At 34.9% G+C, this 140,037-nt stretch overlaps 19 protein-coding genes, 4 long non-coding RNA genes and 1 other non-coding gene across 39 annotated transcripts; 10 read left to right on the forward strand and 14 right to left on the reverse strand.

The window, feature by feature from the left end:
- Nucleotides 1–978: 978 nt before the first annotated feature.
- On the forward strand, nucleotides 979–4,768 carry LOC140820481 (uncharacterized). Its single transcript, XR_012115495.1, has 2 exons — nucleotides 979–1,501; nucleotides 1,731–4,768. It is a non-coding gene; the product is annotated as an uncharacterized lncRNA (long non-coding RNA).
- Nucleotides 3,779–5,275, reverse strand: LOC140820482 (uncharacterized). The gene is made up of 2 exons (XR_012115496.1): nucleotides 4,928–5,275; nucleotides 3,779–3,931 (listed from the first exon to the last, which is right to left on the reverse strand). It is a non-coding gene; the product is annotated as an uncharacterized lncRNA (long non-coding RNA).
- A 1,167-nt stretch (nucleotides 5,276–6,442) lies between these two features.
- Nucleotides 6,443–9,044, reverse strand: LOC140820483 (THO complex subunit 4B-like). The gene is made up of 5 exons (XM_073180778.1): nucleotides 8,824–9,044; nucleotides 8,577–8,741; nucleotides 7,322–7,390; nucleotides 7,058–7,242; nucleotides 6,443–6,768 (listed from the first exon to the last, which is right to left on the reverse strand). The coding sequence occupies exons 1-5, from the start codon at nucleotides 8,962–8,964 to the stop codon at nucleotides 6,600–6,602; spliced, it is 729 nt and encodes a 242-aa protein (XP_073036879.1). The 5' UTR covers nucleotides 8,965–9,044; the 3' UTR covers nucleotides 6,443–6,599.
- Nucleotides 9,045–9,091: 47 nt separating this feature from the next.
- Nucleotides 9,092–9,165, forward strand: TRNAV-AAC (transfer RNA valine (anticodon AAC)). The gene has a single exon. It is a non-coding gene; the product is annotated as a tRNA-Val (tRNA).
- Nucleotides 9,166–9,938: 773 nt separating this feature from the next.
- Nucleotides 9,939–13,127, reverse strand: LOC140820465 (probable ADP-ribosylation factor GTPase-activating protein AGD6). Its single transcript, XM_073180757.1, has 3 exons — nucleotides 12,085–13,127; nucleotides 11,897–11,986; nucleotides 9,939–10,667 (listed from the first exon to the last, which is right to left on the reverse strand). Exons 1-3 carry the CDS (start codon nucleotides 12,898–12,900, stop codon nucleotides 10,167–10,169), a joined length of 1,407 nt encoding a protein of 468 aa, XP_073036858.1. The 5' UTR covers nucleotides 12,901–13,127; the 3' UTR covers nucleotides 9,939–10,166.
- Nucleotides 13,128–13,793: 666 nt separating this feature from the next.
- Nucleotides 13,794–14,505, reverse strand: LOC140820477 (uncharacterized). Its single transcript, XR_012115494.1, has 2 exons — nucleotides 14,256–14,505; nucleotides 13,794–14,122 (listed from the first exon to the last, which is right to left on the reverse strand). It is a non-coding gene; the product is annotated as an uncharacterized lncRNA (long non-coding RNA).
- A 1,781-nt stretch (nucleotides 14,506–16,286) lies between these two features.
- On the reverse strand, nucleotides 16,287–23,936 carry LOC140820453 (eukaryotic translation initiation factor 3 subunit A-like). 3 transcript variants are annotated; one of them, XM_073180736.1, is made up of 14 exons: nucleotides 23,687–23,936; nucleotides 22,934–23,000; nucleotides 21,929–22,410; nucleotides 20,956–21,171; nucleotides 20,464–20,832; nucleotides 20,342–20,371; nucleotides 19,877–20,104; nucleotides 19,613–19,774; nucleotides 19,204–19,425; nucleotides 18,882–19,088; nucleotides 18,593–18,799; nucleotides 18,345–18,425; nucleotides 17,361–17,562; nucleotides 16,287–16,951 (listed from the first exon to the last, which is right to left on the reverse strand). In XM_073180736.1, the coding sequence occupies exons 2-14, from the start codon at nucleotides 22,977–22,979 to the stop codon at nucleotides 16,515–16,517; spliced, it is 2,889 nt and encodes a 962-aa protein (XP_073036837.1). In that variant the 5' UTR covers nucleotides 22,980–23,000; nucleotides 23,687–23,936; the 3' UTR covers nucleotides 16,287–16,514. The 3 variants fall into 3 exon arrangements, with proteins under 3 accessions (XP_073036837.1, XP_073036836.1, XP_073036838.1); XM_073180735.1 differs by having other exon boundaries at nucleotides 22,934–23,003; XM_073180737.1 differs by having other exon boundaries at nucleotides 22,934–23,003; nucleotides 23,708–23,935.
- Nucleotides 23,937–26,265: 2,329 nt separating this feature from the next.
- On the reverse strand, nucleotides 26,266–29,015 carry LOC140820469 (uncharacterized). Its single transcript, XM_073180763.1, has one exon. It carries the CDS (start codon nucleotides 28,967–28,969, stop codon nucleotides 26,513–26,515), a length of 2,457 nt encoding a protein of 818 aa, XP_073036864.1. The 5' UTR covers nucleotides 28,970–29,015; the 3' UTR covers nucleotides 26,266–26,512.
- A 353-nt stretch (nucleotides 29,016–29,368) lies between these two features.
- On the forward strand, nucleotides 29,369–31,922 carry LOC140820484 (organelle RRM domain-containing protein 2, mitochondrial-like). The gene is made up of 3 exons (XM_073180779.1): nucleotides 29,369–29,642; nucleotides 31,070–31,138; nucleotides 31,520–31,922. Exons 1-3 carry the CDS (start codon nucleotides 29,510–29,512, stop codon nucleotides 31,771–31,773), a joined length of 456 nt encoding a protein of 151 aa, XP_073036880.1. The 5' UTR covers nucleotides 29,369–29,509; the 3' UTR covers nucleotides 31,774–31,922.
- A 391-nt stretch (nucleotides 31,923–32,313) lies between these two features.
- On the reverse strand, nucleotides 32,314–34,960 carry LOC140820463 (uncharacterized). 3 transcript variants are annotated; one of them, XM_073180752.1, is made up of 3 exons: nucleotides 34,357–34,960; nucleotides 33,300–33,749; nucleotides 32,314–32,963 (listed from the first exon to the last, which is right to left on the reverse strand). In XM_073180752.1, exons 2-3 carry the CDS (start codon nucleotides 33,747–33,749, stop codon nucleotides 32,589–32,591), a joined length of 825 nt encoding a protein of 274 aa, XP_073036853.1. In that variant the 5' UTR covers nucleotides 34,357–34,960; the 3' UTR covers nucleotides 32,314–32,588. The 3 variants fall into 3 exon arrangements, with proteins under 3 accessions (XP_073036853.1, XP_073036852.1, XP_073036850.1); XM_073180751.1 differs by having other exon boundaries at nucleotides 33,300–33,752; nucleotides 34,357–34,959; XM_073180749.1 differs by having other exon boundaries at nucleotides 33,300–33,764; nucleotides 34,357–34,959.
- A 3,611-nt stretch (nucleotides 34,961–38,571) lies between these two features.
- LOC140820472 (ras-related protein RABE1c) lies at nucleotides 38,572–42,482 on the forward strand. Of its 2 annotated transcripts, none has more exons than XM_073180766.1 (9): nucleotides 38,572–38,700; nucleotides 38,832–38,949; nucleotides 39,712–39,784; nucleotides 39,875–39,975; nucleotides 41,174–41,239; nucleotides 41,374–41,471; nucleotides 41,825–41,887; nucleotides 41,963–42,055; nucleotides 42,146–42,482. In XM_073180766.1, exons 2-9 carry the CDS (start codon nucleotides 38,877–38,879, stop codon nucleotides 42,227–42,229), a joined length of 651 nt encoding a protein of 216 aa, XP_073036867.1. In that variant the 5' UTR covers nucleotides 38,572–38,700; nucleotides 38,832–38,876; the 3' UTR covers nucleotides 42,230–42,482. The 2 variants fall into 2 exon arrangements, with proteins under 2 accessions (XP_073036867.1, XP_073036868.1); XM_073180767.1 differs by lacking the exon at nucleotides 38,572–38,700 and adding an exon at nucleotides 39,203–39,286.
- A 5,248-nt stretch (nucleotides 42,483–47,730) lies between these two features.
- LOC140820479 (WAT1-related protein At2g37460-like) lies at nucleotides 47,731–49,910 on the forward strand. The gene is made up of 7 exons (XM_073180776.1): nucleotides 47,731–47,957; nucleotides 48,210–48,272; nucleotides 48,366–48,482; nucleotides 48,590–48,830; nucleotides 48,918–49,079; nucleotides 49,236–49,387; nucleotides 49,528–49,910. The coding sequence occupies exons 1-7, from the start codon at nucleotides 47,746–47,748 to the stop codon at nucleotides 49,760–49,762; spliced, it is 1,182 nt and encodes a 393-aa protein (XP_073036877.1). The 5' UTR covers nucleotides 47,731–47,745; the 3' UTR covers nucleotides 49,763–49,910.
- Nucleotides 49,911–50,367: 457 nt separating this feature from the next.
- Nucleotides 50,368–51,958, forward strand: LOC140820462 (uncharacterized). The gene has a single exon (XM_073180748.1). The coding sequence runs from the start codon at nucleotides 50,711–50,713 to the stop codon at nucleotides 51,788–51,790; it is 1,080 nt and encodes a 359-aa protein (XP_073036849.1). The 5' UTR covers nucleotides 50,368–50,710; the 3' UTR covers nucleotides 51,791–51,958.
- Nucleotides 51,959–54,756: 2,798 nt separating this feature from the next.
- Nucleotides 54,757–58,954, reverse strand: LOC140820461 (diaminopimelate epimerase, chloroplastic-like). The gene is made up of 9 exons (XM_073180747.1): nucleotides 58,590–58,954; nucleotides 57,407–57,574; nucleotides 56,887–56,957; nucleotides 56,530–56,587; nucleotides 56,178–56,357; nucleotides 55,991–56,075; nucleotides 55,683–55,742; nucleotides 55,424–55,497; nucleotides 54,757–55,211 (listed from the first exon to the last, which is right to left on the reverse strand). Exons 1-9 carry the CDS (start codon nucleotides 58,881–58,883, stop codon nucleotides 55,095–55,097), a joined length of 1,107 nt encoding a protein of 368 aa, XP_073036848.1. The 5' UTR covers nucleotides 58,884–58,954; the 3' UTR covers nucleotides 54,757–55,094.
- Nucleotides 58,955–59,351: 397 nt separating this feature from the next.
- LOC140820478 (large ribosomal subunit protein uL23) lies at nucleotides 59,352–61,608 on the reverse strand. 2 transcript variants are annotated; one of them, XM_073180775.1, is made up of 4 exons: nucleotides 61,529–61,608; nucleotides 61,390–61,420; nucleotides 60,437–60,803; nucleotides 59,352–59,615 (listed from the first exon to the last, which is right to left on the reverse strand). In XM_073180775.1, exons 2-4 carry the CDS (start codon nucleotides 61,403–61,405, stop codon nucleotides 59,531–59,533), a joined length of 468 nt encoding a protein of 155 aa, XP_073036876.1. In that variant the 5' UTR covers nucleotides 61,406–61,420; nucleotides 61,529–61,608; the 3' UTR covers nucleotides 59,352–59,530. The 2 variants fall into 2 exon arrangements, with proteins under 2 accessions (XP_073036876.1, XP_073036875.1); XM_073180774.1 differs by having other exon boundaries at nucleotides 61,390–61,445; nucleotides 61,529–61,598.
- Nucleotides 61,609–64,213: 2,605 nt separating this feature from the next.
- Nucleotides 64,214–65,581, forward strand: LOC140820473 (uncharacterized). The gene is made up of 4 exons (XM_073180768.1): nucleotides 64,214–64,359; nucleotides 64,448–64,610; nucleotides 64,882–64,987; nucleotides 65,296–65,581. The coding sequence occupies exons 2-4, from the start codon at nucleotides 64,575–64,577 to the stop codon at nucleotides 65,463–65,465; spliced, it is 312 nt and encodes a 103-aa protein (XP_073036869.1). The 5' UTR covers nucleotides 64,214–64,359; nucleotides 64,448–64,574; the 3' UTR covers nucleotides 65,466–65,581.
- An 18,450-nt stretch (nucleotides 65,582–84,031) lies between these two features.
- LOC140820480 (exocyst complex component EXO70H1-like) lies at nucleotides 84,032–86,598 on the forward strand. Its single transcript, XM_073180777.1, has one exon. The coding sequence runs from the start codon at nucleotides 84,544–84,546 to the stop codon at nucleotides 86,440–86,442; it is 1,899 nt and encodes a 632-aa protein (XP_073036878.1). The 5' UTR covers nucleotides 84,032–84,543; the 3' UTR covers nucleotides 86,443–86,598.
- A 6,432-nt stretch (nucleotides 86,599–93,030) lies between these two features.
- LOC140820468 (ankyrin repeat-containing protein At5g02620-like) lies at nucleotides 93,031–96,398 on the forward strand. The gene is made up of 4 exons (XM_073180762.1): nucleotides 93,031–93,177; nucleotides 93,325–93,765; nucleotides 94,159–94,568; nucleotides 95,442–96,398. Exons 2-4 carry the CDS (start codon nucleotides 93,432–93,434, stop codon nucleotides 96,324–96,326), a joined length of 1,629 nt encoding a protein of 542 aa, XP_073036863.1. The 5' UTR covers nucleotides 93,031–93,177; nucleotides 93,325–93,431; the 3' UTR covers nucleotides 96,327–96,398.
- A 3,403-nt stretch (nucleotides 96,399–99,801) lies between these two features.
- On the reverse strand, nucleotides 99,802–100,983 carry LOC140820475 (probable membrane-associated kinase regulator 4). Its single transcript, XM_073180769.1, has one exon. It carries the CDS (start codon nucleotides 100,832–100,834, stop codon nucleotides 99,929–99,931), a length of 906 nt encoding a protein of 301 aa, XP_073036870.1. The 5' UTR covers nucleotides 100,835–100,983; the 3' UTR covers nucleotides 99,802–99,928.
- Nucleotides 100,984–115,801: 14,818 nt separating this feature from the next.
- Nucleotides 115,802–122,550, reverse strand: LOC140820458 (uncharacterized). 5 transcript variants are annotated; one of them, XR_012115490.1, is made up of 4 exons: nucleotides 117,229–117,607; nucleotides 117,111–117,134; nucleotides 116,691–116,745; nucleotides 115,802–116,095 (listed from the first exon to the last, which is right to left on the reverse strand). XR_012115490.1 is itself a non-coding variant. In XM_073180745.1 (2 exons), the coding sequence occupies exons 1-2, from the start codon at nucleotides 121,985–121,987 to the stop codon at nucleotides 116,025–116,027; spliced, it is 906 nt and encodes a 301-aa protein (XP_073036846.1). In that variant the 5' UTR covers nucleotides 121,988–122,550; the 3' UTR covers nucleotides 115,802–116,024. The 5 variants fall into 5 exon arrangements, 2 of the variants coding, with proteins under 2 accessions (XP_073036846.1, XP_073036844.1); XR_012115491.1 differs by lacking the exon at nucleotides 116,691–116,745; XR_012115492.1 differs by lacking the exon at nucleotides 116,691–116,745 and having other exon boundaries at nucleotides 115,802–116,098.
- Nucleotides 122,551–122,843: 293 nt separating this feature from the next.
- Nucleotides 122,844–124,648, reverse strand: LOC140820460 (uncharacterized). Its single transcript, XR_012115493.1, has 4 exons — nucleotides 124,272–124,648; nucleotides 124,153–124,176; nucleotides 123,733–123,787; nucleotides 122,844–123,137 (listed from the first exon to the last, which is right to left on the reverse strand). It is a non-coding gene; the product is annotated as an uncharacterized lncRNA (long non-coding RNA).
- A 2,381-nt stretch (nucleotides 124,649–127,029) lies between these two features.
- Nucleotides 127,030–127,851, forward strand: LOC140820459 (protein CANDIDATE G-PROTEIN COUPLED RECEPTOR 7-like). The gene has a single exon (XM_073180746.1). The coding sequence runs from the start codon at nucleotides 127,032–127,034 to the stop codon at nucleotides 127,692–127,694; it is 663 nt and encodes a 220-aa protein (XP_073036847.1). The 5' UTR covers nucleotides 127,030–127,031; the 3' UTR covers nucleotides 127,695–127,851.
- A 5,885-nt stretch (nucleotides 127,852–133,736) lies between these two features.
- Nucleotides 133,737–134,147, reverse strand: LOC140820454 (uncharacterized). The gene has a single exon (XM_073180739.1). The coding sequence runs from the start codon at nucleotides 134,145–134,147 to the stop codon at nucleotides 133,737–133,739; it is 411 nt and encodes a 136-aa protein (XP_073036840.1).
- An 899-nt stretch (nucleotides 134,148–135,046) lies between these two features.
- Nucleotides 135,047–138,801, reverse strand: LOC140820457 (glutathione S-transferase L3-like). Of its 6 annotated transcripts, XM_073180742.1 has the most exons (7): nucleotides 138,381–138,514; nucleotides 138,217–138,290; nucleotides 136,860–136,945; nucleotides 136,500–136,562; nucleotides 135,849–135,955; nucleotides 135,585–135,638; nucleotides 135,047–135,471 (listed from the first exon to the last, which is right to left on the reverse strand). In XM_073180742.1, exons 1-6 carry the CDS (start codon nucleotides 138,449–138,451, stop codon nucleotides 135,632–135,634), a joined length of 408 nt encoding a protein of 135 aa, XP_073036843.1. In that variant the 5' UTR covers nucleotides 138,452–138,514; the 3' UTR covers nucleotides 135,047–135,471; nucleotides 135,585–135,631. The 6 variants fall into 6 exon arrangements, 1 of the variants encoding a protein (XP_073036843.1); XR_012115489.1 differs by lacking the exon at nucleotides 138,381–138,514 and having other exon boundaries at nucleotides 135,055–135,638; nucleotides 136,486–136,562; nucleotides 137,129–138,225; XR_012115488.1 differs by lacking the exon at nucleotides 138,381–138,514 and having other exon boundaries at nucleotides 135,062–135,638; nucleotides 136,486–136,562; nucleotides 136,860–137,303; nucleotides 137,398–138,225.
- Nucleotides 138,802–140,037: the final 1,236 nt, after the last annotated feature.

Raw genomic sequence — 140,037 nt, forward strand, 5'->3', positions numbered from 1 at the left:
CGACGCTGTCACTACACTGAGGGCACGCTCGCCGGAAGACTGTTACCGAGGCAATGGATGTCGTTTATGCTTGGAAGAGGCAGGGACGTACCTTGTATGTATTTGGTGGTTAAGGATCTAGGTTTAGGAAGTTTGTGTAAATTATATGTTTCGATAGGGTTGTGCTTGATCAATGTGCGCAGAATATAATGTAGATGGTTACCTATTGGAGCTGTGTTTCATTTCTGATGAATGTGTATCCGGATTTTGGTTTGGTGCAATGAAATGGAATTCCGAAATTCTTAAATTCGGTACTTAATTTCTTTTTTTCTAGATTATAATCAGATTTTGTTGATAGGCTGACGATAGGCTCCTGTATTGTGTTTGTCAAGGAATCCTAGAATGAATTACGGTTGTTTGATCTACAGGTGAGCCTGGGCGTGTTCGAAACTTTTTGGAGCAGCTAATGATATGTTCGAAGCGAGCTCGGGTCAATGTTTTTCTCCTTCGCCTTTCTCACTCATACGTATGCACTTGGTCTTGAATTAATTTCATTTCACTCTCATCCGTGACATTATTAAGCGTTGTTTCTGCTGTTATTGTTAAATGCATCGAGTTTTACCTGAATTAAAGCTGCAATTGCATGCGTACTTGGATGGTTACGCAATCAGATTAAATTTTATTAAATATTGTGAAGTACTTTCATATGATTCGAAGGTGAGTTTATTTATATGAACAACTTCCTCCTGTCTCTATCCTAATTATGTCAGTCATAGTGATGATTTTAATCTAATTTAATATAGGAATTCGTGTGATATAGTCATGTCAGTATTGTGTTCTTGATTTATGATATTGTGGCTGGTACCTTGGAAACCTGATTTGCATATTTTCTTTATTAAATTAAATGTTCTCTGCATTCAGATTCGACATAAAAACCCTTGCAAATGAATTTGCCACCGAGTTCTAATGATTGTGTCGTTATTTTCTTATTTTTATCTTTCAGTCGATTGCTTGACAATCGGAGTTGGTCTCACAGGGTTATGAACTTTTTCTTTTTTCTTGTTGAATCTGTTTGCTTTCCCTAGAAATGTGGGTCTGTTTGAAGATTGAAAACTACTAGTCTGAGAACTATCTTTCTAATATTTTTTAGTGTTGAAGCTAAATATTAGATTGATATCGCTATAATAGTTGTCTTTTAGATTCACCTTGAAGCGCATAGTCATTAGGGTATTTAGTATCTCATTATGGTCGAGGTCATGTGATGTCTGTGCTTGGTTACTTTTTACTACAGGGTTACTCAGTTTACCGAGGTTACGAATAACATAACGTGTGCTGAGTTTATGTTTTCACATTTTCAAATCCAAGATATGTGATCATATTGGGGTTCCCATATATGTTTGGTCGGACGCTGTGATAACAATATTTAAAAAAGACCACATAGCCAGGAATCTATGTATGGCCACTCCCACGAATTCATACCCATAAAGGAATGAATTGGGTTTAGCGAGGTGATTCTACATGGGTACTAACAGATGATTTTAGATTCCAAGGAAACCAACTTTAAAAACTTTTTCCAAGGACACCAACATTTTTTCCTATTTTTCTCTTTTCTACGAAGTGGTAATATTACAGATTTATCCGTTTCTCATTCCGCATCTCAAGTCACCAACATCATGTTTCACGTTGCTCTTTCCACGGCTCTCAATTCACCGTATTTCTCATGCCCCAACTCAAATTTACTATGTTCTTAGATTTTCGCTGCTGGGTCCTTCGTTCCTGATCTTACCGCCCAATCTTTGCATGTCGGGCTATCGATTCCAAAGTCTTCCACACAAGGTAAAGATTCACAATTCTTCCTCTCAAATCTCTTTGTTTTTTGTAGATAGTAGTTCGTTGTTGCTGTTTGGTTTGGCTTTTCGAATTTCTATATATTCTATTTTTGGGAGACCATGAATAGGCTTACTTTGTGGGCTTTTGGTTCGATGTCTTTTCACACCACTATAGCAAAAAGGTACGGCTTCTAGCCTGTCTCTGACAATCTGTTTGGTTCATGTTGATTTTTGGTTATCGATTTGGTTTATCTCTGGATATTTGTTTGACGGAACCACCAAATAATATCTAAATTATAGCAATTTTGATTTTTTAAATTGCTATTTGGAGGATTCAATTAACGGAGAGAAACATCTCTCCTGTTTCTCTCCGCTGTTTCTCTCCGCTATATGAGTCAAACGGCCATGTAAGGGAATATGGTGCTGTAACGTCGAAGAGGAAATGTTTGTATACGATAGCTATTGATCTCTGATGTAAAAAAGAAAAGGGCCAAAATAGCTGATTTTAAGTTTCGAACCAACTGAGCTCATGGATTGTAATTTTAGGTAGTGCTGGAGTGTTTGTGATGGCTGCCTAGTGTTATTATTGTTGGGTGAAACTGAAAACTTGAGGTCGACTCCTGTATGTCCGGTGAAATGTCTAAAGCAGATACGTTTCTGGAAATCGTACATGATATGTGTTTGATATTTTGTTTCTGAATTATGAGGTCAGAAAAAAATGAGCCTATGAGGTTGAGAGAGTTTCATTGTAAATATGATAGATTTTTTGGTTGTATTGTCACTTATGGCAGAGAGTAGGCAAATATTCAGTAGAAGTTGCTTTTGATTATTCATTAATTAGACAGATATGCTTATTCTAGTTTTATATTTCCTTAAACTTATGTTAATTTGAATTCAATGTTGTTAACTTTATGGTACAACTTCAGGTAACTGTCTCATGATCTCAAAATCTTTCTGGTTCATGTTGATATTTCGTTTTCAATTTTGTTTCAGTTTCTACTTTTTTATGTTGGTTTTTTTGTTAGGACACAAACATGAAAATTGGTTTTCTAATTTGTTGGGCTTTCAAATCGAGTCACCCACCTGAAAATTCATGTTTAATATCTAAAATTCATCGTTTAAGTTGTTTAGTGCTAACAGGAAACTTTACTCTGTTGAGTATCCTACGATGAGAATTGGTCCCTCGTTTCCATCTTTTGAAATGCAACAGTTGAAGGCAAGCGAACTAAATAGCTCTCACGCACTTAACTCATTTCACCTCTCGCATCGATTACATCCAAGCTTTACTTCCATTTTATATTCTGCATCCAGAGAGAATTTTCTTTCAGACACCATTCATTTGGAACAAAAAAGAAGTCCTAAAAATGGTGATTTCTTGTATTTGACCAGTCTGGTGATATAAGTATAACTACCTTTGTATATGGTTCTATGATGGAGAACCCCATTCAAGATGGAGCTTGTTTGGTGCCCAAGCTTCCACCCTCTGCAGAAAACAACCAAATCGAGGAAGAACCCATGAAAATTTTCCATCCTTTGAATCCCATTATGAATGATGAACGGATAGAAGATCACTCACGAAATGATATGGATCATGAAATTGTTGAAGACACCGAAGAATTGAATGCTTTGCTCTGTTCAGATAGCGACAGCGATTATTTAAAGGATGATGAAGAAATGAGCACAGGTCGTTCACCTAGTACAATGACCCACAATCAAACGTGTGAAGAAACATGTGAAGATGCCAACAGTTTTACTGGGCCAACGAAAAGGCAGAAGCTTTTGGATGGAAATTGTGATTTACCATTTCTAAGGCGCACTCGCAGCTCTGCGAAAAACTATGCATGCACTACTTTGGATGACGAAGCAGAATCCACTTGTAGAGACAACTTTAGTTCAGAAGAATTTTGTTTCTAGTCTTGCAACAAAAGGAAAGAAAGAGTACAGGAAACACTGAGCAGGTTGCAGTGCACATTCCCAAATTTACAAGGTAACAATCCAGTTGCCTTTATTGGTAAAACAATTCAATACCTGAGAACATTGAAGGTTGAAGCCAAAGCTTCAGGACTTTATTCTGATTGAATTTCTTTCTTCCTTGTCTCACCAAGGACAGTACTAATAAGGACCTGACCATGGTTCGTCGGAACGGAACGGGAATGGTGACCACCGCTCCAGAGTTCCAGGGCAAAGCGGAGATTGTTTTGTAGCGTTGTTCTTCGACGTTTTATCGGCGATATAACGGGAAAGCGGAACGGTTTGGTGTTTAAAAAATATGATGATGAGATATTTATGGTTCATTACGGTGTATGGTAATGGTTATTGTAGATGGTTGTTGTTTATGGTTCATTTATGGTTATGGTTATGGATTGGGGGGACATCGACAAATTCAAATGACAGATAATTATGGATCGATGAGTTACAATTGGGACTTTCAGCATGTTGGGTATGATCCGACTGGATATCAATCAGGTGGATATGGATATCAGGGTAATTATATTTCTACACACGATTCTTTTGATAGATCATTTGATTTTTCAACATCCGGCACACATGGAATTAAACATCGTGGATTTGATTATGGGTCGTCTCAGTATATTGGTGATAGATATAATGAATCTTCATCATCTATATGGCGTGGTGTTGGACGTCATGGTCCCGAATATAGATCTTCAAGTACAGCTGATAGTTCTACTGTGTATCGTGGATTCAGATACTATAATCGTCGTGATGAAACACTATTACAAAATCAGTCATCCCATTCTAATGATCTTTCATCATCTCAATCAAATCAATATCACTATTAGCAATCACGTCAACATCCAAATGTTCGAAATCAATTTAATCTACGAGATAGTGATGAAGAATATAACAATGATCTCGCTGTTATAATTTTTAGTGTGTATTTTATTGTGTTATTATTGTAAAATAGTTTTGTATTGATATATTAATTTGTAATAACTTAATATATTTTATTTTTTAGTATGATGTAATTTATATTTAAAATTTTTTATCAATTTTTTGAATTTATTAATATTTTTATACAACCATTCCGCAACATTACATTAGAATTGGAACGGTCGTTGCCGTTCCAAACACCGCAATCGTTCCGGCGAACCATGGACCTGACTGTTCGACATACCTGTAAAAAGGTTGAATATTTTAAATTATGTGGATTAGAAGTCTTAAGCCTTTCCTGCAAGGATTTAAATGGAGCAAAAAAGATTTTGTTTTCGAGTTTTCTCTGAACGTCATTATCATACCCACAGGGTGACTAAAAATAACTCGTCAGAGAGTAAAATGACATTCCTTTGGAAGAAGAATGGAAGAATCCTTCTCTTGGTAGGACCTCTCAAAAGGAAGCATGCATGGGCATTGCGTGCTTCGCAGGCCCTAAATCTTGCCTGACTTAAATTGGCACTTCTGTCAAGGATTCTGTCTCATTGCATGGAGGATACGTTAATGGTTTGTCTATCCTTTTCAAATTATGATCTAACATAACAAACAAGATCCAAAAAACCATGCAAGCTAAAAATAGACGATGCATTGATATTATCTATTTGAATTATTGGACTCCGACTGAATTCGAAATGTGTGCACATGGAGTTTGGATTTTTCGTTTGATTAGTCCACAAAGTTTTAAAATCCCAACTAATATTTGATTAATATAAAACTTACAAAGCTCTATTGCTCCTACTAGAATTCAAGTCTTCGGCAAATTGGAATTTTAACTTGAGTTGAATTCGACCCAAATAATTCCTGTTTTTTTTTTTAAAAAAATTAAGTTGAGTTTTGAGTTGGTAAAAAATATCAGGGCTTCAAAGCAAATACAAGTAAACTGGTAGTATTGTCATCTATTAGTTCATATTTGGAACAAAATATTACAATGTGAAAGAGCATAATAATTTATTATGATAGTTTATGAAAGTTAAAGTTATGGTATAAAACAAATATAGCAAGTGTGTATATATAGTTTAAAGGGAAAAGAGTATAATGAAGGGAAAAGAGTATCCATTATAAATATAAAATTCAAAATCAATTTGACCTCTGTCGTAAGTAAACAAACTCTAATCTAGAGTGTTTTCGATCAAACAGAGTAAACTAATTTAGAATCGAATTCCACTTTTTTTAATTTTTTAAATCCAAGGTAAATTTGTTTAATTTATTTTCAAAATTGAATAAAATTTTGATTTGACCCCGTTTAATCTTAACATATTTTAAAATAATTTAAATATATTATAGCTTACAAACGGTTGGACAAAATAATTAAGACGCAAATTTGATTTCAAAATATATGAAAATATGTTTGAATCCACTCGAATCCAGTAATTTCAAATATGAACGGGATGATATTACAACCTACTACTTTGATCTTTTTCGAACAAATACTGAACAATTTTTTGTCTTAGTTAACAAGTGATGAGATAATCTCACAGATCAATTTTATTAGATATATTTTATTTGAATCAACAATAAAAAAATATTATTTTTTTATAATAAATATGAGTAATGTGGATTTTACATACGAATAAAGACATGTGAGATCGTTTCACGAGAGATTTGATTGGGAAAAAATGGAACATGATTTCCAAAGCATACAAGATTAAAACACAGCAAGAATGGTAACCACAATAAACAGGACAGTGAAACATAGAATGAATACCACACACATGAGAAGTCGAATTTATAGAATCAAAATTGATGAAAATATTTTGAGCTGAGATGACTAGTCTCACCTTCAAAAGTTTTAAGAAAAATATTCTAAATCTTCATTAAAAGTAGCCGTAAATGATAGAGCTAACTTGTTTCTTTTGCAGCTGCATGGTACATATCCAAATCGGCATCAAGATCTTGTGCAGATATCCTCGTACCATCTCCTCTACCATTTCCACGAGAATTCCTCACACCACGAGCACCGCGCCGGAGTAGTCCTCTAACACCACCTCTTCCTCGAACTCGCTCATTCCTTTCCCACAAAGTTCATAGGAAAAAGAATCCTCAGATTAGAGTGACGCTTGCTTTCAGAAAGGAGTATTAAATCTAGAGTTCTTTTGAAAAAAGAAAAAATGAACAGAACAGTGAACACTAATCGAGATTTGAATAGTCACATTGTAAACTTTAATCAGGCAGGTAAACTGCTAAAAATTGTTCCATGCAGTCATTTTTATTATTTCATCAATTTATCACTCATTTGGTTTCTTTATTAATTTTTTCTAATGTTCCGAAAGAGTAGATGAGATGCCAACGGAACAAACCATATGGGAGCACCATTGTTATTCCTAGAGCCACCAAATGAAGCAAGAGGTATCCCAGAAGGTGGGAGCATGTTCACCCCTACAATCTCGATTTTAATGGGCTTTCCATCCAGTTGGACATGATTGTATCTTTTGATAGCCCCCTCTGCATCTGTACGTCGAAAAAATACTACTTCTGCAGTCCCCTATGAGAAATAATCCACATTTTAACTGTCATCAGTAGTTGAAAAAAGTTTGGAAACAACAGATTCACAGCACAAATACCTCTGATCGTCCAAATTTGTCATAGTGAACTGCACAACTTTTCAGCTCACCTACATCTGAGAACAGCTCCTGCATATTATGGCACATACGGTAAGTCTAAATCTCCAACTTCCACAAGAAGAAAGGTCGACGGGAATCTGCAAATACTGGTTTATCTCACCCTTTTCTCATAAAAAATCAATGTCATACAAGTTCAAATGTTGTTAAGTGTCAACTATCATGGAAAATGCAGATGAACTAACCAAGTTTCCTCCTTTGATTGTGTAACATATACATCTAGTTTTTCTAATTACTTGGAAACAAAGCACAAAAACTTTCTTCTAGGCTGTTTTCGATGGAATGATTTGGTGTTAGATTTCAAATCCTTACTGTAAATCTACTCACGTGGATATCAAACCCATGGATTTGAAATCCCTCAACTCTAACCCAAATAAGACTTTTAAAATCTTCATTACTAGAGTACTATCAAATCTATCGTTTCAGATCCTCCCACAAATAATCATTTATTTGTAAACAAGAATATTGTCACAATCTATCAAACAGTTCCACTGTCGGCAGTTCACTGTCATTACTTGGTACAAGTTAAATTTACTATGTACCTAATTATATAGTAAACACATTCGTTGTCCCACATTGATTCTATAATCAACTACGGATTGTTAGTAAGCTTGATCGAATATTACTTCTCTGTTTGGATTCTTCTCAAGAGCAAACAGCCTTACATGAGTGCCCTTGTTTAAAATCGATGTAGCAAAAGGGGTATTCAATTTCATTAATGTGCTCCATGTTCACACCTGATTAAAGGTGCATGCATCAGTGTGATTGAAAGCCGTCCACAGTAAGCCACCACAGATTTTAGATTTTTAAGGGGTGACAATGCTATCCCACATCAGACTCCACAAGCTTAGAGGCTCCTGTGTCTAGAAGTTTCATATTTTGAATTTAGATTCTCTTATTGAACTTATGGCCTAAGGCATCTCTATTGTGCAAGACCAGATTAATCTAATTTGTTCCAATATCGTGATCACGCCACTCAAATACTCTAAGCATGTCTTCCCACTACAGGTCCTCGTCAAGAACTTCAAATTCTAAGATATGGTATGTTTAGAGTATTCATTTATTTCTCCATGTTTAACAACTTTGCAAATCTGTTCAAGCAAAATGAAATGGAATGATTTTCATAACTAGATACGGAAACATGGAACTAAAATAAAATTAAGCGTAAAAATGGAAATAAAACTCAAAGAATTATTACACTGATGTCAAGGTCCGACACCCCGTAATCCAGATTGGAAATCAAAAGTTTCGTCCCCGTCTCAAGTACCAAATCCCTCGCTCCTCCTTGAATAGGGTAAAACGCCGCAGCGGCCCTCTCTTCCGCCAACATGCTGTCGCTCCACCGAGTCTCCGCTGCCCGAGCCTTACAAAATATATCAAAATTCAACTTCAAGACAAACACTTAACAATCAAAAAATCAAAACAAACCAAAAACAGAATCTAACCTTGGGAAAGGAGTACGGAGTGGCGCGGTCAGCAGAACGGTTATCGAACCGCCTGGTCGGCACCGGCCCGTAATTCGGTGCTCTGGCCGAATTTTTGCTCGTTTTGATTATATCATCCAAACTCAAGTCCAGATTCGACATTTCGAAACTCAACCCGACTAGGGTTCTTGGGGAAGAAAGAAAGGGCCGAAGAATGGAGGGTATCGGGGTTTAGTGCAAAAATTATCGGTATGATTACAATATTTGTTTAACAGAATATCATCACAAAGGTGTCGTGGTGTAGTTGGTTATCACGTCAGTCTAACACACTGAAGGACTCCGGTTCGAGTCCGGGCGACGCCAAGTAAAATTTTCGGTAAACTAGCATTTTGTATATATATTTAATTTATTTTTTTGGGCAACACAACACTTTAAAATTTCGGAATGAGTTTGTTTTGTTCGAACAGCACGATTTTTTAAGATTTCGGAACGAAATTGTTGATAAGAATCATAACTATCCACTCAAGTTTTCTTTGTACAAGTTTCAACTCGAATGCGATTGAATGTTGTTTCGGGATCAACATCGATGAATTACTAACGATGGTCATCATCCAACTACATTCCACTCATCGAAGAATTAATCCGCCTATATTTGATTTGGTTCTGATACAGAAGTTTTACAAACGAGGCCATAATTAGGGACAGACAAAACTTACATAAAGACAGCCGGTTCAGCCTATATCCATGACATAAATACATCGCACAAGAAGTGAAAATCGAATACCGAATTTGATAGATGAAAAACAAAAAGAATCTTCAACCAAGACTCGACCCCAGCTCATGAATCGAGATGTAACTAAATAACTAAGACTATGTTTCACGGGTGAATCCAGATATCTTCAGGCGGGAGTGAAAAAGACAGGCTGCGAAACTTTATGAAAATCGAAAATTGGAAAAATTAAAATGAAATATCCATTTCTTTCCGGTTGCCCTTCTCACCGAATCCAGCGGTCTTTTTGCTTTACTGTCTTACAGAAATGCGTACATTGCCATCTACTTGAAGATGGGACGTAAAGAGGAAGGCGACACAAATTTTGCCGCAGTTTGCATGGTAGTCGAAACTAAAGTACCGATGCTGAAAAACCAGTAACAAATCCAATTGCAGTCTAAAATTCAAAATTACAAAAGTGGTCTTCAAGACAAACAAGCAACCTATATAGTTTCTTGGGCATTTTCCAGGCCCACTATAGGAAATTTTACGTTTCATATACTACTTTCATCACACAACCCCTTCACAGATAACTTCTCTAAAGTCGATCGAAGGGTTTTTTAGAAACAATAATTGGGATTGAGATGTGCTAACCTCAAAGAAACCCTCCCTCTGTCCATTTGGTCTCAGATTTTCCATTATAACCCACGGTTTTCTTATCAGACCCAGTTTGACAGAAACTATAGAATCCATCATCCTTACCATCATCCCAGCCTGCCCAGCTATCTCCATTCTGGGATTTTGTCCCCTTTGTCGGTTCTTTCTTCTTGCTGTCTGCTGCATCCCAATCATCCCAGGAAGAAGAGGTAACAGAGTTAAACTGCCCACCAGAAGAGGTTTTTGTTCCGGTAGTAGAATTCCAACCTTCAGAATCTTGTCCAAACTCCTGATAATAGCCATTAGCCCGCCCTTCATTACGTTGCCAGCCATCATTTTTCAAGCCAGATCCTTCTTTAGTGTACTCCTCGACTTTCTGAGAAGCCAAGGCCATTACACCTTTCATAAGTCCCCATGTTTTTTGTCCAATTTCTGATGTTTTCGTTGTCACAACATTAACAGTTTCATTCACCTTCTGATCATATCCCCCCTCTTTTACCTGCAAAAGTGGGATTGATGAGCAATTTTCTTTTTCATCACATATTAAAGTTAGGGAAAGAAAAAGATAATGAACATCATCACCCAATATTGTAGATCTAATTTTTTGTGCTACAGTAACCTTGGATGAATCTTTAAAATTACAGAGCATATAACTCATCTGTTGCAGGATACTGACATAAAATTAAATTTGGACTAATTACTAAGCTTTTTAAGTTGACAATGCATTCAGAAGGTTTGGTTTGATGCATAAAAATGCATGTTGATGTGTAAGTGTAACCTCTATTTTTCATCTCCTTTTTTACTCTCACAAATTTGGGAACACAAGACCAAAAATTGAATCCAATGTTCCAAAGCACATAATGGGCTCCAACAATGTTTTAAGCCGAAAGGATGCAAATGGTGAGGTTCCCGTTAACAATGTACAGCATGCTCCTCATTAAAATCCCAGAAAGTAGTGGTATAGTAACATCAATTCAAAAACCTTAATTTCCAGCATAATATTCCATCAACTTTAATTGTAAAATACTAAAACCTGAAGTTATTTTAAGTTTTTTCGTTGAAATATCGTAGAAGACACAAAAATAAAGCAAGAAATGCAGAAAAATATAATTCCAGCAAAAACCTAACTAAGTACATGCCAAAAGACCAAAATTAGAGGAAAAAAAGGACAGAAAATAAGCATGTAGCTTCGCTTTGCAATAGCGCCGCTATTTCAGCTATCGCGATTGTCGCTGTAGTGCTAATAGCGAGGATAATGACCGCTTCGCTACGCTATTCGCTATAGCGAGGGCTACGGGGGCTATTGACAACTATGATCGGGATCATAAAAACTTACATGGGGAGAAACAAATTCTCTAGTTTTGCTACCACGTGAAATACACCTAAATTTTTCTAGCCGGGAATTTTGAAAAAGAATAAATGGTCAGGTTGGAAGGACGGACCTTTCATATCTCTCACAACCTCAATCAAGGAAAGTTAGATATTACTAAATGTATCCATTAAGACATCCACGAAATAACATTGACAGTATGCAACAGAACTAGCAGATAATCCGATTTAAAAATATGAAAAGAGAACATGGAAGACAATTACAAATAACTAAAAAAGGTTCCCTTTTAGCTAATATGCAAAACTTTGTGCATCTCCAGAAGTAAAATCAAAACACTCTCAAAAGAATACAAATACAATAACATGAGCAACAATCATGTCACTGGTAGGAAAAACTACCTTTGAAGTGAACTCCCTAGTCCCAGCTTGAACAACTGTTGCTGCAGATTGGGCGGCGGATGCAGCTACCACAGATAACCTGCCAAATCCCTGCATATAAAACCCACGAAGCATAAGCAGTCACAAATAAACAGATCAACTGATACTTAATAGGTACATAATAGCAGAAACATGCCAATAAAACGAACCTGGGAAACAGCAGAAAGAACATCCCCCTCTCCATAATTATTCTTAGGCGCTGGAGCAGGACTTGATCCAAATCCAACATACTTCCCACCTTGCGATGGATTGATCCCCTCTGGCCTGGACTCGTTTTCCGCCATCTTCATCGCAAAAAAACTCTCCTTGTTCGCCGCAGACGCCTCTAACTGAGCCCGTGAATAAATATCTTGTGTGGATTTAGAGCGGGAAGGTGCGCCACCTCCACTCCCGGAACTCCTAAAATCGCCTACAGTATTGTTTCTCCTAATACTATTGGGAGAATTATTCCCCCCATCATCAAAATTATCCCAGCTATCCCACCCCAAGTTACTTCCAGAATTAGCGCTTCCACCCCCATTAGCCCTCAGCGGAGGCTTACCCGCGGAACTACTCCCATTCTTATCATTCGATTTAAAGGTTTCTTTAACAACCGGAGGATCGCGCCAAGGTTTTCCCTCGGCAAGCGCCTGGATACGATCCCGATAAACGCCCGCCGCTTTGGTATTATACTTGGTCACTATGTCGGTTTCTTTAGGGATCCCGTACTGAGAAACAAAATGGTTGAATCTCTCATTACCCCCATGCTCCATTTTCTTGAGCTGGATCTCGGACCACGAGTCCATGGTCACAGATCGGACGAAGGAGATGTGAACGCCAAGCCCACGGTGTTTCCCCGAACACTCGAGGCACATGAAAACGCCGTATGACACTGATGCCCATTGGGGGTTCTTCTGGGAACAATCGACGCAGATCTTGTTTCCCACTTGCGATTGGAGCTCCCGAAGCCTACGCGATGCAGCCATACGTCGTCAGATTGGTGGGATTTAGGGATCGAGGAATCGGATCTGAGACGATCGATCTGGGGAAGATTGAATCTTCAGATTTGATGATGTGCGAGAATTTTCATTCTCTTCATATATATTATATAATTTTTCTGGTCCAGTTATTGGAGAAGAGAGGAAGAGGAGATGGCCGACACCGCGAAAAATGTTAGGATTAGCGTAGCTGGTGCCCAAGTGAGATGGGCTGTCCATGCTCAAGAGAAATTATATATATACTCCTTCTGAGGGTAAATTGGTCATTTAACAACATTCTCTTTCTTTTTATGTCCGGGGAAAAAAATTTCATGGCAACCATTCCTATATTGTCTTGGTTGGATTTGTGAAAATACATTTAGCATTTTATTCGTTGTATAAAAATTAGACAATTTGTTATCCAAACGAAAAAACATCCTATACATAAAGGTTCGATTCTAGTACATGAGATTAGCTCGAATTTAAATATCGAACTTGCTATGAACTTGAAATCACAAAAGATATCGTTAGAATGAGCTGAAAGAGTGTCCCGACGTAGTCCTTACGACGCTCAAGTTGAGTACTAGGATGAATGAGATAAAGCTTATGTTTTTGTAGCAACAACTGCCACCAATTGTCCTATATAGCTCGTGTGTTACAACTTATAATGATCCAAATGTGATATTTGGGCAACTGCATATGAGTTGTACCGTGGCTAATAACTTAATTTACTCTATCTAATAATAGTATTAGAACAAAGGTCAGAAATTGGATTTCATTAGTTGCAATTCAATGCAATAGTTGGTTGGATTTGCTCTATATATCTCTACATGTGGCATGATGAAAAAAAGTAGTGCTCGCCAGAAGTCAGTCTGCCAGCTACCGGTGAACACCGAGGAAAGATTTAAACAGTGATAGGGGAGAATACCAACTTCACCTTAGCATTAAGACAACCAGAAATATTCCCACAAACTATAGGAGCTAAATAACATCTATATAACTAGGCGAAGGAAAACCAAATACTGCACAGACAGAATGTATTTGCTAATATCACAAACGGTATCTGTTGGAAACAAGGCCACAATCCATATTTGAACAAAAACATAGATAAACAGGATTATGAGTTATGAAATTACATACTATTGCATCAAAAGCTCCATAAACAGCCATTCCACCACCAAAACCTTGTTCACCAAGTACAGGCTTGACAATTTCTTTGGTGTACTCGGCCCTGTATGAAGGGAAAAATTAAAAGATAGTGTAGTGGCAGGGGGCAAATACAATATTTGAGCAAGTCGACTGTTAATGATTTATGTTAGGGTAAGTATCTTGAATATTTAATCAGCATGTTTCAGGGTAATTACAACACAAATGCTTGTTTAAATCCTGAATATGCCATAAGAGGAATGATCAAGAGAATTCTTTTGTCAAGCAGTGGAGTTAACAAAGACTTTGACGCAGACACCACAGTAGATGAAAAGGTCGCGGAAGAATCTTGCAGCGCTTCTTCTTTACGGTTTCTTCTATTCAAGAAGTACATGAGAATTGTACCAAAGGTCATGCTACAGAGAAACAGAATGAAAAGTACAGTTGTGCCACTGGTACTTCCACGCTGCAATTGTTCAAGAGGTGACTCTCGTGAAATAAAACTTTCTTCTACACATTCAAAAGATGACTCCGATCCATGTAGTATTTTGTTCTGCATAAACTTATTTCAGAGTGTTCCTGCTGGTGATCAGCTCTGATACCATTTTGTCACGTACCGAGCTCAGATTCGCACTGACGCGACTGCATAAGAGACTCTATAAAAATTATTTCGTATTCGTCTTTGTTTACGAAAATTGTTAACTCAAGTTGTTATAATAATATATCGTAAGCTGTTGTAAAATATTTTAATTTTTCATTTTCAATAAACGTAGAACAATAGTGTAACAAATCAATTCCATCTCAAATAAAAACTTCTAAGAATTTTTTACTTGAAGACAATATAACAAATTAGCTAAGTATGATACTTTATTTCTTTTTCATTTCTAGTATTTATTTTTGTAATTTTAAATTTAAAAAATTAACTTATTAAAGGATACACAAAATTGTGATTATTATATTATTAAAGTTGGACGTGGAATAATAATTAAGAAATAATATTTAGTTTTATGAATTAAATTAAGATGGGGATTCTGAGTGGGATGTGACCGACAAGATTTGAACTAGGATTGGGAGTTCAATCGAGTTTCTTATTGTTGAACTCAAAACAACAGTACTAGAAGACAGACATTGTTTGGATTCCAGAGTGAGATAGCTACCCATAGTAGGACCAAACGCCAGAATAGGGGGTGGTGGTCCTTATTCCCTACTTTTGGTAGGAGATGGCTGCCGGGGTGAAGAAGGTGGCCCCATACGGTGGGAACGTGGGATTCATAAGGTAAGATTTCCTTTTTGATGGATCTTTTCTTTTTCCGACTGCTGAATGGCTTAGATAACCGACGCTGATATCGCTTGGGCTCTCTCCCAGAAAACCCTACGCTTACTCATTTAGCTCAAGGATATTCTTTGTTTTCTTGAGGCCATGCGGGCCCCGGACCACAAAAAAGGAAAGAACCCCATACAAATAGGATTTCCTCCCCGAATGAAAGCCGAGGAATGTCTAATTAAGTTATAGTTATAATATAACTAATTAGAAATTTAAATATATAGGATGAAAATAGAGAAGCATGACAAAACACATTTCAAATGTCATGTGAATTCAAAATACCAAACAAAATAAAATTTGATTATCTTTAAATTTTTAAGATTTACTATCGAATAGAATAATATTCTAATTATATTACTATTACAATTTATAATTTGATAAATAAATAGAAATTTTATATCGTTATATGAATCGTTATGTTCTATAATATTCAATATAATATTTATGGAAATCATAGATTCTATTCTGTTCTATATATAGACACTATACTGATATACTATAAGTGTATTTTTTTAATTCGAAATAATATGATAAATTATAATATCACTTTTTATTAATTAAATAAAACAGGGTGGTGTTGTAATTTTTATGTAATGATTTGATTGATATTTGTTGCATAAGTTAATGTTGGGATAAAAATAGTTGCAGCTGAACATTTGATTGGATGAGATAAACATGAATTTTTCATCATTAAGCGAACTAAACAAGCCTTAGAATATTTAACTATTTTAATCTTAACAAGTTGAAACTAATAAATTTTAGATTTATTATTAATGATATATCATATTAATGTTATATTAAAAGTTCAAAATGAAGAATAAATACATACAGAATAAAAAGAGTTGAATACACATGTATATGGATTGAATTTGATTTATTTGAGAAGCAAACATACCTCATTAATTCAACAAAGTAGTCGCAAATGTATTTCAGAATTTTAAAATGACTTACTACAAAACCCAATAAATATCTGAGTACATCCAGAATCAATGTTCAGAAACCATAACGTAACTTTCAAAAAGAAAAATACTTCCATTAATAAGCACATAATCCTGCTCAAGGCACACGTCCAGACACCGCGAAAGTGCAGCGCCACCTCCCAAAATTTTCAAGAATCTGCTGCTTAATGAACAACTACAAACAAGATATAAGCTCAACGTTCACCACGAGTCCTTGAATTTGACCAAGTGGGCCTTGATGCACCGCCACCAAGTGCTGGTTTACGTTCATCCCGCCACCGATCACCAAATTGAGGTGCTCGGTCATCCATTCTGCGGCCAGTAGACCACTTATCTGTTTCAGGAGGTGGGGCTTGGCCCCCACCCCCACCCTCAGCAGATGCCCTTCTAAACCTTGGGACATACACACCAGCTGACGGTGCTGCTGCAATTGGAGCAGTTGCTGCCTCGACTGGATGCGACATGACGGAGGGCTCGGTCCTTGAGGGAGTGGGAGCTGATCCTCTCAGGAGCTCTTCTCTCCGTAGCCTTTCTTTCTCCTCCAACTCCAACTCCCGCTGCCTCTGCTTTTCGGCAATTTCATCCAGCTTGGCCTTTCTCTCAGCATCCTCTTTCTTACGCCTCTCCATCTCTACAGCGTACAATGGTAAAAAAGAAAGAGTTATATCACAAGCGACAAGTGGAAAGACGTACAATAAAAATCAAGATTTGCAATCTGTATTTTACACGTTTATATTATCTTTCTTGCTGAACACAGTAAACTTCTCAGTTTACGCACGCTAACGTACAAAGCTTCAAGAGACGAACGAACACAGCCTACACATCGTGTTAAGGCTGAGGGGGTAAAACACCAATGTTCAGTTTGGCACGACTTGATTGCTTTCCTAAGCACATCTCAAACATATTTAAAAAATATAAGACGTGATCATAATAATTTTTTTCAACTTTGGCCAAAAGGTGGGGGTCCGCTATTAGAAGTGTCAGCGCATGCCACATAATATAAGTTAACCATTCCTCAAAATTTGAAATGGGGAGAAAACCTTCAAGCTTCCGTGCTTCCTCCTCCGCACGCAGTCTTTTCTGTTTTTCTTCCTCAGATATTAGAAAATAGATCATCTTCCTCTTAGTCTCCCTTTCGTGCTTCCGTGTCTGGATAATTTGGCGAATTCTTTCATCCCTCTCCTCCTTAAGCCTGTTGTACTCAGCTCTTCTATGGTTAAGCACTCTTTGTTGGAATATTTGCTGAATAAACATCAACGAAGAATACAACAAAGTCAATACAATTATACATTTATCAGAAAATGCAACCAATGATTAGCAAATCCTTGAAGAGTGAGCAAATAACCCCCTGAAGATAGATGAGCTTAGAAACAAACGGTAAATTCAGTTCACTCTGATTAAAAGTTAAAGAACTGAATGGCACATGTTAAAGGGAGACATTACAATCTCATATTAGCACGTATAAACTATGAGATTACTGGTTCGCTACTTCGAATTTGGAGTTGCTGATTCTTCTCCCCTTTCCATGAACTCAAGCCAAGACCATACATGGACTAAAATAAACATTGGGATGAAAATAATAGGGTCAGATATTCAAAGCTCTACGCAACCAAATCACTTTTCTCACCTTAAGAGAAATAATTATTTTATTCTTCGGACACGAAAGAATGATCAGTCCAAGCTCAAAAACAACACATTTATAAGCTCTAAGCGTGATGGCAAGAAAATATTAACCTATTTTTTAAGACAACAAAGCATGTCAAGAGATAACAATTTGAGAATATAAGCCAAACAAAGCTCCTCACAAGATTAAAGATATCATGAAACCACCTAGTCGTTTTGGATATCTTGGGTCGGGTCTACTCTTACCAAGTATATTCATTAGCCCAAAAAAGTAGCACCATAAACCTTAGGCCCCCACAACTAGATCCAACCAGATAATGATGTTTATCTCATAAGCAATGAGCTGCATAATAAGTCTGGGATCTAGAAATATAATTACATAATTACAAAGAGTTAATGACCTTGTTCATCAACATCCGTGCTAGTCTCATTTTTTCCTGCAAGTCTCCAGTATGTCTCTGTCTGCTTAAATCAATCTCTCGCTGCATGAAGAAAACACACAGATAGGTCACTCCATAAATAAAATGGACTGTTGTAGCGAGCAAAAAAAAATGTAGTCGATTCTACACACTTCCGAGAACAGAATTTCCCAGAAGCAAATGACACAATACAAGAGAAGTTCCAGGCCTAAAATACAACTCATTCAGACCTGCTGCTCGAGTTTGTGTAAGACCTCTTCTTCCACCAGACGCTGCTGGAATGCAGCATCAATAAGTGGTGCAGCCTCTTCCCTTTTTGCCCTCTCCAAGTGATCCATTGTCTTGGCTAGTTTCTGTAATTTTTTCTCCATTTCTTGCTTCTCCTTGAGTTGCTCACTATGAGCCAGGTCCATCAAAGTCTGTTTAGTTATTTTTTCCTACATCCAATTAAACTGTTGTTCAACAAAATGTCATATAAGAATACAATCTAGTTATAACTAGGGGAAAGGTTTAACTCACTCCTTCTAGAACTTGTTTCTTCCCTTTCTTCTTACTGCGTTTTTCAGCTTCCAGTAGTAAAGCCTGGGCTTCCTCAAGCTCGCGTTCCTCTATTTCCCTGCGAATTCTTTGATTTTTCATTTGCTCAAACTCTGTAGCAAGCCTTTTCTGTTCTGCCTCTTCAGTTATCTTTAGTAATTTATGCCTCTTTGCCTCCTCTTCTCGTTCCTTAAGAATACACAAGTCATTGGCAATAACTTAGATGCCTTCTATCATCTTTATATTAAATTTACAATTCAAAGATGAATTATAAGACATCATTATTGAAGAAAAATGGACATACCATCTCCAAAAGCTGGCGCTCATGTTCTTCTTTGCGTTTTTCAATTATTGATTTGCGTGCAAGGAGTCTTTTGTGTTCTTTCTCGATCACTTCCACTAGATTAGAAAGTCTATCCTCCAATTTTGAAGTTTTCTTTGCAGGAGGGAAGATCATGACCCTTGCTTTGCCGAGGGATTCAGAAAATGTGGACAGGTGGTCTCGTATGCCTTCTGATTCGAGACTCTGAAATGAAAATTATGGATATATCGTCTAAATTGGTGGATGATGAGATAAATAAATCAAACGGTTCCCCAATTTCGAAAAGTAAAAAAATGCGAAAAAATAATTAAAAGATTGTCAAATTTTCAAGGTCAGAACACAATGTGTGCCATATCAGAAAATATTTCAAAAAACAAAATGGTGGGTTTACCTTATTACCAAAGCAAATGGCACTCTTCCGATAATCGACTTTCATTTCTAAAAAATTATTCTTGACCGCATCCACAGAAATCTTCTCAACAACAGAAAAATCAAAGAAAGGAATGATCATCGACAGGTTATCAATATTCATTGTCTGATAAACCTTTGAGACCTGGATACATAAAGGTAGAAAAGTAAAAGACACCGAGTGATATTACAAAAACTGCAACACAAAAGTATTGATCAGGGAAACACAACTAACAGACAAGCGCACCTGCTGAAGAAGCCTCAGAGCTGCAAGCTTCTCTATAGAAGGAACATACTGAGACAGTTGTACTTCTGGAACAGAAGAAGCAGCAGCAATCCTGCCCCCAAGCTTTGAGATTTTTGTTAACAAGGGTTGAACTTTGAATGCCAGATCTAAAGGAAGAAACTCATGTTCTAAAATATGATAAAGATCCTTCACTTCTTGAATTACACAGGTCATTACACCTTTCGTTACCTGACGAAGGCCAACAGACAGGCAACAGACAGGATTAATAATGTAAGAAATATAAAATTGGAAAACAAATGTAGGTTCTGGCAGTTCAAGAAGAAACGTTCATTCTCCTCATTAATATAGCTCATTCATGCAACAAAAGGAAAGGCAAGATGTAAATGGGTTTGAACATCTAACAAAACACAATAGAATCATAGAAAGACCAAAACCAAATTATTCAAATGCGTCCGAGATAATTACCAAATCCAAAAGAAGTGATGACCTGGAAAGCTGAAAGAAAAAATAGAAATAATCAGTCAACAAACATAAGGAAATAATTGTAATAAGATGAAGCAGAGATCCAGGTAAGATATGATTATTACCACTTCTTTGTTCTCAGGCTTGGTTTCAACATCAAATGCAATAAGGCTGGCCACTCTCAAACCTCGTTCTTTCTCATTCTCAAGCTCCCAATGAGAGGCACCATATGAGCGATCATAAGGGGGCACGGATAGTGCAGCTAGAACAACTGATGAGGCTATCAGCTGCAAATCCTTCTGGTTTAGGTTCTTATTAAAGCTCTTTTGAAGCGAGAAAAGCTTAAGCCAAGCATACGCATGATAAAGATGGTTGGATGACATCCAAAATATTTCAGAAAGCTTGGAATAGTAGATAACCATCGAGGATGGTTTAGGTGTCTTTTTAACCATAGACATCAACCCATGTATATCCTCGATAGAACGAAAAGCTTCCTGCAAGTAATTATTAAAAAGAAAAAGGAAAAATCATAAAAAAAATCATCAAATCTTGTAAATTAGTGAATAGCAACTTGAAGCATGCTCGCAATTCAAGTACGAACAGTAAAGTGAATAAACCTGCCAAAGTTCAAGTTCAGTCGCCACTTTCAGCTGTTCGAATCTGGTATCGAGATATAACTGCAAGCTTTCTGGTGCAGCAAGATCAGGCCTATCTCTCTGGTCCCTATACTTGTTAAGGTTTGTTAGATGATTCCGAATGATTTCACATAGTCGCCGAAATTCTGTAGTCCGTTTGTATTGCTTACAGAACTGGAAGGCACGGTGTGCAGTCATCTGTACAGGAAAATGAAGGAAAATGAGAAATCGTAATTGATGACTTCATAGCAAGAACATATACTTTCTTTATGTACACAAAACAAGCTGATCAGTATGCTTTTAATCTTTTAAACTGACAAATATCAACATCGAGACAGAGTGAAGCAACTAGTCAATAGCGATCATGAAAATAAGTATCTGACAGCGGGGAGTACGACACTATATCACCACAAATTCCAAAAAGAGATTAGAGTGGTTCCCAAGAGGTTCATGATGACCTTAAAGAAGGTCCGGTTACCGAATATTATCAACTTGAGACATCCATCAATGTTAACTTGCAGATACGAAAGCACATACTTCCAAGATCACCAAGTCTATCTTCAAAATAGATTTTATCCAATGGGTTGATTGCAAGTGCAGGGGACAGGCTATGATAAAATAAAAAGAAATTATGTCCACAACAAACAAAAATACAGCCGTTCAATAACTAATGATTCTACTACATACACAGTTCAAAAAATAAAAGAACATTGATATTTGAGTAAGTCCAAAGTCCTTTAAAGGAATTGAGCCCATTGTACACCATTTTGGGAAATCGACGAAGTCATTAGGGTGATGCCAAGAGGATGCAAATACTACTACAAGCTTCACAACACAACAAATCAAACTAACTAAGAATATAATCAATATCTACATTACAAACTACTAATCAATGAAGAACAGCAGTATTTCTGAATTAGTATGAGTATTTATATAGGGAAAAAGAAAAACTCACTGAATACAAGGTCTCCAATCTTGAGTTGTTCCGTAAAATTTCCAACACTGTTCTGTATGTCTCCCACAGGAACTTAAACCATGGTGTGACAAGTTCGCGATCAGATCTGTCTTTTCCTTTCTCCCCACTGACATAGCTTAAAAGAAGATCTTCAGGCCGTTTATCAGCTTCTAAGTCATCAACATCCAGGGCCACTTCTAAGGCTTGCGCCTGATTACGTGCAAGCTCAGCTTTCTCAGTAGCCATATGCATGAAATGCTTTATAACCTCCTCTAGTGAAGTAATATTAACTTGCTGGCAGATACCACGATACTGAATAAGACCATCCTTAGCATGTCTTCCCCTTCTCATGTCAACGCATAGCTCCACATACTTCAACATTATCTTCTCATGTGTCCTTGTCCATGCTCTGTACCTTCTCGAGGTAATGAAACTGTGAAGAGCTTCAAGGGCTTCTTGCTTTTGTCCAACATTTATCAACTCTGCGTAAACAGATTTTTAAATTTATCAGTAACAAGTACCAGAATATGTGAATGGAGAACTAAAGTTACTTTCAACCAATAGCGAGCATGATGAACTTGGGATGAAATGTTGATTTGTCCATCAGAAAACACGGTATATCCCGTGGGACTCGAGGAATCGCCGTCTGTTTTACACCAGTAACCACAAACAAAGCTACTCCCCTCATCTAACTAGCACACATGGGAAAATACAACACATAAACTAAAGGGGCTCTCAGTCTCTCACTTTCTCAGAAGACAAGGTTTGAAGGAAAAAGGTAATTCTAAATTGCTGACTTGAATCAACCATACTTCTAGACATGTGGAAAAACAACAGAAGTAGGAATTACACAGGCCCGTTTAAAATAGATAGCATATTTAAATCTGTCATATTTGGCGGTCATCTATCCAATAGATATCAAAATATGCTGTCGCCTGTCAGAAAGTAACTTTCACTGGAGCAGATTGTGACACTCGACCGCATAATGACTGATGAGTAACCTACCTTCAGCTCGCTTCAAAGCATTCTCTGGTCTGGCAAATGTAGCCATCTCGCAATTCTAACAATGATTCTGCTGTAGAAGAACAGACATACAAAAGTCAATTTGACCGAGTGTCGATAGGGCTAGTAACAAGAAAATTAGTCAGCTATCCAAAACATAACTCCATTCCACTAATAATCATGGAGTCAATCAATGAAAGAAATCTTGTGAAGAATTATTTTATCACAGTTTTTTGCCACCCTCTGACCTTGCTTTGAAACTGGTAACCAGGATTTTCGCAGGAGTTGAGGATATTTAGACTTTGCATTAAACTGTTAGATATGACTGGATTTAAAACTAAATTAGTATATATAAAAAAGATGATTATAGTGTGTTTAACTAATTAATCCCATCAAAAGTGAACGCACCTTACGGGGACTTCAATTACAAAGAAACATAAAAATAATTGTTAATTTTATTTCCCATCGTTCCCCGACGAAATATTTGCTAGGGCGGGTGCGGTGCAAAAGAACTGAATGTTAGCAAAAGAATCTTGGATAGAGCTCGAGCCCAAAAAATTAAAACAATTAGTCGAGCCTATCGAACTCGAATGTCGTCACGAGCCAGAGCCAAATGACCAACATAATCATGTGAAAGCCGGAAAAAACAAAATAAAGCCTCGGGGAAGGAGATCAAAACCATCGGAAAAAGAAAAAAAAACATAAAACAGATCCAACAAAAAATCCACATAAGGATCCGAAATTTAACATGCCCACCAATAACCGAAGTGTGAAGACTGGGTAGAAGAGTGCGACGAGTCCCCAATGGACGAGGCCGCGTCGGAGAAACAGTCGGTGGCGTCTCGATCTGTGGAAACGGAGTGTTCAAACAAGGTAAGAAACAGGTGGCGAAGGCGAGGCGAGGCGAGGCGCGGCGGAGGACAGAGGTATTGAAGTGAGTGATGGCCGAGGGTTTTTAAGGACAACGTCGAAGGGATGGATTGAAATATCGGAGGTAAAAAAAAAACACAAAAGCAAAATCTGATGTTAGGGTTATGTATCAATAAAGGAAGTTTTTATGTGTGTCTAGGGTGTGTTTGGTACGTCATATCAAAATGGTTGATTAGATAGAGATAACAAGTTTGATAGATTATTAATCAAATTTTATGTAATCTATTCTATTATATTAAGGATGAGCACATGATAGTAACTATCTAGGAGGACATCAAGTTTTTTTTTCCAATTTTACCCTTACATTATATTAATATTACATTTTTGTTTTTTGTTATTTTTTTTTCAAATTTCAACACACACTTTTATTTATTTTTTTATTTCAACAATTTAAATATCAATTTAGTCACCCCATAAATTATCAAATTACACTTTAGTCCATTGATAATGATAAAAAAATTGTAAACACGCATCGCGTGTGCATAGTCACTAGTATATAATAAGATTGTTTGGTTTAATATTTTAAATGTGTCATTAGTTTTAAAATATTGCTGAATTTATTATTGTATCATTAAAAAGTTTACTTATTTGTTATCTAATTTTTAATATTACACACACCTCGAATTATATTATAGAATTTTCAAATTTAAGGAATTATTTTGACACCTCGAATTATTTCTACATTTTCACAACCGAGAGTGAAAGATCATACCTGTAGATCTAGATATGTTATATACATATATCGATTGAGCTATTAATATAAATTTATATATCAAAACACTATTAACTAGTAAAAAAAAAAAAAAAGTGAATAAGCCTTGAGTCTCGTCCAAATATAAATAAGTTCATCTAATTAATCAAAACAAGTTTAAAAAAACCCGTAGCTAATGAATTAAGAGTATGTCTCTTGTAAGATAGTTTCACGAATCTTTATCTGTGAGATATGTCCACCTTATTGATATTCACAATAAAAACATAATACTCTTATGTACAGTTTGGTACATAGAATATGATAAGTAAGTGATATATAGTATAAGAAAAAATCAAGAATACATATAATGATAAGATAATATGTTGAATGTTTGATATGATTTTAACAAGAGTGATTTAATTTATATATTGAATTGTAATGACAAAATTAACCCTATCACAAAAACTTATATTTCATTGTTATCAAGATCTTGTAATTGCATATCTCAATTCTTAAACTATATATTTATATTTATATATACACACACACATATATATACATGTGTGTGTATATATATTTGTGTGTGTGTATATGTATCTGTATATTTGTATATATGTATGTATTTAATAAACATTTAACATTAACTTAAATGCATTTAAATTAGGGGTAATTAAGTTATTTGTAATGTATTTTATCATTACATTAAAATTATCACACCTCTTACAAAGGATGTTTTATCCTTCTCAAAATTTATTTATCAAGAGCCCATGGTATTATGATGAGCTTTTTAAAAATGTACCAAACATGGGATAAGGAGGATTATTTATCAACCTTACCCTTATCCTATGTACCAAACAATATCTTAATATAAAAAGTAATATTTTTTCATAGTTTACCAAAATAAAAGATCTATCTCACAAAATAAGACTCATGAGATCGTTTCACACAAGTTTTTGCTATGAATTAATGGAGGACATGAATTGGATTAATTCACATTAAACTTCCAAATATAGTTTTTCTACGTCTTGTCTTTCTCAAAACATCACGCGCTTGAATGATCCCTTCTTGATTTGCTCGTTGATATTGCAATATTAGTTGAAAATTAAATAATTTTAGATGCACAAATTTTCAGAATTTAAATTTTATTTCGAATCTTAACGACCTTGTAAATGGATAAATTTTATTTTTCAAACAAAAAAAAGCAATATTCTTGTAGTGGGTCTCATGTGAGACCGTCTCACGGATCTTAATCTGTGAGATGGGTCAGCTCTACCGATATTCACAATAAAAAGTATTACTTTTAGTATAAAAAATAAGGTGAGTCTCATGTGAGACCGTCTCACAGATCATAATCATTGAGACAGGTCAACCCTACCCATATTTACAATAAAAAATAATACTCTTAGCATAAAAAGTAATACTTTTTCATGGATGACCCAAATAAAAGATCCGTCTCACAAATACGACCCATGAGACCGTCTCACACAAGTTTTTACCTAAAAAATAATATTTTTTCATAGATGACCCAAATAAGATATTAATCTCACAAATACGACCCGTGAGACCGTTTCACACAAGTTTTTGCTATACTCTTGATACACCAAGATTCTGTTTTTATTATCGTTCCTTCCCACCATTATGTTAGGAATTGGGAGAAGTGTTGCCTTCCCTTGAAAGATAAATCAAGGGCAATGAATAAACGTACCACAAAATAGGACTTGAATTGTATGGAAATTAGATGCATTTCAAGAATCAAACGAAGGTAATGCCTCATTTGTAAGGAGATTTAAGTTGGGACAAACAACAAAGTAGGTGCTCATATGTACTAAAGTTTAACAGAAACACGAGGAAGCTTCCCCCTGTTTTGTGCCATCCAACTTTGTGTACCATCCTAGACAAAATCATCTGAAAGATTCATCCAAAAACTCTGGAAATTCAAGCAACTAGATAGCCATCTGTATTCACCAGTAACCTCTTCTGGGCTTTCGTGTATTCAAGATACGGCCAAACGTATCCAGTGCATCTGGGAATTTACGTATTCTGAGGAAACCCTTTATCATGGCCACTTCACTGTCTGAAAACTTCGCTTTCTCCATTATTTTGTCAATGAGCTTTAAAAGAGTTTCCTCCATATTTAGAGCACATAGACCTTCGGCCAGCATGTTGAATGAAGAAGATTCTGGGAGAAACTCCTTTTCAGTCATTTCAAAGGCAAAATCAACAGCCTCTGCAATGGGACCGCCACCAGAGCAAAGCCCTCGAAAAACAATTTTGTATGAGACAGCATCGGGAGGATCACACTTTCCCTCCATTTCCCTGAAAAATCTCATAGCTTCGTTGACTCTTTTCCTCTTGAAAAGTGCTTGGACAATAGGATTGTACGCCCGTGGCGTCAAAACCATTCCTTTCATCTGGATACTTCTGAGAAGTCTCGAAGCAACCTCGACTCTACCAGCTTTACACAGTCCCTGAATTAAAGTTCCATACGTCACAACATCTGGTTCGCACCCATTTGAGGTCATGGTTTGTACTATATCTGCTGCCTTTTTTATGTCTCCTTCTCTGCAAAAGTGAGAAAGGACCGAATTGTAAGTGAATTTATCGGGTTTTAGACCTTCCATTATCATTTGGTCCATAAGCTGAGCAGCCTCTTCCATCCTCTTGCTTTTACTGAGACCGTCAATAAGGGTATTATAAGTCACCAGATTTCGAGAAACCCCTTGTACTTCCATCTGATCAAATATCTCCCCTGCTTCTTCAATCCTTCTACTTTTGCAGAATCCATCAATTAATGTGTTATAAGTTATCACACTTCTTGCACAGCCACTCGATTCCATATCTTTAAGCAATTCCAAGGCTTCGTCGAGCTTGCCTTTCGTGCATAGGCAATCCATCAGTATGTTGTAAGTGAACTCATCTGGTCGACAACCTTTAGCCTTCATCTCGAAGAATAAATCCATCACGATGCTAAAGCGTCCAGTTAAGCACAGGCCTTGTATAAGGGAATTAAAGGTGGACACATCAGGCAGAACACCATTGGTTGTCAGAATTCGTGCGAGTTCAGTAGCTTCTTCCACATGGTTCTCTTTGCACAAGGTGCTAATAATGGTATTATATGTGACTGCATTTGGAGAACAATCTCTAGAAAGCATCTGATTGACAACTTCGATTGCCTCTTCAACGTCTCCGATTCTACATAGTCCTGATATGACAGAGTTAAACGTGAATACATCTGGATCAAAACCCTCCTGAAGCATCAAATCCAGGACCTCCACAGCATGATTTACAAATCCCACTTTGCACAAACCACTTATCAATGTATTGAATGTGAAATGGTCAGGACAAAACCCCTCATTAGCCATTTCTTGCACAAGTATCAAAGCTTCCTCAATCCTGCCCTCTTTGCAAAACCCATTAATCAATACATTAATTGTGACATTACTCCACGGACACCCAACTGCCACCATCTGTTCTCTAACTCGCAAAGCTCCTTCTACATTACCCTCCTCAATATAACCCTGCATTATCGTTGTATAAGTCTTCTCATCTGGTGCTAAACCATAGTTGGGCATCTCCTCCATCATCAACATTGCCGGCCTAATTTGATGTGCCTTACACAACGCCTTTATCAATATATTAAAAGTTGAAACATCCGGCTTCACACCGTAATTCAGCATCCTAGAATGCACGCTCTCTACCAGTATCAATTTGTTCCCCTCAACAAGAACATTTAACAAAAAGTTATAGCTATGAGTTCCAGGCCTCACCCCATACTCATTTTCCATCAAATCGAGAACTCCAACGGCTTCATCATACAAAGAAAATTTCGCATAACTACCAATTATAACAAAGAAAATTCTTTCCACCACCTCAACTTCAGAATGCTTCATACCATCAAGTACTTGTCTCATCGAATCAAATGACCCTGCCCCGCCTAGCTTCCGAAGTATTTCCTCGTAAATTGGCAAACTGGGCGCAAAATTGGGCTGCTTCGACGCCCATTCGAAGACGCGAAGGGCCGACGTCCCGTTATCTTCACCACGAAGTGTGTCCAAAAGTTGTTTTGGAGTGAAGTCTGGGGAAAGTGAAACGCTTGAAACACTCGACGAAACGGCAAACAAGGGTGGGTTCAGCTGCTTTACGTGATTTATGGTAAACGTGAATGAATTAATTTTAATGGGTTCTGAAATCTGTTGAAAAAGAAAAGGGTGGCACTTCAGGCAAGATGAGAACGTCATTTTTGTCAACCTTACAAGCAGTTGGTGTGCAAGTGAGAGACTCTGCACAGTGTCGACCAAACCGAGAGGTAGACCTAAACCAAACCGAGAGCGCACGAAACTTAGAAAAGCGAATTGGATAAAATGATTTCCAAATATCAACACGCACATTTGGAATTGGTTGTAAATGAAATAACACATCAATGGAAAATTGATTTCCTTCGTTTTTTAACTACAAAAAAAAGCCTCATTTATGTTTGCACTTTAACAAAATAATTTTGCTTGATAGAACAAAATAATAATACAAAAATATTAAAAATTAAAAAAAGATCTGTCATAAATCAGGCATAGAATACACAAATGACGGACATGCTCTTTATAAAAAAATAAAATAAAATAAAAAAAACAACGTTGTCAACTGATTTCAACTTTATAAAAAAGTTGGATGCACTGTTTTTTGAACTATAATGAATCACAAAATGTTGGATGGATAGTTATTCGATTTTGAAGGGGCAACTGCGAAAATGTTTATAATTCGAAATTAATCACATTAAAAGCAAATATATTTAATTATTTTTATGAGTAATAAAGAAGCAAAGAATGGCAAAAAAGCTCACTTTCTGCTAAACCCTAAACCACCCCGATTTTCAATTTCCAGTTTTCTCCAGCTTGAATACCAAAATCGGAACTTTGCATCGCAAACCAGTCTCTTTCGATTTTTCTGAAATCTGAATTCAAGAAATGGCTTTCGCTGCTTTTCGGCGCATTTTGAGTGGATCTTCGGCACCATCGCCGGTTCTTCGCTCGCGCTTCGCTTCGATTCGACTCAGTTCTACCCTCGTTACTCTCACTAGTCCTAAGCTCTTCATTAGCGGTATTCGTGTAGCTAAATGTTTGATTATTCGTTTAATGAAATTGTTTTTATAATTTTTGTGAACTTTTCTGTTTCATGGGACCTTGGTGTCAAAGTAAGCGTCATAGAGTGGATGGTGAATCGATTTAAAAGCTCATCCATTCCGGTTTTTTTTTTACGATTTTATGTTAATTTTTGAATTTGTATTGTGTTGGTAGGGGGATTTTACATCAGATTCCTGTGCTCTGTTAATGTTTGGTCGGACAATTTATGTTCGTTGTTGTAGAACTAATGCTATTCTTTTGTCTTTTGCTTGCTTCCACTTCCTTTTAAATGTAGAAACCAAGGAAAGTGTCCAGATTCTTTGATTGAATGAATTTTTTTTCTTTTCTTTGTTTTTTTTCTTTTGTCTTTTCACTAACAGCGTGTTAATATTCCTGAGCAGTCCTGAGAACTCTTCGGTTTGTGTGATATTCAACTAATGTTTGAACCTTGGTGTTAATTTAGCTAAAACTTAGTACTTCGTGTCTATAGCTTCCGTATTTATCTTCCCTAGATGTGGCAAACGAAAAATGTTGTGGGGGGAAATATGGAATACAAAATTATTGTCCCATCTACTTCGAGATGGATTTGAAAATTTCTGAATTGTTGATTAAACCATCACTTATAGTTGCATCTGGATGATAAAGAGAGTGACATGTAACATGGTCTTCAATTTAGACAAGTAATAAAAGTGTCTCAAAATGTAGTATCTTAGGTCATGGTATCATCATTGGGAGGTCTCCAAGTTAAATTTGTATGTATAAGGAGTTTGGCATTACTCTTGTATCTCTTTACTTGCATGCTCATATATGTGGGTGCATGATACTAGAAATTGATTGGTCTTATAATTAAAGTTGGAAGACCAATAGATTGTAAGCATATGAATGCTCATGTTGAACTTATCTCCGGGGTTTCTTCCACATCTCTGTAACCTTGAATAATTTTTCACTTTAGGAGCAATACTATTCATCTTTGCACATCCCTGGCTTGCACTTACAAATTGATCCGTCCTTGCAATCTATAACCTGTGGCTTCTATATCTATTGAAGCCTACTTCGAAAATGTCATCTTTCTTGCATCTTATCCTTGCGAGAATTGTGTATTCTTTAAACTCACTTCAATGCTCAGTCTAATATAGTTTTCTCAACTCGCACTATCCTTCTCACAGGAAGAAGCATTATGAATTTATTGTAATCTAGAGAATAGGATGGAACTGCTTTAATGGGTTTACTAATATCCTGAAGAAGAAAATAACCTGATAAAAAGCTACATGTCTTGTGCTTTTATGAGCTGGGAGATGCCTAGGAAGAAGCAATGTCAATTTCTGATCTTCTTCGTTATTTTGCATGTCTTTAATGATCATATCTTAAGATGGACCGACACTTGTCTTGATGTTGACAACACAGGTCTTTCAAGAGTCACGACTGATGAAAATCTTTATAATGCCTTTGCTTCGTTTGGCCGGCTTCGCGAGGGTAAGCATATATCTCCTGATATCTTCTTAGACAGTTTTCATTGTTTTACCCAACTGCACTTAATTTATGAACTATAAATTTCTAATTGATGTTTGAAATATCTTTTGGATATAAATTTTGAAAGTTGATTCGACATGTGATAAAGCTAAAATGTGAGTTATGTGAATATTGTATTTATTTTTTGATAGTTGATTTGGAATATGAGAGATTTATTTGATTAATAATTTTTGAAGAATTTTTTGAGTTGGGTTCTTGAATGAATGGATAAAATGTTAATTTTTTTTATTGAATTGCACGCCGAGAAATGGAGAACCCAAACAAACAGAGCCATTGTCACTAATCGACTGGTTCAATTTCTAAACTGTTTTGTTTGTTATGCAGCCAAAGTGATAATGGACAGAGCGACTGGAAGATCTAAGGGGTTTGGTTTTGTTACTTATGAGACGGTTGAAGAAGCTGAGAAGGCACGAGAGGGTATGAACGCCAAATTCCTTGATGGGTGGGTGATTTTCGTTGATCCAGCTAGGCCGAGGGAAGCGCAGCCTCGCCAACCTCCTCGACAAGATATGCAGTTTAACTCACAGTCTACTGACATGGGGTTCACGACAAACAAGACAATTGGATGGTGTGGATGATGCTTTATGGTACCTCTGGTATGGAATTGACGGGTTTCCGAGAAATCAACTTGTATCGGATTGAGGGATATTGGCTTCTATGGAAACAACGAACCTTTTAAATGGATTTATGGATTCATGATATCAATAGAAATCAAGCTTCTAATTAATTATTTTTTTCCCACGATTTTCTAAGCTCTGCTGCATATCGTCGAACCACGTAATAATAATGGTGATGAAAAAACACTTGACTAGTTAAGTTTTTTATTCAACTGTATTTCAATTGACACGGTAAATACTTCTCAACATTTCGCGATAGAATTTTTATGATGACCACAAATACTTGATTAGATCTGTCATGTCGCGTGAAATACATTATTACATTAACCGATATATCACATATTCAACGTCGGGTTCATATGATCATAAGTTTATCCGTCTAGGAGCGAGTCTTACGAACTATTGACCAAACTTATTTCTGCAACCCAAGTGCAAATTACGTATCGCAATGGAATTTGCCATTAGTCTTGCCAAATACTAAGGAGAGATTCGATCCAAAGATAAAAGAGAGAATTAATATGGTCATAATCAAACCAAGAAAATCAAAAGAGGAGTATGAAACCCAAAGTACATCACACCAAAATCTTTTAAACATGGTGGTACTACAACCACAAACACTCACCCATTTAACTTGCAAGATAAACTGGCTAAAAGACTCACCATTTGTTATTTATTTATTTACATGGTGAGACAAAGGAAAACACAGTAATTAAGAACATAAGGTTCCTCGTTATGTAGCTTCTGCTACTGGAAAGAGCCACCTGTGACAGATTTCTTCAGAAAACTACCTCCACAGAAGGGGTATGGACTCCCGACATTAAAATTTTAATACCCATCACAGGCTTGCTAAAACCGATCAATCCACTATCATCACGTATAGGCTTGACCTTGTTACCCTCATAGTTCTTATGAACTTGTTTCTTGTCTTTGCCCTTGCTGCCTCGTGAAGATTTGCCTCCTCCCTTCAGCTTGTTCTTCCCATACCTCTTGCCATCATTGCGATAGCGTTGATTCTTGTTTGATGGAACATGAGATGCTGCTGTTGGAACTGGATCATAGACATCAGGGGCCCAGGTCACAGAGACCTTCTTAGGTTCAATACCCTGCTTTTCACGGCTACCTTTCATGGCAGATACAATCTTTGAAGATTTCTGAGGTAATTACATAAAGTTTTTAAAAATAATAATAATAATAATAATAAGAGCTGTTAAAAAGAGGATTTTCAGGGCCTGAATCTATGAACTATGCAGTTTCTTTTCTCCAAATTGGGATCGAATGTAATGTTGAAAGATGAAAATAGAAGTGTACTCGTAATTGATTAAAGAAAAAAAATTATGTGCACAGGTTGACATAATGTTGGCATCTGCTCTTGCAAATGTCTTTGACCAAGAATATCACTTGGCACGGTCCATTTCACAATAGAAAGCTTATACACTAATAAAAAACCACTAACTTGAACTGGCCAAAAGATCAGATGGATGACTTACAGGCAGCGATATGGATTGTGAATAGTGTGGATTAACAAATTTATCACATTCATTTGCTTCAGAGACTTCAGCAGTAAAATCATCCTCCTGCTTTAGTTTTCCAACCAACAATCCATGTACAGACGATTTAGGATCACCAGGAAGCAGAAATGTTGCAGACTTGCTTAAGCTTTTTTCAGATGCTGAACTACATAAAATTTTCTTATCCAAATCATCTTGTTTGGCTTCCCTTACCACATAGCCAGTGACATTCTTGTCAGCAAATTGGTAGAAGCTACTAGTTGATAGTTTGTTGTCCTTGGCGTTAAGAAATTCGCTCAAACATGTCTCGAGGTCATTCCCTGAAAGATTCCTTAAGTTGCGGTGATCACAGCGGCAAGGATCTGCAGCAGAACCACCACCGTTGCTTTTATCTTGAGAGGCTGGTGAATATGGAACACACACTTCCATCTACTGCAGAAAAAACTGAAGAGTTCCATAAATATCTCGCCAAATTTGATAATCATCTGTATCACAAGGTATAATGGACTCAAAGCATATGTTTTTTAAATTTGCTTTTTTAAATAACTCAAAAACTTCATACACTCCTGGGATCCTTTAAGATAATAACTCAGACTCCATGAATATGGAATCAAGTCAATTTATCAACCCATTATCGCACTGGCCACTGGTTTCACCTCAATAATAAAGCAACCCCGAAACCGATATGTTGTTTTCCACTCTTAGAACAATAAACTAATGAAATAGCTAGAGATTTTAAAATTTGAGATAAATAGTTTTTACATCTCAAACGTGTTTCATCTTTAATTATAACCAGCATGATCTGACCTTGACTTCAAAATTCATGGAAAAAATTTCATGGCCACGTATGAAGTATTCAATTTACTATAACACAGACGAAATATAGCAAACGGGATGGATAATAAGATCTACTAGGGTATCTATTTGGCGGTAGTGAGTAACTGAGTAAGGGCGGCAGACACATTACATATATTCCACTAAACAAAGCGTAGTAAAAACAATAAACAAATCGTCAAACATATCACCATGTCTCTACCTTATATTGATTCCGAGCTCCTTTAACGCAAATTCTCCGCAATATGCACTGAAGCGATACCAACCAACAGAAAACCCAAAAAGATCCGTAAATCTCGATAGGTAATTTCAGATCAAAATCTTTCCCACGACCAAACGTTTCAGAAATCTTCAAATAATTTAACAATAGTAGCTGGAAATCAACAGATAGCGACAAACCCCCGTCGAAAACAGACACCACACCCAAACCAATCAAAGATCAGAGCAAATATTAACTACTAAGATTACCACGCCGATCACTTTTCTGAAGATATTTCAGACGATGAGAAAACGATCCGCCACGATAGGACGTCCTGTGTGGGAGTAAAAGCAGATCGTTTGAAGGCACCGAATGCATAGTTCGATGCTCCCTGATTCACAATTCGCCAGTTTCTTTTGGGGAAAAAAATCCAATACGATCGAACTTTACAGATAGATTGATTTTCAATTTTCAAAGAAAATGGAGATTGAATCTAAAAGTCACGAAATCATCGGCATCGAAAATGGGAACCCTAGGCCATGACTGAATGAGGGAGGATAAGCGGATCGGATAATCAGAAGAGTAGTTACATAGCATTCATCGTCATATTACTTAAATGACCTTTATACCCATCGGATTCTTTTCAAATATCTACTGTCGAAATCTTATAATAAAAATAATAATATTCTGATATAAAAATAATATCGAATCAGATATCTGTTTCATTTCAAAAGATTTTTAAGTTTAATTATTAAGAATGAATAAGCTTTTTCCATCACCCATTTCAAAATAGTATTAAACAAAAGTCCAAAACAGTACATAAAAAACAAAACAATATCTAAATCGTAAAATAAATTAAAATAATAAAGATTTTTTTCCTGCACGTATCTCAATAATTGAGTATTATTGACTGTTTTAAACGAAAAATATTGGCAACGAAAACATCTAGTTTGCGTTAATTTTTCTCAAAAGCAAAAGGGATTAATCACCTTCACAGAAAACGAAGCCATCCACAATTAAGGGGATTGCCAAAAATTTGTGTGAGACTGTCTCACGGATCGTATTTTGTTAGACGGATCTCTTATTTGAGTCATCCATGAAAATTTATTACTTTATGTTAAGAGTATTACTTTTTATTGTAAATATCGATAGGATTGACCTGTAACATACTAAAGATTCGTGAAACCGTCTCACAAGAGACCTACTCTTGAAGATATATGTCTTAAAATCCTAAGAAATCTTTTCTTTCTTTCCGAACCACCATTAACCGGTGAACCAATTAAAAAAGTGTTGGATTGGTTCACATTTAATTTTTTTTATATGATTATTTGAAATTTAAACTTTGTTAAAAATATTATTTTAATAGTATTGGAGCTTAATTAATTTAATAATGTTTCAGTTTGACTGTACGGTTAAATCAATTTGACCGATTGAACTATTATTTTAAGATAAATCTAACCAATTAGTTTATTGGTTCGGTTATTAAAATATTGTTTTGAAGTATAAGAATGTTGTTGAGATAATGTTTGCAAACTAAAATCTTCAATCCCAAAAATACGTTAAAATGTGTGATTGATTCACATTTTTTTCGATGAAATTAGTCTATATGTGTGATCGATTCACATTTTTTTCAGGTTCTGGAGCTGGCCGAAAATGATGCAAGAGATAACAAGAAAAACATTATCGTGCCAAAGCATGTTCTTCTTGCTGTAAGGAAAGATGAGGAACTCGGGAAACTTATAGCTAGAGTCACCATAGCATATGATAGTTTATCATCTTTATTTGAATCGCTATTAAACATACTAATAAATAAGCACACTTAATTTTATAACAACAATTAAACATCAGAAATCAAATAACTTAATCATCTTATTACGGAAATGAAAACAAAAACAATAATTCTAATATTAATGTTTAATACAATCAAATCGAATTCATAGTAATTCACAAGAATACGAGAAACCAAATAAAACTTATATTGGAACACTACCAAAAATAAAACTTATATTGGAACACTACCAAAAACCCGACTATTCTAGCCACTGTCCTAGAAGTCCAAACCGTCCAACTTAAGGCATTTCCCGTGGAATGGTTGTCCAAGACGTGAACGACAATCGCCGAATACGAGAATGTACTGGTATACAAACTGATATGATGCATTAGAAATATAATAAGCTCATATATCAGGGATCAAGTCAATAATTTTATTCTCAGTCTAGACGCGCCTTAATGTATAGCTTTGATATGTCCTAGGTCGACCTACAATATTTAGGGTTATCAGAGCCCGCTAGTCCCAGTGGATATTGTAGTTCTCGATATCCAATCGTCCACAATACAGAACATGGTTGAGCGGCCATAAAAAAACAGGTATAAATGAAAAGATATTAGACCTGACGTGATATGTCATGCATAATATGTAAAATCAGTAAAACATGTATCATATAACATATAAATATGTAAGTGTGTGTATATTACGTTTATATATTTCAGTCAATAAATCACGCACCTCACTAAAAGAATAAGACATAAAATTCATTTGTATGAACCTAGACAATACCAAAATCATTATCAAGCAAGATTCAGAATCACTGAACATTCTTCAAAGTTATTTCTAACGATCCTTAAACCTCTACTTTAGAATTATACACACGTCCGTCGTCTACAAGCGTTTGTCAACAACACGCTAATGACGTCTCGTCCGTCGTCAACTAATGCTATGTTTAGGCTTAAATGATAAATGATTGATTCTTTGTTTTCTGAATCATGTTTGAAATATGTTATTTGATTTATACGTTATGAAAGACAGAACAATTAATGGTGTAATTCCGAGAAGCCAAAAACTGGACTATACACTTTTGGAAGAAAAAAAATGATAGTGATTTTGTGAGATTTGCAAGAACTGGTTCATTTCAAAATTTCTACAATGTTAAGTAGTAATTTTAATTAATTTTCTCAAAGGCGATTTTGAATGAATAGTTTGATTATTAATTTGTTTATAAATAATTTCATGAGATTTTTAATATAATTAATAATAATAATTTTCATGTATATTATCTACTCAAAAAAGCGAAAAATAATGAAACTTAAACACGGATTCAGACTTTAAAATATTTTTGCTTAATTTTAGTATTTTTATTTTAAAAATAAATAATTTTTTTAAATTTTAAATAAATATAAAACTAATTTTCTTTAAAATTTATAAATATTATTTATAAATTTTTTAAATACTTTGAATTGAAATGAATTAACTATAAAAAGGCATCCAAAACATTGTCACGTAACTTGAATTGGACAATGTACAGGTCATAATCGGTCCCCAACAATTATTAAGAGAAAAAAATATCAATGTTGAAATAAATTTTTTTTTTAGATTATTCTATTATAAAGTATAATGTAGTACAATTATGTTGGAGATAATTTTTATGTATCACATATATAACGTAAAATGTTGTGCAATTTTTTTTTTCAATAAATCTTTTTCCAATATTGAATGTAATATGAAATTATTACAATAGATAATTAATTCTTCTTAGAAAAACTGCCTTTCAACACCGAAATTCAAAGCCTATAATCATCATAATTAATAACATAGCCATAAATATATGTATATCGTACGATCCAATTTGAACATAAAAAGATAAATAGATCAAAGAAAGGATTGTGATTAAATAGGGAATTTCTTGATAAAATGGTGGAAAGCCCCATAAATTATTAATTTTTAAAAAGAGAAATTGCCACAAAAATCTAAAATATTTTAATTTTCGGCTTCTGACATTTTCCGAAAAGTTTTTTTTTTCTCTCTGTTTAAAGGAAAAAATTTGTGTGAAAAGATCTTACGATCGTATTTTGTGAGACGAATATCTTAGTCCATGAAAAATTATTTCTTTTTATATTAAGAGTATTACTTTTTATTATGAATATCGGTAAAGTTGACCCGTTTCATAAATAAAGATTCGTGAGAATGTCTCACAAGAGACCTACTCATATTTAAAAAAGCATTCAAAAAACATATTTTGGCAAATTTTTTTTTTTGAAAATCAAAAATATTTTCGCTATGAAAATTTATACTTCTAAACAATATATGTAGATTTTTTTTTAAAAAAATAAATTTTCCATCACATTTTGACTCATTCCAAAAACTTGACGATTCCCCCCTATCATTGACAATAGTTTAATTATTAAAACAATGATGAAAAATGAAACAAAAAAATTTAATTTATTTAAAGAAAATACAGAACTAACGACCGACGTCCCTCTCTCTCTCTCTCTCCCCCACAAACGCTTCCCTCCTCATTTCCTCGTACATTAGATCCCTCTTTTCTTCTATTTTTTTTCCCCGGCGATCTGGTAATTTTTTTCATTCTTCTCGATAGATTTGGTTCTTTATTTGCAATTTCGAGTTTTGAACGGCTGATTTAAAGCGGTGAATCAAAATCTGCCATTGATAGGTGGTATTGATTGACTTTTTTTGTGGCTAGGGTTTGTTTTGAGGAAATAGTTTTGGACAAACTGAAGCAAATCAGATGGCTGCTCCACCCGCCAGAGCTCGAGCTGATTATGATTATCTTATTAAGCTTCTATTGATCGGTGACAGCGGTGCGTGTTTTTTTGCGTATTTTTGTTTGGCGATGTTTTCTGTGTTAGGCGGCAATCCTGTGAATCGGATTATGTATTTGGTTTGGTAATAGCTGCGTTCGAAGAGAATTAGCCGCATTGCTTGGCATGCATGTTATTTTAGGTTTTAGGCAAGGAATTTTCGATCATATCATTTCGTTGGTTGGATTGTATCTTTAATAGGAATAGTTTATTATTATTTGTCTTTTGCTGCACTTGAAATATTTGGCTGTAGGGATTGAATTTGTTGGAATTTACTCTGCTTAGCAATATTATTTGGACAGAGTGGAATGATGCTCATATTTTTTCATGAAAAATGGTAAGCTCTTGGTGTCTTTTAGATTCATAATATTTGCGTATGTTTTTACCGAGGGCACATATTCTTAATTTTATAGCACATTATTATTATAGGCATTTTTCATAGCGGTCTCGGATTTCAGTTGTCCACCAGGGAAGCTCGTTCTGGATTATTGTAGAAGTAATATGAGTAGATTTAGAGTCCTGGAAAGGAAGTTAGGATATAAAGTACTTTATTGTTTTAATTCATGAGACAGAGCTACAGAATATACAATCTAGTCTATACCTGATAAAAATATTTTCTTCTTGAAAATATGAAAAGCCTGTTTGTTGATCTTTTCCCCAGTTTACATGCTTTGTTTATTGGTTTTAGATTGTCATTTTGCTGAAGTTAAAAGCTAGAGATTATACGTGTATTGAGGTTCTAACTTATTGATGCCTTGTCAGGTGTTGGTAAGAGTTGCCTTCTTCTACGTTTTTCTGATGGTTCTTTCACCACCAGTTTCATCACCACCATTGGGTAGGATTCCTTCAGATTTAGATACATTACAATTGTGTTGCCTTTTAACATTCTCCTGATTGTTGTGTATGGTTCTGCTATATAATTCAGCATTGATTTCAAGATAAGGACCATCGAGCTTGATGGGAAAAGAATCAAGCTGCAAATTTGGGATACTGCTGGACAAGAGCGATTTCGTACAATCACAACTGGTATGGATTTGAATGATATTGAAATCTGCTCCGCTCCATTTCATGCTATCTTATCTTGGCATATCTAAGATAAGAATTTCAATTGGAACTTGTTTTGTTTCTGCCATTGTTGAGGCATGCAGTTGCTGTTGCACTTTAGAAAGCGAGGTAAACAACTTTGTCTACAACGAGCTAGACTCTGGAGGGTATTTGATATCAACTTAAAAAGATTTTTTTAGAGTGATCGTTCATATTATTAAAATATGTATTATATGATGAATATGCTTGTTTAAATATGTATTATAGGAAGAAAATCATTGTTTCGCAGTAAATTTTTATTACGTGTTTTTTATATAATTGGGTGGGCGAGTCCGCCTGGGGCCGTCCCAGGCGCAACGATTCACAAAGGCTCGCCCAGGCGCGCGCCTAGGCTCGCCTTGGAAAGGCTCTCGAGCGCCTTAGTAAAAAAAACTGAGAAGTTGCATTTTGAAAATGCAGCTTCTCAGTTTTTTTTAATAGTAACTTAAAATTTAAAAGCCCAAACCGACCCCAAACGTAACTTCTCAGGATGATTGAAGAATTTTAATTGTGTTACTTATTGTTATGAACTTATTAATTGTTTGTTGTTTTGTGTGACATTGTAACTTAATTATTTCATATTTTAATATATTATTATAAGCTAAATATATTTAAAAAAAATAAAAAATGTGCGCCTTGCTTCGGTAAGGCGCGCACCTCGCCTTGCGCCTCAGGCTCCAGAGCCTTTGTGCGCCTCGGTGCGCCTTGCGCCCTTGACAACTATGCTAAAGGACTGTTTTGTGAAATAATGTTTACAAGCCGTTTCTTGTTTTTCAATTTCTTCATAACAACTTTTTGTAAGAACTGTATGATTTGAGGTTTGTTTGGGATTTGGGTTGCTTCATTGCTTATGAGGATTCCACGATTTTGATATTGTGGAGCTGTGGTATGGTGATTTTTGGTTGGATGTAGTCTGCAGAGATGAAGGTTATAAAAGAAAAATCGAAGTATGGTCTGATGGTGTCATTTTCTTTATCAAAATTTGATGGGATTATAAGAGCACTTTATCACTCCCTCTGCTCCACTTGTTAACCACTTACTTGATTTACCTATCTGCAAGCAACCATTTAATTCTTCAAAGAATTATTGCATTTCTTGAAATATATCGAGCTTATTGCCTGAGTAATTGCATTTTTTGCAGCTTACTACCGAGGAGCAATGGGTATACTGCTGGTGTATGATGTGACTGATGAATCATCTTTCAACAGTAATTACTTTTCGTTCCCCCATACATTTATTAATGTCTCCCATACTTCTCAATTAACTTTTATGTTTATTTACTTTTTCACGGTGTGCTGTGCTGTATCTTATTCTTATCAAATTAACTTCATCCTTTTTTAGACATTAGGAATTGGATCAGAAACATTGAACAGCATGCCTCCGACAATGTCAACAAGATATTAGTGGGAAACAAAGCTGATATGGATGAAAGTAAAAGGGTCTGCCTTCTCTGTTTCTGTTTTTCTTTCTCTTTTTACACTTGTGTCTATATTCACTGTTTATGCATAAGTTATGTTCTCTGTTAGCCCAGTTCTCGCATGGTTTAGATCTAGAACTCAATTATCTTGAAGTTTGACGTGCTTTCAAGGTGATCGAACTTTAATCCTCGAAGAAAAATTTGATATTTTCAACAATTTAAGAGTAATGCAAAGCAATATGCATTAGGCTCCAGTCGTTACCTAAAGATGCAGACTTTCTATGTATTCCCCCTTTAATGCGCACATATATTTCTATTCTAATTTATGTTTTTTTTTTAAATCCAAAATAATCTGACACAGCTTAACTTTTATAGGCCGTTCCTACATCCAAGGGTCAAGCGCTTGCTGATGAATACGGAATCAAATTCTTTGAGACTGTAAGTCGCACTTATTGCTTAAGTTTGATTTTTTTCCGCCGATTGATTCAGTTTAAATAACATCATGTGAAACAGAGTGCTAAAACGAACATGAACGTGGAGGAAGTTTTCTTCTCAATAGCCAGGGACATAAAGCAAAGACTTGCTGAAACTGATTCAAAGGCTGAGGTATCAGCGCCATAGTTTACATGCTTGCGTTTGTATCCGTTTTTCTATCATATGAAAAAATTGACCTGTGTGATTTTTGCATGAATGCAGCCCCAAACTATAAGAATCTCCCAACCAGACCAGTCAGCAGGGGCAGCCCAAGCCACCCAAAGATCAGCCTGCTGTGGTTCTTGAACATCGCACTTCCATCATGGACAAGGTGATTGATTACGTGTTTTCAGTTGACCATTTTGACGAAGAAACGAGTCTTTGTTATGAAAAAAGCAGTGCTGCTTGTATTGTTATCCCTCTCATTATTTTAGAAACAGAGTTGTCATCTTTATTGGTGGAATTAGTTAGCATATCAGTACTTTTAACGCACTTCTTTGGCTTGAAATTTGAATCTCAGGATATTGATTTGCTTTTTGTTTGTTAAAAATTTATCTTTGTTTATCACCCTTTCATGACAGACCAGCCAAACTGGGAAAGCAAAGAAATCATAATATCTTGGTCCAACTATTTTGAAGGGTCATGGTATCAGTTATTCTGTTTTTAATTTTCGTAAAACATTAAAAATATTTAACTTCTGCTACGGTTAATATATCAGGTTTTAAGCTCTTGGATTTACTGAATCTGGTCAAATGCCAATAAACTCGGACTTTTTTGGATTACTTGTGATAACCCACATTACCCACCATAAGATTTCGAGCTTAAGAGTGCTATAACTAGGATTAGGTTTCTAAAAAAACTGAACTTTAGATGCCTGCGTTTTGACCACGGATTTCCTTGCAACGTGTCACCAATATTTTGGTTTTGATCAAAACATGATTACGGAATCTTGGGGGACCAAAGCAACTTTTCTTTCTTCTAAAATTGTTGAACAATCGTCATTGCTACTTTGTCTAAAGGCTCCGACATTTCTTTGAATAATGATGCCTTTTGGGTTCGCATTTTTGCTCCTCGCTTTATTAAAGATTGTGAGTTTTGCCTGTGAATTAAGATGGTGGAAAATTTGTAAGATTGGCTTATATGACAATGGCACTCAGATGATACTAAACTAGTAAATAATTCGATAAATTTGGGGAGATTTAATCTATATGTATATTTTAAAAACTAATGCATAAAATTTGGTTCTTATTGTCATTATCATTATTATTAATTTTGTTTATATTCATTTACAATATTAGGTCGCCCATGTTACGCCTAACTTGGTATGCCCTTGAACATTATATGATGTTAGCATCATATTCCGTGGAAACCTCAATCCCTTGGAAGTTGAAAATGCATATTTCATTTACTTAAAGATATGCTTATATGGTTAACTATTTTTGCGAAGCCATACGAAATATCACCCAACAATGAACCATAGAATGGAAACCTCAATTCTTTTGAGTAGACGATTTTCTTGAGAAAACAAGTACTAAATTTTAAGAAAATTGTATATAATTCCTCTAAAAATTATCGGAAAAGGAGCACACTCTTTCCTTATGCCGACAATAACTCAAATCGGCAAAAACTCTCTGATACAATTTTAGTGTTTTTCGTCATTTAATGTGATGAAATTTAAACATTTAGATTTCTACAGTCATATGCGATTTTTCATTGAAAGACGAAGACGTCACATAATATTTTAAGAGAAATATCAACTTTTGGTGGATCATATACTAACCCCAAATCGGCTCTGATGTCTCACGATACATCACTAGTATTACATTGTATTTGATGTTTCACACAATAATTTACTCTAAAAATAATAGCAAACATTTAAAAAAACAAACAAACAAACAAACCATATCATTAATTTAATTTTTATTTTTATGTAAAAATGGATGTTTCTTTCTTCCGCCTCTTCCTATATTACCACATTTTTAACCAGTTTTTAATTTGAAGAAAAAATATTATTTTTTATAAGATCTTATAACCCAGCATTTTGAAGCTATTAAATAACAAAATATTAATTTATTTCTCCACAAAATTTCCCGGAATCTTCGATCAAAATTTCAGAAGTAACGTCAAACCCTTCAATCGTCGCGTAGCAGAAAAAGTACGAGGCGGTACAATAATTCGTTAGCTCGTTCTTTAGAATAGTGGCAGTCACAAAACAAAAAATTTTAAAAAGAAAAGATAAAAAGATTTTTTGTTTTTATCAAATCTATTTTTTTTTTATTCTCAATGATGATATGATTTTTGTGCTCCTTTCTTTATATGATATTTTAATAATGCAAGATACCTGAAAAATTGGAATGCCTACGCACGATTGCACTTGGATTCCACGATAAAAAAATTGTCGTCCAAAAATGTAATTATTGTGGAAAAAGTTTCCCAATAATGCGAAATTGTATTTCATGACGGTACGAAACAATAAAAAAGGATACTGAAAATGAAAATTGAACGCGACGAGCTTCTTGTTTTATGTTGCTCTCAGTGGAAGAGATTTTGCGAAATTGTTGAAGCAATTCCTTTCTTTTCAAAAAGATTGTTGTGTGGCAATAGTTGGTAACCATGTTGATAAGGTTATGTATTCGACAATTAATGGTTGAGATAAAAATTCTATTTGACATATGTACAACCTTTTTTTTAAGGATACTGTATATTTATCTTTTTTTTACTCTGTCATTTTATCTCGTCAAATTTCAGTTTTAACTCATGTCTTTGTTTTTCTTGTAATTTTAGTTCTTTATCTTACGTGGTATCATTGTGACACGTCATATTTGTGGATGTATGTAATGTCAAATCAATATTTTTAGTAGAAAAAAAAAACTAAAATTGTTAAAAATTAAAAATATAATGTTAAGATTAAAGATGGAAAACATGGAATAACAAAAAAGCAAAGGTTACTAACATCACCTGAATCACAGGTGACACTCCAACAAACCCATCAAATCCTCAACGTGATTAATGGAGTCCTACTCTTTCAACAATATGAATGCTGGCTTTAGTACAAGATTAGGTCTCTTATGATACGGTCTCACGAATTTTTATCTGTGAGACATGTCAATCCTAACGATATTCACAATAAAAAATAATACTCTTAGCATAAAAAGTAATAATTTTTCATTGATGATCAAATAAGAGATCTGTCTCACAAAATACGACCCATGAAATCGTCTCACACAAGTTTTTGCCCAAGTATAAATGCTACCAATACAGACATGGACATGTTAGCGTTACGTAGGTTCTAGCTTATCTCTTTGATATTAAGTTCAAGTCCGTCCCAACTTTAATTTTTGGATTCATCCATGAATACAGAGTAATAAGAGTCTATGTTCATAGTAATGGGAAGAAGAGTCAGATTGCAGAGGTATCTATCATCCAAGTGCAGAATATAGTAGAATGTTTGGTGCAATGCTTATGCAGAAAGCATATCGGATTAAAGTCTAAAGACAAAGGGATTCGAGGGCCATAAGTATAAGCTATATGTTGTGTTGTATGCGCTAACGCGAAATAAAGCCAATGACATCACATAAAACAACTCAACTATATATGGCATAAATTGTCACAAGGGATAGATAGCTATTTGGAATCTAAGAATCAAACCTCATCTTTTGAAAATCTTAAAGTTTATGTTATAAACATTATCAATTTGATTTTTTTTTTTTAACGGGCACGGTTTGATTAACGAGATAAGATTATAATATAGAGATGATAAATTAACGTTTATAAATAATTATTTTATAACTCTAATCTTTTATGAGTAGGTCTCTTGTGAGACGGTCTCACGAATCTTTATCTGTGAAATGAATTAACCTTACCGATATTCACAATAAAAAGTAATATTTTTAATATAAAAAATAATACTTTTTCATAGATGACCCAAATAATAAATATGTCTAATAAAATACGACTCATGAAACCGTCTCACACAAATTTTTTACCATCTTTTATTAGTTATACAAAAGCACAACAACAATTAATTGCTTATATCACCTCATGCAATTATGTATATGTATATCAAATGGCAACGATCGAGTCAAATTTATACAATAATGGATAAAATATATTTTCGCTCAGAATAATTCGATCGTGTAGTGGAATGTGATTGAATCAAATAGATATCTTACTAAATATACGGAGAATCATTTCTTGATAGATAAGAATTTCATTGTACGAGTTATATCCAAATCGAAGTATTACATATATGCATAATTCAACTACAAAATTAGTTTTGGAGAAAAGAGAAGCAAAAATGAAATGAAGTTGATGTGACCAGGTAAAAATGGATGCAAGATGCGTGAGCAATTTCACGGGGTCAGGTTATGCAAATGATGAGGGATGAGAGCACAACGAAACGTGTCCAAACCAGAGATTTTTCTCTCGAAAAAAGCTGGTACTGACCTGCAAACACGAAGACAACCATGTGAATGAGCACCAGAGAGATGTCTGACGTGGCCACTCCGATGCTAAAGTTAACAGGTGAACTAATGTAACAAAAGAAAATGTTGTATAAGTGATGTATATTATAGAGGATAAATGATATGGCAAGCTATATGTCAATGAATACCTTAATGTTTAAACAAAACTGATATTTATAGAAAAGAAAGTCAATTATGATCTTATTTTAAGTGCCCAGTTACTAATTATGGCAAGATGATTGCTCATACCCTATTTTTCTAAAACGTCAAACTGTCCTTTTCTCTTTGTCAAATCCATGTGATTTTGTCGGTAATTATTACCAAGACAAGGTATCTCATACTTGTGCACTCGAGTGAAGTGCTATTATCGAAATAACCAATGTAGAAAGCCATAATCCGGGAACTCGTCTGGAAGCCCGGGCTTCTGGTAACCTGGGGATGATGTCGCAGGCATTCATTTGCCCTGCTATTTGTCGGATTGACCCATAACTTATCATAACATAATCTATGACCCTGGATCACCTAATACCCATGACCCGGGCCTCCCGGGTATCAGAAGTACATGCACAAAACCAATTAAAGATTAACCGAGAGCTATGTGGCTGCTTTTAAGCAGGGGCGGAGGCATGTGCTTGTAAACCCGGGCTTATTTTTTTTAAAAAAAATGTATATGTAAATTTTGTATAATTTTGGAATAATATGATATTAGTTCGTGTAGATCAATTTAAAACATTAAAAGATTTTAGAGTTTAAAATTTCAGTCCGGACAAAGCCATATTTATGGCTCCGCCACTGCTTTTAAGTCGCCACTTGTCAACTCTAATGCACATATATAAGCTGAACGCTCCTTCTCAATTTTTCACACATTACACAAACCAGTACTGAACAAAATCAAGGACAGCGTGACAGTAGTTGTTTAAGGTAAACTTGTAATATTCTTGCTCTGTTTTCTTATGTTTTTTGACGTATATATTTCAAGAAAAATGAAATGGTTTATAACGATTTTCAACAAGTATATATTTATGAAGTCCCCCCTCCACAGCAGGGGATGATATATATTTTTTTGCATTACAATATGGGTGCCTCTCTCTTTAATTAGGAAAGCTTCATGCAAAACATTAAGTGATGGCTGGCTGGATAATGATTTCTTGTCTATAAATAGTTAGTGTTTTGCATAGGATGAACATAAAATAAAAAACCGTTCGTTTGTCTTCGTTTTTGCGTGAGGGCTTCATGGGATTTCCATTTTCCCTTTTTGTTACTGTCCCCATGCTTCAGTTATCTTTCTAATGTGTACAAATAGGTGTCAATTTGAGACGTAACGAACAGCAAGGAATCAAGCAGAACTTAAGCTTGACAATGAACATTCAAGTATCAAATGGTAGAAAGCACCTTTTGTTCCAGAAGGCAAAACCATTCCTAGGTGTGATTTTCCTGCAAGCTGGGTTGGCGGGCATGGATATCATCTCCAAAGCTGCGTTGAACGAAGGAATGAGCAATTATGTGTTCGTAGTTTATCGGCATGTCGTTGCCACCGTTGTCATTACCCCTTTCGCACTTGCTCTAGACAAGTTAATGTCATTCACTTTGTACATCTCTCGCTTTCGATTTCTTTTATGTGAATATGTGTATGTTAAGTAGTGCATTGACGAGCCTAGATGATTATACTACGCTTACAAAATTTCTAGTTTCCCACGTAGTTTAAGTTTCGGCGTCTCTCAAAAAATATTAATCGTCCCAAGACTTGCTTTTAAGTGTACATCGTCACGATCTTGCGTTGGTTATAGCAAAATTTAAAGGGATCATTATGTGTTGTCCGACAGGAAAATAAGGCCAAAGATGACTACCTCAATATTTGCCAAGATCATGCTTCTCAGTCTGCTGGAGTAAGTTCCATTGGATATGAACTTAAGTTGTTTTTCTTCGTGTGTCATCTGCAATAGTCATCATAACTAAATTCGAGATTTAATAAATAACAGGCCAGTCATAGATCAGAATCTTTACTTCTTGGGAATGAAATACACGACAGCAACTTTTGCGGCTGCCATGGCAAATGTTCTTCCCGCCATTACTTTCGTCATGGCATACATATTCAGGTGAATTTCGTCGTTCAAGTGTCGTAGGATGTTTTGTACAAGTAATTAATTAGCAAAAAAAAAAGAGAAATGATTTCGTTTAAATCCGTCAAATGCCACATATACAGGCTTGAGAAGATAAGATTAATGAGCATCCGCAGCCAAGCAAAGATAATAGGAACTCTAGCTACTGTTGCAGGAGCCATGATCATGACCTTGGTACAAGGCCCGGATATTGGTCTGCCATGGACGAAAGATGGAAGCAGTCATGCACATCAACATGGCCAAGTAAATCTTCAGCATTCAATCAAGGGTGCCATCATGATCACGACCGGATGTTTTAGTTGGGCTTGCTTCATGATATTGCAGGTAACGAAACTATACACATGTTAATTAATATGGGCAATTAATGAACTAACCTTTAATCGAAGCCTAAATTTTCCCATGTATTTCTAGGCAATTGTCTTGAAAACGTACCCTGCTGAACTCTCTCTCACTGCTTGGATATGTGTTTTGGGAACTGTGGAGGGCACGGCTGTAGCACTTGTTATGGAGAAGGGTAACTCAGCAGCTTGGTCCATAGCATGGGATACCAAGTTTCTTGCAGCTGTATACAGTGTAAGCAATATCATAGATTGAAATTTCGCATTTGGCGTCTTGAAGATTAAAATATTTGTCTGATAGAGTTATAATTCAAGAACTCCACTGAAATATTTTATTTCGACATAAGAAAAACAATTTTAGTCTAGAGTCATTTACAATCAAGTATTGCAGGGTATATTCTGTTCCGGTATTGCTTATTATGTTCAAGGAGTTGTAATGAAAGAAAGAGGTCCGGTCTTCGTAACTGCCTTCAGCCCGCTGAGCATGGTCATGGTTGCTGGCCTCAGCTCTTTCATATTGTCCGAGCAAATGTATTTGGGGAGGTAAAACCTCAAACTTTCCATTTTATTGGTCTGTACATCTTCATTGGATCTCAAAAGCATTAGCGAGGGAAAAGGGTTCCGCTAGCACAAGTTGTGTGTCCCTAAAAACTATGCTAAACACACGTACGTTCTTCATGCAGAGTCGTCGGTGCAATCGTCATAGTTATCGGCCTTTATTTCGTTGTGTGGGGGAAAAAGAAAGACTACGAGCCCCATTTGATCGCAGAACTGGAGTTCTTACCAACTAAGCAAAGTAAAAATTTGGATGAACAAAGCGACGGGTGTCCAAATTTGGAAGTCGTGGCCATCAATCTATCTGAAGAAGCAAGCAGCCATTCCACGAGACAAACAAGCGAAGAGAATAACAAAAGTTGATGCACCGTAGTTGCAGAGAGAAGCCAAACGTTTGTAGAGATCCCAGCTAACAAATTGCGGAGTTCTAACCAAGCCCCGAAAATGGAGTTTTACATTTTCTGTTTGCATCTCAGTAATATACAAGCTCCAAATCATTTCAACAATTCTAATAAACTAATGGAGTTATATATATATCCAGTTAATTTGATAATTTCTTATTTGAGTTCTGAATTTGTCCAAACTCGTTTAATTTCATAAAAAAGATAGACGATCAAAAACATGGGTTCTTTTTTTTTACAATCTTCAGGAAACATATTTCAAATATTGAACCACAAAAGTATTTTTAAATGGAGTCTTTTGACAACACACAATATTTCAAATATTGAACCACAAAAGTATTTTTAAATGGAGTCTTTTGACAACACACAACAAAATGCTTCCGATTTTTTAGTCTTTAGGGCGAAATCTTCTGCTCTAAATAATGAATGCTCTGTTTTATTTCTGCTACAATTTTCTATAATTAAATTAAACCAGATATGTATATTATCATACATTATGTAATAATCCAAATATGTCGCGGTATTAAAACTTAAAAGATTTAAAATTAAAAAAATAATTATGGGATAAATTTGATAGAAGAATAACATAAGGCGAGCGTGAGGTAAGGTGTGGAAAAAGGGGGCACGGTGGTGGTGGTAGCCGGCTTCGTCATTCCAATCCCCAGCACCACCACCACCCACCCACCCCACCTAGCTGCTATTGTGCTCCGCGTGGCTATTACACCCATCCCCCACCCATAACCACTCCTCTTTTATCCATATTCATTTATTCTTATCCTGTGCGCCATCCCGGCCTGATCTTGTCCCACATATTTTCTCCGTGGATCGCAGCGTTCCTCCTCTTGCTAACTTGGGCCTCCGCAGTGGATCGTATCCAACTATCGGTCTTGATCTATAATATCCTTGCACCATGCCATCCGCCTTGACCGCCGCCGAATCTGCCGAAGTAACGGTCACGGTAGCTGACACGGCCGCGAAGGCTCCCCGGAGATTCCCACCTCCATGCTGGACCCAATACGAAACCTTGGTTCTCATCGATGCCTACCGCGAGAGATGGTACGCCCTCCGCCGAGGGTACCTCCGCACGGCGGACTGGGATGCAGTGGCGCAAACCGTGGCCAACCGCTGCCCGGATGCCTCCCCGGCAAAGACCTCCGCGCAGTGCCGCCACAAGATGGAGAAGCTCCGCCAGCGCTACCGCGCAGAGAAACAACGCTCTGTCACCTACCCTTACCGGGCTGGACGCTTCTTTTCTTCTTGGTTTTTCTTCGATTACATGGAGGCTATGGAGAACGGAACCACCCCTCCGGCGGAGTCTCAGAAATCGGGGAATTCGGGTGATGGGATTGACCCTAATCCTTATCCCGATCATAATTCCTTGAAATCGAAGCTTAAATCCAAGAATACGAACGATTCGAGTCCCGATTTTGGATTTTACAGTGGTGTCAAACAGAATAAATTCAATCCAGACACCAAGCTTTCGAATTATTACCCTTCCTACCAGGAAGAAGAGGACATGCCTCTGGATGAAAATCCAGTAAATTCCCGATCAAGAAAGCTAATGAATGGAATCCCGAAAAATTTCCCCAGAAACGTAGATTTCGGCAACGGGTTTCATCAAGAAATGCTTCCACCAGGATTAAGAGGCAAAAGAGTTGAGAAAAATCCGACTGAAGAATATGGGGGCAATAGCTTTGTTGCTCCAAGTTACAGAGCCGCGGCCGCGGACGGTTTAAAGCTGAGAAGAGATGCGGTGGAGAAGATGGTGGAATCTATTAGTTTCTTAGGGGAAGAGTACATGAAAATGGAACGGGCAAAGATGGAGCTGGCAAGGGAAATGGAGGGGATTAGAAGGGAAATGGAGATGAAGAGGAATGAAATGATACTGGAATCACAGAAAAAGATAGTGGATGCATTTGTTAAAGGATTGTTTGATATGAAAAGGATCAAGAAAACCAAGTATGATGACGCAGAAGAGAAATATCATTGAATAAATATAGATATTACTCATTTTAGATCGTTTCATGTGACATAGAATATTGATGCATATACTGATCTGCTTGCAAAGCTGAGGTTTCTGCTTAGAATGTGTAATGGAATGAGATGTAAAATAATGGGCCTTTTTTGTATGGATTATTGGACAAAAATCGAGCTTGAATGCCTATTCATGAGTAATGGAATGAGATGTAAAATAATGGGCCTTTTTTGTATGGATTATTGGACAAAAATCGAGCTTGAATGCCTATTCATGAGCTCGGCTCGCGAGTGCAATCACAGGCGAAAAAATATTCACTCTCAGCGATAATTGAATATCTAGCCTGTAAGGCTCGAGAATTTGATTACCGTAATCTGAAATGATTTGGGTATAATTACCGTAATCTGAGATTAATCTAAAATGATTTATTGATTAATCAAGGTAATTATAGACGGAACGGAGTGGACCGAAAAAGGTGAGAAAAGACGCGAAATATATGTGCAAGGAGGTGTGCTCGCGCACATGCGCGACGTGATGCACGAGCCATGCGCGGAGTGGACAGAAGACCCCGCGCATCTGCGCGGCGTGTGGGGGCGCATATGCGCGAGGTGTCCAGTAGCCAAAGAGAAGTCCCAAGTGCTTGGTGCATATGCGCGATATAGACAGGCGCATATGCGCGGGCATGGCAGAACAATTGGCGCACATGCGCGGACTGGAGGCGCGCATATGCGCGCAAGCTGCCGAGACACGCGCTGAGAAATTGTGTCTCGTGCATATGCGCCGATGGTGATCGCGCATATGCGCGAGACGTGCCGCGTGAAGGAACGGGCCACGTTTCTTGATTCATGCATGTGTGTGTGTGTGTGTGTGTATGTAAATGAACGAAATTTACATTCAGTTAGCCGAGGAAAGCTTCGGGGAAAAGGCTCATTTCTTGAGTTTGAAATTGATGTATGAGCGAACCGTCTGTTCAAATTTAAATCCGACTTCAGTATTAAGTTCCTATCAACGTAGGCTACAACTGGACGTAAGTTTTGCTACGTTTTGATATGTTTTGACATTATTCTATTTTCAGAATTGAATATGATTCATATTTGATGTTCTTGTCTTGTTAGACATCATAGAATCGAAGTCAGATTGAAGAACGGACTGGTTATGTAATTGTTATGATTTTTGGAGTCGATTTGACTGAGATTTCATTCAGATTTGTATTGTTGTTGAAATTATGAGTCGTACTGATACTGATTTCGAAGTCTGGTATTATATTTGTGATGTTTGGACTGACGGGGTTATCGTGACTGTATTTTTATGTCGTCGAAACATCCGTAAATTGATATTGATCAGATTCGGTATTGGTTGAGATTGTATGGTGGTACCATATGTCGATTGGCATTGAGCAGATTATGTTTTGATTTGAGTATTGATCAGAACAGGTTTTGAACGGAGTTACATACTGATATTGTGTCTGTTCGGTATTGTTATTACCAGATTGGAAATGAACATAATTGACTTCGGAACTTCGTCTTCGTCAGAGCGAGAAGATAAATGTATAAATTAATGTCGAGTTGGGATTGCACAACTCGACTGAGGTTTGGCTCGAGTTTCCCTAAATTACATACTTTATTCTATTGCATAGATATTTGCAATGAATAAATTAATATGCTTGTTTTCTTGATTGATAGATAGCATGTATTAGACAAGTGATCTTATGACAGAAGTACGGCGGGATCGCCACGGGCACATTGCACGATGTCACAAGATAGTGTATTGGCGTTAGTGCCAAAGTCTGTCACCGGATGTTTGGCTATCGATGTGGATAGAATTAGAGTTTTTTCTATTACTGGTGATCGATACCGTATCGATGTGGATAGTCAGAGATTTTTCTATTACTGGTGATCGATGTTATATCGATGTGGATAGAATCAGAGCTTCTTCTATTACCGATGATCGATACTATCTCGATGTGGATAGAATCAGAGCTTTTAGCTTTTTCTATTACTGGTGATCGATACCATATCGATGTGGATAGAATCAGACTTTCTTCTATTACTGGTGATCGATATGGAATGCCAACATTTGGAATCGAGATCCCTAGGCTAGGATTGAGTCTATTCTAAAACGTAGAGTCACGAGTCTAAGTGACAGTTATATCGATTTATATTGATTGATGTTAATTTATGTTCCTGAATATGGTACACGCCTATCGGTGTTCCTGATTTTGGTACATGTTTAGATTAGGAATTATTCTTGATATTAATTAATGTTTCTGATTCTGTTACATGTTATGAAGGTTTGTTATATGCTTTTATATGATTTATATGACTGCATGTATATATGGTTTATACTGAGAATGTAATTCTCACTAGAGTATCCGGCTGTTATCTTGTTTTGTATGTGCGCATGGCAACAGGTGGAATAGGATCGGGGTCAAGAAGAGAACGAGGCTGGACTAGATAACGTGGAGATCCGGGCTTCAGAAGCAACTTAGGATTCAGTACTGATATGTAGTTGAACCTAGTTGAATTATTGTAGATAATACAATAATTGTAGGTTATGTTTAATATGTAATTTGAATTGAATTTTGTATTTAAAAAAATAAAAAATTTAGACCATGTTAATTATAAATGATTAAATATTCCTAACAGTGATTAAGGAATGAATTAGCGTTCGGGTCCCCACATAGCCTCTCCATTATAGATCGAGTGTCAATTTGACTCAATGGTTGTTCGTCTCCAAGGTATTTCTCATAAGCTTGACTAATCAAGCTAAGAGTTAAAAAAATAGTGGTCGATAATTATTCCCTTCGTTTTTTGGTAATCCGTACGTCAATAATACTTACTACCAAGGGGCGAGTATGGTTGACAGGCCCCAGATGTATGGCCAGTGTAGAATCAAAATGAAGTGGGGCAAGAAAATTTTGAACTTTGGCAATTCGGGAACTGAAGAAGTAAAAGAAAAAAATGTAATTGCAAAATGAACTGGATGAAGGCTGTTAGATTCAACGGTAAACTTATCATACATTAATTGAACGGATCAAGCCTCTTGACCTCGAAGTTCTACAGAAATATATGGTTAAAATATTAAGAGCACAGAATAAACTAAAAGCAATACTTTTTCCACTAAAACCGTAACCTTTGTTCTCTTTATTGCCGAATCAACAAAATGGAACATAACCACAGCCCCATGCGTCGCACGTCATCAGCAATTAATTTAGGGTGCCATTGGGTAACCCGAAAGAAGAACCAGACATGCTTGCTTCATCATCTAAAGAGTCCGGCCAGATGAAAAAAGCCTACAGTTAAACTTGAAGGATTGCCACTTATAACGGAGCTGATCCATAAAAGACTACTTCGGCTGGCCCGGTCATGTAGACGTGGTTGTCATCTTCCCGCCACTCAATATCCAATGGTCCTCCAGGTAAATCAACTCGACAACTCTGTTTAGTTGAAAACAAAAATGAGAAGCATGAGACATAAACATGTTGCAAGTGGCAACAACACCAAACGTCGTCGTCGTCGTCGCCGAGTGTTCATTCTTAAAGGAACTGAGACTAAATTTGTGTTGTGTAAGTTTGCATGCCGAAAATTATTTCAGGATAATCCAAATTAATAAACTTTAGAACGTGAAAAATTGCAGTTTCGAACTTACTCTACCAGCACGACCCTCGAGAACTGCAGCAACAACTACAGCACAAGCTCCGGTCCCACAGGCCAGAGTTGCACCTGCAAAAAAACAATGAACTACTACTTCAATTGTCGAAGGATAAAAGGGGTCTGAGCATGTGGGCAGACTGATATGGAAAGTCGATGATTCTAAATTTGTAATTGAAAAGATTGAAATTGTGCCTGCATATGCATAAGCAGTTACAATGAAAGTCTAAATATAAAGGTACAAAGAACATATGAACCTGCTCCACGTTCCCAAACTCGCATTTTAAGGTGACTTGGTGAGAAGACTTGAACAAATTCTGTAATACGACAGGGAAAAGTATTACAATGCAGTGACACATAAATGTTAACAGTTTTACAATCATGGACAACAAGGACATATGAGACCAGCTCGCTTTATTTTATCCAAATATAGCCGGACAAGTACAACCATAACAGGGATTCATTTGATCTAGTATGCTAAATTAAGCAAGTATACGGGCTAATATCAGGGAAATACAACATGAAATAAATCTCTGCTAGTAGTGGCAGACTCAATTCACCGTACCTGTGTTTGTTCGGACAGGGAACATTTCGTTATATTCGAATTTGGGGCCGACTTGTGCTAAATTGAGTTCATCGACTTGTAAATCCTGTGCCATTAAGAGTAATCAGGAAAGAGAGAGCAAGAAACGGAACAGCTATGCATCACTGAGAATATGAGCAGGTTACAAGTGAAGGTAATAAATAAATACCTTGACCGCTTCTGTACCGAAAGTGACACAATGAGGATTTCCCATGCTAACACAAGTAACATTCCAGCTTACCCCATCTACATCTAATTTTGCTTTAACAACAGACTGATTTTTATTTGGAGGTAATTTGGTAGGAACTTCTGATCCCTTCAGAATTGGCTCACCCATATCAACTGTGACCTGATTTTTTTTAATAAATGCTGAATAAATTAGTTAAAGTGATGATGCCAAAAATCTATTCATAGAATAAAAACGTAAGGTATTGCAAGTAAAATGTTCACTTTTTTCTATACTATTTACAACCCACCAAAACTCAAATAGCAGAATGTGAGGTATATAATTCAAAAAGTACCTTTCCATCTTCTTGAATTTCGGGAACGATTAAACCAGCACCAGTATGCACAGTGAAGCTACAAGACGAAACAATAAATTCATTTACATAAGGGTACACACACAGATATGTAGAGAGAGATGGCTAAATAAAAATAACAAAGGGAGTCTACGGCCTAAAATTAAACTTTCCGAAAATTTCTATAAACTGAATGGAATTCATTTATCTACAAAAATAGCAACGTAACGATCAAGGTCAACTTAAAATTCATAGATACCCTAAGAAATCAGCAGAATTGAAGGTAATAAATTAAAAGGAAAGGAAGTTTATAGGAAAATGTAATTGCTTTTTACCAAAAAAATAAAGGGTTTTTCAAACCTCTGCTTCCCATGTAGATTTTCAAGCTCTGCTATATATTTGGCAAAACATCGAACTCCATTACCACACATCTGACAACAAAACAAAAGGTTGCCTTAAAAGCATTTCTTTAACAAAGATGAAGATGCAAATTTATAGGAAAAGATGAAACAGAATGAATTTCTACACGCATAATTTCCCTTAATGAACCAATGGGATCAAATATCTACTACACTTGCTTCAAGAAAAGGAACTAACAGGGAAAATTATACTAATGGACTCTTGTTTGATATTCCTCCGTCTTCAAGTGCTAAGCTAACAAAAAAGTCCTCCATAAGCCTTCCGCTCTTAGTTAATAACTTCAGATGCACTTAGTTTGGAAACACTAAAATATTGTTTCTAAAGCAAATGTTAAGTAAAAACACTTCTTCTTATGCCATTTGATCCAATGCTTAGAGAAAAAATAATACCACCATCATTCTGCATACAATCAAAAGGAAGCAGCAATAGACAAGTTAATTTTAAATCAAAGAATGATTACCTCTGGTTCACTACCATCAGAATTAAAGATCCTCATGGTATAATCAGTTCCATTGATACCGGGCATTACAAATATCACCCCGTCAGCTCCGACGCCAAAGTTTCTGTCACACAATTTCGCTGCTTGCTCAGGAGTAATTTTGGGCTCTACTGTATCCCGATTATCTACCTATTGAATTGGTACTCACGGACAATGACAATTAGAAACGTAACCAACAAGTCCTAGAACTACATCGATTATCAAATGTGCGTAAAGTGCACATGTACAAAATAATAAATTAAAACTAACAATAAAGCATATAATAACTCGCAAGTACTGCATGCATTATTGGCTTTATGTGAAGCTCAAAAAGATATAAAAATAAACTACGGAATTTCCTCTTGATGGCTTAGATCATTAAAATATTTTTCAATTTAATAATAGAAAATGAACTGAAAGAATAAAGCTCTCAGATCATTTTTTATGTCAATCACTGCAGAAATTCTTTTACGCATTCATCTTTGGTCAAGTCCAATTGTGATCCTGTATTCGAAGGTAGTCGATAGGGCTTCATTGTCACCACACTCAGTGTAAATGAAGAAAGAACGATAGAATCAGATATATGAAAATGCCAGCTCAATTTAATGATCCCGAGAAAGCGAAGCCTTAAACAAAGAAATTACAGAAAAACCACCACTGCCGCACAGATATGACCTTGCCTCTAATCAATATATCGATGAGTTTTGAGCCTATCTTTATGCATTTACGAATTTGGGTTTGAGATAGAGATAAACTTTGAAATAAAGATAAAAAAATTCCTCGTACATTCACTACCATCTCTATGTGGATATTTCAGAAAATTAATATTATAAAGTAAGGGTAAAATTTCCATCAAGTATGTCAAACATTCAATGAAAATCAAAGAAAGATTATGATATCACCAGGTACTCTATCAAGTCAACAGATAGTCAACATGTAAGAGGAAGACCAATACGGGATGACCTAGCATTGCCGAAAAGTTTGATCATTGATCCTAAGAAGTATTGAGCACCTCAGCAACAAATTAACATCATAAATTTTATTTCCAAATCTATACCAGTAAAAAGCTTCAACCTTTCCATTCAACTTTTTGCAGATATTCACATCAAAATCAATATGGGATTAAAAAATAGTCCGCATTTCGCACAGATGTTGTATAACTTACCAATATGAAATCATTGCCGAGTCCATGATACTTGACGAAATGAAGGATTCCGCTTTCTTTATGATCAAGAAAAGACGTAGGAGAGCTCTTCTCGGGGATCTCAAAGCTCATAGCAGAGATAACGCGGAAATTATGTTTGTTTGGGACAGGGGAAATGGTGTTTGAATTCAGAATGTTAGGTTTCTGAATCGATGACGACAACCGTAAGAAGTTGAAAGAAAGTTGGGAGGAGTACGAGAGCGGGCTGCGGTAGGCGGCGCCAAACGGCAGCGTTGAAGCGGCGGCGATAGCCATGGACGGCGGCGAGTTGTTGGAGAGCGAGAAAAGGCGTATGAGTCAAATAGCAAATTTAAAAGCTTACATTTGTTTAATCATTTCGATTTTTGGTGAAACCAATTGAATAATATAAACTTTAAAAATTTATTTGATTAACCTTTAATTTGTTACCAATTTCGTTCATTTTATTAGTATTTCAAAATGGTTTTATCTTTATAATACAAAAATTGGTTTATCTTTGCAGGAAATAAAATTGGTTTGATTCAATGTCGAAGTTAATCTTTTAAATATAAATCCCGAATAATCTATTTCTCCAATTAATCTCCGCGAAGATTTGGTTATCCCTGTGGATATTCACAATACATGTAAGAGGAAGTCCCAAAAGATAAAAGATGTACCACCGCGAATAAATTTTTTACCGTCTATACAGTACATCGTTACACGCTAACAGAGTTTATGATTCTTGATCATCAGCAAAGAAGGATCCTAAAACATGATAAATAACTATTAAAACTAATAGAAGGTCCAACACGACTACGAGTTACCATATCTGATTCTCCAACGTCTAAATGAAAACAATAGATGGTTCTGCATTAAAATTCACATAATTCAAAGTGACCGTTGAACAAACAAAAACACAAAATTTGAGGAGATCCGGAGATTGTTTAGATAATCCCAATTTTGTTGGCGACATCCAAAGCATCGTAGTCCGGAGTCAATCTAACATACGCCTTCTTGGTTCCGTCCGGCCTGAAAGAAAAGAAAAAACAATCATTAGATGTACAAGAAGGCATGTGTTAACTCGTTTACAAAAGCCAAGCGATAATTAGGAGGCAACATATCATCAGGTGAGTCATAATTGTAACAAAAACCAAAATATGATACAAATTGTAGCAAAATGAGTCAGATGGAAACTATTAACACAGACGAAAACATTTAGAAGGTGCCGCGCTCTGCATCCAATAACTCACAAACAATACTTCTATGCCACGCCTTGATTGGTTTATCACTGTTAGATCATGAAACAAAAGGACCCTCGTTATTTTTATCATCCAAGGACTATCCATCCATTCACAAGATAAATGATTAAGGTATGAAACATGATTCCATTAAAAGCATTCAAATGATTATATAGTGAAAAGCAGGACCCTCTTGATTTTTAGCATCCAAGGATTGTCTATCCACAAAATAAACGTAGCAATCATAAACCATAATTCCGTTGAAGCATTCAAAAGAGTATTTTTAAACCAAATTCCATATTTTCAGAAATTGTACAGAGTGATTTCATAATTGGGTAAATTTAGAAATAAGAACAAAATGTCCATCGGTTTTGGTATATTTATGTCAGTCAGCTTATTTTTGAAAGGTTCTTTCTTAGCAAGGAGCCAGTAATTCTTAAAAAACCAATGACTAATTTATGTCAAAGGCAGGAAAACTTCAGATACATGCAAACCATGGGTGTAATACAATATGATGAAACAAGTAAAAGAACACCGATTCTTCAATTAGCGGTTACAAGAAAAACTGCATAAGATGAAGCTAGCAGCAAAATCAATCAAATCAGTAAATACCTGATAAGGGTGTTGACTTTCTTGGTCTGAATGTCGTACATTTTCTTGACTGCATCCTTGATCTTTTTCTTGTCAGCACGAATGTCAACAATGAATACAAGAGTGTTGTTATCTTCAATTTTCTTCATTGCAGACTCAGTGGTGAGTGGATATTTCAGAATCTGGTAATGGTCAAGCTTGTTGCGGGGAGGGGCACTAATACGTGGATATTTGGGATTTCTGTCCTGCTTCAATGTCCTTGGTCGATGAAATGTAACTTTTGTGCGTATCTTTTTGGACTTCTTCTTAAAGGTTGTTGAACCTGATTTCACAGCCTTTGAAGTTTTCAAGGCTTGAGCCTTTGGGTCTGGCTTTTTCGCTGCATCAGCTGCACATAAGTGCAAAGGTAAAACTATCAACAAAATAACAGCCATCCTCAACATTCCATTAAATTAAAATCACATTCCTCAAGGCAAGGAATAAAAAATGAGAGACATAACATCCAAATAAATACATAACAATTGATCTTGAATAAGAAAAACAACCCATAAATGCTACCTACAGCCACTGACATCAAACCCTGATGCAGCATATTATTTTTTTCATTAATAAACATGCACAAGAACAGGAGGCAAATATTGGTCTCAGTGCCCAATCAAGGTTGAGGGCCTCACAGGTAAATGCAAATTTAAAGACCCAGTTTTTATAGTTCCTAAAAAGTAAACTTCTGGGGGGTTTCCTCAACCAAATGTTAATATTCTCAGTAATCATTGCCACTTCGACAACAAATACAAATCGATAAACACCAATCAATTTACACGAATCTCAAACGAAAACATTACAGTGATCTTGGTAAACGCGGAAAGCTATTCCAACGTTCAGGTAACCATAGCGGGCACAAAAATTGAATCTTACAATGCACAATTTATGCTATTTCAGAAACAGCAATTCATTAAATCTGGATAAACACGAACCTTTAGCGGGAGCCATTTAGCGACGCCTTACCTGCAAAATCAATCGATCGATAAACCTAGAATTCGTAAATCAGCGTAAATCACAGGCGTTGAGCAGAAAAAATCGAATTCGAAAGAAATGCGTAAGCGAGGAGCGTACCTGAACTAGAGAACAGCGGGTTTAGGGTTTTTGGAGGCGGAGTTGAATCGAGTTATTTATCCTATACAACTGTGGCGCACGAGCTGTCCACGTGAGCTTCTTAAAATTTATTGTTTTAAATCTTTATTTATAAATAAATAATTTATGCGCATTTTAAAACCACAATTCTCCAGTTTCATATTATTAATATATAATAGTTTTAAAATTAGCTGAAAATATTTATTACAAATTTTAACTTAATCACTTTTTATTACTCATGTTATTATAAAATCTAATGCGTTCAATATATAAATTTTTTAGGCGGATTTTCAATCTAATCTCATAAAACCCTTGAAAATTATTATTTTTTACGTTCAAGTATTATTTAACATTGCAAAAGATATAATTTTTTTGTTTGTCAAGTTATGAATAAATATTGCAAAATATATGTTAATTTAAATTAGCTTTTATATTTTATGATAAAAATATTATTTTTTACTATATTTGTGGACCAAGTCGACTCATTTTATGAATCAGATCAATTTGACCATTGCACAGAGAGTGGATACAATACCCACTCAAAAACAAGTTGCATAATGATGCCTATTAGGCTAAGTTTGGTTTGAAGGATAAAATAATAAAATGATTAAGAAAGAAATGATAAAAAGAATGATTGAAGTAGATAATGATAAAATAATATTATGTTTGGTATGATTGTTAAGAATGAGATAATTAATAATCTTTTGATGAATTGACAAAATTGCCCGCCCAATATTATGTTTTGTAAACATATTTTTATTATTATATTAAATATTAAAAAATAATATACGACTACGGTAAACAAAACTCAAAAGCGATTTTCTTAAAAAAAATTAAATTATTATCAAGCAAAGGAAATGGGTAATAAATATATAAAAAACATTGTTTTAAAAAATTTATGGAAGGAAAACGCAAAAGGTATTTTAGGAATAATATGAGTATTTAAAATAAAGATTCTTAGTCCTTAGGTTGTAGGTGGGTTTAATTGTCCACATTTAGTACAACTTAGTCCTTTGTATACATGATAAAATGAGTTTAGTAACCAAACATGGGCTTAGACTCAAAACCAACTCTTTATCCTACCTTAACCCCCGTACCAAACGTTGCCTAAGTGTATTGTAATCACTTAATTTGCATGATTAATAACTTTCGTAACATGTTTTTTTAATCATATAAATTGGGAAATAAATTTAATTGGAAAAAAAAATTTATATCATTTTTATTATATTTCAAGAAGAAACTGAAGCGAATCTGGCACTGAGTATTATGTTTAGACGTGGGCCCATTATTTGGGCCCATATTTCTGAACTGAAAGGGGCCGTGGGCCCATTTCATACAGAAATTCACGCTATAAATGTTAATTGAGAAATTCACGCTATAAATTTGGATTTAAATCAACTTAAAAGTTAGCTCAACAAATAAGATTGTTCAAATCTCAATCTTAACATGATATCAGATCACATACCTATCTTATGTGTTGGACTGTTCGAAGTTGGGCAACTTGTAAAATTCACGCTATAAATGTTCATTCTTGGACGTGAGAAAGATGTGTGTTAAGATATCTTACATCACTTTGATTAGAAAAAAAAACAAATACTAAAAAACAGATTATTTATTACATATTCATTTAGCAGAACAAAGTCGCCACGGCAATTCCACCTCCCGCTGGGTTCAAAACTTTGGGTTGTTGCAATAATAACTTGCATATGATTGACCTTGCCCTTGATTTGGACCTTTCTTAAAAAAGCCGGAAATAAAGGATCCGATTGGGCTTCCCGGTCCCATGGGCCTACTAATCACGTGAAGTGGTCGATTATATATTTGAAGTAAAGAATGGCCGACGTGGTTAGTACTAAAATCTACCCAATCTCCTCCCAACCAATCAGCTATCAGCTCCCACGTGGGACTACTGCTCTGATCACCACCCTTATCACTGTTGAAAGCCCCCCAGCCGTCGATTTTTTTGGTTTTCAGTCTCCAGCCATCGATTTTTTTGTGTTCAGTCCCTGAGTACTTTTTTAGTACCACATTTCCATATGAAGTGTACCACATTTTGTATGACATAGTACCACAATTTTGTGGGTAGGGAGTGAACCCAAAAAAATGTTTTGATTGGGGATTTTTCACCAACTTCTCAAAAAAAAAACTCAGAAATTGAAAAGTCCCCAAAAGTATTTAGAAAGTCTCGAAAAGTTATTTTCATGATAGAGTCCATCAAGAGATCACCTCATTTACGCGTAGCTTGTGAGATGTCATCTAGGAAGCCATCTAGACCGACCTCCCAAACGCTCGTAATCTCGTCAATCAGAAAGAGGTGGTCGACCTCCTTGACCGATCTCCCATCATGAACGGGACCGACCTCCATATCATGGTAGCGTGTCGATTGTGATTATCTCGGCCGAGCTCCCGAGTCGAGCTCCACCGGGTCCAGGCTATTGACACGGGCTCGTGCCTAGAAGAGCTGTCACTCAGACATTAATGGGTAACCCACAGAAATAAAGTCCAAAAAAGTATAGTTCGCGAATATTTAATCTAATCTTGTCCTAGATTCTGAGAATCTAGACCTACCAAATCAAGATTTTATTTTTCTTTTATAAATAACATATTTCATTCATTGTACGTCAGAACAACCTTTCGACCCCTCCTAACATTCTTATTTGTGCTTCCAGATTTCGAAAGTATGATCCGAACTTCTGAATTGAAGATCCGATCTCCCGACTACCATCCCGGATTTTAGCAAGTCAACTTTCATTAAAATACAGTATTCCCAACAAATGCGGTGGCCCTATTATGGCTTCGTTCCTGTCTATTATGTATGAAACAATATATAATGTCAACATCATCGTTCATCCTTTGTTTTCATATTCCAACGTTTTCAACATCTGGCTTCCATTAATGTAGGTTTTTGGAGGTATTTTAATTTATGTAACCCCATCATTTCCGATATTTCTAAATTTTCTCACCAACCCCTCTTCTCGATCTCGATCAAGAAAAAGATTTGATTAAAATTTTGTGCAAGAACTCGATCATGGCATCAGACTCTTCTGCTCAATACATCCACACGGTAAGCTACTCGTTCTCTTTGTATTTGATGGGATTATGAAGTTCAAAGAAAAAACTAAAATATATATTCAGATTTGCTCTTCTTACAAATTTAAATTTGGTGGATCGGTACTTATTTCTCATGTGGCCTTTGAGATATATATATATATATATATATATATATATATATATATATATATATATATATATATATATATATATATATATTTACGGCAAAAATGGTACATAGTTTTTTTTGCGTAGAAAATTGATTGGGGTTCAAATTAAGACAGGTACAACACTTGATAGAGAAGTGCATAACTTTCAACATGAGCAAAGAAGAATGCATGGAAGCACTCTCCAAACATGCAAATATCCAGCCAGTCATTACTTCCACAGGTTGAAACTTTATTTTTCAAATTTACATATTATTTAAAAGGCAACATCTGGTGAGAACACATTATACGGGCCCGTAAGAAATTAACTTCTTCTAGCAACTACGTCGTATTTGTTATATCACAAATTTATTTATATTTATTTTGATTTTTCGAGGTGAAGCTCTACACTTTACAGTAAAACAATATATGAAAGTAGAAGATCTGAATGGCATCAAATGACCATATGTGTTGTTGAAGGAAATCATATATTTAATGCTTGAACAAAATAATAACAAATATATAAAATGTGTTTTAATTAATATATTGTAGTGTGGAAGGAGCTAGAGAAAGAGAATAAAGAGTTCTTTGAAGCCTACACCAAGAAAAGAGAGGAAAACACATCTGAAGTAACAGAGACAACTCGGAGACTCCACGACATACTATTGGATTCTTCTGATAAAGAAACAAAAGATGGGGAACGAGTCGATCGAGAACATTAGTACAACGTTGTATTATCATCCTATTCGACCAAATTCTAGATTGTAAATCTTTGAAGAATAATTGAATCCCAACTTTTGATTTTTAGGCTATAAATTTCATATATATTGTCATTTAACTTCTTCTTTTTTTCTGTCGTTTGTTTCTACGGATGAAGTTTATGACCGTGATAATGTTCAAAATTTCAAGAATCTTTTTGAATATTTTAAATATCTACTAAAAAAATAATATAATGGATGTTGATAGGAAATTTTGTCACGTCTTCAATTCCTTTTGTTTTTTGAAGTATTTCGACCTAATAGAAAGAGGAGCGCGGCAGAGTGAGAGTTGTGTTAACTGGGTTGGTGAAGCACGTGTGTGTCTTTGCCACATTTAGGGTCTGGTCAAAATTGGCCACATATTATTTCGATTTTATTATTATACTTAAAATGAAATTATTCAATTCAGTATTTGCATATCTGCAAAATAATTAATAAATAAAAGTGATCCTTTGAATGAGATTATTATTACTATTATTTTTTTACGTCAATCCATTTAATGCATCTTTAGGATAATTTTTTGACATCTCATTAACGGATGATAGGAGCAGTGAGGTCTCATTTTTATAAATTTAAATTAAATAAAAATGTATATAAAATATCATTGTATTCCAGTGAATTTTTCCGCACCTAAATTTGAGGTTGAGATATGTGTGTTTTATGAATATAAAATTGGTTTATTAATCAATTAAGTTTTAATTCTGTCACTTTATTTTATTTCTCGAGTCGTACAATTAATTAATTCATTTTCTCAGAACTTTTGTTTCCTCCAATACATATATTAAATTATGCGAAGAATACGGATATCAACACAAATTTTTGTACCTTTTTTGTCATATTCACCAACGAATTAGCTCCCTAGAAAGAGCAAATCAGACAAGAAAAAAATTGTTTGAGACGGTCTTGTAGATCGTATTTTGTTAGACGGATATTTTATTTGGGTCATTTATGAAAAAATATTATTTTTTTATGCTAAGAGTATTACTTTTTATGATGAATATCGATAGGATTGACCCGTCTCACAGATAAAGATTCGTGAGACCGTCTCACAAAAAACATATTCAAAAGAAAAATATTTATATTGTATTACACAAGAAATATAAAGAAAGATACGAAATTGTTTAGTGGTCAAGTGGACGACCTTTTAGATTCAGCAGTTGGCCTATGTTTTTTTTTTAAAAAAAATAATTCTATTGTAAAAAATTTAAATTTAAAGAGAGTCCCTCCAAGTAATACGAATTATTGGCCAATAAAATAAGAAATAAAAATTTTCGTTGAATTATGTCATATATATCTTCAATCAATCCAATTTGTTGCTGTAAATTTGGTTTTGTATGAAGTATTTTGTGGTGGAAATTATGTTATGTTCTATATCTACACTTATGTATAGTTACTATATTACAAAGGCTGAGTTCAATAGAGTAATTAATTTGTCATAGAGTGGGTCTCATGTGAGACCGTCTCACGGAACATAATCCGTGAGACGGATCAACCATACTCATATTCACAATAAAAAGTAAGACTCTTAGCATAAAAAGTAATACTTTTTCATGGGTGACCCAAATAAGAGATCCGTCTCACAAATACGATCCGTGAAACCGTCTCGCATAAAATTTTGCTTTTGTCATGTCATTTCTCACCCAAAATAACTTTCAATTCTATCCTAACATTCTATATAAACAGAGATTTTTTTTTTACTAGTACTTTTAACATATCCCATCAATCTTTTTTCACATTTCTATCACTAAAGATTTGGTAAATCAGTTTTTACTTATTTAATAATCAATTAAATATATAAAAAATTATATATAAAACAATTATTTGAAAAGTAAACATATATTATACATAACCAAATAAACATATATTAAATATAACGAGTCCCTCGTTATCGTCGGTGTCACTTCACTAATCGTTGTAATTTTCAGCAAAAAATAAAAATAAAAAAATCACAAAAACTTGTACAAGACCGTCTTATGAACCAATTTTGTTAGACGAATTTCTCACTAAACCCGATACATGGAACAATATTATTTTTTACGTCAAAGTTATTACTATTTTCATAAATATAGATTGTGTCATCTTTTCTTACAAATATAGATTTATGAGACCGTCTCACATTAAAATTATTCATAAATAATGTGTGCGTAAACATGCGTATAAAATTAATGTAAGTAAACAAATAATACTGAAAGAATGAAATAAGATATATGTTTTAAAAATTATCTCTTAAAAATAAAAACTTGACTGGCATTCAACGGGGCAAGAGAATATGATATGGAATCGATCAGTAGTGGGAGTAGGTCTCATGTGAGACCGTCTCACGGATATCAATCTGTGAGACGGGTCAACCCTACCCATATTCACCACAAAAAGTAGTACTCTTAGCATAAAAATCAATATTATTTCATGGATTACCCAAATAAAGATCCGTCTCACAAAATTTGACCCGTGAGACCGTCTCACACAAGTTTTTGCCCAATAGTGGATATTGATTTTTATAATATTTTGGTAGGGTTAGCCACGTTGAATTAATTTTTATTTATATTTGTTTTAATATGAATAATTATGTGTCGAGAACTGTATAATACGTTAAATCCAAAATTAAAATTATCGGTGTAAGTTTTGATTATTAGACTTTAATGTATCTAATAGGTTGTGAATCTTTAATATGTAGGGACATAAGTGTAGTTTCTGTTTTTACGAAGAACTAAAACAGAAATATCAGAAAATAATGAGAGACATTATTTATATACGAGTCATGGTCCATAGACTTGTAATCAATTTCCATATATTCTCTACTCAATTAAGAAAATAATTCAGAAGAGAAAGTTAAAATATTTCTCGATAAAAAGAGTTCAATATTATTGTTTCAGTACGTTTTTGCTTAAATTTGTAGTTAAATCCTTAATCATTTAGCATTACAAACAGAGTCGTTACTGTGTTCAATGTGATTTGAAGCGAAAATTTAAAAATGGTTATCTTGTTGCTTTAAATAATGCTAAAATTCAGTTAGCAAATAATAAATACACAAAAAACAATATATACATAAAAAACAAATCAATAAATATTTGAAATAATTACATAAATAATAATTGTATAGTTATTTCAACGAAAAACATATATATCAAATTTGTGTAATCCGGTGAAATCATTCAAGTTTGCCGAACACTGTAGGATCTTAAACTGATAAGAGTTGCAATTTGTTAACATATATTTGAAAAGTAAACATATATTAGTTGCAACTGTTACTTGGATATTTAACAAAATCTTATAGATAATATAAATATTTGAGAATAAATAATTCGAGTTTGCCAAACACTACAACATCTTAAAAAATGGTTGAAATTCAATACAATACTTCATCAAGCTAGTTAAAGACTAACTCGTTAACTTCTCCAAACTCAAAAATGCCCCAAAGTCTCTTGATATTATTTAAATTGTTCAAACCGAACTTGAAGAAAAGATCGAGTTTGATCAATTATAAACACAAAATAATCAGATTAGTCTTCTTTTTATTTAAATTGGGCCAATTTTTTTTTTTAATTTCAACAGTTCATCAACTCAAAATATATACGTTGGAGATCAATCTGCGGATTGGGGTGTACAACAGCAGCGGCAGGGCGGCGGATTTTTTCTGTGGCTCCAGGGCGCATACGGCGGAATCCGTACTCCTTCTGGGAGGATTCTGAACGTATACTCCTAGCGGCATCTACGCAGTTGGTGTTTATAAACCCTGATAATATATACCAGCAAAAAGATTGCAGACAGTACCACACTGTAACTGTAAGTAATCTTCATCTTCTTGACTTCTTCACTGAAAATTTGTGATCACTTATGCAGAAGAAACCAGTACTAATTATATGGCATAATATCATTTTTATGGAAACTCGTATCTAATTGGAAATTAGAATAAGATTTTTTAAATTTGGTTTTAGTGGAATATTTTAGTCCACCAACTACCAAGTTTATATATACGATCTGATTTTTTTTTTAAAAAAAAATTGTTTAAATTTCCCAGTAGATTCGGTTTTTTTTTAAAAAAAATTGACTTAATTTTTCTTGCATCATCATGTCTTTATATTTCACATGTTTCGAGTGTGTAATTAAAATGATATATGACGTTATTAACTCACGAGGTTTGCTTTGTCTTTGATTAAAATAGCAATGAATATGATGGCAACGGGCTGGGTTCCATATTAAACCCGACATGTTTGGGTTGGGTTAAATCCGGGGAAACAGGTCGACAAGCGGGTCCGGGGCGGGTAGATTGATAAATTATAATACATAGAAGGTACGAGTAACAAACTTCGTTGGAGGGTGATTAATTACTATATTGCATAAGAAGATTTGCGTTTGGGGAGGTAATATAGGAAGTTCCACAAAATTTGCATGCATTTGTATAATATGTAAATTAATGTATCGATAAAAATTATAATAATTTAGAAAAATGGAAATCGATTAACATTCAACGATGCACGAGAAGATTGCAGGGAAACGATCAATACATTAAAGTATAAATGATGTTATGCATAAGCCATGGCCAATTAGAATTTAATTTCATTGGCAGAAGGAGCTAGAGTGATTAATAGGGATGAGAATCAGGGGAGGGGGTCGTCCAGCGGCGGCTGCAGGATCGGCGGCACCGTGTCGTGGCCTTTTGACGGTCCTTCCGGAGGAATTGGTCCGTTCGGGAGGATTCCAAATGTAAACTTATCGACTTTTCTAACGAGACCACAACGGAAGTAAGTTTCATCTTCTATACCGTTGTTTCTGCAATTTTTGCTGAAAATTTGTGGTCACTTATGCAGAAGAGACCAGTATTTATATATGTGGCATGCAGAATATCATTTGTATGGAAATTTATATTTACTGGAAATTAGGATAAGATTTTTGAAATTAGGTCAAAGTCAGAGATTTTCATCTGTTTCTATAGAATCTCACATAATTATAAGAGATTTTCATAGACTTTTGTGATTTACTTTGAAAGATATTGGTAGACATTTAAAATAAATTTCATTAGATTCCACCTCTTTAGTACAAAAAAATGTTTTATGAACCAGGAACTGCTTCCATTTGTTCACTTGTAATATGTCTCATATTATCAATTTGACCAAAATAGCGACGAATTAAAAGTTAGTTTACCAAAACCAAACTTTGAAAACTCAATGAGACGTGCCCGTCAAACTAATCCAACTACGGCTCACCACTTCCCCGAGTGATAAGACCGGCGAGGCACCAGAATAGCAGTTATATCCGCCCACTTTGTAGGACCGAGCGGCGGTGTGGAAAATACTTTATGACCGTAATAATCCGCATCTAGTTAAGACAATGTATTTAGAGCCCGATCTTCGATTATCCTACCCGAGAAGATTAGAAGTCCTAATGTACTTGAAAATAAATATGTGAGATTCTGTAGACAGGAATACACATGCAAATCTTCATCCAGAATAGTTCCAGATATACAAAGATCTGTCTCATATCTGATACGTATCAGTGCAAATCAAGTAACATATACTATTTGAAGGAACTTTTCTACGATGTTACTGGCTCTTCCCATCTCTATAAAGACAAAAATTTATGTGAGACGGTCTCATGGGTCATATCTGTGAAACGGATATCTTATTTGGGTCACCCATGAAAAAGTATTACATTTTATGCTAAAAGTATTACTTTGTATTGTGAATATGGGTAGGGTTAACCCGTCTCACAGATTATGATCCGTGAGACGGTCTTACATGAGACTCACTCCTCTATAAATACACATTAATGCTCCACGATTTAATTCATTTACATATTGCTATAACTCGACACTACTCTCTTGCATTCTTAAATCTTATCCAAACATTGACTTAAGTATTGAAAATGGCACGCAAGAAACTTCTCCGGCGTCCCCTAAATTTTGTGTATCTGTACAAACCCTTCTAGGTTCAATATTGAGATCAGACCCGAGCCAAGAAGATTTCTGAGCCCCGAGTTCTTGAAAACTTCGCTCATCAGAATGAACTCGAGGTAAATTTTTTATTATATCAAATATGAATTATCACTATTTTGTATATATCGAACAAATTGGGTAGAGATCATTTTCAAGATCTTCCTTAATGCTTTGGATACTAGATCGTGAATATGATATACAATGTAATAATAAACTAGATCTGCATATATGTCGCATGTATAAAATAGTGGATACAATATAAATTTAAATATTTTAATTCATATTTTTTTTATAATAGAAACTAAACAGGAAATAAATAATCTCTAAAATCATATATATTTGAAGAAATGAAACAAAATTATAAGTAATTTTAAATTTTAAAAATAATTATTAATCTTCATTTTCTGAATACAAGAAGAAAAAAATGCACCATCTATACCGGAATTAGTTACTCTAATGTGTTCGCTCTTACAATTAGCATTAATAGACATACCAAAATTTTTATAAATACTCTTTGACTATTTAACACTCAACAACACACGAAAAGATGGCAAGGAATTGATCTATACATCAAAGCAATATGTTATTATTGCTGAGAAAAATCTCTTCCATAGGTAATGGAGAGGAAACAAGAAAAGTATATAAGTACGGAAATAATTCGCTCTTTGATATTTGCACCCTATATGAGATTGTTATCTGGTTTTTCTAATGCAAATAGCCCGCAAGTGTTCGATCTCCATGTTTTAAAAATGAAATTTAATAACGAATATTGCTTATTTGTCGTCGTCGTTTGAATTTCTCTGTGTTCTCCATTATTTACCGATATATATTCGAAACACCTTTCCAACATAACTTTTTGATCGAAATATAACCATCGCAACCCTTGAATTGGTCGAAACATTTGAATTCAAAAAAAAAAAAGAAAACTAGAATAGCCAAAGCATATATAGAATAGCGCGAGAAAGGTTACAAAATAGAATAGCTGGATAACTAAGCCGCCCGTCAACAGATGTCATTCTTGGGCACAACATAAGAAAGGAGATTAATGGTGATAAAAATCAGCCGGGGGTGCTTCGGCTACGGAGCGTGGCGGGTGCGGCGGGAAGTTGCTCCCGGTCGAAGGTCCAGATGGCGGAACAGGTCCTTTTGGGAGGATCCCAAATGTAAACTTCCGGGCTTTTCCCATCCTCACGGCCTCTGCGGAGTTGGTGTTTCCAAACCCTAATAAAACAAGCAAAATGATCGCGGACACCACAGTACTGTAAGTAATCTTCATCGTCATTCTTGTTTGGGTATTTTTTCTGATTTTTTGTCACTTTTAAATACGAAACCCTAACGCATATCATTAGCATGGAAAGTTATCTTTACAATTAATGAATTTTTTATTTTTTTATTTTTAAAAATGATTGTTTAAATAAGATTTTGGAAATTTGGTGTGAATGGAAAAGTTAATCGCGTCAACCAAGCTAATAAATACTGATATCCTATATATATATATATATATATATATATATATATATATATATATATTACTTTTAAAAATATTTTTTTTATATTTCTCTATATAAATAGAATTTTTTTTTGGCCCATAATAAAGGACAAGACATTTTAAAATTATATGTACACATGCTATTAAAAATCGACTAGCAAATAAAAATTTACATTCTTAGACTCACATACAATAAATTTGTTTTTCTAAAAAAAATTAATCAAATTCACATTTTACTATTTACTTATTGTACGTGATATCAAAGTCAATTAAATAATTTTTCAAAATATAATGACGACCTTTTAGCTCCTTTGAAAGTAACTGCAAAATTACGAAATGCATTTATGTAATATTTTTCTATTTCACATGAATGATTAGAGTTTTGATTTTGATGCAAGCATGAGGTTATTTCACCAACGTTTCAATAGTATTTTGAATAGTAAAAATTTTTCGAATTTTTTATATAGATATTTTTTTATCAAAAAACAATTAATGCATAAGAAAAAATTAAAAATTGGTTATGTAAGTTTTCATGTGTCAAATTTTGATCCTGTAAGTTGTTAAAATATAATCTCAGTACAATAAGTTAATTCATTTTACTCATTTTTCATCACAATGTTGAAATAATTCTGGATATTATGGACATAACTGATAGTTGATCACATAATATCGAATTTGAGTGAGACCGTCTCACGGATCACATAAAAAATAATATTTTTTCATAGATGATCCAATTAAGAAATTCGTCTCACAAATACGACCCGTAAGACCGTCTCACACAAGTTTTTACCATCGAATATTATTCATATGATGTCACTTATTGCTTACATGTCAATTGTATGGGATATGATGTATTATTTATTCAAAGATATATTTTTAGTAGGTAAATTTTATGTGATTTTGATAATAAAATAATGTCCAATTGTGAAAATTTATATTCAGATAATCATATTATCCAAATAATTTAAGCAATACAAAATTAATTAAGTGGGTGACAATTTAAATATTAAAAGCAAAAATCACAAAGAAAAACATTTTTCTATATAAGTTTGTTCACAAATTTTAAGAGTGTTTTAACAGCTTAAAATCCAATAATTTTACGAGTGTTCAACATATATCTTAATTCAAGATATAGTCGAATTTTTAAATACTAATTAAATCATCAAATCACATTTTACAAAATGGCCAATAAATTAAAAAGGGACAAAAATGTTTGAAATCTATATCCCTTTTCGATAAACCAAACAACGCAACGATCTGAGCCACCTTGTTTGCAGATCTTCGACAATGTCTAACCGAAATATGAGGATATCATAGAAAAATACTTTGTCAATTAAATAATGACCTAGTGTAGTGACCCGTTCCAGAATCACCTACTAATGAAGAACTAAGCATGCAATTAACTTAATTAATAATAATCAGAGATAACAGCGGAAAACTGACACCAAACGATAGTTATACAACCCAATCGAAAATCCAGAACAACTCAACTAAACTGAAATATACGGTACAACCATATCGAAACAAAAAGATACCGAAGAACTAAACCAACCAGCTACTCAACGTCCTCCTCCTCCTCCTCCTGAGCTGTCCAACCTGAGGCCTGCCCCGTGGGAATGGGGTGTCCAAGATAAACAAAACCGAGGACGTGAGCGATAAGAACGCCCAGTACAAAAGCATGAGTATACAAACCTATATGAAATGCACATGCTATGATATGATACCAGGGTAGTCAAGAAATAGGAGTCACAAAGGATCTCAAAATGCTCAGTCTAGAGGCGCCAAGTGGATAGTGCCGCGCGGTACTCCTCTGGGTCACTGCATCCACTACAAGAACAGACGTGGACCTAAAATGTCCCGGATCACCGAAGCCCTCCCGACCCGTCGGCCACTGTGTACTCTCGGTGTCCATGCGTCCACAAGATAAGACAGGGCTGAGCGGCCCCACAAGATATAGCTTATCTCGAAAGAGATACAGCTCAACAGTAAAGGATATCTCGAAGGAGATACGGCTCAACATGAAATGCAACATGCATCATAAAACGTGATATAATAGCATGCATCATATGACATATATCAATGCACCACATAATCATGCAACACATATAAGGATGTATACTCGACCAGGATATCTCGGATAGTACTTTCGTACCTCTATCACAGCAAGCCTAGCCTTACGCAACACCGCTAATCAGGTCTAGAACAAGCCTATGCATCAAAAGCATACCCAATGAACAATACTACCATGCTCGACTAGCAAAACCAGTACTACCAAAGGTTTAGGGTTTACCTTCGTCCGTCGACAGCCCTTTGATGTCGATTGCCTCGTAACTCAGGCGTCGCTACGCTACCAATCCTGGCAGCTCTTGGCTATCGCTCGACCAACAACTAACCCTAGAAACCTTCCAAACTTCTCAACTAGGAGACACAACTTCAAGAATTTGCAATCCAAAATGAGGAATTCCGAGCACTATTTATAGGCTATGTTCGGATCCACCGAACACACTTCGGAACGTCCGAACTCCTACGTGTCCATCGGCTCTTGACACCTCATGATCGGATCCACCGAACCTACACTTCGGATCATCCGAACTTGCATGCAAACTGACGTGTCGATCAACTCTTGACACCTCATGATCGGATCCACCGAACCCACTTCGGATCGTCCGAACACTTCGGTGCTACCGAACCATCTTCGGTCCGTCCGATCATGACCATGGTCAAAATTACACATTAAACCTTCTTAATCACCATTAATCCGTTAATTACCCAATTTGGAATTCGGGCTACTACATTCTCCCCCCCTTAAAAAGATTTCGTCCTCGAAATCAAGTTTATAGGATGAACAAAAACTGAAATAACAACATCGTTATTACATCTCAATTGTTGTTGAATACAACTGATATTTAGATTACAACGGAAAACACACACACATCCATATTACAACCATAGTACAACTCAAAAGAGCTCTGGATGCTCCGCACGCATACGACTTTCTAACTCCCAAGTGGCTTCTTCAGTGCCTCTGCGCTGCCACTGAACTAAGACAAGAGGAATGATCTTATTCCGCAATACCTTGTCTTTGCGATCGAGAATCCGCACTGGTCGTTCCACGTAAGACAAATCCGTATTTAGTTGAACTTCAGATGGATGCAAGATGTGAGACTCATCTGCTACATATCGTCTCAACAAAGATACGTGGAACACATCATGAATCCCAGACAGATACGGAGGTAATGCTAACCTGTAAGCCAAATCTCCCACACATTCCAGAATCTCAAAAGGACCAATAAATCTCGGAGATAGCTTACCCTTGAGACCAAATCTCAAAATCCTGCGAAAAGGCGAAACTCGGAGAAACACTTTCTCACCTGGCTGAAAATAAAGAGGTCGCCGCTTGGTGTTCGCATAACTAGCCTGTCGATCCTGAGCGATCTTAATCCGCTTCTTGATTACTGCAACCTTATCAATAGCCTGCTGGACTAACTCCGGTCCCTCAACATGTCGTTCCCCAACTTCATCCCAAAATAATGGAGTACGACAACGTCGCCCATACAACGCCTCAAATGGTGCCATACCAATACTACGATGATAGCTGTTGTTGTACGCGAACTCAATCAAAGGCAATTGATCCTGCCAAGCGGTTCCGAAATCCATCACACAAGCTCGCAACATATCCTCAAGTGTACGGATAGTCCTCTCCGTCTGACCGTCGGTCTCTGGATGATAAGCTGTACTTAAACTTAATGAAGTACCCAATGCCGACTGGAAACTACCCCAAAATCGTGAGGTAAAACGAGGATCTCTGTCACTGACAATACTAACTGGCACCCCATGCAAACGTACAATCTCTTGAATGTACAATCGAGCCATACGATCGAAAGTGAAATCACGGTTATATGGCAGAAAATGAGCAGACTTGGTGAGTCGATCCACCACTACCCAAATAGCATCACTATTCCTCGAAGACAATGGTAAGTGAGTAATGAAATCCATCGCGATATGCTCCCACTTCCATTCGGGAATAGGTAAGTTCAACAATAATCCTTCCGGTCGACGGTGCTCTGCCTTAACCTGCTGACAAACAAGACACTTGGAAACAAACTGATAAACGCTGCGCTTCATCCCTTTCCACCAAAATCGTGTCCTCAAATCTTTATACATCTTGTTGCTTCCCGGATGGACACTCAACTTGCTTCGATGAGCCTGAGCCAAGATCTCTTCCCTCAAAGTATCATCTTCTGGTACTACAACCCGATTAGACAAACACAGAAGATCATTAGACTGATAATGGAAATTACTATCTCCACCAGCCAACCGAGCTAATCTCTGAGTCTTGAGATCAGACATCTGAGCATCTCGAATCCGAGCGAACAAAGCTGGCTCAGATAAAATGGTAGCAACACGAATGCTCTCCATACCTTTCCGATGTTTGAAATTAAATCCCAATGAACAACAATCCTGGATAGTACTAATCATAGCACTGGTCTGAAGTGCAGAGGCTCTCACCTTGCGACTAAGAGTATCGGCTGTGAGATTCGCAGAACCTGGATGGTATTTGATCTCGCAGTCATAATCTTTAAGTAGATCCATCCAACGACGTTGTCTCATGTTCAACTCAACCTGAGTGAACAGATACTTCAGACTCTTATGATCAGTAAAAATTTCAAACTTAACCCCGTACAAATAATGACGCCAGATCTTTAGCGCAAACACAATAGCAGCTAATTCTAGATCATGAATAGGGTACTTCTCCTCGTGAGGTTTCAGCTGCCTAGAAGCGTAAGCGATCACATGACCATTCTGCGTCAACACACACCCTAAGCCTTGAAAAGAGGCATCGGTGTAAACACTGAAACCATCAGATCCTGACGGTAACGCCAAAACAGGTGCAGAAGTCAGAAGTCGACGAAGCTCTCTGAAACTATCTTCGCACTCAGATGACCACTCAAATGGAACATCCTTCCGAGTAAGTTGCGTCAATGGTCTAGCTACCTGAGAGAAATTCACGATGAAGCGACGATAATACCCTGCCAGACCTAGAAAACTACGGATCTCAGCCACTGTCGTAGGACGTGACCAATTCAGCACTGCTTCGATCTTACTGGGATCCACAGAAATTCCTTCCTTGGAAATCACATGACCAAGGAATACTACACGATCAATCCAGAACTCGCACTTACTCAGCTTAGCATACAATTGCTTCTCGCGAAGAATCTGCAACACAATCCTCAAGTGCTGGATATGCTCTTCCACACTGTGAGAATAAATTAAGATATCGTCGATGAAAACCACAACAAACTGATCTAGAAAATCCCGAAAGACTCGATTCATCAGATCCATGAACACCGCTGGCGCATTCGTCAATCCAAATGGCATAACTAGAAACTCGTAATGCCCATATCGAGTACGAAATGCAGTCTTGGAAATATCATCATCTCTGACTCTCATTTGATGATAACCCGATCGCAAGTCAATCTTGGAGTAAACAGAGGTACCCTGAAGCTGATCAAACAAGTCATCGATACGGGGTAATGGATACTTGTTTTTAATCGTCACACGATTCAGCTGGCGATAATCAATGCACAATCGCATAGATCCATCTTTCTTCTTGACAAACAAGACTGGAGCTCCCCAAGGTGAAACACTCGGGCGAATATAACCTTTATCAAGAAGATCCTGCAATTGCTGCTTCAATTCTCTCATCTCTGACGGAGCAAGACGATAGGGGGCACGAGAAATCGGTGCAGTCCCTGGCATTAACTCAATGCCAAATTCCACCTCTCTAACCGGAGGAAAACCAGGAATCTCATCTGGGAAGACATCTGGAAATTCACAAACCACTGGAATATCCTCTATACCAACACTACCTGTGGATGAATCAATCGCATAGATGAGGTAGCCTTCCCCGCCCGACTCTAAAGCACGACAGGCTTTCAGAGCAGATACCACTGGCATCGGAGGTCGCGCTCCCTCACCATAGAAAAACCAACTAGAGCTCTCAGTCGTACGAAACTGAACAAGCTTCTGGTAACAATCCACGGTAGCTCGATAGGTAGTCAATAGGTCTATACCTAGAATACAATCAAAATCTTCCATCTCCAGGATCATAAGATTCGCAATCAATTCGTTACCCTCAAAATCTAAGGGACAACCCATCACTAGACGCTTTGCTAACACCGAATGACCCATCGGGGTAGAAACGGAAAGAATGACGTCTAGAGAAACATACGGTAACTTATGACGCTTAACAAATCGTGCAGAAATGAATGAATGCGATGCTCCGGTATCAATAAGAACAAAAGCAGGAATACCGCATAAACGAAAAGTACCTGCTATGACTCTCTCTGTCTCATCTGCAGCCTGATCCTGGTTCAGCGCAAAAACCTGACCTTGAGCACGAGGTCGAAGATTTGAACTACCCACTGCCTGACCCTGCCTCCTCTGCTGAACAGTCGTCTGAGATCCGGAACCAGATCCTGCTCCACCTCGCAACTGAGGACAATTTTTCTTGAGATGACCCATCTCTCCGCACTGAAAACAAGCTCCCGCGGCTGATCGGCATTGCTCCGATGGATGGTTCTTCCCGCAATACACACAAGAAACCTTCTTCTTACCAAAGCGGAACACACCGCTAGACCGTGATCCAGATCCAGAAGAAGAAGAACCTGACTTCTTGAAAGACTGAGATCGAGGGCTCAAAGTACTCGGAGGTCTGGAAGAAAGAATAGCCCTACCACGCTTGAGACTGATCTCTGCCTGGCGACACCGGTTCACTAATCCATCATACGAAGTAGGATTATCACAGACAGTGACTCGATCAAAAATCTCCTGGTTAAGACCCTGGAGGAAATGGTCATACTTGGCCTCAGAACTGCCACTGATATGAGGGGCAAAGGGTAACAACTCGAAGAACTTCTGCTGATATTCATCAACAGACATACTACCCTGCTTAAGATTCAGGAGCTCAATCGTCTTTGCCTGGCGAAGGGCTGGAGGAAAATACAGCTGCATGAAAGCTGCACGAAAATCGGCCCAAGTCACCCTACCCTGAGACTGGACTAACGGCGCAGAAGTCGATCGCCACCACTTGCGCCCACGGCCCTCGAGAAGAAAACCAAGGGTCTCCATCTGCTGCTCCTCGGTGCACTGGAATGCACGGAAACAACTCTCCATGCGCTCTAACCAATCCTCAGCATCATCGGGAGTCTCACCGCCGACTAAAGGCTTAGGCCCCATCTGAATGAAACGGTGCAAATCAAAACGCCTAGGACCATCCCGACGATGACGATGTTCACGATGACGCCTACGATCGTCCTGGTCACCCCAACGACCTACACTTCCCTGACTACTCTCATCACCAAAGTGGTCAGCCATCGCTACAAGATAGAATGGGGAAAATGGTAAAATGGTCAACGAAAATCCCAAAACAGAAATCTATATCCCAAAATCGTAAGCATGCTCTGATACCATAAATGTAGTGACCCGTTCCAGAATCACCTACTAATGAAGAACTAAGCATGCAATTAACTTAATTAATAATAATCAGAGATAACAGCGGAAAACTGACACCAAACGATAGTTATACAACCCAATCGAAAATCCAGAACAACTCAACTAAACTGAAATATACGGTACAACCATATCGAAACAAAAAGATACCGAAGAACTAAACCAACCAGCTACTCAACGTCCTCCTCCTCCTCCTCCTGAGCTGTCCAACCTGAGGCCTGCCCCGTGGGAATGGGGTGTCCAAGATAAACAAAACCGAGAACGTGAGCGATAAGAACGCCCAGTACAAAAGCATGAGTATACAAACCTATATGAAATGCACATGCTATGATATGATACCAGGGTAGTCAAGAAATAGGAGTCACAAAGGATCTCAAAATGCTCAGTCTAGAGGCGCCAAGTGGATAGTGCCGCGCGGTACTCCTCTGGGTCACTGCATCCACTACAAGAACAGACGTGGACCTAAAATGTCCCGGATCACCGAAGCCCTCCCGACCCGTCGGCCACTGTGTACTCTCGGTGTCCATGCGTCCACAAGATAAGACAGGGCTGAGCGGCCCCACAAGATATAGCTTATCTCGAAAGAGATACAGCTCAACAGTAAAGGCTATCTCGAAGGAGATACGGCTCAACATGAAATGCAACATGCATCATAAAACGTGACATAATAGCATGCATCATATGACATATATCAATGCACCACATAATCATGCAACACATATAAGGATGTATACTCGACCAGGATATCTCGGATAGTACTTTCGTACCTCTATCACAGCAAGCCTAGCCTTACGCAACACCGCTAATCAGGTCTAGAACAAGCCTATGCATCAAAAGCATACCCAATGAACAATACTACCATGCTCGACTAGCAAAACCAGTACTACCAAAGGTTTAGGGTTTACCTTCGTCCGTCGACAGCCCTTTGATGTCGATTGCCTCGTAACTCAGGCGTCGCTACGCTACCAATCCTGGCAGCTCTTGGCTATCGCTCGACCAACAACTAACCCTAGAAACCTTCCAAACTTCTCAACTAAGAGACACAACTTCAAGAATTTGCAATCCAAAATGAGGAATTCCGAGCACTATTTATAGGCTATGTTCGGATCCACCGAACACACTTCGGAACGTCCGAACTCCTACGTGTCCATCGGCTCTTGACACCTCATGATCGGATCCACCGAACCTACACTTCGGATCATCCGAACTTGCATGCAAACTGACGTGTCGATCAACTCTTGACACCTCATGATCGGATCCACCGAACCCACTTCGGATCGTCCGAACACTTCGGTGCTACCGAACCATCTTCGGTCCGTCCGATCATGACCATGGTCAAAATTACACATTAAACCTTCTTAATCACCATTAATCCGTTAATTACCCAATTTGGAATTCGGGCTACTACACCTAGCCTAACACAACCCTTGACCCAAGGCTAGCTAACAAGTGAAAAACATGGTTCCTCATATCAAATTATTGACTCTAGAGATATAGTAATATGGAGAAGACAAAATTGTTTCAAGCACCGACAGAACCGGAAGCGCCCCTAAGCAAACAAACCATGGATAAATCTAAGCGACCCTTTCTTAAGTCCAAGCGATCTTTTCGTAGGCGTTTGCCCCCGATTGAATCGGGGGATCGAATTGATTATAGAAACATGAGTTTAATTAGTCGATTTATTAGTGAACAAGGAAAAATATTATCTAGGCGAGTGAATAGATTGACCTTGAAACAACAACGATTAATTAGAGATGGTTAATTAATCCTCCTTTTAATTTTATTTTTTGTAAGGGATGCGTTGTTTACAATTATGCCTCAGTTGCATTTGGGAAGATGAATTCGAAATCTATGAATTTCGATTATAATTTTATTGTTAACAATGAAATAATAGATAAAATATTAAATTCATACATCATTACTTATTTGCTCATTACTTACGTAATAAATATGAAACACTATATAAAAATGGGCAAAAACTTGTTTGAGTCGATTTCGCGAGTCGTATTTTGTGATACAGATCTCTTATTTTGGTCATCAATGAAAAAATATTAATTTTTATTGTGAATATCGGTAGGGTTGACCCGTCTCACATATAAAGATTCGTGAGACCGTCTCATAAGAGGCCTACTCATAAAAATATAAGGGAGATTTGAAGTTTATGATCTTTGTTATTTGAATATATTTAAAATTCATGAATTTGAAATATATTAATACAAACTGAGTATGAGATTCGAACCGCAACCAACATATCTCCCACAAACAAAAAAGTCCAAAAGAATTCATTGGCATTCACTCACCCATCTGTACTTGAATAGCTCTCCCCTCTCTCCCTCTTACAATTTCTTTACACAATTTTTTTGTTCAGAAATTAAATGCAACCCTATAAATGGACACAAACTTTACTGATCACTGTTCTCATTTTCAAATCATATATGGTGATCACAGTTTCTGCAAAGATGGATGAAAATCTTGATCGAAACATCAAGTGTGGAGAGTACCCATGTGTGAATCCATGCAGCCAGCAGATACACTTTCCCTGATTTTTGAAAAATAATTTGTCAACGAAGAAAAAAACACGTGAACACATTCTAAAAATAATAATGCTTCTTGGTTTCTTGTATATATACGCACGCCTCAGTGAATATCATGCATTGACTTTTTGTTTATTTATTTTGTGTCCTTGAGCAATGATTCATAATTAGTTTAATGGTGTGAGTATCTTTTGAATGATAAATGAGTAGGTCTCTTGTGAGACGGTCTCACGAATCTTTATCTGTGAGACAGGTCAACCCTACCGATATTCACAATAAAAAGTAATATTTTTAGTATAAGAGTAATGTTTTTTCACGGATGACATAATTAAGAGACATGTCTCACACAAGTTTTTGTCATGATAAATATTGTATATTTTTTAATAAATTATTATTTCTAATAGCTCCCACTATTATCCTGACATTGATGGTAAAAATATCAAACTTGACCTAAAAAATAATACACAATATTAAATCCACTAAATCTTTTATTTCTTATTCTTAAATACATCAATCTGTCAGTTTTTAAATTGAAACAAATTACCAAAACAAAAAAGTCTTACGTATATACCTCATTATCAATAAATACTTAATTTAAAATGGTTTTCAAATGTTGAAATATTGTTGTCTCCACGTGAGGAAAAGTACCTACAAAAGGCCTCATTTCATTTGGGAGCATATATATATATATAGAAATATGTTTAGTTCTTTCACGGCTTTTTAATTGAATTGCATCGAAAATTCTTGCATGAGAGTCGTCAACGCCAAAAAGAAAGCGTGCGTACACATAATCCATTTAAAGAAACGCGACAACGAGGACAAGAAGCAAAAACAGAAAAACCGGTAAAATTTAATTAATTGCATCTTTGAAATCAAGTTACACGATTAAACTCTATGCTAGCTAGTACAACATGTACAAGTAATCTATTTTATATTTTACACCGAACCTATCGCCAACGCTAGGCTAAATCCATTTCACAAGGGAGCATTTATTTGCAAGGTCAGTTTATTTATTTTAAAACCAGACATCTAATTGGCTGATAACATGATTAAAGCAATTTATAGACATGCATGCAAGTTGCGAAAACAAAAATTTAATTTTTCATTTTCAAAATTAGAACATACAGTTACGTAAGATTTGAACCCAAAATCATACGAGTTTTCAAACATCGCCGTTATCAATAGGTCATGTCATTGGTAATTTTTTGTTCTATTGACTTTTTAATTTTTTTTATATTTGTATTAACATCTCATAAATTTTATAATGATTAGAGATTTTATTTATTATATTATTTAGATGAATATACCACCAAGACAATCATATTATTTTGTTGTTGAAATGAGGGGTGATATTTTTCAAAATAGATCTGACAGCTCATCCATGACTTTACTATGTTTTGCCTTACGTCAACACTAACGTGTGAAGTGGAACATTTCTTGAACGCCACCCGCCCCCTTCTATATATACCCGAGCCCCTTCACACAGATTTTCCTTAAAACCCAACAGACTCGCAAATTCTCCTCTTCCCGGTTTAGATTCCTTTTTCCCATCTCCAAAATTTTTTGAAGCTGAAAATGCCGAGAAAAGGTATGAGAAGCTTACTGTTTTCGCCGAAATCTTCTTTTTCCACCTCTCCATCTTCTGATCAATTATCTTCTCCTTCGCGGTTTGGATTTTCGCCGTCTCGTCCGAGTTTCTACGAGTCGGTGATGGCCCGGACGCTGGATATGGTGGAGCCGATGATCGTGAAATGGGACATTGAAGCCACTGCCTTCGGGCGAGTTACTTCTCTGTTCTACGATAACAGAAAAGAGGCTAAAGATTTCATCAAATGCGTCAAAAATTTGCACAGGGGAATGCAGTACCTGATCACCGAGGATTCCAAGTCTGAGAAATTGATTCGTGCGCAAACTTTGATGCAGATTGCTATGAAGAGGCTGCAGAAGGAGTTTTATCAGATTTTGTCGATGAATCGGGCTCATTTGGATCCGGAGTCGGTCTCCACTCGGTCTTCTAGCACCTCGATCGAATCCAGTGTGTCTGAATTCGAGGATAGTTACGACGATGATGATGAAGACGCCAGGGTTGCGAATGAGTCGTTATCTGAAGTTGAAGATGTCTCGATTGCGGTGATGTCGGATTTGAGATTGATTGCTGAGTGCATGATCTCGTCCGGTTACACGAAAGAATGCTTGAAAATATACAATATTCTTCGGAAATCTATTGTTGATGAAGGAATTTACAAGCTTGGTGTGAAAAAATTTACTTCTTCTGAAATCAATAAAATGGATTGGGACGCTCTGGAGTTGAGGATCAAGAATTGGCTAAACGCCGTGAGAACTGCAGTGAAGACTCTCTTCAATGGAGAGAAAATCCTCTGCGATGACGTGTTCGCGACTTCAGATTCCATCCGAGAGTCCTGCTTCGCAGAGATAACGAGAGAAGGAGCTGCGGTTCTGTTCGAATTTCCGGAAAATGTAGCAAAAAGCACCAAAACAGCGCCGGAAAAAGTGTTCCGCCTACTCGACATGTACACCGGAATTGCCGACCATTGGCCGGAGATCGACTCCATTTTCTCATCCGAATCAACGGCGAGCATCAAACAACAGGCTCTCACGTCACTCATCAGGCTCGGACAATTCGTGCGAACCTCGTTCAGTGACTTGGAGTCAGCAGTTTCGAAAAGCTCGTCAAAATCGCCGACCACCGGCGCAGGGGTTCACAATCTGACAACCGAAGTTATGAATTATCTATCGATCCTCGCCGATTACAGCAGCATTTTGACCGACATCTTCTTCGAAGCGCCGCCTTCTGATGAAACTCCGGCGACGGCAATTTCTCGAAAATTGTCGTGGCTTATTTCAGTCCTCCTCATGAAACTTGACGCCGAAGCAAAGAACTACAAGGATATTTCTCTCTCACATCTATTCCTAGCCAACAATCTTCAACACGTGGTGGTCAAAGCCCGAACCTCGAACCTGAAATATCTCCTCGGCGAGGTGTGGTTGACGAAGCACGAAGCTAAGATCAAACAGTTAGCCGAGAGCTATGAACGGCTAGGATGGAGCCACGTCGTTGACACACTCCCTTCCGAACCTACAGATGGCGGCACGTCCGAAAAAGTCATAGAAATATTCAAGAAATTTAGTAAGTCCTTTGACCAAGCATATAAAAATCAATCTGCGTGCGTGGTACCTGATAACCAGCTCCGAGATGATATCAAGATATCTATCGCGAGAAAGATATTTCAAAGATATCGCGAGTTTTACAATACTCATTCTTCGACAATACGAAGAAAGGAAAATATCGTCCCAGTTGTCAGGTTTACCCCCGAGGATGTGGGGCATCACTTGTCCGATTTGTTCTTTGGGAATTCTGGGACAGGGCGTTTTTCGTCAATTGCGTCGGCAGAGTCGAGATTAACCTACAACGTCAACATGGGTTGTTTCAAGATTCTGAAATACATAATCTAGATCGGTTTTGATCCCTCTGAGGAGAATTTAAATGAATCAAATTGATTTTATTTAAAAAATAGGAAAAAACCAAAGCATATTATTGTTGATTTATTATTTTGAATCAGAATTATGATTCGTGATTTTTATATGAAGAATATGGTGATTCAAATAAAATATATATATATATATTTAGCTCATCTGAATTGTCTTTTCCATACTCCTGAACGTGAAATTATCTACATATAATTATAATTTACAGGAGGTGTGTGTTTGTGTGTGTTTTTTTTTTTTAAAGAGAAGATAAATTATTATTAGAACTCCAATTTTGGTTTCAATGGATTTGTCTTCGATCGTATTTTGGTTAGCGAAAGGCCTGAAAACACAAACAAGCGAGGACTTCGGCAATTATTTTACCATACATTTCGATGCATACATATATAATAAAATATATGTATGTCCGAAATTGTGACTTACTGCTCATTTGGCTATAAACACGTGATGTGTTTTTCATCAATTATTCGAGGAAATTAACCGTTGATGCTCAAGTTCAGGAAGATAGAAGTATAAGAAAGGTGTGAATGCTAGTGTTATTGATTTGTTTGCAAAATATTATAATTTAAATACACTGTTTGGTTCGTGGATGAGACGATGAAGATTGCATAACATAATATTGATAAATCAATATACTTTGATAAGATAAATGTGTATGAAACTAATCGAACTTGGGCAAATCATTGAACAAAACGAATACGACTAATAAATAAATATCTTTTCATTTGTACCAAGTTATGCCTTATAAAATGATTAAATTTATAAACCATAAGAAGCGGAAAAAATAAAAGTGATAGTGTTTGAAAAAAAAAAGTGAAAAGCTAAATTTTTTTAAGCTAAAGTGTTCGGTAAATAATTAATTTTACTACTATTTTTTTAATAAAATAAAAATAGTCTTATTTATATAATACACCTCTCTTCGATATTTAATTTATTTATTAAAATATTATAATAATTTTCGAGAATCAAAATCACTATCAGACCAATTTTGAGACTTTGATTAAATCAAGTATAAACTAACGCAAAATATCAGATTAATAAACATATATACAAAAGTGGATTTTTAAATTTTCACTAAATAATCATCTAACTTTCGTAATTTTTATGTGATGTTAAGATTGGAATTTGGACCTAACTCAACCCCAAAAGCTAGTTCAAGGGGGGAGGATTGTCCAAGACCATATATACAACTCCCAGGTTATTTATCCAACTGATGTGGGACAATTAACAGTGATCGGTACGCTTATATATCAATTCTGTTGACGATGATATATAACATTATTAAAAACGAGTCTAAAATCAACCATTCATTCGGAGAAGTTAATTAATGAATAATAATTATTAAAAACGAGTCTAAAATCAACCATTCATTTGGAGAAGTTAATTAATGAATAATATACATCATTATTAAAAACGAGTCTAAAATCAGCCATTCATTCGGAGAAGTTAATTAATGAATAATATACATCATTATTTAAAATACGGGTCTAAAATCAGCCATTCATTTGGAGAAATTAATTAATGAATATTAAAAGTTTTATAGCTATTTCAAACCAATGGGTCGCATGATGTATAAATTGTAATCGAGCTCTCCCTCAAATAATATCTTCTTTGAAAATTGTTGATAGTAAGATAAATGGTGACAGAGATGTCTCTTATTCAGTCGGTGGTCTGAACCACTGTTTATTTATGAGAAAAATATATATAATAAACCAACCAAACCGTTTGTGAGCTATTCGAAGCTCAATTCGGTAAAAGCTCATTTGAGCTCGTTTAATGAAGATCGTTAAGATAAACAAATCAAACTCAAGCTTTACAGTAATCGGCTCGTTAGCTCGTGAACATGTCATGTTCATGAGTAATCTTTTAGATTGAAAAATAATATTTTTGATATTTGATTTATTGATTTTGTATATTATTTATGAAATATGTAGAAAAATATATTAAATTTGTTTATTATAATAAATTTATAAATTTTAATAAGAATAATATATTTTTCTTTAAATAAATAATTTATTTTTTAATTAATTTAATGAAAATTTAAATGTATAATTCATATTTATTAAGCTTGTTTAGGCTCGATAAAAGCTTGAATAAGCTCGTGAGACATGCATATATTCGTTAAATAAAGCTCGAGCTCGGCTCGATTACGAACGAACCATGCTCAAACGTTCAAAAGTTCGGCTCGGCTCGACTTGATTACCTCCCTATTAATATATCTATCTAATTGGAGCAATGCATGTCCATTTCTGTGTGTGTCTATATATGACAAACACTTATGTGAGACGGTCTTATGAGTCGTATTTTGTGAGATGAATCTCTTATTTGGGTCATCCATAAAAAAATATTTTTTTTTATGCTAAGAATATTATTTTTATTGTAAATATCGATATGGTTGACCTGTCTCACAGATAAAGATTCATAAGACCGACTCATAAGAGACTTACTATATATATATATAGACACACACATAAACGGACACGCATTGCTGCAATTAAGGAGCGGTACTAATTGCAAATATAAAGTCAGTTTCACCTAAATGCGACAACACTGAAATATACTGTGTGGTTTGGAAATGAAAATAATTCAACGAAAAATGAATGTCGATTTAAGCAATGAAGAACAATAAGTCTTTGAAAATATGATATTTCGACAGATTCTTTTATTTAATAATGGCAGTCCATAGCTAGTAAACAATGCAAACATAACAAATTGTTTCAAACTCTACTTTAATGTTCATTAAATTATAGGAATGCATGGATATAAATAAATTGTAATATAACATATTAGTTTATATATTATATTTTTGTGTGAAGTACATCGAATGTTAAATTATTTTTATATCTAAATATAATGTTTGATGGTTTATCTATTTTTTTAAAAATGGTATTTTAAAAAAAATTTGGTATACGAGATATGGAAGGGATGATAAATAATCCTCTTATCATACGTTTTGTACTTTTTTAGAAAGCCTATGATAATATCATGGACTTTTGATAAATAACTTTATATAAAGATAAAATATCTCTTCTATTAGGTGTAATATTTTTAATTTAATGATAAAATACACTTCAAATCACTTAATTGCCCTCGATTTATAAAAATCATAAACCATATCTTCTCTCATATCATATAATATAATATATAAAATTAAGTAAAAATAAATAAATCATGCAAACACTGTCGGCTCATGAACAGATAAGAAATATATACTCAAGCAATAACTTTTAAATTATAAAATTTATTATTATAAGGTTAATTTTGTCGTTACAATTTAATATATAAATTTAATCACTCTTATTAAAAGCATACCAAACATTATATATAATATCCTACATCATATTTAAGGGTGGATACGATACGGTATACCGTACCGAACTACGGTACCGTATACCGTACCGAAAATATCGGTATGGAATTTTTCATACCGATACTGATACCGAAAATTCGGTATACCGCACATTCGGTATACCGAATTTTCGGTATAAAAAAAGTTCATACCGGTACCGTACCGACACCGAAAATTTTGTCGGTATACCGAAAACATTTAGGTATACCGACAATTTTTTCGGTATACCGAACATAAATTTAAAAAAAAAATTATTTTCGGTATTTCGGTATATACCGAAATACCAAAAAAAAATATTTTGATACCGATACCGAAAATTTCGGTAAGGTATCATACCGTACCGAAATTTTTGGTATACCAATTTTTTCGGTAAGTTAGGTATTTTTTCGGTAAGTTAGGTATTTTTTCGGTACGGTTTTTTCGGTATTTCGGTATTTTTTCCCACCCCTAATCATATTTATCATTAACTTATCTTTATATTATATATCACATGTTTATCTTATCATGCGTACCAAACTATACCTAAGATAATTAATATATATATTGACAAGAATAAATATTTAAACACAAAAATCATATAATAACATCTCACAAGTTAATTTTGTGAGACATATTTCCAATCTGACTCAGTTCATGAAAAATAACTTTTTGTGTCAAAAATATTAATTTTCTATATAAATATAAATCGGTTCAACTCGTTTCACGTATATAAATTTATTACTATCGTCTCAAATAAATGGACCAATCACAATTGTGGTTGGGAGTAAGAAATATAACATGTCTGGGGTTTGTTGTGTAATGAATGGGCCAAGTGAATTGTAGAAGATGATGGCAGCCCACTAAGCTTCTGCCTGCACTCAATTTGTCAATTATTGCTGGACTGTGCTACTAATATCAAAGTATATGCATTTTTAATTCAGTACTAAATTCCTTAACGAGATTTATTGACTATGAATTTATATTTGAAAAAATAATCTTGAATCAATGAATTTATAATAATAGTTGTTTATAATAATAATAGTAATATGATCATTGTATGTATAATAGAAGAAATAATTTATATTAGTTTATAGCATAATGATAATAATAAATAATTGAAAATTTAAATTATAATAACATTCACATAACCATAATAATAATAATAACATAACCATAACAATAATAATAACTATAATTAGTAGTATTAATGTATTAATTTAATAAGGAAAATATCTATAAAATAATAATAAAGTTAATAATTGACTATTAATCAATTTATATATTATGTTATACAAGGATAATTTTAAGTTGTTATAAAATATATAATCATAATTTGGTATTTAAAAGACATTCAAATCAGACTTAAAAAATAATTTAGAGGTGTCATATTTTTTAAAAATACCTTATAAGATGTCAAGCAATTTATTTTGACATGTTATAAGTTGTTTTTTTTAAAAAAAAAAATTTATCAAACAAAATTTCATAATTTCAAAGTTCTAAAGCATCTTATAAGCTCAGTCAAACACCTAAAACTATTTCAAGACAATAAATATTATTACTACATATTTGCTTATGCATGTTATCTCCATATGTATTTCTACTAATTCATAATTTTCATTCAATTGATGGGCTTAAATCTCTTTTACACATTATTGCATCTTCCAAATTTGGACATAATATCAAAGGATGGTACTAAAGGTAAACAAAAATATTGTATAACATTATTTACATCAATTATCGTGAGATTTTACTATTATATTATGAGATTTTATATTCAATGTATCATAAGATTTTGATAAATTAAATTTTTAACTAAATATTATTGTACATATAACACACTTCATATTAAAAACATGTTCAAATTATCAATACATATTTTTATTAAATAATTTGTTTTTAAAGTATTATTAAATAATTTCTAAAAAACAATTTATCAAAAATAATATAACTACAAAGTTAGTGAATCAGCGTACAAAAAGGAAACAACATCGCCCTTTTGTGTTTAGGTAAAATTTATTATACATTGGGCTTTTTTCTAAAAAAAAATAAATAAATTCCTTCGAGCACATTTTTAAAAATAAAAAAAGTCCTTTAACACAATTTATAATACACAAAAATTATTGTGAGACCGTTTCACATCTCACGGTTCTCCAATTCTACACAACTCATAGATAATGTTATTTTTTATATAAAAATTATTTTCATATCTCTAATTCGACTCAACTCATGAAAAATATTATTTTTATGAAAACTTAACGTTTTCCACACGTGGGAGTCCACGTACCACAATTAGCAGGCATCCTTGACCTTTACTTCAGTATGTTAACCCCCACAGTCAACGGCCAAGGGCCCAAGTGATGCGTATATACATATACATATATTTTCATTTTATACTTTCATAAATCATAATATATTGTACTAACTAAATGAATTTCAAATTGATTTTTGTGTAAAAATACAGGTTTTAAAATTTTCAATGTATACATTAACTTTTATTTATACATATTGATAATTAAAAATTTTAAAAAAACAAGAGATATTGTACATAAAAAATAGTTTTAAAAATTTAACTATGTCATGGACTCATGGTGCAAATTTTAGGAAAAAAATACTAATGATTGCTTTAATATATAAATTGCTATAATTTTGAAAATAAATGTGTTCATTTATACCCACACTTTTTTATGTATGAAAGATTTGAAATATCAATTTTTAGAATAATGGACTGGTCATTATGCACAACTTTTTTTTCCCTCTTTTTTATTGGTACAAATCCTAATCATGTCAAAATCAAGCTCTTAAATAAAGTATAATCATGATTATTTATCGAATCATGGGCAGGTAATTAGTCTTTTTCCGTTTGAAAGATAGAATTGAATTTTTGTGATGCAATTGCCCGTGTCAATCAGCAAAAAACATTTGTTAGATGTTCTCACGACTCAATTTTGTGAAATAAATATTTTATTTAGATCACTAACAAAAAAAGATTATTTTTTTTGCAAAAATATTATTTATTATTGTAAATATGATAAGAGTTGCCCGGATCCATGAGACCGTCTATGCTCTATTAAGTAAATTATTATTTTGATAACTAACTCTTTATTACTCCAACTAAATAGTTTTATGTAATAACATGAAATTTTGAATTAAATTAAACCAAATTATCTGATTTAATAATTACATATTAAGCTTTAATTGCAGCAAGATTCCACTTGTATCAGGTCATTATACTCTTTACTCCACCTTTACCTCTTGTAAATGATTCTTTATTAGTTTCCTCTCTCCAAAAAGTTTGCCAGCTTCCAGTTTACATTCAATATATTTCAATTGGGCTCAAAGATTTTCAATTAAAATCTATTTCTTGTAAACTTCAGGTGAGATATCTCTTGTCATCTGGTCTTCCATGGATTGATTATACTGAATCAGATATTGCTCCTGCTTTCTTGGTGGGGTTTTGTTTTTTTTTTTTTTTTGCTATTTAAGTGTAAGCCTGAGATTTTGTGTTGATTTTTGGTTTCTAGATGTGAAATTTGATCCGGGCTTGATTCCTAAAAGGTTAAAGAAGAAAGAAAGGATTTTGATTGCAATTTGGACTATTGAACCTTGAACTTTGATTGATTAGTTTAAAATGGAGGCTTTAGCTACGCAACAAAGCTTCCATAAAAAGCAGATGAAGAAACAGTTAACTCGAAAACGAGATGATACGGCGTTACATTCGGCCGTAAGAGAAGGGGATTTGGAAGTGGTTTTGGAGATACTTAGCAACAGTGAGGAAGATGAATTGAAAGAATTGTTATCTAAACAGAACCAATCGGGCGAAACGGCGCTTTATGTAGCTTCTGAATGTGACTATGTTGATCTGGTTAAGGAGCTGATAAAGTACTATGATGTCGGTTCTGCTGCAATCAAGGCCAAGAATGGTTACGATGCTTTTCATATAGCTGCCAAGATTGGTGGATTGGGTAAGCGTTTCTTTCGTTCTTGTTAGAAATCCTATATGATGTTAAATGATTTTATATTTCGCCGATATGGTAATGTATACTAAGAGAGATTAATAGAGTTTAAGTTTAAGCATCGTGCTTTGATGCAGGGTCTCTATGGCTGAATCACACAATTCAATCTGGTGTCATGTTATCTTTTGTGTTTTCTTGTTTTTGTTTTATATTTAGCTCTCAAAATTCAACATATCATCTTTGATACATGGCTGTTATTCATCACCTTTTTCGCTTCGTGCATTTGTCTGGTCTGTCACTAAGGATCGCGTTAAGATCCCTCGAAGTTAGATCGAAAAATTTGGTATTACTTAGACCTAATATGTTGTTTACTGTAATCTTGAAAGTTCTTTTTTATAACAGAAGTTCTAAAGGTCCTAATTGACGCCATTCCCCAACTTCTAGCGACAGTGGATCAATCAAATGCTACGGCCCTTCATACTGCTGCAGCACAAGGTCATGTTGAGGTGGTCAAGTTTCTGTTGGATAGAAATAGCAGTCTTGCCACCATAGCGAGAAATAATGGTAAAACTGCCTTGCATTCTTCTGCACGAAACGGCCATCTTGAGGTGATCAAGGCCATTTTAAGCAAAGAGAAAGGAATCGCGACATGGGTCGATAAGAAGGGACAGACAGCTCTTCATATGGCTGTCAAGGGAACTAATGCTAACACGGTTGTTGAGCTTCTTGCATCAGATGATACTTTACTTAATATTGTCGATGGGAAGGGAAATTCAGCATTGCACATTGCCACGAGGAAGGGTCGACTGCAGGTATGCTTATTTTTCGTATGTTCTCTCTTTCTATGTAAAAGCACCCTTTAAAAACACTTCTCCGAAAGTGTGTTATAAAAACTTGTCATAAAAAAACGATGGTATTTTTGGGAAACAACTCTATATTTTTGTATTTCACTTAGGGAAATCATTTCGTGGAAACCAATTCAATACTCTAACCATAGACTTCAAAATATAAGTCTCAACTCGAGTGAAAGTGAAAGGATGGATATGAAGAGGACACCAAGTATAACGTTTGAAAAATAACCCATCCCCAATTAAAGATTCCCAAAATCATTACTATTAAAATATTATCAATCAAAGAATTATCTTCAATCTTAAAATTTTCAATTTTAATGGGGTGTAATTTTTCTCTATTAGTTTATATGTAAATTTTATCTGTCCAAAAAAAAAAACTACAATGAAATTCTTAAAATAAAGATTTCAACAAACTTTTAATTTGATACATACATAAAACAATAAAAGTAATTTTCTTGATATCAAGTCATACACACAAAGTGTGCACATCATTGCTCGTATAGTTTTAAGGAAGAAGGAATCAAGCTTATAGCGGAAGATACGAATCACAGAATCATATGAATGATGTAGTTTCCGACCAAATCACTCTGTTATAAAGCTGTTTGTTTTGAAGATATTCTCCTTAGGTTTGAGTCACATTAGGTGAGTCGATATAAATTTTAAGAGGGCAACAATGACGACGACGATGGTCATAACAATAATAGTAATAAGTTGTCATGTAAACTTGCATGTATCTGGACTTCTGTAAGGCTCCGTCTTGCTAAGCTTTGTATTTTACATTTAGAGCCATACCTATGTGCAAAATATAGCTAATTCTGAACCCAAATCATGCAGATTGTTGAAACTCTATTGAAGCACAAAGAACTTAAAAAAGATGCCATGAACAAATCTGGGGAGACTGCTTTTGATACGGCTGAAAAAACTGGGCATGTAGAGATTGTAAGTATCCTACAGGAGTATGGTGTTAAGAGTGCAAAGTCCTTAATTACTCAACCACCAAAAAGTGCGGTCAGAGAGCTGAAACAAACCGTAAGCGACATAAAACATGAAGTTCATGACCAGATCGAGCACACACGCCAAACTGGAAGAAAGGTTCGTGGTATAGCCAAAAGGCTTGACAAAATGCAAACAGAAGGGCTTAACAATGCAATAACTTCAACAACTGTGGTTGCTGTTTTGATTGCCACCGTTGCTTTTGCTGCCATCTTTACTCTCCCCGGTCAATACGCCGATGAACCAACTGAAGTTCCTCCAGGGTCTTCTCTCGGAGAAGCTAACATCGCACCAAGACTCGAATTCTCGATTTTCTTGATATCTGACTCTCTGGCACTGTTCATATCATTAGCTGTCGTTGTCGTTCAGACATCTGTGGTAGTTGTTGAGAAGGAGGCGAAGAAACTTCTGATGACGGTTATCAACAAGCTTATGTGGTTGGCTTGTGCGTTTATTTCAGTTGCCTTTCTTGCTATATGTTACATCATTGTGGGGGATCAAGAAAGATGGTTAGCTATTGGAATAACCGTTATAGGGACACTAATCATGGCTACGACACTTGGGACATTGTGTTATTGGGTGATAATGCACCGAATTGAAGCTTCTAACTTGAGAAACCGCCGCTTGTCGGCAAGAAATAGTAGATCACAATCGTATTCTATGTCGATGATTGTGTCAGATGAGGAAATCCCGGAGGATGACTTTAAGAAACTTTATGCACTGTGATTTTCATATGTAAAGGTATATATCCTTCCACGCACTGTTGGTTAATAAAAATAGTCTTTGTAAGTGATCATATATGTAATATTGTGTGATATGTTGTCTTTCAATAGAAGGAAATGGATGGTGGTTGAATTTTCAGATTGTAAATAGAACAAGAATTAGTATAGAATCAGAATCACTTGCTGACACTCTATTACCTAGTAATTATGAAATAAGTTGTATTACCATCATATATCTTGTTTAAGTTTTCTGTTAATGCTTTTCCTTCTTCGTGTGGTTTAGAATCATAAGTTAAGTGCAGTAAAGTAGCAGTGTTTGTTATTTAAGAGGGAGTAAAGTGAGATCAACACTTGAGTATTCGCTTTCAAGAATTTATAGATTCATTGTATGGATCGACGCTTTTGTCCCTTGAACATGAGAATCTGGCCGTGGTGGAGATACAACACGAGTGGATTAACAAAACAGGGGGGGTAGACTCGAGAGTGCCGAAACAACGCTGTTAAGTCATTGGCGCGTACTCTTTTGTCCAGTAACGAGAACTACTGTACCAATAAGTTGTTTGGGACCGAGCAACTTTGACCCTTTCTTTCATTTAGCTCCTCCTATTTCTACTTTCCAATATTGATAATATACAGGGGAGTCCTACTGTTCTATGTGGCCTAATATAGAAACCAGAGATAGCGCTTGATGTAAGGTTTAAAAATTTCAACAATCGCTTTTTTGGTTGATTTCCTACTCTCATCCAACAATTGATATATAGTTATCTTCATGACATTTTAACCGTTGTATGGTTTAAAATATTTCCCCTTCCGGCTATAGCTTTTGATTGACCGACCGGGCAGCTCCCATTCCCACCACGTGCAGCATACCTGAAACCTCCAAATCTCTTGCCTGAACATTACACGGATCGGTTTCACATAGGTTCTTTTGGTGGGTTCATTTCATTGATAGAGTTAATTTGAATGTGTTGCACGTAATTCTGGATTACTGGTTTCACTTTTAAGGAATTGAATTTCAAGATAAAAACGAGCGCAAATAATTTGAAGGGTGTCACAGCAAAGACTTGATGACACTTTATGCTCAAGAACAAAAATACTAGCTGGTTTCTTGTATTTTCCCCTAAAACTGAAATATTCAGAATAAGCTCCATTAGCTAACTGGTCCTACATTGCTAAAGGTGGCCACGAAAATACACGTGATGGGTTTTTAAAAGTGTTCGATACACTCACACTTTAATTACCATAGGAAATTGACAAGATTGGGTGCAAGAAGAACAATCTAATCAATGAACCAACATGTCCAAAGGGATTGTTCTGAATTTCTTGGATGTGGAATGTTTTTATCCACAATTGTAGGATCACCTTATTTTCTGGGAAATTATAAAAGAAGTAAGGATTCAAATCCTGTGACAACAAACCCCTCCTCCCCATGTTGTAATAATAATAATAACAATAATAATAAATAGTTGTTAGCACTGCTCTTGGTTCCATATTGTCGCTCGCAGGCCATAAGTCTCAGCAAATTTTTTTTAGAACTTTGATTAATATTTTGCAGGGCGATTAGGGATACAAAATAATTGTTGAATAATTTTACCAAGTGTGGGTGGGTCATGGTACTATTAATTTGTTTGAAATTTTTTTATTTATAATATATTGTTAGAGAAATTTTTAAATGGTTATAATTAAGGTATTAATTAACTGTTGGTTTTGATACATATTTAATGGAAAATGACAAAATATTGTTGACATGCAAACTGGAACAATAAGACTATTTCTTAGGTGTGCAAATATTCAAGTATCTTGTAATCAATTCTTTTAGGTCCAACAGATAGTAAATATATTTAATAACAGTACTGAAATCATACATTTTTTTGTCATTTGTATTTTCTTTTTTTTGCTAAGTTTTGAGATTTTTTTTTTATACCAACAAAATTGAAAGTCAAGATTAATTTCCGATGTCTCCAAAATTCAGGAGTAAATTTGAAGAAAAATTAGTGGGGCACATGGCAATCAACAAGCTAAGCTTCATTATCTAATAATTAATCCCTTTTCTAACTCTAAATTGTGTTCAGATGTAGCCCTTCTTGAAAATATTATTGGCAAGTGGGAAAAGAAATAATTGCCAATCCGTGTTCAAAAAAGTACTCAAGGAAACAATGCTTGGTCCATTTTCAGCAATCAAAATTAGATGCATCCACGATATGACTTGTCTGTACATTGCGAGTACTTCTGTGTTCATGTCTCTTTTCTTGTGAAGAGGGTCCGATTCACTAAGATTTCACATGCTTTTCTCCTCTTTTTGCTTACCCTTTTATGCCATGGGGACGGTCATCCACCGGAAGGGGCAATGGGCGGAGAAGAAGAGGAAAAACCGATTGCGCGAACATGATCCCGGATAAATTTTTTAAAAAAAACAAAAATATTATGCATAGATATACTTGGGGAGTAGATTAAAATGCCCTGTGATGAACAAATTTGAGATTGAAATTATTGGTTTGGTGTAGAAGTTAAATTGTCAATGGCTTCAACATGTCACTTTAAAGCATGTGAGATTTTTGTTTTTTGTTTTGATTTGAGGCCAAACACGTGTACATGTTTACATCAATGAGAGAGAAAAATTAGTTGAACGTTAGGCTTATGCATGTTTCACAATATTAACAATGGTTTGATGATATTTTTTTATGGAAGTTCTTGGAACATTTGCTTGGCCCGTTTGGTTCTAATAGCATGGTTAAACAATCGAGCATAAAATATCAAATAAAAAAATCAGAAGTTCAGAAAGGAAAATTTATAACTAACTGCCTAAAAAAGGTGAAAAGCCTTTATGTGAGACGATCTCACGGGTCGTATTTTGTGAAATAGATCTCTTATTTGGGTCATCCATGAAAAAGTATTACTTTTTGTGCTAAGAGCATTACTTTTTATTGTGAATATCGGTAGGGTTGACCCGTCTCACAGATAAAAACTCGTGAGACCGTCTCACAAGAGACCTACTCTGTACTTTAATAATGTATTGGTTTATTCATTTTAATGTGGAATATCTTTACAATTTTGGTAATATTTTAGTCGTTATCAACGAATCAAATGCACGTTATTAATGTTATCATCGAGTGTCTGTTTTCTTCGTCATTGATTTACACCTCTCAAGTAAAAAAATGAATGTAGATATTACGAGAATACAACTATATTTCGTCGTGAAAATTTAACCTCTTATAAAATATTTTAAGTGGACATGTATCAACTTTTAGTAGCATATATATTTTAAAGTGATGTTTACGAGCCAAAACAGACAATATTACTAGTGGTTTGAGTCGTAGATGTCAACATTCATGTTAGCATTAAGTGAAAAACAAATAAAAATATGTTTTTTTTCCAATTATTTATTTATCATATATATTTGCTCGTCGTGCTTTGGCAAGTGATTGGTGTAGCACAGCGAAGTATCAAGCAAGTTGGTATTACATGTATAGTGCCATAATTTTGGAGGAGACGAGAATCTCTGAAATTTAATTCGGACATACAATTATTTCATCAGCAAGAGACTGCCACAAATCTTATTTTAAAAAAGAAAAAACAAGCTAGCCTTAAATTAACAAGTACTTGCTACTACAAATCTATACAGTAACAATCAAGAAACTTGTCTAAAATCTGCTGAGAATTCTTGCAGTGATAAATGGCTGCCTCTATTGAACCCTCAATCTCAGTGGCGCTGCTGCTCCTTTTAAGCACCGAAGAAGAAGAACTCGACGAGGATAGGAACTCGACCGGAGAATTTTGATTCTTGGCATCAGAAACTGACTTCCTGCACACATTTTCCTCGACCCCTTTATCAGTATTAGTCTTTGTTACAGCATCTGCAGTTTGATTTGTATCCTTTCCAATGAACCCAAACGGTTTTTTCTTGGCAAAAGTGGTTAACTTATTCGAACATTCCTCGGTTTTCGGCAAGTTTTGGGGTTCTGAATTGGGATTTGCTTTGGCACAGGAGGACTCATTTGTGACTGCGCCAGCAGATTTATTGAAAAAAAATTTCAGCTTCTGCACAAGAATGGAATTCTTGATCAGCTTAAGTTTCTTGGACCGAGACCTTTTCGTTGGGTGATTATTGATGAAACCGGTGAATTCAACAGGCCATTCGAATAAACAGTCATCAAGATCCATTTCGCAGCTCTCTCTGCAAGAATCCAATGGCAATGTGAAGTTATTACCATCTTCTTGTAAGGGTTGCTTGGCAACTTCAACTGGGGCAGCGGCCACGTCGTGGTGGAGGAGGATGTCTTGGACCATTTTCCGGCGAAGAGTGAGGTGGAGCGGGAGGATTTTGCCATTGTAGAAGAGCTCATCAGCTGTGGAAATGGTGGGCTGTGTGCTATTGGAAGTGGAAGGCATTTGGAACTCAAATTCTTGGCTTTGTGGGGAAGAATTTGCGGTAATCGAAGGTGAAGATGTCATTTCCATGATCTCTATGTAGTCTTCCTCTTCACATTCATATAATGCAAGATTTATAGCCATAATGGAAGAGAAATGGCAGACCCGTGCTTGTGTGTGTTTGTGTGAGAAAATGAACCATTGAGAATATTAGATGAGGGGAGAAGAGAGAGTTTTTTAAATAAGGGGGAAAATTAGGTAAATTTCTTTAGCCTTTATTTATTAAGGAAAAATATTTATAAATGTAACTAATCAAACAGTGTCAGTTGTATACGATAAACTTTTGGGCTAAATAACATTAATTGTGCAAGAAGTTTTTTCCATATTTATCTTTTCATTGGCGAGATTTCAAATTCAAGACATTTGAACACATTATCATTCGAACCAACAAAAATAAAATCTCAGGGAAATATGTAAGGCAAAAACTTGTGTGAGACGATCTTACGGGTCGTATTTTATGAGACGGATTTCTTACTTGGGTCATTCATAAAAAATTATTTTTTTTATGCTAAAAATATTACTTTTTATTGTGAATATTGGTAGGATTGACCTGTCTAACAGATAAAAATTCGTGAGACCGTCTCACAAAAGACGTACTCAATTTGTAATTGTTCTACATATCAGTATATGCATATATCTAAATCTATATACAATACACTTTCGCATTGTTTATACAACCTTTTGGTTTATTCCGCATCGATTGATCACATGACACCTGACAAACTTGAAAAAGTGAATTCCCAAAAATCCCTTGACGTGGCCCATACACATTGGCTTCTTATTATTTTCAGAAGTGCTGACATGTAATTCCAGGAGGGGCAAATGGGTTATTGCAGAGCACATCCAAAAGACCCTTTTTCTAGCAATGCACTCGAGCACATGCGACAGCTACGTGCATGGACGACTCTTAGTTGTAGATATATTCATATTTGAAATAACGATAATTTACATAGTACATTAATATAACATTAGTTATAGAAACAAAGATAATGATATTTATTGTATAATGTTTCATGATTATATAATGAATCTCCAAATTTACAAATCTCATAGGAAAAATATGCCCCGGCGCATTTCATCGTATCTTGATGTTGTCTCGCGATGCTTTTTGTCAATGGAGTTGGGACCGTGGATCATCATGGTCGTCTAACAATTCAACATTTTGTTGGATGACTTGGTCAATAATAATGGGTTTTCCTTGGTTGATTTCATCCTACACACTACTCCATGATAGAATCAAAAGCTCAAATTTAGCCATACATACATGAGGTCTGTTAATTTTTTTTAAATCACATATGTGTATAAATCTTGTCCATCCAAACCATGTGGGGTACTGTCCCACATGTAGCATCGAACCTACCTAACTGGACTTGTTCTACATGCATTTTCGTGCATTTAGCCCGCGAAAATGTGGAATGACTCAGCCCGTGAAATGCTGTGCTTATTACAAGAGAAATACAGACACGATGATTATCCAATCGGTGTGATCCGACACCGGTGCCTTATTTTGAATCTGTCATTAAACTCCTGGTCTCAATCTAAAAATTTTAAGAATTTATATATGATAATACAGCGAACTAACAAATTTTCAAAAACGATGATCTTTTACCAATTTCAGTGTATTGAAAGGAGAGCTGAAAATGATCTTTCTGGATCCTATTGAGTTTTACGAAACAAATTTCACACCACAAAAGCATTTCGATCAATGGGCCAAATCAAACGCCAAAAAGCTCCACTTATTTTACACACAGTCTTTTTATGTGAACAGGTCCAACCAACAACATATAACAAATCCCCATTTAATATCCATATTTTATGGATGAGTCTACTACTCTTGGCTCATTTCAAGTCTAAATGGAAGACAGACTTATCAAGGGTCCAGGTATTCTCCTATAAATATCAGGTTTGAGTGTATAACTCAGGGATTCACATTATTATTTTTCAGCAGCACCCTTAACTGCTCTCCTTTACATCCTCAGTCTATGACTTGAGCGTCGGAGGGGCTACGCCAGGACACTCTCATGGCCACTTCTAACGATCTTATTCGCGATTTCAGGCTCAGGGCTCAGGGGCGGAGGCACTCATTTGTGAAGCCCGGGTGTTCCCAAAAAAATTATGTGTAATTTTTTTTAATAATTTTGGATAAATTTGATATTAGCTCGGTAGATCAATTTAAAATATTAAAAGATTTTAGAGGTTAATATTCTAGCCCGGGTATAATCAAATTTCTAGCTCCGCCCCTGTCAGGGCTATTTCGAAACCTGCTTCTGGATTAGTGACACTTGCTGGAATCAGACCCTAAATTTCTCGTGAGTATCAAATATGATTATTCATGCATCAAAAAATGAATATAAAATACGTATTATCGGTGAAAGAAAATGATTGATTGGTTGGAATTTAAGCGACACATTAAATTCTAATGTTTTAAAAATAATAACATGATCTAATCAGGACTGAAGCGGAATATTATTGAAAGAGTGAGGATGCAAATGCAATATACCACAAACACGGGAATTTAATTGCTATTTCTTCAACCCTAGGATCCTTAGTGTGTGTTTGGAATCATGGAATTTAAGGAAATTCAGTGGGATTTGAAATTGAAAATACAATTTTAATGTTTGAAAAGATGGAGAGATAGGTATTTGGTGCAATTTGATTTAGCTATGTGAAATTTTTGCAAAATATGTAAAATTTCATTGGATTTCGTAGAATTTGGGCCATGAAAAGAAATAAAAGTTTTTTTACTAATAAATTTTATAGATTATTTATAAATTTTAAATGTTTTTATCAAAATTTATAAATTACCATAAAATCCAAAATACATATGATCAATTCACAAACATTTATATTATATATTTTTTGAGAAAATTATTTCAAAATCAATTTTAAATAATTTATGTTAAAAATTCTAGAGATAAGACACTTCTATTAAAATTTGTTGTTTCAATAGTAAAAACTGAATTTATCAAAATTTGATATTTTATTTTTAATGATAAACTTTATAATTTTTACATTTATTTACAAAAGTATTTAATTAAAAATATTTTATATATGCTTCAAAATAATTTTTTTAATAAAAAATGGAAATATTTATATAAATATTGTTAATAAAAAAAGGGTAATTTGTAGAAAAATACATCTGTACAAGATTAATTTAAGATTCAGTACCCAACAGTTTTTTTTTGAAATTTAGTACCTGACAAAATACCAACTTAGCTTTTACTACATATTTCATGCATTTTTACATTTTTACCCTTTCAATTAATAAAAAAAGTATATAAATACTTATTTTGGTTGCACATCTTCTCTTTCCACTCATCAATCCCGATTCATTTGGATGACTTGTATATTTAATTTAAATATTTTTTATTAAAAAAAAAACAAATTCACAACTAATTGAATTTTTTGAAATACTTAGTTTTACTTATGAAATACTTAATTTCAATTTTAAAATACTTGATTTAGTAAATGAAATACTCAGAATGTTTATTAAAAACTAGATATTCGAATATGCATTTAAAAAAAACCGCAACTAATTGAATTTTTTGAAATACTTAGTTTTACTTGTAAAATACTTAATTTCAATTTTAAAATACTTGATTTAGTAAATGTAATACTCAGAATGTGTATTAAAAACTGGATATTCGAATATGCATTTTAAAAAAAAAAACAAATTCGCAACTAATTGAATTTTTGAAATACTTAGTTTTACTTATGAAATACTTAATTTTAATTTTAAAATACTTGATTTATTAAATGAAATACTCAGAATGTGTATTAAAAAGCTGGATATTCGAATATGCATTTAAAAAACAAAAACAAATTCGCAACTAATTGAATTTTTTGAAATACTTAGTTTTATTTGTGAAATACTTAATTTAAATTTTAAAATACTTGATTTAGTAAATGAAATACTCAGAATGTGTATTAAAAAGCTGGATATTCGAATATGCATTTAAAAAAAAAAATCGTAACTAGCTGAATTTTTTGAAATACTTAGTTTTACTTGTGAAATACCTACTTTTAATTTTAAAACTACTTGATTTAGAAAATGAAATACTCAGAATGTGTATTAAAAACGGGATATTCAAATATGCATTTAAAAAAAAAAACAAATTCGCAAATAATTGAATTTTTGAAATAGTTAGTTTTACTTATGAAATACTTAATTTTAATTTTAAAATACTTGATTTATTAAATGAAATACTCAGAATGTGTATTAAAAAGCTGGATATTCGAATATGCATTTAAAAAACAAAAATAAATTCGTAACTAATTGAATTTTTTGAAATACTTAGTTTTATTTGTGAAATACTTAATTGTAATTTTAAAATACTTGATTTAGTAAATGAAATACTCAGAATGTGTATTAAAAAACTAGATATTCGAATATACATTTAAAAAAAAAAATTCGCAACTAATTGAATTTTTTGAAATACTTAGTTTTACTTGTGAAATACTTAATTTTAATTTTAAAATACTTGATTTAGTAAATAATACTCAGAATGTGTATTAAAAAGCTGGATATTCGAATATGCATTTAAAAAAAAAAAATCGTAACTAGCTGAATTTTTTGAAATACTTAGTTTTACTTGTGAAATACCTACTTTTAATTTTAAAACTACTTGATTTAGAAAATGAAATACTCAGAATGTGTATTAAAAACGGGATATTCAAATATGCATTTAAAAAAAAAACAAATTCGCAAATAATTGAATTTTTGAAATAGTTAGTTTTACTTATGAAATACTTAATTTTAATTTTAAAATACTTGATTTATTAAATGAAATACTCAGAATGTGTATTAAAAAGCTGGATATTCGAATATGCATTTAAAAAACAAAAATAAATTCGTAACTAATTGAATTTTTTGAAATACTTAGTTTTATTTGTGAAATACTTAATTGTAATTTTAAAATACTTGATTTAGTAAATGAAATACTCAGAATGTGTATTAAAAAACTGGATATTCGAATATACATTTAAAAAAAAAAATTCGCAACTAATTGAATTTTTTGAAATACTTAGTTTTACTTGTGAAATACTTAATTTTAATTTTAAAATACTTGATTTAGTAAATAATACTCAGAATGTGTATTAAAAAACTGGATATTCGAATATGCATTAAAAAAAAAACAAATTCGCAACTAATTGAATTTTTTGAAATACGTAGTTTTACTTGTGAAATAATTAATTTCAATTTTAAAATACTTGATTTTGTAAATGAAATACTCAGAATTTGTATTAAAAAAACTGGATATTCGAATATACAACGCAAGTTCACCAAATGCTCGCATTTCCATCCAAGATCCATTTGGATGAAATGTTTATTTCATTTAATTATTTTTTTTTGTTAAAAATCAAATTCGCAACTAAGCATTGAACTTTTTCAAGTACTTAGTTTTACTTGCGAAATACCTAATTTCAATTTTAAAATACTTGATTTGGTAAATGAGATACTCAGAATGAGTATTAAAATACTGGAAATTCGAATATGCAACGTAAGTTCACCAAATGCTCGCATTCTATCCAAGATGCATTTGGATGACATGTTCATTTTATTTATATATTTTCTTTATTTTTTTTTAAAAAAATTCGCAACTAATTATTGAACTTTTTCAAGTACTTAGTTTTATCTGCGAAATAATTAATTTCAGTTTTAAAATACTTGATTTGGTAGATGAGATACTCATAATGAGTATTAAAATACTGGATATTTGAATATGTAGCGTAAATTCACCAAGTGCTCACGTTTCCATCCAAGATGCATTTGGATGACATGTTCAAGGACTTTTCAGCAGCCACAAAGCTTTGAAAAAGAAAAAAGGCTTAGAGCGAAGATTTGAAGATTTCCGGACAATGTTCTTCAAGAGAATATCCCGTGATAGGAACAAGTAACTTAATCCGTGTATTTAAAATTTACAGATAAATATGAAGTCGGATATACGTCGATAGTCATAGTTCAGTAGGTCGAAAGCTAGTGGATTTAATAAAACGACATGTAATTCACCCTTGATAAATAATTAAAGAGATTTAATTACTTCACTGAGTTGAATTAGTTTGGCATAGCTTGAGAGGGCGTGTTCAATTGGATATGAAATCTCGTCGAAAGCATAGATCATTGTAGAACGAATTAAGTAGTTTAGCGAGGGGTAAATGAAATACTTAGAATGTTGTAATAAAATACTGGATATTCGAATATGTAACGTACGTTCACCAAATGCTCGCATTTCCTTCCAAGATACATTTGGATGACATGTTCATTTCATTTTAAAATACTTGATTTAGTAAATGAAATACTCAGAATGTGTATTAAAAAACTGGATATTCGAATATGCATTTAAAAAAAACAAATTCGCAACTAATTGATTTTTTTAAATACTTAGTTTTACTTGTGAAATACTTAATTTTAATTTTAAAATACTTGATTTAGTAGATGAAATACTCATAATGTGTATTAAAAACTGGATATTCAAATATGCATTTAAAAGAAACAAATTCGCAACTAATTGAATTTTTTGAAATACTTAGTTTTACTTGTGAAATAATTAATTTCAATTTTAAAATATTTGATTTTGTAAATGAAATACTCAGAATGTATATTAAAAAACTGGATATTCGAATATGCATTTAAAAAAAAGTCGCAACTAATTGAATTTTTTGAAATACTTACTTTTACTTGTGAAATACTTAATTTTAATTTTTAAAATACTTGATTTAGTAAATGAAATACTCAGAATGTGTATAAAAAACCGGATATTCGAATATACAACGCAAGTTCACCAAATGCTCGCATTTCCATCCAAGATCTATTTGGATGACATGTTAATTTCATTTAATTATTTTTTTTATTGTTAAAAAAATAATTTCGCAACTAAGCATTGAACTTTGTCAAGTACTTAGTTTTACTTGCGAAATACCTAATTTCAATTTTAAAATACTTGATTTGGTAAATGAGATACTCAGAATGAGTATTAAAATACTGAAAATTCGAATATGCAACGTAAGTTCATCAAATGCTCGCATTCTATCCAAGATGCATTTGGATGACATGTTCATTTTATTTAGATATTTTCTTTATTTTTTTTAAAAAAAATTCGCAACTAAGCATTGAACATTTTGAAGTTTTGCTCGATCACTAAGAATTTTACAATGAAAGTTTTGCTCGATCACTAAACATGGAACATTTTGAAGTACTTACTTTTATTTGCGAAATACCTAATTTTAATTTTAAAATAATTGATTTGGTAAATGAGATACTCATAATATGTGATAGAATACTGGATATTCGAATATGCAACGTAAATTCAGTCATGATTGGTTTTTCCAACTAAGATTCATTAGAATACTTATTCATGTCATTTAAAGAAATGAAACAGTTCATTACTGATCGTGGAGTAAGAGTAAGTTGTTTGTAGATCAAAATAAGCATTTACTTTTAACAAAAATATAGTAGCATACTTGTCCCGGAGTAAAAGTAAGTTCTTTATTTGTATACCGAAATAAATTGTTATTTTTATTTCATGAGAAGTGATGAGCAATGTATTTGTTAAAATTTCATTTGCATTGAAATTGCATCATAATGCATATTCGAATATCCAGTATTTTATTATCAATTTTAAGTATCTCATTTACCAAATCAAGTATATTAAAATGAAATGAACATGTCATTTAAATGTATCTTGGAAGGAAATGCGAGCATTTGGTGAGCTTACGTTACATATTCGAATATCCAGTATTTTAATACAACATTCTAAGTATTTCATTTACTAAATCAAATATTTTAAAATTAAAATTAAATATTTCATAAGTAAAACTAAGTATTTCAAAAAATTCAATTAGTTGCGCTTTTTTTTAAATGCATATTCGAATATCCAGTTTTTTAATACACATTCTGAGTATTTCATTTACAAAATCAAGTATTTTAAAATTGAAATGAATTATTTCACAAGTAAAACTAAGTATTTCAAAAAATTCAATTAGTTGAGAATTTTTTTTTAAAATGCATATTCGAATATCCAGCTTTTTAATACACATTCTGAGTATTTCATTTACTAAATCAAGTATTTTAAAATTAAAATTAAGTATTTCACAAGTAAAACTAAGTATTTCAAAAAATTCAGTTAGTTATGATTTTTTTTAAATGCATATTCGAATATCCAGCTTTTTAATACACATTCTGAGTATTTTATTTACTAAATCAAGTATTTTAAAATTTAAATTAAGTATTTCACAAATAAAACTAAGTATTTCAAAAAATTCAATTAGTTGCGAATTTGTTTTTGTTTTTTAAATGCATATTCGAATATCCAGCTTTTTAATACACATTCTGAGTATTTCATTTAATAAATCAAGTATTTTAAAATTAAAATTAAGTATTTCATAAGTAAAACTAAGTATTTCAAAAATTCAATTAGTTGCGAATTTGTTTTTTTTTTTAAATGCATATTCGAATATCCAGTTTTTAATACACATTTTGAGTATTTCATTTTCTAAATCAAGTAGTTTTAAAATTAAAAGTAAGTATTTCACAAGTAAAACTAAGTATTTCAAAAAATTCAGTTAGTTATGATTTTTTTTAAATGCATATTCGAATATCCAGCTTTTTAATACACATTCTGAGTATTTTATTTACTAAATCAAGTATTTTAAAATTTAAATTAAGTATTTCACAAATAAAACTAAGTATTTCAAAAAATTCAATTAGTTGCGAATTTGTTTTTGTTTTTTAAATGCATATTCGAATATCCAGCTTTTTAATACACATTCTGAGTATTTCATTTAATAAATCGAGTATTTTAAAATTAAAATTAAGTATTTCATAAGTAAAACTAAGTATTTCAAAAATTCAATTAGTTGCGAATTTGTTTTTTTTTTAAATGCATATTCGACTATCCAGTTTTTAATACACATTTTGAGTATTTCATTTTCTAAATCAAGTAGTTTTAAAATTAAAAGTAAGTATTTCACAAGTAAAACTAAGTATTTCAAAAAATTCAGTTAGTTACGATTTTTTTTTAAATGCATATTCGAATATCCAGCTTTTTAATACACATTCTGAGTATTTCATTTACTAAATCAAGTATTTTAAAATTTAAATTAAGTATTTCGTAAGTAAAACTAAGTATTTCAAAAAATTCAATTAGTTGCGTAAAGTTTTTTTTTAAAATGCATACTCGAATATCCAGGTTTTTAATACACATTCTGAGTATTTCATTTACTAAATCAAATATTTTAAAATTGAAATTAAGTATTTCACAAGTAAAACTAAGTATTTCAAAAAATTCAATTAGTTGCGGTTTTTTTTAAATGCATATTCGAATATCCAGTTTTTAATAAACATTCTGAGTATTTCATTTACTAAATCAAGTCTTTTAAAATTGAAATTAAGTATTTCATAAGTAAAACTAAGTATTTCAAAAAATTCAATTAGTTGTGAATTTGTTTTTTTTTTAATAAAAAATATTTAAATTAAATATACAAGTCATCCAAATGAATCGGGATTGATGAGTGGAAAGAGAAGATGTGCAACCAAAATAAGTATTTATGTACTTTTTTTATTAATTGAAAGGGTAAAAATGTAAAAATGCATGAAATATGTAGTAAAAGCTAAGTTGGTGTTTTGTCATGTACTAAATTTAAAAAAAAAACTGTTGGGTACTGAATCTTAAATTAATCTTTGACAGATGTATTTTTCTACAAATTACCCATAAAAAAATCATATTAAAAATTTTAATTCAAGATCTTTTTAATACAAAATAAATCGATTTTAATAGTTAAAATAAAATTCAAATTACGTTTAAAAATTTAACCAAAAAGTGATATAATTTCAATTTTAAATCTATTTTTTTTCCTAGTCCAAACATACTGTTGATTTGCCTCTTTCTCGTAGGAAGTCGCAGTTGACTTACATTGCTTCCTTCTGGCGATGCCGATCTTGGGACTTGGGGGCGTTATCGGAATATAAATCCCTGTGCACGCAACATTCAACTCCTTCCTCCGAACATCAGCAGCCTTCAGCCGTCTCCATCGTACCCAAATGACGAAATTATCCTTCTTCTTCCTCGTATTCTCCCTCATTGTCATCCTTCCGCCCATGGCCGCCGAGATTAAAACCATAAAGATTTCTTCCGATACTCGTCCCACGATTCTCTTCCAGAAATTCGGATTCACCTTCACCGGTCAAGTCAACATATCGGTGTCCTCGGTTTCCGTCGATTCCCCCGGCGCGTCCGCCAATCTCTCCCACCTCGGATTCTTCCTCCTATCTGAGGAATCTCTTATTCAAGTCCTCATTGAACTAGAACAATTTTTTTCCTTCTGCGTTCTTGAATCCAAATACATTACCCACCTCTTCACTTTTCGAGATCTGTCTCCGACGCCGAGTTCCTCGTTCGAGGGCTCTTATCCGATCACTTCCCCGAGTGAGTACTCGCTCTTCTTCGCAAACTGTGCTCCTGAAGCTACGGTGTCGATGGAGGTGCGCACGGAGCTTTATAATCTCGACGGCCACGTGAAGGATTATTTATCGGCCGGGCTAACTCAGTTGCCCTCGTTGTACTTTTGTTTCTCAGTTGTTTATTTTGCTTTTTTTGGGTTCTGGATATTTGTATATTTGAAAAATAGGAAGGTTGTCCATCGGATTCACGCCTTGATGGGGTTATTAGTGTTGGATAAATGAATAATGAATAGTGTTAAATGGAAAAGGGAGTGGGAGTTGTCCCACATGGAGAAATTGGCCAAGTGATGTCTCCCTTATAAACTCCAAGTTTGAATATGGGTTTGGGCCCCAAGGGGTACCAGAAGTTTTTAGACGGAGGAAGACGCTAGTGAGCTATGTCTCGGTGAAACACACACGCGCTCGTCTCGGGTCGGTGCGGTGCGGTGCGGTCTTTGACAAGTATTAATCTTTTTGGATCAAATTTATTTGAAGAATAAATTTTCGGTCGAGAATTGATACTTGGGCAGAGGTACGCGAGCAAGGGCGCCATATCCCGCGCGGATGCGCGCCTGTCCGAGCATCGGGCAGAATAGGGCGCGCGGCCGCGCAGCTTCTCGCGCGGGCGCGCGCGCCCTACTGCCTCCTGTGCGAGAAACACAGTGCAAGGCGCGCGGGCGCGCGCGCCTTGCTGTGCGCGCGTCTCGCATTGACAGAATGCTGCGCGCGGCCGCGCGTGTTGTCGCGCGGCTGCGCGCGCAGCACTGATTCTGAATACATGCGCGACTCTTGGCTTTAGTGGTGTCAGATTTTCGCCCAACCAGTGTATCCCTTGATCAAAATGGTGTCTTTTCGTCTGGAGAAACATGTCTCCTCAACACATCCATTGATCATCTATAAATAGTCCCTCCAACCCATTTGCAAAGGCTGCTGAATTTTCTGCATTTCTCTTCTCATTTCTCATATTGTTGCATCAGATTTCGAAAAATTACTTGAAAGGTTCTGCACATATTTTGTTTGCTGATTTCGAGACTTGTAGTGCTGCAATCTCTCGACGTGAAGTCGTTGTATCTTGGGGACGATTGCCTGCGACGTATAGTACTATATACGGGCAAATTCGTCTTGCGGAGAAAGGAGTTTCCTTGCCTCGACTTGATCTTGCTGTTGCTGCATTTTGTTCGTGTGCCAAGTTGCTGCGTTGATCTTGTTTTCAGACTTACAACATATCCAGGGTAATCTACCTCTAACAAACGCAAGACGAATTTTTTTTTGTTGTTATTCTGGATATGTCTACTACATCATTCACTACCGTTGCTGCCTCTACCGCCCCTGCACATGGAGAAAAGCCTCCAAAATTTTCTGGTGTCGACTTCAAACGTTGGCAGCAGAAGATGCTGTTCTACCTCACAACACTGAGTCTATCTCGATTCCTTAAAGAGGACTCCCCCGTCATTGCTGTGGACGATAATGACTCCCAACGAAGATCTGCTGTGGATGCATGGAACCACAGTGATTTTCTATGCCGCAACTACATTCTAAATGGACTAGACGACACTCTTTACAGTGTCTACTGCTCTGTCAAGACCGCCAAGGAACTATGGGACTCCTTGGAGAAGAAATACAAAACAGAGGATGCGGGAATAAAGAAGTTCGTAGTAGGCAAATTTCTGGACTTCAAAATGGTGGACGCCAAATCTGTAATAAGCCAGGTACAAGAAATTCAAATTATTATTCATGACTTATTGGCAGAGGGGATGGATATAAATGAACCATTCCAAGTGGCGGCTATCATTGAGAAATTGCCACCGATGTGGAAAGATTTCAAGAACTACCTTAAGCACAAGCGCAAGGAGTTGAAACTTGAAGATCTTATTGTGAGGCTTCGCATTGAGGAAGATAGCCGATCTTCTGAAGCCAAAACGCACAAGAGAACAATGGAGGCCGAGGCCAAGGCCAATCTAACAGAGTCAAGCACCAGTCACAAGAGAAAGCGCCCTCAAAATGAGAAGCGAGGGCAGGCCAAGAAGTTCAAGGGAACTTGCTACAACTGTGGCAAACCAAATCATATGGCCAAAGACTGTCGTCTTCCAAGAAAAGACAACAGAAATCAGAATCCAAGGCAAGCCAATTTCATCGAAGAAAGGCAAGTACCAATAGACCTATCACGACTTGATCTATCCGCAGTTGTGTTTGAAACCAACTTGGTGGATAATCCAAGGGAATGGTGGGTAGATACCGGATCCACTAGCCACATATGTGCTGAAAAAGAAATGTTCTCATCCTACACTACTGTAAGTGATAGGAAATTGTTTATGGGAAACTCCACGACGTCTGAGGTCGTAGGAATTGGCAAAGTGGTACTAAAGATGACTTCCGGCAAAGAGATGACATTGTTGAATGTGCTGCATGTGCCAGACATTCGAAAGAACTTGGTTTCGGGATCCTTGTTGAGTAAGGCGGGTTTTAAGCTTGTATTTGAATCGGACAAGTTTGTCCTTACTAAAGCTGGTGTATTTGTAGGAAAAGGGTACCAAGATAATGGTCTCTTTAAACTCAATGTAATGAATGTTTACCGCCATGAGGCGAAGAATAAAATGAATGATTCTGTTTACTTGGTTGAATGTTCTAATTTATGGCATGAAAGATTAGGACATGTTAATTTCAACACATTAAAAAGACTTGCGAACTTAAATGTAATACCTGCATTTAAAAGAAATCCATAAGATAAGTGTGAGATTTGTGTTGAAGCAAAGATGGCCAAAGCTCCATTTCATTCTGTGACAAGAAGTACGAATCCACTTGATTTAATTCACACCGACGTATGTGATTTAAAGTTTGTGCAAACTCGAGGAGGGAATAAGTACTTCATAACATTCATTGATGATTGCACAAGGTTCTGTTACGTCTACTTATTGAAAAGTAAAGATGAAGCTATAGAAGCCTTCAAAAATTATAAAAATGAGGTTGAGAATCAATTGAGTACAAAGATCAAAATGATTCGAAGTGATAGAGGTGGAGAGTATGTCGCTCCATTTGAAGAATTGTGCACTAACTTTGGCATAATTCATCAAACAACAGCACCATACTCACCTCAATCAAATGGAGTTGCAGAACGTAAAAATCGTACTCTTAAGGAGATGATGAATGCGTTGTTGATAAATTCGGGCTTACCTCAAAACTTGTGGGGGGAAGCAATACTATCTGCAAACCACATTCTTAATAAAATACCACACAAAGGGAAAGATGAAACTCCATATGAGTTATGGAAGGGTCGCAAACCATCTTATAAATACCTAAAAGTGTGGGGGTGTTTGGCTAAAGTAGAGATACCAAAGCCAAAACAAGTTAAAATTGGACCCAAAACTGTTGACTGCGTTTTTATTGGATATGCCTATAATAGTAGTGCATATAGATTTTTAGTGCATAAGTCAACGATTCCTGATATTAATGAAGGAACGATTATGGAATCAAGGAATGCTATATTCTTTGAAAACAACTTTCCTTGTAAGGAAAGAAAAGAAAGTTCATCTAAACGGTCTTTTGAGTCTACTATTGATTCTAAAGAAGTAAATGAAGAACCAAGACGTGGAAAGAGAGCAAGAACTGAAAAATCCTTTGGTCCTGACTTCATGACTTACATGTTGAATGATGAACCAAGAACTATTCAAGAAGCTTTATCCAATCCTGAAGCTCCTTTTTGGAAAGAAGCTATAAATTCTGAAATAGAATCCATCATGCATAATAATACGTGGGAGTTGACTGATCTCCCTCCGGGTTGTAAGCCTTTAGGATGCAAATGGATCCTTAAAAGGAAATACAAAGAAGATGGATCTATAGATAAATATAAAGCCCGATTGGTGGCTAAGGGATTCAAACAAAAAGAAGGATATGACTTCTTTGACACATACTCTCCAGTTACTAGGATTACATCCATTCGTGTTCTCATTGCTATTGCTGCATTGCATAACCTTGAGATTCACCAAATGGATGTAAAGACAGCTTTCTTGAATGGAGAACTGGAAGAGGAAATATACATGGAACAACCCGAGGGGTTTGTCGTTCCCGGACAAGAAAAGAAGGTGTGTAAACTTGTCAAGTCACTATACGGACTCAAACAAGCACCTAAGCAATGGCATGAAAAATTTGACTCTACAATGAAGTCAAATGGTTTTAAAATCAACGAATGTGATAAATGCGTTTATATTAAAGGTAATGCAAGTGCTTATGTCATTGTATGCCTTTATGTAGACGACATGTTGATTATGGGAAGTAATCATGAGTTGATTATAAATGCCAAGAATATGTTGAAAAGGTCTTTTGATATGAAAGACATGGGTTTGTGTGATATCATTTTGGGGATTAAAATCTCTAGAATACCTGAAGGAATAGTGTTATCACAAACTCACTATGTTGAAAAGGTGCTTGAAAGATTCAGTACCTTAAACATTCGACCCGCTAGAACACCTGTGGGGGCCCGTGCTCCTGATTAACGTTTAATGACCAAACAACCAGGATTTATTAACGTAAACAGCGAAAGCGATTAAAAATTTTCCATTTTGGGCCTACAAAAATTTCGGCATGACCTATTCGTAAATAGGATATCCCAAAAAAAATCAAAACATCACAAACAATATTTATATACTCGAAATAAAGTCACAACATCAATTCACAACCTATAGGCGCACTGGCCGGGACTAAACACGTGCAGAGCCGGCAAGGCTCGATCACACAACTATCCATTCAAAACATCGTAAAACAACAGTACAGCTACACGGGGCATCTCCCCGGTAAATGTATGACTCCATAATATAGTGTATATATATATCTGGGAAACTCTCAACCACGACTCGACGACTGGGCACCACTACCTGACGCTCCACCAGACGCGTCAAATCCTCCTGGATAACCTGCTATGGCATCAAAAACAACCACAGCATAAAAGAAACGAGGGGTCGGGCCCCAGTACGACGAACCAGTAATATTACGACAAATATAACTGACATGAAATAAAATCAAGTACAATGCGATGCGATGCAATGTAATGCAATGCGTGAAAGGTAACAACAAAATAATGGATACCAAAGCGGAGTCCAAATGAAACGCAACAGCAACAAGAACAGTGGCCACCCGTGCCAGGACTGCAGCAACGTAATAGCATGCCGCCGCTCATCCATGCACGTTACATCGAGGGTCCGGTAGCGACCCGGTCAGTCCTCGAGCAGTCATCAGGAGAGTGCTAATCCTATCACTCGTTCCATCGATAAGATGTCAGGAGTGATCTATCCTATCACGCGCTCCATAGATGACGCAACATCTCAACAGATCAGCAATGATAGCAATCAACGGAGTCAAGGCTCGAAATGCTATGTATCAACTCAAATAAAATGCATGAGTGCAATCACGTATTCACAGAAGCACATAAAGCACGCCACAACTCATTACAATATACTTAACGTCATTCCACATCGCTATAGACGTCATAAGAAAACGGTTCATACGTACCTCAACTGACTTTAATTTACCACAAAATCTTAAATATTTCTCGAACACTCCAATCCTGTGGCAAATAATACATTTCATATCAAGTTCCATTTATTTTTCCAATATTCACTAATTTAGCCTAAAATTCCAAAAACCCATAATTTAGGCTTTACAATTTCTAAAACTCAACGCAAAGTCAAATATAATGATTTATTTAACTTAAATCTCTCAATACCGGACAACTTGAACTTTCGAAAATTCGATCATATCGAATCTGAAATTTTTCGATATTTACTAGGAATTTCCAAAATGTTCATTTTTTATTTCTAATGCTATAAACACATCCCAATAACGATTTAACATTCACAATTCATAAATTCCCAAATTAATAGGCTAAATTCGAAATATTATCTAAATAAATTTCGAAAATTAGCTTAATACCTCCAATCGGCTCCGATATAGCACCTACAATCAATATTCCAATATATATTAATTATTGGAACTCGAATTATTCAAAATACCCAAAATTCGAAAACCCTAAAATCTGAATTTTTTTTACCTCAAACACTTCAAATCTCGTGTACAACAATACAATCAGTTGTCCAAGCTCGAAATAACACTAAATAAAAGCGAAGAGCAAAAATTCGAACAAGCCACGACCGAAGGGTTCGAACAGGGTTGTGGAAAAACCTTGCAAAATGGGTATCAATAGGTAGCCCTTGTCGAGAGGAGTTCAAATATATATTTATTGAAATTTTTCGGCGACCGGTGAGGCCACAATCGGCGGTCAAAGTGACGAAAATGGTTGAAGAAATGAAGAACAGAAAGTTACGGGAGATGGCGCACGGTTTCCAAGGAAAAATTTGAGGATGATTATGGATTTTCATTTTTCCATTTTTTTTAAAATTGTTTTATATGATTTACTTAATTAATAAAACAAATGGGCTGGGCTTACAAATGGGTTGGGCTCTCACATTCTCCCCTGCTAATAAAAGATTTCGTCCTCGAAATCTAGCATACACAATATTTATACAAAAGTGGCTTACAAACATTCACCACTGATAGTACACAGGGAAATCAGAATACATGGAATAATTTATTACATTTTCAAACAGATGAGGCCATTCCTGACGCATCTTAGCCTCTAATTCCCATGTAGCTTCTTCTCTCCCATGTCTACTCCACTGCACCATAACCAATGGAATCGTCTTATTCCTCAGTTGCTTCACTTTGCGATCAAGAATTTGCACTGGATGCTCAACATAGCTAAGGGAACTATCCAACTCCACCTCATCAGTCCTCAAGACATGAGAAGGATCTGGCTCATACTTTCGTAACATAGATACATGAAACACATCATGTATCGCAGACAAACTCTGCGGCAAGTCCAAACGATAAGCCAACGTGCCAATCCTCTCAACAATCGCATATGGACCAATATAACGCGGAGCTAGCTTCCCTTTGCGCCCAAATCTCATAGTACCACGAAACGGTGATACTTTCAAGAAAACCTGATCGCCAACCTGAAATTCTAAAGGCCTACGCCTTTTATTAGCATAGCTGGCTTGACGATCTTGAGCTGCTTTCATTCTTTTCCTGATCATTTCAACCTTGTCTTTCATTTCTTGAATAAATTCTGGCATTGACATCTGTCTTTCTCCTACATCTTCCCAGCATATCGGAGATCTACATTTTCTACCGTACAAGGCTTCAAATGGTGCCATTCCGATGGTTGCTTGGAAGCTGTTATTGTAAGATAATTCAACAAGTGACAATGATTCCTGCCAACCACCCCTGAAATCCATCACGACTGCTCGCAACATGTCCTCGAGTGTCTGAATGGTCCTTTCAGACTGACCATCTGTCTGTGGGTGATATGCAGTACTCATCGCCAACTTTGAACCCAATGCTGATTGCAAACTACCCCAAAACTTCGAAGCAAACCTGGGATCACGATCTGATACTATGGTTACAGGCACACCATGCAATCTCACCACATGATCGATGTACATTTTCGCCATTTTCTTATAAGTACAAGTACGATCATAAGGAATAAAATAGGCTGATTTAGATAATCTATCCACAATCACCCAAATCGCATCACAACCACGATTAGAACGAGGTAGGTGTGTCATAAAATCCATAGCAATATGCTCCCAATTCCACTGTGGCACTTCAAGACTATGTAACATACCACCAGGTCTCATTCTCTCAGTTTTAACCTGTTGGCACGTCAAACATCTAGCAACAAAGTCAGAAATCTCCTTCTTCATACCTTCCCACCAATAATGAGATTTCAAGATATGGTACATCTTTCTGATTCCAGGATGAACACTGTGCCGACTACAATGAGCTTCACGAAGTATAGATTCTTTCAAATCTATCAAATTCGGAACCACAAGTCTACCATGATAGCGCAGACATCCATCTGAAGCAACACTGAACTTGTCAGATTGACCTGTCTGAGTCAATTCTTTCAATCTATGAACATGCGGATCAGTTCTCTGTGCTGCTTTGATTTTAGAAACAATCTGTGGTTCAACTTGAATAGATGAAACTATAAAGTAGTCGCCCTTAGACTGATAAGTCCATCCTGAAGTTCCCAAATTCTCATGAACCTTTGAAATAGTCAAAGATGTCAACATTTTAGGCTGAACCTTTCTGCTCAGAGCATCTGCAACTTGATTCATTTGCCCTGGCTGGTACTGAATCTCACAATCAAAGTCCTTAAGCAATTCCAACCATCGACGTTGTCTCATATTCAAGTCAGACTGTGTGAAAAGATACTTCAGACTCTTGTGATCAGAATAAATCACAAACTGTTCTCCGTACAGATAATGACGCCATATCTTCAATGCAAACACAATGGCAGCTAACTCCAAATCATGAACTGGATATCGAGTCTCATGTGGCTTCAACTGACGAGATGCATATGCAATCACTCGCCCATTTTGCATCAAAACATAACCCAGTCCATTTAGAGAAGCATCTGTACAGACAACAAATCCACCTGAGCCTGAAGGCAAAGCTAGCACCGGAGATGTGGTCAACTTTTCTTTCAAAGTCCGAAAACTAGACTCACATTCTGCAGTCCACACAAAACGTCGATCTTTCTGTGTCAACTGGGTCATAGGCCTAGCTATTCTAGAAAATCCTTCAATGAAACGCCTATAATACCCAGCTAATCCCAAAAAGCTTCGAATTTCAGACACATTGGTTGGTTTAGGCCAATTGATAACAGCTTCGACTTTACTAGGATCAACAGATACTCCTTGTGCAGATATAACATGGCCTAAAAATAATACTCTGTCCAACCAGAACTCACACTTAGAAAATTTGGCATACAACTGCGCTTCTCTGAGTGTTTGGAGAACTAGTGTCAAATGTTTTTCGTGCTCTTTCTTTGACTTGGAATAAATCAAGATATCATCAATAAAAACGATAACGAATTTATCGATGAATTCTCGGAATACACGGTTCATAAAATCCATAAACACTGCGGGTGCATTAGTCAAACCGAAAGGCACAACTAAGAATTCATAGTGTCCATAACGTGTCCAAAACGCTGTCTTAGGAACATCTTCCTCTCGGACTCTGAGCTGATGATAGCCGGAACGAAGATCAATCTTAGAATATACAGAAGTACCCTGCAACTGATCAAACAAGTCGTCAATACGCGGCAGAGGATACTTATTTTTCACAGTAGCCCGGTTCAACTGCCGATAATCGACGCACATTCTCATCGTTCCGTCTTTCTTCTTTACAAACAATACTGGAGCTCCCCAAGGTGACATACTGGGTCTGATATATCCTTTCTCCAGTAAATCTTGAAGCTGTTCTTTGAGTTCTTTCAACTCTGTCGGAGCTAAACGATATGGTGCTCTAGAAATAGGATTTGTCCCTGGCATCAATTCAATGCTAAGATCTATTTCCCTTTGAGGCGGAAAACCTGGAATTTCATCAGGAAATACATCTGGAAAATCCTTGACAACGGGAATGTCTGAAACTTTCAATTGTTCTTCCCGTGTTGCATCAAGAGTATAGATCAAAAATCCTTCATTGCCGATTGACAACAACCTGAACATTTCCATTGCAGATACTAATGGAATTCGAGACTGTGAATCATACCCGTAAAAGTTCCATTTGCTGCCATAATACGGTCTAAATCTGACAACTCCATGGAAACAATCCACAGTAGCTCGATAATTCGTCAATATATCCATACCGAGGATACAGTCGAAATCAGACATGGCTAACTTGATTAGATTAGTTATCATAATATTATTCTCAAATCTAATCACACAATTTAGAACTATCTCACGAGACATCAAGTATACACCGGCAGGAGTAGCCACAGACACAGTATCCAACAACGGAATAGTAGCAATCTCAAGCTCATCAACAAATGCAGCAGATAAAAATGAATGAGATGCTCCTGTGTCTATCAATATACGTGCAGGATAATCGAAAACATAGCAAATACCTGCAATAACTCCGCCTGGTGCATCCTGGGCCTGGTCCTGAGTCAAAGCATGGACTTGAGCTTGCTGCGGCCCTGGAAATGGCTGCTGAATAGGACCTCTAGGAGGTGGATAACCGGATTGCTGAAATGACTGGGTAGGAGCATATGGTCTAAAGACTGGTCCACGGAGAACTTGTCCAGACTGTTGTGGCTGAAATTGCTGTCTTTGTGCATTAGGGCATACTCTGGAAAAATGCCCAACTTGACCACAAACGTAACAAGATCCCTGTACTCCTACACATTGGGAACTAAAATGTCGACCACCACATCGGTCACAATGCACAGTGCTAGACGACCCAACCGAACCTCCTCCTCGTGCACTTCCTGAACTGGAAGAGCTGGATTGAGACTTCTTCTTGAATTGCTTTCCTTTTACCTTGTACCTCTGCTGTTTGGGTTGTTGGTATGACTGTACAGGCTGATATGGAGGTAAATCCACTGGCATTGACATACTACTACCAGATCCCTGAGAACCAGATGATGGACCTGGCTGTGGGTCTCCTCTAAGCAAACTTGCTTCAATTTTCCTCGCCTTTTCCACTGCTTGAATATACGTATTAGGCGATCCAGTCATTACCAAAGTATGAACAGTCCGTTGCAACCCATGCAGAAAACGTGATAGTTTAGCCTGATCATTCCTAGCAACATGTGGAACATAGGGCAAAAAAAGCAGAAAACTGTGAAGCATATTCCACAACTGATTTGTTTCCCTGCACCAACTGATTGAACTCTTCTTCTTTAGCAGCATAATATGACGGTGGTGCATATTCTTGGTTAAAGTGAGCACGAAATGCATCCCAAGTAATAATTTCACCAGAGTCCTTCATTGCTTCCTCTGTGGCTTCCCACCAGAGTTGTGCTCGGTCTTTCAGTTGGTAGATGGCAAGCTTCAATTTAATATCTTGGGAATACTCCATCAAATTAAATAGATGATTTATGCTTTTCAGCCAGCCTGCTGCTTTTTCTCCGCTCTCGTTGCCAAAGAATTTTGGAGGACGTAATTCTTGGAACTGCGAAATTATTAACTGCATTCCTCCAACTTTCTGTGTCAGCTGTTCCACTTCTTGCTCAATCACTGCCTGTCTAGCTCCAGGTCTTTCAGGTCGAGGAGGTTCTTGGTACACTTCTTCTTCAATGTTTTGAGCGACTTGTCCTCGAGGTCGACCACGTCTACCTCTAATGATATCAGCAAGTCCTCGAACATTTTGTGCCTCAGATTCTTGCGCTATTTCCTTCCCTTTTCTACCTCTTCCTCCAGGTGCCATTCTACAAGACACGAGGATTAAATACACAGGCAGATAGCAGGTAAAAGAAATTAATAGGCAATTTCTAAACTACATATCATGCCTAATCAGCTAATCGTCAGACAAATTCAAAGAAATCACACCAAATAATTCAAATAAGAGCAAATAGTCAAACACATGCACAATCATGTTATTTGTGTCTAGACTCAAGTGCTCTAGACTCAAATTCGAGCATATCCCAGTTACGCTCTGATACCAACTGTGGGGGCCCGTGCTCCTGATTAACGTTTAATGACCAAACAACCAGGATTTATTAACGTAAACAGCGAAAGCGATTAAAAATTTTCCATTTTGGGCCTACAAAAATTTCGGCATGACCTATTCGTAAATAGGATATCCCAAAAAAAATCAAAACATCACAAACAATATTTATATACTCGAAATAAAGTCACAACATCAATTCACAACCTATAGGCGCACTGGCCGGGACTAAACACGTGCAGAGCCGGCAAGGCTCGATCACACAACTATCCATTCAAAACATCGTAAAACAACAGTACAGCTACACGGGGCATCTCCCCGGTAAATGTATGACTCCATAATATAGTGTATATATATATCTGGGAAACTCTCAACCACGACTCGACGACTGGGCACCACTACCTGACGCTCCACCAGACGCGTCAAATCCTCCTGGATAACCTGCTATGGCATCAAAAACAACCACAGCATAAAAGAAACGAGGGGTCGGGCCCCAGTACGACGAACCAGTAATATTACGACAAATATAACTGACATGAAATAAAATCAAGTACAATGCGATGCGATGCAATGTAATGCAATGCGTGAAAGGTAACAACAAAATAATGGATACCAAAGCGGAGTCCAAATGAAACGCAACAGCAACAAGAACAGTGGCCACCCGTGCCAGGACTGCAGCAACGTAATAGCATGCCGCCGCTCATCCATGCACGTTACATCGAGGGTCCGGTAGCGACCCGGTCAGTCCTCGAGCAGTCATCAGGAGAGTGCTAATCCTATCACTCGTTCCATCGATAAGATGTCAGGAGTGATCTATCCTATCACGCGCTCCATAGATGACGCAACATCTCAACAGATCAGCAATGATAGCAATCAACGGAGTCAAGGCTCGAAATGCTATGTATCAACTCAAATAAAATGCATGAGTGCAATCACGTATTCACAGAAGCACATAAAGCACGCCACAACTCATTACAATATACTTAACGTCATTCCACATCGCTATAGACGTCATAAGAAAACGGTTCATACGTACCTCAACTGACTTTAATTTACCACAAAATCTTAAATATTTCTCGAACACTCCAATCCTGTGGCAAATAATACATTTCATATCAAGTTCCATTTATTTTTCCAATATTCACTAATTTAGCCTAAAATTCCAAAAACCCATAATTTAGGCTTTACAATTTCTAAAACTCAACGCAAAGTCAAATATAATGATTTATTTAACTTAAATCTCTCAATACCGGACAACTTGAACTTTCGAAAATTCGATCATATCGAATCTGAAATTTTTCGATATTTACTAGGAATTTCCAAAATGTTCATTTTTTATTTCTAATGCTATAAACACATCCCAATAACGATTTAACATTCACAATTCATAAATTCCCAAATTAATAGGCTAAATTCGAAATATTATCTAAATAAATTTCGAAAATTAGCTTAATACCTCCAATCGGCTCCGATATAGCACCTACAATCAATATTCCAATATATATTAATTATTGGAACTCGAATTATTCAAAATACCCAAAATTCGAAAACCCTAAAATCTGAATTTTTTTTTACCTCAAACACTTCAAATCTCGTGTACAACAATACAATCAGTTGTCCAAGCTCGAAATAACACTAAATAAAAGCGAAGAGCAAAAATTCGAACAAGCCACGACCGAAGGGTTCGAACAGGGTTGTGGAAAAACCTTGCAAAATGGGTATCAATAGGTAGCCCTTGTCGAGAGGAGTTCAAATATATATTTATTGAAATTTTTCGGCGACCGGTGAGGCCACAATCGGCGGTCAAAGTGACGAAAATGGTTGAAGAAATGAAGAACAGAAAGTTACGGGAGATGGCGCACGGTTTCCAAGGAAAAATTTGAGGATGATTATGGATTTTCATTTTTCCATTTTTTTTAAAATTGTTTTATATGATTTACTTAATTAATAAAACAAATGGGCTGGGCTTACAAATGGGTTGGGCTCTCACAACACCTATAGATTTAGGTGTTCATTTAGCAAAGAATAGAGGAGAACCCAACTCACAACTAGAATATGCAAGGGTAATAGGTAGTCTAATGTATTTGACTAACTGTACTCGTCCAGATCTTGCATATTCAGTGAATAAATTAAGTAGGTTCACAAGTAATCCAAGTAAGGATCATTGGAAAGCCTTAACGAGAGTGCTTGGATATTTGAAATATACATTGAACTATGGTTTGATATATTCAAAATATCCTGCAGTTCTAGAAGGATATTGTGATGCCAATTGGATATCTGACACAAAAGACTCCAAGTCCACTAGTGGGTATGTATTCACAATAGGTGGAGGAGCGGTGTCATGGAAATCGTCTAAGCAAACGTGTATAGCTCGATCCACTATGGAATCCGAGTTCATAGCATTAGACAAAGCCGGGGAAGAAGCCGAATGGCTAAGAAACTTCCTAGAGGATATTCCGTGTTGGAATAAGCCAGTGCCTTCCATTAACATTCATTGCGATAGTCAATCGGCAATAGGAAGAGCACAAAGCAGTATGTACAATGGTAAGTCTCGTCACATTAGACGAAGACATAATACCATAAGACAATTGATCTCAAATGGGGTTATTTCTGTTGAATATGTGAAGTCAAAGGAAAACCTAGCGGATCCGTTTACTAAAGGTATAAATAGAGATCAAATGTATAAGCTGTTGAGAGGAATGGGCTTAAAACCCACAAAATAAAATATTTATAGCGGTAACCCAACCTTGTGAAGTGGAGATCCCATGACCTTGGTTCAATGGGACAACTAAGTTATAAATATTAGTTTGAGTACTTGGAATAAATAAAGGCTCATTCCTACGAAATCCAAGTAGAAAAGACCTGCAACATGTGGTGAGGTTAAGTTTTCTTTTAATGATTCCTATACCTATGAGGTAGAGTATGGCAGGATACTCTAGATAGGAGATCACCTATATAAGTGAGAAGTAATGGCCGCTTCAATGGAAAACACTTATGAATCTAAGATATGGTCCAGGGCCGAAACGGACACAACGTGAGAACAAGAATATGTTAGAGTTATTATTGTGTAAATACTATTGACTTGGTTTACATAAACGGTTGACTAGTTCAAGACATCGTGTCACTACTCAACTAGTAAATCCTATGGTATGTTACTAAGGAAGGTTCAAAGCCAAAAGCTACCTATCCTAATGCAATAATAATTCACAAGAGCTTTCAAGTAAATCTGCATACATGTTTTAAGTTCATTTATGTGGGGGATTGTTGGATAAATGAATAATGAATAGTGTTAAATGGAAAAGGGAGTGGGAGTTGTCCCACATGGAGAAATTGGCCAAGTGATGTCTCCCTTATAAACTCCAAGTTTGAATATGGGTTTGGGCCCCAAGGGGTACCAGAAGTTTTTAGACGGGGGAAGACGCTAGTGAGCTATGTCTCGGTGAAACACACGCGCGCGCGCGCGCTCGTCTCGTCTCGGGTCGGGTCGGGTCGGTGCGGTGCGGTGCGGTCTTTGACAAGTATTAATCTTTTTGGATCAAATTTATTTGAAGAATAAATTTTCGGTCGAGAATTGATACTTGGGCAGAGGTACGCGAGCAAGGGCGCCATATCCCGCGCGGATGCGCGCCTGTCCGAGCATCGGGCAGAATAGGGCGCGCGGCCGCGCAGCTTCTCGCGCGGGCGCGCGCGCCCTACTGCCTCCTGTGCGAGAAACACAGTGCAAGGCGCGCGGCCGCGCAGCTTCTCGCGCGGGCGCGCGCGCCTTGCTGTGCGCGCGTCTCGCATTGACAGAATGCTGCGCGCGGCCGCGCGTGTTGTCGCGCGGCTGCGCGCGCAGCACTGATTCTGATTACATGCGCGACTCTTGGCTTTAGTGGTGTCAGATTTTCGCCCAACCAGTGTATCCCTTGATCAAAATGGTGTCTTTTCGTCTGGAGAAACATGTCTCCTCAACACATCCATTGATCATCTATAAATAGTCCCTCCAACCCATTTGCAAAGGCTGCTGAATTTTCTGCATTTCTCTTCTCATTTCTCATATTGTTGCATCAGATTTCGAAAAATTACTTGAAAGGTTCTGCACATATTTTGTTTGCTGATTTCGAGACTTGTAGTGCTGCAATCTCTCGACGTGAAGTCGTTGTATCTTGGGGACGATTGCCTGCGACGTATAGTACTATATACGGGCAAATTCGTCTTGCGGAGAAAGGAGTTTCCTTGCCTCGACTTGATCTTGCTGTTGCTGCATTTTGTTCGTGTGCCAAGTTGCTGCGTTGATCTTGTTTTCAGACTTACAACATATCCAGGGTAATCTACCTCTAACAAATAGTAATTATGAAGGCGTTGAATTTGTTGGCTGCGGCGGAGGATAAGCATTATGTGAAAGTTACTGGAACGCCGCATGGGTGGAATGTGTTGTTTTACATTTTTCAGTTTATTAGTGTCGTTTTGTTGTTTACAGTGATAATTTTGATTGGTACTGGGTGGTCGTTCTTGAAGAATTTCTTACAGGATAGGGAGAATAAGGTGTTGATGATTGTGCTCCCATTGCAAGTTTTGGCAAATGTGGCTTCCGTTGTCATCGGGGAGACAGGCCCTTTCATTAAGGATTGGGTTGCTTGGAATCAGGTTTTGCTGTTGGTGGATATCATCTGTTGTTGTGCAATTATTTTTCCGATTGTATGGTCGATTAGGTCATTGAGGGAGACGTCTAAGACCGATGGGAAGGCTGCAAGGAATCTAGCAAAATTGACTCTTTTTAGGCAGTTCAACATGGTAGTTATCGGGTACCTTTTCTTCACTAGGATTGTGGTGTTTGCACTACGGACGATTGCCGCTTACAAGTACCAGTGGGTGGCTAATGCAGCTGAGGAAATCGCCAGTCTTGCATTTTATGCTGTGATCTTTTACATGTTTAGGCCAGCGGAGATGAACGAGTACTTTGTACTTGATGACGAGGATGAATTGAGAAGCAGCGGAGTTGGCTCTCCGGGATGAAGAATTCGAGCTTTGAGTCTGGGATTCAAATGTTACTCTTTTTTTCTTTCTACACCAGGCTCACATTTGAAAATTTTTGACTCTCTTTAGTCAATATATACATGTATTTTTCTTGAAGTTAAGCTGTGTACCTGTTTCTCTCTCACTTCAATTCTCCTTGAGTACTATATTTTCGTCTCGAATAATAGTCGGACAAATTCTAGATTTCTTCCTACATTTTCAATTTTAAGTGTTGTTAAGATTGTAGTTTTGCTCAAGTTTCGTACCCATGTCTGATTTAATTTTCATCTTTTTATTATTGATTCAGAAAGTTTGCACAATGTTGTCCTTGCATATAATTTTTTTTTAAATATGCCAAAGCCCACCAATTATTTCGCAACAGTAATAGGCTTCTTCACTCCTACAAAGAACCGAAAATTCTTGAAGAAATCTGGATGTTGTTGGTTTAGTTATCACGAATTGGGAGCTAGCGTTTATCTCTTAGCTCCACTTTGAACATGTCTATTGTGAGACGGTCTCAGAATTTTTATCTATGAGACGGGTCAACTCTATCGATATTCACAATAAAAAGTAACACTCTTAGCATAAAAAATAATATTTTTTTATTATGACCCAAATAAAAGATCGTTTCACATAAATTTTTGTATTCAATAACCTAGTTTGATGTTAATTACGATATCGATTGAATACATAAGACAAATTTGATGTTCTTGAGGTTTGAGTTTTTGGTAGTGTATAGGTATAAATTTAATTATTATTTATTTAAAATAAAGTAGTTAATTATATATTTTTTGTAGGGAAACAAATATAAAATAAATAATATATAAAATAATTTAAAATATAATTCGAGCCCGAACACTTTGCAAATGCTCGAGCGTACGTATGTAATGTTCAAATTCAATTTGAACATACCTTCGAATTAAGATAAGTTTATTTTTATTTATAAAATAACTTGCACACGAAATAAAATATCTAAACTATATGGAACATTATCGTGGTCCCAAAACTTGCAATAATTAAACTATATGCATACAAAATATTCATTGAAAAGTATTTATTAATATGCAATAATTGTTCATACTGAGAGAGCGATTGAACCGTGGCGATATATAAAATTGTCTCACTAATTGTTTTTAAATATATAAAATAAGAGTGATTGCAAAAAATGATTACAAAGGCCAACTACTTTATGACCTGAAAGGTTTATTGTTATGACAACTAGTATTTAACCCGTGCGATGCACGGGATGATATTATTAAATATTAGGGAAAAATAAATAAATATTTAAATTGAAAAAAAAATATAATATAATTATAAAAAATTAAAATAAAAACTATGTTTTCGCTAATTTTAAAAAACTTTCTTAAATACAAAGCATGTCGATTAATTTTTTGGGCTAATGGCCACCAACCTTGATACATATTTAATTTTTTTAATTTTCGGGAAGCTGTATATTATTATTGTTTAACATGTGATAAAAAAATATTTTTAAATCACATTCTATAAAATTAATGGGAAATACTTTTTTAAAAAAAATCAGTAGTTTCGTCTAAATCCACATTCACCAATACTTTTGTGACATGACACGTGTTTGACACATATGAATGATAACAATAATTGTTTCATCAATATCTTTATCCAAATGAGTTGTGATTTTATTTACAAAATCTCTTCATAATATGCACACAACAGCTTATTATTCCGAAAGAAAAATGAAACATGTGATCATAAGTAAATTATGTATAAATCAGAAAATTTATTTTATTAACATTTATTATGTGTATTCCAAAACAATGTCAATAAACTTGATAAGGTGTCTTTTAATAAGATGCTCACTTTCTTTAGAATTGGTTTAATCATTTCCATTACGGGAATTTTATATTATCATGTACCCATGAACTTTGTAATATAGAAGATTATTATCACATTAGTAATACATAATAATTAAAAAAATTTACAAATAGATGAATAATATTTTTTACTTCTCGATCATGAAAGACATATTTCAAACTTAATGTCTCGTTGTTTTCATATGTAGGTAGTTCATAACAAAGAACAAATCTAAACGAACATTACATCTTGGAAGGATTTAACTCATATGTGGTGCTGAAAAGAGCAGCCATTTCAGAATTCAATTTTGGATTAGATAAATTTAGTAAGATAAATAGAATAAAAATGGTTTCTAATATAATATTGTATTATTTATAATTTAAAATTCAAATAAGACATCCTAAAGGACAAAAATTATACATTGGATGCTTTTGACATAATTATATCATACATCAACTCTTTCAAATTATAGAAATCTCGAATTACATCCATTCGATGTCAAACATTTCTGATTATTGAGGGTAATATACATGTTTATTGAGAGTAATTTAATGTCCATTTGAAACTTTTTTGAATCTATCTCTTTTATTTTATTTTTTTATGCTCTCTTATTTGAATTTTTAAAAAGACAATTCAAGATATAAAATATACATATGATTTTGGAAGAAAACTACAATGCATTAATTCTTTCAAATTAAGGTAATTTTGAAATAATATATATTTGGGATAAAAAATTTATGATAAAAAATTTATGATTATTAAATATTGCATTTCTTTTTCAGTAAGTAATTTGGGCAAGAAATTACTTAAAATAGAAAAATTTATTTTTGAATGGTTACCTCATGAGTGATAGTGAACATTACAATCATTTGTATTTTAAATTTATTTATACAATTTTTAATTAAACTGATTGATATAATCAATGCAAAATTTTAATATAGTTATGTTTAAAATAGAGTTTAGTTTTAATTGGAGTAAAAAAAACATAGCATACATAAATTACATTTGAAGTAATATAAAAAATATTTAAATTCAAAATTGAATTAAATGAATTGATATAATTAATGCAAACAATAATTGAAGTGATCATTTATTGCAGTACACGTATGTCAATATTCATGAAAATCTTTCTTTTTTTAGAAATGACATTTTGGCGGGAAATTACTATTTTTGGCAAAAACTCTGCTTTTATATATATATATATATATATATATATATATATATATATATATATATATATATATATATATATATATATATATAGATTTGGGTATGAAATTATTTAAAATAGCAAAATATATTTTTGAATAAATTTACCTCATTAGTGATACCGAACATTGCAATCATTTGTATTTTAAATTTATTTATATATTTTTTAATTAAATTGATTGATATAATCAATGCAAAATTTTTAATATAGTTTACGTTTTCAATAGATTTTAGTTTTAATTTGAGTAAAAAAATAAATTAAAAACATATAATACATAAATTACATTTGAATTAATATAAAAATTAATTAAATTCAAAATTGAATTAAGTAAATTGATACAATCAATGCAAATAATAATTGAAGTGATAATTTATTGCAGTACACATATTTCAATATTTTACTTTTTTAGAAATGACATTTTGGCGGGAAATTACTATTTTTGGCAAAAACTCTGCTTTTATATATATATAGATATATATAGATATAGATATAGATTTGGGTATGAAATTATTTAAAATAGCAAAATGTATTTTTGAATAAATTTACCTCATGAGTGATACCGAACATTGCAATCATTTGTATTTTAAATTTATTTATACATTTTTTAATTAAATTGATTGATATAATCAATGCAAAATTTTTAATATAGTTTACGTTTTCAATAGATTTTAGTTTTAATTTGAGTAAAAAAATAAATTAAAAACATATAATACATAAATTACATTTGAATTAATATAAAAATTAATTAAATTCAAAATTGAATTAAGTGAATTGATACAATCAATGCAAATAATAATTGAAGTGATAATTTATTACAGTACACATATTTCAATATTTTCCTTTTTTAGAAATGACATTTTGGCGGGAAATTACTATTTTTGGCAAAAACTCTGCTTTTATATATATATAGATATATATATAGATATATAGATATAGATATAGATTTGGGTATGAAATTATTTAAAATAGCAAAATATATTTTTGAATAAATTTACCTCATTAGTGATACCGAACATTGCAATCATTTTTATTTTAAATTTATTTATACATTTTTTAATTAAATTGATTGATATAATCAATGCAAAATTTTTAATATAGTTTACGTTTTCAATAGCTTTTAGTTTTAATTTGAGTAAAAAAATAAATTAAAAACATATAATACATAAATTACATTTGAATTAATATAAAAATTAATTAAATTCAAAATTGAATTAAGTGAATTGATACAATCAATGCAAATAATATTGAAGTGATAATTTATTGCAGTACACATATTTCAATATTTTCCTTTTTTAGAAATGACATTTTGGCGGAAAATTACTATTTTTGGCAAAAAATCTACTTTTATATATATATAGATATATATAGATATAGATATAGATTTGGGTATGAAATTATTGAAAATAGCAAAATGTATTTTTGAATAAATTTACCTCATGAGTGATACCGAACATTGCACTCATTTGTATTTTAAATTTATTTATACATTTTTTAATTAAATTGATTGATATAATCAATGCAAAATTTTTAATATAGTTTACGTTTTCAATAGATTTTAGTTTTAATTTGAGTAAAAAATAAATTAAAAACATATAATACATAAATTACATTTGAATTAATATAAAAATTAATTAAATTCAAAATTGAATTAAGTGAATTGATACAATCAATGCAAATAATAATTGAAGTGATAATTTATTACAATACACATATTTCAATATTTTTCTTTTTTAGAAATGACATTTTGGCGGGAAATTACTATTTTTGGCAAAAACTCTGCTTTTATATATATATATATAGATATATATAGATATAGATATAGATTTGGGTATGAAATTATTTAAAATAGCAAAATGTATTTTTGAATAAATTTACCTCATGAGTGATTACCGAACATTGCAATCATTTGTATTTTAAATTTATTTATACATTTTTTAATTAAATTGATTGATATAATCAATGCAAAATTTTTAATATAGTTTACGTTTTCAATAGATTTTAGTTTTAATTTGAGTAAAAAAAATAAATTAAAAACATATAATACATAAATTACATTTGAATTAATATAAAAATTAATTAAATTCAAAATTGAATTAAGTGAATTGATACAATCAATGAAAATAATAATTGAAGTGATAATTTATTACAGTACACATATTTCAATATTTTTCTTTTTTAGAAATGACATTTTGACGGGAAATTACTATTTTTGGCAAAAACTCTGCTTTTATATATATATAGATTGTAATTTAGCTCAGCCACTTCCACTGGTGGATGACCTCAATTTCTCCTCAGTTTTACCAACAATCGTGATGGATTAATCTTTTGGGTCCGGATCTCTTCGGTTCATGTTTGGATTTGAGAGATATCAATGCCACTTTTTTTTTTTAAATCGGAATATGGTTGTATTAGTAATTTTAAATGACAAAAACTTATATAAAACGCACCCGCTGTATTGAATCTAGCCGGCTTACGAGCTCACGGATCATATTTTGTGAGAAGAATCTCTTATTTTGGTCATCAATGAAAAAATATTATTTTTTATTCTACGAGTATTACTTTTTATTGTAAATATCGGTAAGGTTGACTCATCTCACAGATAAAGATTCATCAGACCGTCTCACAAAAACATGCTCTTTTTTTAAAAAAAATTGTCTATGTGTTTATTCGCAAAACCAGAAACCAAGACCTTGTTTAGAGATAATTGAGATTCTTTTTCCAATTTTATTTTACTCATTCACAAAGTTGCATGCATACTTTGATTCGGATCCAAAATGTGTCCTAAAAGCCAAATAAATCTTACTAATGTCAGTTAAATCTTCAGATTTGATTGCGGTGACACAATAAATGGGAGTCCGAATGAATATATACAAAGCAAAGCAGCCGTAAAATGCACACAAAAAAAGAAACATTTGACCACTTAAAATTCACAAATGTCCCAACTTCTATTAATTATTATCGAAAATTGACGTGACACAGTATTAAATTTATACAAAAAAAAATTAGAAACGAATAAACCTTTTCACTCGTTTCTCCACATCTACAGGCGTAGCGCAGGACCGAAGCTGCCGGAACATGGCTCTAAACGCAGCAGCAGAAAAGTCCTTCACCTCCATCGTCACTACGCGCCACCGTAATTTGCTTCCCGCCGCCACCATCTCCCTAACCTTAACGAGACATTTCAGGGTTTTTTCAAGCAGTCTCTCTTCTCTTGAAAATGTGTAGCTTCTGAGGTACATTTGCCTGCACGATATACTGTCCGTCACCCTACTGTGCAGCCGCGCGCAGCCATGCTCGGCGGCGGATTTCACGAACTCGGCATCGGATTCCGGCCACTTGTAGAGGTTGACATAGGTGGCTCTGACCGGAGATCTTTCGTTATCCACACAGCTGGATATGCAGAGTTTGCTCATTTTATCTGATATGTTCTTTCTTTCTTGATTGACTCGGAATACAGATATCGTGTAAAATTAGGCCTTTTAATTGGAAAAAAAAGGGTATGCATCAAGAGGTGTACGTGGGGCGTGGCATATTTTAGAATAAAAATATAGAAAATCTAATTAAAAAAATAGCTTTTAGGAAGGTGAAGAGTTGAGTCACCATATCATATCAAGATATTAATGATATTTTATAAATTAATTAAAAAATATGCAACATGATGAAATGGATTACTTCAACATTTATCAAATCTTAAGGAAAAAAAACGTGCGAGACAATTTTACGAGTAATATTTTGTGATAGAGATATTTTATTTGGGTCATTCAATAAAAAAATATTAATTTTATGATAAGATATCTTATTGAGTCATCCATTAAAATATACATATAGAGTAACTATATGTTAGGTGGCATTTTTACAAAATTACAGAGCTTGTATCTTAATATATTAAATATTTACATATATATAACATATGTTAGGTGGCATTTTTACAAAATTACAGAGCTTATATCTTAATATATTAAATATTTACAGAATTAAATTTCAATTAAAGAATCAGCCTGAAGCTAAATACATGACTATTACCCAGACTAAAAAATATATAAATAATTTCCATGATATCACCCAGACTAAAAAATATATAAATAAAAAATGATATTACAGATAAACATTTTCATTCGCAAATTCAGTTTTCGAATGTGCATTTGTTACAATGTCAAGAATAATTTCCATTTACATAAATTAAATGTTATAAGATAAATCTGATATATGTATTAAACTTAACTAAAATATAAATTAATATAAAAAAAAAACAGAGCTTGACAGCGAAAATTTTAAAAGTTATTGCAAATTAACGACAGAAAGAAATAATCTATCGTCGTATATTTATGATATATAAATTCCTTCGTAAACTAGAGAAGAAATATAAATAATTGTCGTAAAAATTTGAATATTGCAGCATATTTGAACAAGGACATACCCATTGCAACCTTAATTTCCAACAGTATCAGATAAAATAACACACAACAAAGGCCGATAACCAGTGGCGGAGCCACATGCTCGGGTGGCCCAATTTTTTTTTAAAAAAATATATTTAAATTTTGTACAATTTTGGAATAATATGATATTAATTCATGTAGATCAATTTAAAATATTAAAATATTTTAGAGTTTAAAATTCTAGAGCGGACAAAATTATATTTCTGACTCCGCCACTCCCGATAACTCACGACGTATCAGAACAATATGAAATCTCATAGATTTCACACTGTATGTCATCGCAACTTATTTAACCTTCACCCTGCATATGAAAATGTAAATCAATTCATGTGAATATCAAAAAAGATAAACGCAAAGACTAAATTTTTGCGGGTTTTAGACAGAAAGCAAATAACGTTTTTCCATATATATCACAAGTCTTTCGGGGTCACACTTTGTTGGCTCGTAAGCATCAATCTTGTTTATTGCCTGGACAAAGAATACAACACTGCATATAAGAAGATAGCCTCTGTTTTGCTATTCTCAATTAACTGCTAATCAAAGTGCAAACCACCGGATATATAACCACAAAAACACCATACTGCTGAGGCACAAGGCATCAACAGATTCAAGATAACAATGCACGTTTTAGCGCGTTAAGACCTTTCATTGTGAAGAAACAATAAATGATTTTAATACCTCAATCCATGCTGCGAGCTTTGGCCTGCTGGCATAAAATCATGTTTAAATATTATTTCGAAAGTGACTTTAATCCTCTCTACAAATGGAGCATACACAACATCTACCTGTACACAAATTGACATTAATCAGACGAATACCAAGCTAAAAACAAGCTCTCCTGCACAAGGTAAACTACTAGTTGTTAAGATTGGAACTTGGACCTAACTCAGCCCCAAAAACACAAGGTCATCAAAGAGCGGTTCAGCTTCCACTCATCCATAATCATGAAAATAGTTCCAGAATCGAGAAAAACACATACAGTTTTAATCGTAAAATATCGTTGTGGGAAATTCTGATCACCTTTTTGTGCACACTACTTTTTCTAACAAATATTACGCATCATCAAGCATTACCAATCACATTAATTTTCAAAACTCTTATCCATAAACCAACTCAGAATTTTGAAACAACTCTCTCTAAGTTCTAAAGAGTTAACTAAGCTTCTCTTTTATTCGTAAATAAAAATTTATAAATAAAAAAGTATTAATGATTAATGTTGCTGCCCAAGCTTTTTCTTTTGTGTGCTTTTCCTCTTTTGGGGTTCAATTCACATATTCATAAGAAAGGGGAACCTTGGGGATGAAAAATCACTTACGTGACCGAACTGACCAGGGATGAATGGTCCATCCTTAAACTTATGGAGGCTAGTTTCCAGACAATCAAATCCAGCTGCTGTGTGACAAAAAATATTCATACAATTTAAAACCAATCAATATCAAAACACCTAGATTCATGAAGTAAAAATGAGACGTGCTATAAGAATAGCAGCTGCTTCTGCAGAGTCTCCCTTGAATGATACATAATTTTTTTTTAATTAAAGAATCAATATAGGACACCAACTGCTTAGCTAATTTCTGCTTCGCCGGATCCTGCGGTGCTCTCACATTGAGATTTACTTATATGAAAAAACAACAATGTGAGGAAGGAAAGGACTACATTTAGAAAAAGAGAACTCAAAATATATCTTACATCAGGTAGCAGAGCCGGTCCATCAAAATTGTCATCGACATACTTAATCAAATATAGGCTCTCTCCAATGACTTGGTCATTATGCTCTAATGATGGAACCCACAAAAGAGAAATGATAAAGGTAAGTGGGATGGAGCATCCAGTGCCTTGACTAACTAATAAGTTCATTGCCATCTGACAATAGATCATATCCTGCTATACAACATTTATCATGCGTTGACACGAGAAAATTCAGCAAAAAAAGAAATGATAATAATAACAATAATCACATGGATTTTGAAGAGATGCCTTTCAAGAATTTAGATTAAACTATAACAGTGGGGGACCAACCACATGACTTGAAATTATTTTCCCTTCCTTTTCTTTTCGGGGAAGAAAGGGGGTCCTTAATTCCAAATAATCAGTTTATGCGACACATAAAGGGAGAGATTTTTGTACCAAACCCTCCCTTGGAAATATCGAAAATGCACACTTCTCCCATGTGAAAATTAAATGGACATATTAGACTTTAACCTTTTTATAAAAGTTGCACAAACACCTCTTGCTTGAAGTATTTTGATGATATCTCATAGACCAATGATAAAAATGACCAGCGGTCCAAACAGTTAGAAAGAAAACTCGATTTGCTACAAGTCACATATCAGGCTGTTCAACTCGTCAGATTTCCAGTTGGTGCGGGGTGTTCGTGCAACTTTTATAAAAGGCTAAGGTCTAAGATGTCTATTTAATTTTCTTGGGTGAGAATTGTGAATTTTCTATATTTCATAAGAAGGTTTGTTAGAAAAAAAACCTCTATAAAGGGAGCATCGCACAATGCACATAGTTAAATATTAAATCGAAGGAAACAAAAAATAAAGTCAAATATGAGCAAAAACATGAATACCACCATCCATCAAGAACAGAACTTATTTTCTGGGTCGACTTTCTCCTTATACCAAGCAGGCCTGTTCTGAAGGTCAATTGGAACCAACTTTATTTTATAATGTAAACACAAATTCAAATCAAATCCAAAACTCTCTCGGATATCTCTCTTAGGCTTCAGCCATGAGAGTTGAACAATTTATGTTCCAGTTAACCCCAAAAGCAACGAAACACGCATAAAATAAAAGAAGTCAATACTAATGCATTGATTTAAGCTTAATTTAACAATAGACATACAATACAAACATATTTTGCTACTTTCCAATTTATGAAAAAAGAAGTAATGGCAACAAAAATTGACATAAGGATTTCGATTCCCCCCGACAAGCATGCTTGGTAGATGGTCAGGAGTTTGCAAGCTATTATGTTAGTCCGCGTTTACCCCTTGTGGTTTGTGGCGGCGGGTTCCCCTGTCATAAAAAAAATTGACATAAACTAAAAGGGCACACCATATAGTTCCTGACAATCCACACACGCTGAGCATACGGGCTCATGTAATTGATATACAACCTTCAAAAAACACACACACTTGGAATATTAAGCATCGGATCCCTAACATTAGTAATCATGCAATAAAACCCAATTCACGCATAACAATGCCTAGTTGTTCCATCAAAGAGAGGCGGCTGATCCGAGGTCAAATCCAAAACCGGAGGAAGAACCTCTAGCATGCCGTTGCAAGTTATAAACAAAAATTATTTCATAAAAGAATTCGTAACACATCAAAATCATACAAAATCAGCATAAAATCCGCACAAAATTAGAAGACAAATGAGTAAGCTGATTTTCAATAATTCGAGGAAAAAACAGAGTATCAAACAAAAAGCAAAAATGAACTTAAAGATACCTGTTGGAGCACTGGCAACATTATACTCGAGAGCAGCTAACAAATTACTTTCGATCGTACGAGGGAAAAAAATCGAATGGCTTTGATTTCGTCACTGATTACGAGTATCGAGTTGAGAGCTTGATTGGCCTGGATTTGGTTTAAGGAATGGATTAAAAAATTCAAGTAATTAGAAAATTCATTATTAATATATATATATATATTATATATATATATTATAGTTTTGATATCCTGCACACCTACCGTACGCACTTTTGTGAGCACCGATGAGGTGTCACTCACATATTGGATGCGCAATTTTTCTATATTTCATCACATCCAATGGGTGAGTGACACTTCATCGGTGCTCACAAAGGTATGTTGAAACTGCAAGTATTTCCATGATGTGAACTCGTTTGATTGATTATAAAAAAAGAAAAAGAAATATAATGTTATATTGCTTTGGTTTTATTGTTGATTAAGAAAAATGGACGAATCGATATTAGAAGTTAATTGCTTGGTTTTTGTTTTTTTTTTAATTGCTTGGTTTTGGTTGTTGTTTCATAAAAACAAATAATACTTTAAACTAATAAAATTGAACTTAACCAAACTGGATTTGAACAACCTAATGAGGAGGTCTCTTTTGAGACGGTTTCACGAATCTTTATCTGTGGGACGTGCCAATTATACCGATATTCACAATAAAAAGTAATAATCTTAGCATAAAAAATAATAATTTTTCATGGATGAACCAAATAACTGATATCCACAATAAAAAGTATTATTTTTTCATTGATAACCCAAATAAGATATCTGTCTTACAAAATACTACTCGTGATATCGTCTCACACAAGTTTTTGCTTGTATGTATAGGCCTCATTCAATAAGATAAAATTACTCAGAGTAAGTCTCATGTGAGACCGTCTCACGGATCTTAATCTGTGAGACGGGTCAACCCTACCCATATTCACAATAAAAAATAATATTTTTTCATGTATGATCCAAATAAGAGATCCGTCTCACAAATACGACCCGTGAGACCGTCTCACATAAGTTTTTGCCAATTACTCAAGGGCTGCTGACGTATTTGTCCGAGGTTAGATACGATTTATTGAATAACGAATATGATCGTTAGGACCTCAAAAAATGCAACTAAATTTATAATCGTCTTTTAAAATTTGTTATGATAATGGAAGTCATATAGATAAATCAAAGTTTATGAGCGCTAATTAACTATAAGATTTTCAAAAATAAGGTAGATCCTCTCTATTTTAATGAATTGATTATGTTATGATAATGGAAGTCATATAGATAAATCAAAGTTTATGAGCGCTAATTAACTATAAGATTTTCAAAAATAAGGTAGATCCTCTCTATTTTAATGGATTGATTATGCGAGGATAATATGATCGTAAGTATAAGTCTCATTAG

The sequence above is a fragment of the Primulina eburnea genome, unplaced genomic scaffold, assembly GCF_022965805.1.
Source record: "Primulina eburnea isolate SZY01 unplaced genomic scaffold, ASM2296580v1 ctg1064_ERROPOS200000, whole genome shotgun sequence".
NCBI classification, from domain to species: domain Eukaryota; kingdom Viridiplantae; phylum Streptophyta; class Magnoliopsida; order Lamiales; family Gesneriaceae; genus Primulina; species Primulina eburnea.

Excerpts from the sequence above, each read along its gene's own strand:
- LOC140820483 (XM_073180778.1), bottom strand. The coding sequence starts at position 8,964 with ATGTCGAATCTGGACTTGAGTTTGGATGATATAATCAAAACGAGCAAA. Across the intron at positions 7,243-7,321 it reads ACAAATTTGGACGATCAGAG|GGGACTGCAGAAGTAGTATT; the intron begins GTATTTGTGCTG and ends TATTTCTCATAG. Across the intron at positions 6,769-7,057 it reads AACAATGGTGCTCCCATATG|GAATGAGCGAGTTCGAGGAA; the intron begins GTTTGTTCCGTT and ends TTTGTGGGAAAG.
- LOC140820465 (XM_073180757.1), bottom strand. The coding sequence starts at position 12,900 with ATGGCTGCATCGCGTAGGCTTCGGGAGCTCCAATCGCAAGTGGGAAAC. Across the intron at positions 11,987-12,084 it reads TTCTTTCTGCTGTTTCCCAG|GGATTTGGCAGGTTATCTGT; the intron begins GTTCGTTTTATT and ends TTTTATATGCAG. Across the intron at positions 10,668-11,896 it reads CTAGGGAGTTCACTTCAAAG|GTAAAAGAGGGGGGATATGA; the intron begins GTAGTTTTTCCT and ends CCACTTTTGCAG.
- LOC140820453 (XM_073180736.1), bottom strand. The coding sequence starts at position 22,979 with ATGGCTACATTTGCCAGACCAGAGAATGCTTTGAAGCGAGCTGAAG. Across the intron at positions 20,372-20,463 it reads AGCCTGAGAACAAAGAAGTG|CTTTCCAGGTCATCACTTCT; the intron begins GTAATAATCATA and ends TTTTTCTTTCAG. Across the intron at positions 19,089-19,203 it reads AGCGCCAGCTTTTGGAGATG|GAACGAGAAGAGGAGGCAAA; the intron begins GTATGTCCATTT and ends TGTATTCTTAAG.
- LOC140820469 (XM_073180763.1), bottom strand. The coding sequence starts at position 28,969 with ATGTGTTATTTCATTTACAACCAATTCCAAATGTGCGTGTTGATATTT.
- LOC140820484 (XM_073180779.1), top strand. The coding sequence starts at position 29,510 with ATGGCTTTCGCTGCTTTTCGGCGCATTTTGAGTGGATCTTCGGCACCA. Across the intron at positions 29,643-31,069 it reads TCCTAAGCTCTTCATTAGCG|GTCTTTCAAGAGTCACGACT; the intron begins GTATTCGTGTAG and ends TTGACAACACAG. Across the intron at positions 31,139-31,519 it reads GTTTGGCCGGCTTCGCGAGG|CCAAAGTGATAATGGACAGA; the intron begins GTAAGCATATAT and ends TTTGTTATGCAG.
- LOC140820463 (XM_073180752.1), bottom strand. The coding sequence starts at position 33,749 with ATGGAAGTGTGTGTTCCATATTCACCAGCCTCTCAAGATAAAAGCAAC. Across the intron at positions 32,964-33,299 it reads CACAATCCATATCGCTGCCT|AAATCTTCAAAGATTGTATC; the intron begins GTAAGTCATCCA and ends TAATTACCTCAG.
- LOC140820472 (XM_073180766.1), top strand. The coding sequence starts at position 38,877 with ATGGCTGCTCCACCCGCCAGAGCTCGAGCTGATTATGATTATCTTATT. Across the intron at positions 38,950-39,711 it reads TCTATTGATCGGTGACAGCG|GTGTTGGTAAGAGTTGCCTT; the intron begins GTGCGTGTTTTT and ends ATGCCTTGTCAG. Across the intron at positions 39,976-41,173 it reads ATTTCGTACAATCACAACTG|CTTACTACCGAGGAGCAATG; the intron begins GTATGGATTTGA and ends CATTTTTTGCAG.
- LOC140820479 (XM_073180776.1), top strand. The coding sequence starts at position 47,746 with ATGAACATTCAAGTATCAAATGGTAGAAAGCACCTTTTGTTCCAGAAG. Across the intron at positions 47,958-48,209 it reads TTCGCACTTGCTCTAGACAA|GAAAATAAGGCCAAAGATGA; the intron begins GTTAATGTCATT and ends GTTGTCCGACAG. Across the intron at positions 49,080-49,235 it reads TTCTTGCAGCTGTATACAGT|GGTATATTCTGTTCCGGTAT; the intron begins GTAAGCAATATC and ends CAAGTATTGCAG.
- LOC140820462 (XM_073180748.1), top strand. The coding sequence starts at position 50,711 with ATGCCATCCGCCTTGACCGCCGCCGAATCTGCCGAAGTAACGGTCACG.
- LOC140820461 (XM_073180747.1), bottom strand. The coding sequence starts at position 58,883 with ATGGCTATCGCCGCCGCTTCAACGCTGCCGTTTGGCGCCGCCTACCGC. Across the intron at positions 56,588-56,886 it reads AATCTACATGGGAAGCAGAG|CTTCACTGTGCATACTGGTG; the intron begins GTTTGAAAAACC and ends TTCGTCTTGTAG. Across the intron at positions 55,498-55,682 it reads AGTTTGGGAACGTGGAGCAG|GTGCAACTCTGGCCTGTGGG; the intron begins GTTCATATGTTC and ends GTTTTTTTGCAG.
- LOC140820478 (XM_073180775.1), bottom strand. Across the intron at positions 59,616-60,436 it reads AAAGTCAACACCCTTATCAG|GCCGGACGGAACCAAGAAGG; the intron begins GTATTTACTGAT and ends CTTTTCTTTCAG.
- LOC140820473 (XM_073180768.1), top strand. The coding sequence starts at position 64,575 with ATGGCATCAGACTCTTCTGCTCAATACATCCACACG. Across the intron at positions 64,611-64,881 it reads CTGCTCAATACATCCACACG|GTACAACACTTGATAGAGAA; the intron begins GTAAGCTACTCG and ends AAATTAAGACAG. Across the intron at positions 64,988-65,295 it reads GCCAGTCATTACTTCCACAG|TGTGGAAGGAGCTAGAGAAA; the intron begins GTTGAAACTTTA and ends AATATATTGTAG.
- LOC140820480 (XM_073180777.1), top strand. The coding sequence starts at position 84,544 with ATGCCGAGAAAAGGTATGAGAAGCTTACTGTTTTCGCCGAAATCTTCT.
- LOC140820468 (XM_073180762.1), top strand. The coding sequence starts at position 93,432 with ATGGAGGCTTTAGCTACGCAACAAAGCTTCCATAAAAAGCAGATGAAG. Across the intron at positions 93,766-94,158 it reads TGCCAAGATTGGTGGATTGG|AAGTTCTAAAGGTCCTAATT; the intron begins GTAAGCGTTTCT and ends TTTTTATAACAG. Across the intron at positions 94,569-95,441 it reads CGAGGAAGGGTCGACTGCAG|ATTGTTGAAACTCTATTGAA; the intron begins GTATGCTTATTT and ends CAAATCATGCAG.
- LOC140820475 (XM_073180769.1), bottom strand. The coding sequence starts at position 100,834 with ATGGCTATAAATCTTGCATTATATGAATGTGAAGAGGAAGACTACATA.
- LOC140820458 (XM_073180743.1), bottom strand. The coding sequence starts at position 121,987 with ATGCATTTCGTGCTCACTTTAACCAAGAATATGCACCACCGTCATATT. Across the intron at positions 116,099-121,152 it reads ACCAGGCGGAGTTATTGCAG|CAGGTTATCCAGGAGGATTT; the intron begins GTATTTGCTATG and ends TTGATGCCATAG.
- LOC140820459 (XM_073180746.1), top strand. The coding sequence starts at position 127,032 with ATGAAGGCGTTGAATTTGTTGGCTGCGGCGGAGGATAAGCATTATGTG.
- LOC140820454 (XM_073180739.1), bottom strand. The coding sequence starts at position 134,147 with ATGAGCAAACTCTGCATATCCAGCTGTGTGGATAACGAAAGATCTCCG.
- LOC140820457 (XM_073180742.1), bottom strand. The coding sequence starts at position 138,451 with ATGCTAGAGGTTCTTCCTCCGGTTTTGGATTTGACCTCGGATCAGCCG. Across the intron at positions 138,291-138,380 it reads CTCTTTGATGGAACAACTAG|GTTGTATATCAATTACATGA; the intron begins GCATTGTTATGC and ends TGTTTTTTGAAG. Across the intron at positions 135,956-136,499 it reads GGATGGACCATTCATCCCTG|GTAGATGTTGTGTATGCTCC; the intron begins GTCAGTTCGGTC and ends ATTTGTGTACAG.